Source organism: Sceloporus occidentalis, unplaced genomic scaffold (assembly GCF_023333645.1).
Source record: "Sceloporus occidentalis isolate IW3139 unplaced genomic scaffold, rSceOcc1.0.p SCAF_5, whole genome shotgun sequence".
Taxonomy (NCBI): Eukaryota; Metazoa; Chordata; class Lepidosauria; order Squamata; family Phrynosomatidae; genus Sceloporus; species Sceloporus occidentalis.
This window is the reverse complement of record NW_028316985.1, coordinates 82,033,077-82,177,255: the sequence shown is the minus strand read 5'-3', so window position 1 is coordinate 82,177,255 and position 144,179 is coordinate 82,033,077. Positions and strand designations below refer to the sequence as shown.

At 40.7% G+C, this 144,179-nt stretch overlaps 2 protein-coding genes across 6 annotated transcripts; one reads left to right on the top strand and one right to left on the bottom strand.

Moving 5' to 3' along the window:
* Nucleotides 1–68,557: 68,557 nt before the first annotated feature.
* On the bottom strand, nt 68,558–71,239 carry LOC149312393 (coiled-coil domain-containing protein 71L-like). The gene has a single exon (XM_089526866.1). The coding sequence runs from the start codon at nt 71,019–71,021 to the stop codon at nt 70,353–70,355; it is 669 nt and encodes a 222-aa protein (XP_089382992.1). The 5' UTR covers nt 71,022–71,239; the 3' UTR covers nt 68,558–70,352.
* Nucleotides 71,240–105,663: 34,424 nt separating this feature from the next.
* Nucleotides 105,664–141,321, top strand: LOC149312392 (phosphatidylinositol 4,5-bisphosphate 3-kinase catalytic subunit gamma isoform-like). Of its 5 annotated transcripts, none has more exons than XM_089524528.1 (12): nt 105,664–105,935; nt 114,085–114,230; nt 119,831–121,822; nt 125,610–125,675; nt 125,808–126,033; nt 127,563–127,666; nt 129,666–129,812; nt 131,773–131,863; nt 132,071–132,201; nt 133,085–133,196; nt 135,073–135,230; nt 136,764–141,321. In XM_089524528.1, the coding sequence occupies exons 3-12, from the start codon at nt 119,843–119,845 to the stop codon at nt 137,043–137,045; spliced, it is 3,297 nt and encodes a 1,098-aa protein (XP_089380654.1). In that variant the 5' UTR covers nt 105,664–105,935; nt 114,085–114,230; nt 119,831–119,842; the 3' UTR covers nt 137,046–141,321. The 5 variants fall into 5 exon arrangements, with proteins under 5 accessions (XP_089380654.1, XP_089380653.1, XP_089380657.1 ...); XM_089524527.1 differs by having other exon boundaries at nt 105,664–105,946; XM_089524531.1 differs by lacking the exon at nt 114,085–114,230.
* The last annotated feature ends 2,858 nt before the right edge of the window (nt 141,322–144,179 follow it).

The following is a 144,179-nucleotide window of genomic DNA, read 5'->3' as shown; positions in this document are numbered from 1 at the left end:
ATGATGCATGGGTCCTAAGAGTCCGGAGGTCGTGCCAAAGCCACACTCCATTCCTAAGCACCGGAGTGCAGCTTTGGTGCAGCTTCCGGATTCTTAGGATGCACGCATCATTTAAATAGCATATCTCCAAAGAGACCCGAAGCAGCTTTATTTTGGCAGTCTGTAACAGGCCTTTGATTCATATAGTAGTAGCCATTGTGATCAATATGGGTTTGTTTCCCTGTCTTTTAGGAAGTACCTGGCTGACCGACCACCCCACTCACGTGGGCGCTCTCTGGCAAAGCGGAATTCCAACAGGGATGCTACTTCTGCCTGTTGCACTAGAGATTGCGCACAGAACGGGGTGGGAACTAGTTTACGTTGCTGTGTGCCTTGCTCATTTTCTATAAATGCAGGGGCAACTGTGCTGAACGTGAGACAATTTCCAAAGTCCATATTATATAGGGATAGTTTTATTAGGCCAAAATGCAAAAGGCACGAATGCAAGCTTTCAAAAGCACACATGAGCAAAGATGGTATTAAAAGTATTAACAGGAAAGGGAGTGTGTTGGCAGCATCAGTGCACCGCCCTGATTTGAAGAAGGGCGGTATATAAATAAAACTTTTATTTATTTATTATTATTATAAACTGCATGGAGGAAGAGCCTCCAGACTATCCAATTACAGTAGTCTCATCAGCTCACACATCCAATGGTCCTGAGCTCACTGGTAGGAACAAAGGCCAAAAATCACATTTAAAATGTGATTAGAATCACATTAAAATGTGATTAAAATCACATTAGTTCCTTGTGTGAATATACCAAAATACTTTGAATATTGAATATTGTACTGATCCGCTATAAATAACCCCTTTATAAAAAAGAAAGCAAAAGCTCCTCGGGAACTTCTATTGGCAAGTAATGCAGGATGGAAAGAGAATCTAGGTACTTTCTTGTCATGTGAATCCTACTCCCATTGGTAATCTGAAGCAGCACATAGGTTTCTTTTCCTCTGCAGTGTTTGTGAAAATGAAACAAAGCATTTTTTTTTAAGGAGGGAGAAGTGACAGTGATAGGAGCACAGTATATTTATTTTCACATCATGGCTTGTGGTGAAACAAGTTTTGCAGAATTAGTTCTGTACATGCTAAGAAAACGTGCAAAATCTGTTTTTCTGAGTGGAATATTTCTCTTCATAAGCCAGGATGCTACACATAAGATGTTATTTTAGTGATCTCATAATATTTATAACCAGAATAATACTAGTTATAATTTTAATGCCTAACACATACCAAAGAATTCAGCGAAAGTGAGCATGGACTATATGCAAATTATACCATATTAAGAGTAGCTCCCTTAGTAAATCAGTATTTGCAGAATGAGGGATTAACTCAGGGCTTTAATTTATTTCTACACTAGGAAGAATCAATTTTTATATTTACCATTGGTTAATGGTAAACATATTCTGGGAGCACCGAGGGGCAGGGAGGCAAAGTAATCTGAGGCCACGTTTATATAGTAACAGCATCTTTCAGTTTTGAAAGTGATAAGGAAATAACCCAATAAAAACAAAGTATGTATATAAATAAGTGATATCAGATTATCACATGATTACCAGATGATGATTGACTGCATCTCCTAGCATTCCTCTATACTGGCTAGGGCTGCAGCAGGGAATAGCAGTATGCCCAGCCTCATGATAAAAGGATTAAATGACATGTATAATGCAATCTTGTGAGTGTTTACTCAGGAGTAAGACTGAATGGTTTTAATGGGGTTTATTCCTAGATAGTATGTAAGATCTGGAGCATTAGAAACATTCTCTTGGGCTCTAGATAAATAAAATAAATTATTTGATTATTTAGAGCAGCATCTGTTTTTTCCCCCACTGAATTTTAAATCAGAAATAAACTGCTAGGAAGTACCAAATGTCCTTCAACAGATGTGTGACCCGGCCAAGGTTAACTATTCAGTATGCCACTACTTCACTCTTCTGTAAAGGACTCCGTCCTAGCAGGGCCAAACTGGAAAAACAAGGTTACACGTTTTTTTTTCACACCCATATAAAAAGGTCCTATACAGTTCCTTCCAGTTCACTTGTGACCAAATGATTAGCTAAGATTCAGTGTCTTTTATATTAAATAGCTCGCAAGTCAACTATTTATTTCCCTGAACTCAGACTCTCATATTCAAAGTAAAAAAATGATTCTTATCATTTTCCACCTGAGAGAAATGGATTTGAATCAAACACATAAGATTTAATAAGAGTTAGAAACACATGAATACAGTAGAAATCGTGTTAGACTATATATATATATATATATATATATATATATATATATATATATATGGAACCACATATATACATGTATACTATTATAATCAATATATCTATTCTAATAGGATTGAGTAAAGGTCAGCTGAGGCCCTTTAACTGAAAGGGAATTTTATAAAAATATATAAGTTAGTAAAAGAAAGAGTTTTTAGATAAGCTTTTTATAACACATTTATTAAATATTAAATATATTGTTTTATAAGAATAAAGGGTGGTTATATCTTTGATAATAAATAAGATACACATAAAATATGCTGGACTAAGTTATTTTAAACAGTATTTTTTGTCTGTTAAGATTATCAAAATGGCTAAATGTTCTGTTTAAAAAATAAATAAATAAGACTGCACCTGGAAGTCAAGAACAAGAACAAAGCAGTTTTTGGAGCCAACTGATAAGAGAGCTGCATCCTCATTAAATGTCAAGAACACTATTTTTTGGGTTGGGTTACAAAAAGTCAAGAGAGATCCCCTTTTGAGCATGCGTAATGGGGGGTGATGAATATTAGAACACACCTATGAATCTATGGGCCCATACACACAGTCCAAAAAAAAGCTGTTTCAGGTCACTTTGGAGGTATGCTGTTTAAATGATGCATGCCTCCTAAGAGTTCGGAAGCCATGCCAAAGCCATGCTCCAGTGCTAAGGACTGGAACGTGGCGTTGGTGCGGCTTCCGGACTCTTAGGACACATGCATCATTTAAACAGCATACCTCCAAAGTGACCCAATGCAGCTTTATTTTGGACTGTCTGTATGGGGCCTATAATGACTAATTTAAATGGTCATGAGATGTATGATGAGATATGTTATGGGTGGAGTTTTTACATACTTAAAAAGGTGGTCTTAAAATTGATCACATGTCGAGATCTGGCCAATAAAAAAAACGAGATAGAAATATTGTAACAGAAAATGTCTTATAAATACTGTGTGAAACCTCAGACGGGGTGCCTCCTTACCTGAGACACCCCTTATTGCAAGATTGTAATGAATAAATTGGAAATTGCTGCTTCACTTGTTTTGTCCTGATTAATTTGATTTGGTACTTTGGTACTTAGGGGGAAAAAATCTGTATCTCATAACACTGAGCGTGCAACAGATTTCAGTGCCTTGGTCATCCAAGGCCCTATTGTATAGTAGTCTCTAGGGCTCTGTCACTGGGCAACAGCAGGAAAAATTGTAATGAAAGGAAACAACACTTGTAACTGATCTCTCAACTAATGGTGATAACTAATTAAAACAACAACACCACTGCACCATGCTGGCTCACTGATTCTGGCAGAAGCATTCAAATCTAGTGAAAGTGTGCCGTTAGTGGAAAATAGCTATACAGGTATTAATGAAGCAGGAGTGTTCCTGGGCATAGCTTCTTTGATACGACATGGAAAGAATAGGGATAGATTCCTAAACCACACACAAAAAAGAGCAGTTCAATAATTTTCAGCAGACATTTTATGCAAATGCGCCTATGGAATGAAATACCCACATCAAATAAGCTTTGCATAAGTAAATAACATTTTAGCTTTCTAGAGTCCACTTGAAAGCTTCTTCTAAAACGCATCCCCACCCAGGGACATTATTTTTCTTTCACCAGCCTCCATCTATGAGTTTGTTTGTTTTTAAGATACTGGGGGAGGCTGGTAAGGATGATTTGTTCTCTTCTTTTTGCATTCCATGCATGCTCAGTAAGGGATTTGGGAGGTAGCTGCTATTTACCTTACCTGTTGCTGGCAGGCACACACAGCTACAGAAAGATTGGCTAGAGCAGAATCCTGCCTTTTCCCACCTCAAGCTTTACTGCAATGTTTACTGCAGACATGACGCTGCAACCTGGCACTGAAAATCTTTCTCCAGCCCTCCTTCACTTTGAGTCCAGTGCTGATGCTGCTAAAAACCTTCCAGCTAAACAGAGGGACCAGGCAGGTGTAAAAAGACTGTAAAAAGGAGCTTTGTCAGAAGCTTTGTTAACTGAGGTGTGCCAATTTTAAAATCCTAAATGTTTAATTTGGTAAATTTCAATAGCACACAGTTATATTTATATATATAATTCATACTATCTTGGCCATTATAACATTCAGCTTTGGTTTTTCTTTTCAGTACTTTGGTCTGGTAAAGGACAGCTTATATTCTGAAGTTGTGCAGGTGTTAACCAATAGAAATCAGATTTTATTACTCCAAGGCCACTTCCAGTCATTTGGGTTTATAGAGCAAATATGACAAATTAATCTATTACATACAAATAATTTTCTGTATTATCTCTTTAAGCAGAGGTGCAAAAGATGGACAGAACAAACAACTGAGGATGTGAACGACTACTGCATGGTTACATATTGCAGAAACAGAATTCTTAAGAGTTCTAATGTAATGGGATTTGTGGGTATATCTAAAATGTAGACATGACAGTCACCAGGGTTTGAGTCCCAGCTCAACCGTAGAAACCCACAGAGTGACCGTGGACATGACACACTCTATGTCTCAGAGGATGGCAGTGGCAAACCCCCTCTGAAGAAACTTGCCAGGGAAACTCTGTGATGGGATCACCGTAAGTCAAAAATGACTTGAAGGCATACAGTAACAACAACAAAGCTCAGAATTATTTAGCGTGTTCAGCAAGGAGTCCTGAGGTAGTACCAAAGAAATTACCAACCATATTATTAACTTTTCTGCCATCCTTAACTGTTAAGTACTCTCAGACTGCCTCTCATAATTCAAACCATGATGCTGCCATCCCACATGTTGCAGTAATGACACACCCACAGCCCTAATGCTTTCTGATCAGTCCTTTGCCACTGTACAATTCAAGCATGAAGTCATGTTATTGTGAGTTCAGGTCTACTCCGACATGGAACTCTGCATGACACTCTGCTAGGAAGCATCCCAGTGAGAGGCTTTAATACAGCAAGAAAGACAGCATTAACCTCTAAAGAGCTACAGTGTCTCTAGTGGGAAAACTAACATCAGTGTCTGTGAAATAAAAAGGAATCTGGAGACTAGTGTTTGGCAACCTAAAGGCACATGCATTTTCTGCTGTTGAAAATGACATGATAAACACATGGGTGTTCTTGGAAGAAGGGAAAATTGCACTTAAACTTTTGCACCTGTAGTGTTGTTTTCACCATCATAAGTGAACTTAATTTTAGACTCTAGATTTCAAACAGATTTGAATGTGCCTGTTGGTCAAGTATAACCTATGTTTACATATCAGTGGGCTTGCCTTTCATTCAAAAAGCTCTCCTCAGGTTATCTGGGTGGTATTTATTTTCCACACCCCATGGGAGGTTTGCTGTTGTGCCATCCTTACCAGGTGAGTTGAAAGGAATTACAAATAAGCTGTCAAATTATAATGCAAGCTGTTATTCTTGTTCTACTTTTTCAACTGTTAAAAAAACAAGTCCCACGGGAGTCTGTATTCTGCAAAAATTTCAGTTTCTACAAGCTTTCATGACACTCTTTGGCAGTTGTACCGTGGAAAACCTTCTGTTCACAACACAAAAGGTGTGTCCCTGCCACAAACATTTAACCCCCAGGCTGTTGGTGGATGAAACATGTAGACGTTATAAAGAGCTCACCGGAGCTCATTTCCCTGTTAAATTAATTTCAGTTTTAGAATGACAAGTGAAGCAAAAATATTAATACCGAAATAGACATTTTAAAATATGTAAATGTACATATTTTTATTGCAAATATATATTTTTAAATTGCAGATATAAGAAATGAAGAGAATAAGGTGAGAACTTAGAACATAGTTATGGGATAAAGTATATCCCACAGAATTCTGAGTTGCATTTGGCAGCTGTGAGGGGTCTTTCACACGACACAGTTATAGCACTATGACCCCACTTTAACTTCCAAGACTGAATCCTATGGAATCCTGAGATTTGTAGCTAAGTGATGCACTAGACCTCCCTGGTTGAGAATTCTAAATGCTTCTCCCTATACTGAAAATATAACCATGGTGCTATATGGACTTTCCCCCTTCCCTACTGCCATTCTCTTCTTTTGTGTCTTGTCTTTTTTAGATTGTAAGCCTGAGGGCAGGGAAATGTCTAATTAACAAACTGTAAGCCGCTCTGATAGCCTTGGTTCAAGAGCGGGGTATAAATAACAATTATTATTATTATTATTTGCATAAATAAAACCATATTCTTTGACCACTGAACAATGGAGGACAAGTGTCTGCTTTCCCAATCTTGGAATGCTAGTCATAAGGCCATACAGAATTCAGGCATGCTGACCTTCAGTTGAGTTCTGAATTACAGGAATACAGTTGGAAGATACATAAACGTCTACAAGTGTCAAAGCTTTTTTTTCTAATACATGGTTATTACTCTTTGAGTACATAGATTTACTTCTTTATTTTATGTACTGAGAAGCTTTATAGACTGCCTTTCAATAACTATCAAAAACCCTTTAGAACTAGTGTTTGTCAGATTGCAAGAATTTATTTTGAATTACTTATAATCCTTAAAAGAATGGCAATAGCAAGTTGTCATTCCTGTAGTCTGTAATATTTTTATTGCAGTGCCATGTGAATATTCCTCTTCAACTATCAAGAGAAATCTTTGGTTGTATTCTGTGTCATTGAGTTATTTATCATATTATATATAATAGATCCTAGAGTTTTTCTAGGATATATCCAGAATATATCCAGAATTTCTAATCAGGATAGACTCAGGTATAGAGATTATGCAAACAAATTGCTATGCCATATGACTTGTTTTTGGTGATGCAAAGGCATGTTCTATATATTAGTTTTAAAATGTGACCACCTTTTCTGCTTGCGGCTTAAAAACCAATCCCCCCCAACTTAACTGCTTTTAAAAAATTCTCTCCTTCTACCAAGAGTGTTTAAAGAGAGGAGATGCTTCACATTTATGTGGCTATTTGCACAAAGGCATAGCGAGAGAAATCTTTCCATATATTTGTTTGATGTGGCTACAGAGAAATCAAAGCTAAAAAGATCAAAATGCTCCAAAGACTGCAGGGCTAAAAGGACAATCTGAAAATGTGCTTCATTTAATGGAAAAACTTCCATGTGAAGAATCCCTAGAGGTGTTCTTTTTTTAACACTTGCATTGCAACTTTATAAATAGCAGTTGGCTCTTCAGTGATCCACATATAACTTCTTGGGCGAGATCAGAAGATTCCCTTCAGCTGCCCAGCATGAGATGTGTGCGTACGACTCATTGTGTGCTTACAAACTTGCTTCTCTTTTGCACACCCTAAGAACAGCCTCCCCTGCTCCAGTGCAGTGGACATTTGAAAGGTCTTCTGAATTGCATAGTGCATTGTCAAGAGGCGTTTAGAACAGGAGGTGAGAAATCTATGGCCTTCCAGATGTTTTACACTGCTCCTTAGCACTAGCCATATCCTAGGAGCTGAAGTCCAAACATCTGTCAGGCTGAAGGTTCCCCACTCCGGATGTAGAACTACCATGGGCTGAGTCTCTTTTATATAAAATTCTGAAATCCAAAATATTCCAAAATCCTCCACATGGATGACTGTGATAGTGACATCTTTGCTTTCTGATGGTTCAGTGTACAGAATCTTTGTCTCATGCACAAAATTATTTAAAAATATTGTATATAAAATTACTTTCAGGCTATGTGTGTAAGGTATAAACAAAACAATTGAACTTCATGTTTAGACTTGGGTCTCATCTCCAAGGTATCTTATCATGGATATACAAATACACTTGTCCCTCCATATTCGCTAGGGTTAGGGGAACAAGACCCCCATGAATATGGAAAAACCACAAATAACAAAAACACCATGTTTTTCCCTGAGAGGACACCTCTCTAGGAATCTCTAGGTCCTCCAGTGCAACTTTGTGGTCAATGTCCAACATACACTGACCATAGAACGGCACTGGAGTAGCTACAAATGCCTAATAGAGTATTCTCTCTAGGAATCTCTAGGTCTTTCAGTGCAACTTTTAGTTAAAGTTGACCACTTTGCACTGGAGGACCTAGACAGTCCTGGAGAGAACATATTAATGAAATCCATGAATAATCAAATCTGCAAATATCAAAGCCGCAAATATGGAGGGATGACTGTATTCCGAAATCCCAAAAAATCTGAAATCCAAAACACTTCTGGTCCCAAGCATTTTGGATAAGGGATACTCAGCCTTTACTACAAAATAAGAGACAACATCTGAGATGCCGCACCACTAGACATAACCAGTGATGGAGCTCTGTCACTATAGTTACATATGATGATGCTACTCCCTAAAAACCTATCTTTTCAGCCTGGCAGTGAAAGGGCTCCTGAGGCACAGGACATCAAAATGCTGAGAAATGATTTCTGCAGCACCTTCCCAGTCATGGGTTGCATTGAAAATAGGCAGTTGGAGAAATCTCTTGGGGCTCTGCCATAATTACTTACCTCAATGCATCCTGTAGCTGGCAGAGCACTGCAGAAATTCTTTTCCACCACCCCAATGTGCAGTGCCTTAGAAACCCTTCAGTACTGGTACTGCCAGGCTGAATGGGTAAGTTTTGGGGGCCACATTTGGTCATTCATAAATGTAAACATGAATCTTCACTAAAAGATCATAAGTCCAGCTTATGATATTGTAACATCAGAACAAGATGCCATCCTCTAATTATAAAATAAGAGACAGTGGGCTAAAGCAAATGGCTGGTAAAGAGCAGCCAGAGGCCGCTCTGGCTGCCATCGGACTGAGACTGCAGCAACCACACGGACTGTTCCCGAAGCAGGCCACTGCTGGAGTCCCAACACGGTGCCACCAGGAGTTGGATTTAATCCACTCCTTTTTGATCCAGTCCAAACGACTGGATTGATTTGCCGGAGTGGCTTCTGGCCACTTTGGGGGAGAGTATCGTTTCAATGCCACACACCCAACGTCACTGGAAGCCGCCTTATTTGGCCCTATGCATTTCAGCCCTATGATTACAATAAGCACCACTAACTATAGTGGAACACTTTAGAATAAACATGTGTTGGCTTAAGCTTCCAAAAGCACCACTGCTTATGCCAAGGTGGGCAATTTCTGCCCCATATTCTTGGATTGCTATTCCCATTGGCCTTAGCTTGCATAAGCAATAATGAAGCCTGGTGAGAATTACAATCCTAGAATATCTGAGAGGCCACACATTGCCCACCACTGGCGTATGTAGCGCTTGCCATGCAACCATCAGGATTATAGCAAAGGACATCAAAGGGTCGTGCCACATCCTACTTAGTGAGTAGCCATGGTCCGCCATTGAGTGCGCACACAACAAAAAGCAGACAGCCCAATTCTTGAGATGTGTATCTGTATGATACAGTGCCGGTATATGATTTTTTTTCATTTCATTTCTTTGCCACCTTTCTCCCAGGAAGGGACCCAAGGTAAAATATACAGTATCTATAGTAAGAATCCAGGGAAGTGAGCTGCCATTATGGTGTTTTCCATGCTGCTTCAGCTAGAAGGAAGTGTTCTTCCCAATGGCCTTATGAGCAGGAGAAGAGGAAGAACAACAGGAGAGGAATGTATTTCAAAGGAAGCATTTAATAGAATTATACAGTTGGAAGGGCCATCTAGTCAAGCTCCCTGCCATGCAAGAATTCACAGCTAAAGCACTGCTGAGATGGCCATCCAATTACTGTTTAAAGACTTCCAAAGAAGAAAGCCCACTACCCTTTTAGGGAATTTATTCTATTGTCAAACAGCTCTTGCAGTCAATAAGTTCTTTATAATGTGGAATCTCTTCTTGTACTTTGAACCCATTGATTTATATTCTGATCTCTCAAAACAAGCTTGCTCTATCTGCATAGAAGATGCATAGAAGACTGGGTGCAGGGTTTCAAAGCTGGGCAGTGGCACGTGAGTTTGTACAAAACACGTTCAACAGAAGGGATCCACACAATATAATAATGTCATCCTCCCATACTGCCATTGATGTTTAAATCAACCATCTAAAAAAGATCAAGGTTGACATCACCAGCATACATGAAACTCAGAAGGCAAACAAATAAGTGGCACAATGTAAGACTAGAGAGCAGGTTTTATTGGGAAAGGGAGAGGATAACAGCTGCATAGCATTTGTTGTCAAGAAGTAGGTTGTGCCATTAGTGAAAAACTGACATAATTTTGTCCCAGATTAGACTCCTTACTTTGCAGTTGTCATAATATCACATGTATGAGATCATGAGAGTGATCTCGAGATGAAGAAGCTGATAAACTGAGAAATTCAAAAGGGCAATGAAAATACTAACTTAAATATTCAAGTAGTAGTAAAAGAGTGTTTAGTACAGTGGCTGGAAAGAGAACATTCACAGAGTAGTGACATGGTACATTTTGTAAAGACACCCCACCCCCAGAACTGCCATCTTTCCTTCAAGCAGTTGGTTATGTGTTATGAACGCAATGCTCCTATTTGAAGGAGTCCCGGTGGCACAATGTTGAACCAAACTGATTTTGTCATGACTGACATCAAGTGAATAATTTCTGACTCCTTGGTTATCAGCAACTGCATCATATGCACTGGCTCATATCACTGCCTCCTACATTCTGAGATTTCCATTAATATGACCCGAAGGAAAAGTTCATCAAGAGAAATTGGTTCATGACATTGAAATATACCTTCAGTAAAAACCTTTGTTCAGTGAAGATTACAGTAGCAGAGCTGCACAAATGTGAAGAGTTTGATCTGGATAAACAAAAGGCAATAACTGCATCATCATATAAGTACAGAACGAGCACCTTAGATAGAAGAGAATAAGAGAATAAATAAGATGTCTGGAAGAGCTCAACAGAGAATATGTGTGTGTGTTCAAGTCACTTGTCAACTGATGGTGACTCCATGAATTTCACAGGGTTTTCTTAGGCAAGATGGTTTTGCCAGTTCCTTCCTCTGAAATACAGCCTACAGCACCTGGTATTCATTGGCAGCTTGCCGTCCAAGGATTAACCAGTAGCCCTACTTAGCTTTCAAGATCATATGAGATCTGGTGTCTTCAGGGTATTTAGGTCTGGATGGATGAAATCTACTTCACATTATGCAAAAAAACAAACAAAAAAACAAAACAAAACCAAGAGTAAAAACAACAGAAATTTATGCAGAATGTAGAAAGAAGAGATTAACAGGAGCTGTAAAGAAGAGGAAGCATTTCAAAACAAACAAGAGAGTCATTTGAAGTTTTGCATCCTGGTTCCATTGACAGACCACAATGGAGAAACAGTGACAGAACACACAAATGAATATGATTTGTTTGGTATTCATCAACCACATATATTTCTTGTCCATTGCAATGGCACAAGTAACACTGTTGGCAGAATTTGACACCCCACGTCTGGTTCATTAGGAAGAAGTAGAAAATGAAGAAAATTAAGAGAGGCATAAAGGTGGCATACATGCAGAATATCTGGAAGCCAATGGAGAGAAGCTACAGAAAGCTTTGCAGGATAATTATACTGTATAATATTCAGTTAAGAAAATCTCTTTACCCAGAGAAATTACAGTGGGCTCGTGCCATCTGCTTACTTGCTATCAGGGAATGGCAAGCCCCATTGTTCCCAATGCTGTCACCGGTGCAGGAAGGGTGTGTTTGTGCCCATCCGTCCCCGCACTTTCTCCCCTAGGAAAGCGCATGCCCCTCCTGCTCCTCTGCCCGAAACACACATGGCAGAGCACCCAGCCCACCTCTGGCACCAGGCTCAGCAGCCCAACCGGGTGTCACTTGGTGTGGTTTGCATCCCCTCAGTGATGCCACTGGCTGCGTGTGTGTCATGCCACCACTGGGACAATTGGACTTGAGGTCCCGCATTTTTTCTTATCCATGGGGTGTGTGTCTGTCCGGAATGGATTCCCCACTTATATGAAGGGCTGACTGTACTTTTAACCATTCTGCAGACCAAGAAGGCCGATGCTGAAAGCATCTCTAATTTCACAGCTATCATACCCATATAATAGGACTACAAAGTCTTCACTTTTCTGATCTTGAACCTCATAGTGTGATGCCAAATTCCTGAACTAACGGTGTCACTTGGAGTTGCAGGGGTGTGGTCCACAGTGGGTGACACCCCAGAGTGGGAATGTCATCTGGTGGAGTGGCACAACTGGAGGGACTGGCACAGCTGCTAGGCGAGCGAGAAAGCATGTGCACCAGACCATAAATGGGCCTTTTGGAGGCCGATTCACTGTCCCCCCTCAGTAACAGTCTAGGCAGACAGGTAGCCACCCCCCCGCACTGGGTGACACTAACCTTAGTGACACCACAATCCTGAGCAACATGGAATCAGCAGATTCTGGAAGGATATCTAAACAGTGAAGCACAGTCATGTAGTAAAATGACTTATCCAGAATTGCAGAGAATACCAAGTATCGTGCTTATACACATTCAATAAGACAGTGAACTTAGTAAAATTCAGTATAGTATCAATGCTGTCTGTGAACATGGTGTATTTTCCACCATGAGCTTGATGGGAAAAAATCAGCACAGGGCGCACCACTGAGATCTATCTTTTTGAAGAGCTGTGGTGTATCACTGTAAATTGAAGTATGAACTAAGATGACAACATCTCCCCAAACTGGTCATAGGCTCTGCAGCCTTGGAATCACTGTTCTGCTGAATTCATAAGAAGTGGTTAGCATAAACTGAGAATGGTTTATTCATCTCCTCTTCACAGATGATTCCACTGACTTTGCCAGTAGTCCAGCAAAACTGCAGATGAAATCGATTTAGGTACAGTACTTCAAACATCATATGCCATCGGGCTGGACAAGAACATTACAAAGACAAAATAGATATGCAGCAAGTATTGCACAAGGGCACAGTCTTTTAAAATATAAGAGTTGATCTTAAAGAATGTAAGAGCAATGTGTACCGTGGACACCTGTTGTTTTCCTCCATCTGTTTTGCGCTTGTACAAATGGAAAGGTGGCCTCTATTCCTCCCAACACATTCAGACAACTTTGGGAGATGCAGAGCAGAGGTGAAAAATTGCTCTTCATCTATGATTCTGCCAGCCCTAATATATGATGCTGACTGCTGGAACTCTGTTCAAAAGGAGGAAAATATCCTCTGTGTTGCTCAGAGAACTATGGAAAGAAGGATGTGCAAAGTGAAACTCTGTGATTATGTTCAGAATGCTATACTTGGAGTGTAGGCAGGTCTAATAGATTTCATTCCTGACATTTAAAACTAAGAACAAAGATGAGCAGGACATTAGTAGTCAAGAGAAGAGCCCACCTATCATAACTGAATGGATCCCAAGGGAGCACAAATTGTCTCTTTGGCCTGTCAAAGCAACGATAGAAGACCAGGCAAAGCAGCTATCTTGTTTCTGTTCTTATCCTATTTTCTCACCAATGATTCAGATTCACATATCACTAGTGTCTTTTATTCTGGCCACCTCTGTCTGTAAAAAGACTAGAGCTGTGTGGATCTGCATCACTGATGAGAAGCAAGAGTGGGGACATATACAACAAGAAAGATACTTCAATCATAGATGGATTTTCAAACACCTATTTGTCAGTTACCGTTGACATCTTTATAAAAGAGCTTTCTGTAGCATGCAGTGTGAGAGAGAATTATCATATACTGAATAGACACAGTTTAGATATGTCCTTAAATATTTCACAGGCAAGAGCAAACTGTGTGCTTGGTACATATATATGTTCTGCTTTTTGATATTCCCAACAGTATTTTCATTTTTAGAAAATGTAGACATTTTTTGAAAAACATTTAAAAGAGCATCACTTAAAGACTAGCTAATTAAATGACTTGGCTTAAGGGAAGTGGATAATTTCCTTAGTTAACTGAAGTAATTAGTAAATTAACTGAATACACAGCAGAAATGATATTCAAAAATATGTAATGTTACTGGAAAAAAGGCATATTTTATAGAATGCTGGCATACACATTATGTTCGTATAAGCCATGATGGGAATTTAATTTTTTTTACAGTGAACAATTTTACAGGTTCTTGAGTAGCTGGAACTGTGTCACCAAGGTATAGGGAAAGAATAAAGAAAATTAGAACATACGGTGCATTGAAGCAACAGTTTTAGAGTTGTTCACAGGCACTAATTTCAGTCTGAAAAGATGTGTGTAGCAGAATTGCAAGTACTGGCTGGTGTTCTGATGTCATTGGAGTGGTGTATCTGCTCCTGGTTTTAGTCTTTAGAACTTTAAAGAAATTATCCAGTGCATTGAACCCCAAAATAGGTTCTGCATCTTGACTCGCTCCTTTAAAATCTGGGATAAAACAGAGAGTGGACTCACTGCTCTGCCCATATCAGAGGCACCAGCTAACCCTGAGAGCTATGCTCTTTACTCAAAAAGAATAAATTTAATTCATTTATTAAATTAATTTTTTTAGAACTTTGTATCAACTAAAAAGCCACCCTCAATTTGTCAGTTGGTTATTAAAAAATCAGTTACTTTGAATAAGTGTAATTACATTTAATAACTGCTTATAAAAACTGCAGATGTTGGATAATGTCTATGAAGAAGAAACAGTCCTCCCTCACTCCCACACAGTAGGGAATACCTCTTCTAAGAAGATACAAATATATGTCTTAGTAGACACCATCTAAAAGCAAAGATGATAAGCTTTTTTCTTTCAGATCTATGGTTTTTTTAAAATTGAAATAAATGCTGAACTCATCAACTGATTCAGTTAACCCACATAGAGTTAGTGTCTTTAACTTGACACGAGCCGCAGTGCATATCAGTGAGCGCGCCTTCCCAAATCTCCATGTGCCTGTCAGATGGCTGACTGTTAGCTTTTGCCACTATCAGCTGTCTTTTGGTATGTCACTTTGCTCCTTTCTCACAGCTGGACTTGTAGGCACATGTGTGAGTGACATCAAAATCAAGCCGTGGGAACTGTATGTGCCACACCGCTTTGTATTCATGATCCACGCACATGATCCATGCACAGAGCATTAATCCTCCTTGTCTAATTGTGTCAGCTGCCTGCATAGTTTCAGATATATTCCTGAAACCTCTAAGGAAAGAAAGATGCTTTGATACATTAAAATTCAGGACCTTCAGGTATTCCAGCTATGTAGTTCCATTCAAAATAAAAGCCTTCAACATTTTTGTTCACTTTCTTAGACTGATTAACAGGAAGTCATGAGAATAATAATTAACTTTTATTGTTTTCCGACAGCTTCTCCAGAGAGCCTCTACACACTTAGACTAATTAAAACAGATCTCCACAAACTCACACAAGCAGTCAAGTGTGCATTTTCTAAGCTCCCTGAGATATTGGCAGTCAATGGAGAAACATTTCTGTGTGTGAACGTTGAATAACTCCTATTCAGCACAAGTAAGCAAACAATAATTTGTTTGGCTCAAAGTTCATAGTCAGGTAAAAACCCTCCATTTGGATGCATGGATGTAATGACAGAGAATAAATTGGACTCTGCAAAACTGTTGATGCTATTTTAGTTATTACCACTGACATAACTTCTGACGCAGATATGCAAACCAAAACACAAGCATACAATCCAAGGCCGCTTCACATTTGGCAAGAGCATTGGTATGTGTGAAGGAGTGAGAGGGAAACAAAAAAGATCAGACTGGACTTTCACTTCATCTCTAATACAGTGAACGTGATCCACTTCCCCATTTATTTCAAGTCCAATCGGTGGGAAAGTTGGATGCAGGCTTCAAATTTTCATGCTGCAAAATGCATCGCTTTGGGCTGGTCCAGACTGAAGATTTGTGCCAGTTTATATCACATGGTTTAATGTTGCTTCTGGATGCTTTTTGCTATCCCAATATTGAAAAAACAAAACAAAACAAAACAAAAACCCTGTTAATAGAAGGGCTGCACTTTATGGTTTATTTGCAAGTGTTTCAGAGCCAGTTTTTTTTTTTGGGGGGGGGGGGATAGAAATTACTGGAACCAGAGGAACCTGATTAGGTTGCAGATGTTTATGTCTTTCTTGTTGATTGTTTTTGATATCCATTGTAAAGCTGGTGAATTTCAAAGAAAATGATTATCATATACAGTCGGCCCTCCTTATCCATGGATTTTTTATCCATGGATTCAAGCATCCATGGCTTGAAAATATTCCCCAAAAATATATATAAATCCCTAATAGCAAACCTTGATTTTTCCATTTTATATAAGGGATGTCTTTTTGCTATGCCATTCTATTTAATGGGACTTGAGCATCCACGGATTTTGTTATCCACAGATGATCCTGGAACCAAACCCCAGCAGATAACAAGGACCTACTGTACAACACTTAAAATCCCATAAAAAGGATTTTAGCTGGTCTACCAGGGGATCAAAACTGGATAAGCCAGGGAAGGATACTGGACTCCTTGCAAGTCTCTGCCAAGCATAGCAGCCTGACCATGAGTCTGGAGGAGGAAAGTCCTCCAGATAGCCAAGCTCCAGGCTGCTATGGGCCCAGAGTGCCTCCTCCATCTCCTCCCCCCCCCCATCTGCCACCAATATCCACCCACCCTTTCCAATCTTGCAGCTTCAATCCAGATTGATATATGAAAGGGTCTGACCTTTCATAGCACAAGAGTCCATTGCTTTTATCACTAAGGCTCGAGAGGTTTTCAAAAAAAAATCAAAATATTAAAAGGAGGATGAGATAGTATTTTGATTGTCACAATTCACGTGATGACAAATTCATGATTTTTTTTTAAAAAAAATACCTTTTGGGTATGAGCAAGATACTTTGGAGTACTGTAGAAATAGAAAGGAAATAGCCTGAAACCTCTCGTGATTGGCAAAACAGCGCTTAGATCTTTTCAACGAAAAAGAGGGTCATACAGCAACAAATACCGCCACTGCACCTGCTAACTCAGGGGCCATTCAGACTACACTTTAACCCGGATCAGAAATTGATTCTTTCACGTGAAGTTCATATTGGCCCCGAATCTCCCACAAGCGAATCAGAGGCTTGCACAAGCGTTTCGTGGCAAATGCCCCTTAGCGCGGGTCATTTGCAATCAGGGCAAAAGCCATTTCTTTTGAAAAAAACCCGGGTTCTGCTGAATATGAACTTGCCCCCAATCATGATCAGGGCAAGCTCAGGGGAAGGATTTAGGTCAGAGGGAGGGCAGTGGGCAGGGCATTCCCTCCCCTCATCGGGGCGAAGGAGGAGGAGGAAGGAGCCAGAGAGGATGCAAAAAAGGGGAATCTGACAGGAGGCAAATGACAGGAGGCAAAAAGGGGGAATCGGGGTGACTGACGGGGTCAATTCAGGGCAGGTCAGAGGGCCACAGCAAGCCAAGCCTCTGCTCTCCAGCAGGGACCTTTCCCTTTTTATTTTATTTTTTAAAATTATTTTTGACAAAAAATGTGCATGTTTTTTGCTTCAGGTAGATATATATTTAGATAGAATGTGGCTAGCTGCTTGTTCCCTTTCCCTTTCATTTCCTCACTTCCAGCAAAGGGGAAATGCTGCAAAGGGCAATTTGCTAGGGGCTTTTTTCCTTTGCGAATGAATGCTACACTGTGAATGTTACAACGTTTCTCTTTCCAATTTGGCAAATTGGCAAATTGATACACAGAATGCTTTTGCTACTATCCCTAAGGAATTCAGGGGTAGCCTAGGAAAAGCAAAGAATGCATGGCATCACATCCTTTTCTGGCATTCCGAGGTGAGGATTTATTATTATTATTATTATTATTATTATTATTATTATTATTGCATGTGTATGAGGCATTCTGGGGTGGCAAGGAGGGGGGACACAGGATGAAGAGATGGCATTAGCTTGCATTTTGGGGTTGAAAATGGGGCCAAGGGCAGATCATAACTGGCACTGACCCAAACCCCCACAGCGCACACACACACACACACACACACACACACACACACACACAGGAGGTTTTTAAATTTGACAAAATGTGTGCATTCTGGCACCTGGTTCTTTAAAAAAAAAGGAGGGGGGAAGCACACTTCCGAGGCCCCAATGAGTGCTGGAAACGTCACCTATGACGATTGCGGAACTGAAATTTGATTGACAGCAGGCGCCTTCATTTTAAACCCGATTTCTCCAAGAGGGCATTCGGGTTAAAATGCCCCTGATTGGTAGTCAGCACTTGCTTCCGGAGGGATTCGGGGAGGGAGAAACCGAAGCTTCCCAGTTCCTTCCCAGTGCCAGTGAGAATGGGGCCTCAGTTGCTGTGTCTGTAGGAGCCCTTTGACTGAACTGTGCCCAGGACTTTTCAAACCAGTCAGTGCATACATTCAGCTTTGAAACAACAAGTTATGTACATGTGTATATGAGGACAAGCACTGAAAATAAATCAGTACGTTGAACTGAACAAAGTTTTCTAGGAATCCAAATTTTGAAAACAGATTGGATTCATTCCTTGAAAGTTTTTGTTTTGTATTTTACTGTGCTATTTAAATATGTTTCATAAATATAGTTATTATCTTAAACTGGGTTTCCCTGCAGTTTAACAATGCATACTAAAAACACAATATGCTTAAGGTGACTGAACTGCTGTTGCTGCCAAATCCATAATTACGCTGGGTTATTTAAAAATGTAAAAATGTTAGGTTATTAAACAATGAAAATCGACAAGAATAAAAAATTCCAATGAGAACACAAACAATAGAAATACCTAATGGCAAACTAAATTAAAACGAAGCTAATGGGGCAAGTGAGTAGGGCCACCTTTTTCTGTCAGGTCTCCTATGTCTTTAACAGCTACAAAGAAAGTAAAATTTCAGATACAACATAGAGATATATGTCCAAAACACACTGCAGAAATTATCTAGTTTGAGACTGCTTTAACTGCTCTGGCTTAGTGCTAGGGAATCGTGGGGATTGTAGTTTATTGTGGCACCAGAACACTCTTGACAGGAAGGCCAAATGTCTCACTAAACCACAGTTCCCAGAATTCCCTAGCACTGAGCCAGGGCAGTTAAAGCAGTCTCAAACTGGATTATTTCTGCAGTGTGTTTTGGATCACAGTGATGGATGGAAAGTCTGCCTTGTGAATTTCTCCCAACTGAGCTGCCATTAAAGGTCCCAGAGCACTAACAGCAATGTCTGTACCATAACAATGATAGGTTTGATTTACAGACATCTTTTTTGGGGGAAACAAGGCATTGTTTTGTGTTTTTTGCATAGGCGCTGGTGTATGAGATTACTTTGACGAAGGGATAATATAATTTCGATATAGATTTTTGAAAGTGCTTTACATAAATTATAACTGTAATCCTTGCAAGAATCCTATCATAGTCGTTGTTATCATCATCACCATCATCAGTATTAATATTAATTAATATTATTAATTAGTGTTAATATTAATATCAATATTAATATCAAGTGCAATATTAATATTAAATGCATTTTAAAATCCCCTAATATCAATAAATTGTACAAACATACAACAAAATCAGTTGTCCAAAAGAAAGTAACATTTATTTCAACCTCTAAGAAATAAATCCAGTGTTTCTATAAATCTGTGAGCATATGGTCTTCTTTACCCTATTTATTACATGTGAGTTTAGTCAAATATCCTCTGCCCAGTACCTACTGATATTAACCTAGGACAGAAGGAAATGCCAAGATTTCCACCCATAAGCAATAACTTGTTTTGCAGCCATTAATAATGGTGCATCAAATTCGAGCTCATGGTCAACATTAGCATCCCTTTATTACAGATGTGCAGCTGGGGTTGAGAATAATATACATGCTGTGGCCCTCCACAAGGACTGAAATTTGACTCCAGACAATCTGGTTTGATAGCGCACTCATTTCTATGTTACTAGAGGAAGAGGGATTTGCTAGTGTCTTACCCGCATTCCTTCAGTCCATCACATTGACCTAAGAGGACACTGCAGTAGCAGTGTCTTCCCTTTCTCACCCCTTTTTCTTCTTGCATCAGCTTGAGCAATTACAGTGTTGTTTCATTGTATGGAGCCCTTGCACAGTGTTGGAGTCACTTTAGAACATATTCTCTGTGTTTTTCTTCTGGGGGGAGTTAAGAAAGTTACTTTTTTGAAGTAGAATCCTCCCAGGCACCATGGCCAATGGATATGCTAGTTTTGAAGGATTAGGGGAACTGTAGGCCAAAAATGTTGCAACTCCAAGCTGTGTTTCTAGGGCATCTGTTTCTAGGACTCACAACCACATTGGCTTCAGGACACCCTTTAAGCTTTGCGGCTGTGGGCCAAGCGCTTAGAGTTGAGTAGTAGGGTGTTTCTCTTTTGTTGGCAAACCCAACCTCTGGCTTACCAGTCACAATGAAAAGAGGGTGGTTCTCCTCAAACAAATTTTGCTGAATCATATTGCAAGTCTCTTGTACACATCTGCTTTGTTGGATTTGTAAGGATGGAAAAGTTCAGCTAGAAGTGAAAGAGGAAGCCATTATTCAGTTTGAACATTTCCTCAGAGGTGTTTCTGAGTTTGACTGAAGCTTTCTTGGGTAAATATTCTTTTTTGAAGCACCCAGTTTTTGCAGTTCCATGCTGTGTCACCAAATTGTGGCACCATCTCTTCTATATGTAAATTTGCTGTAAATCCTGTTAAAGTAAAAGTGAGTGTTGTTGTGTAGCCCTCCATATTTTGCAGACCTAGCCATTATAGCCAATGGTGAGGAATGCTGAAAGTTGCAATACAATAGTACAACATTTGTAGAGTCATATAATTCCTCTCCTTGCATTAAACACAAAAAAAATGTGTAGAAGATTGTCTTGCAGGAACATTATACTGCTTTTTCAAAACCTTCTATGTCCTGCCATCATCCGGAGTTCTACAACTGATTTTTTTTTCATGGTCTATAGCCTTTTCTCTAGAGTATTCAGCATCCACCAAATTCAACCCTGACCTGACATAGCCTTTCCCCTTTAATTCTGTATTGCCTTAAACTCAAGACTCACTGGACACATAGAAGAATAGTGCGCAGTGAAACAGCGTGTATCTGTAGACTAGAACTAAGGATTTGCATGAATGACCTCTTGTTTCTCAGCACAGGAATGTGATTAATCCATGCAGTTTTGGATTGTCTGATGTATTTATTTTGCAAGTTGTTAAACAATTGAGAGTGTGTTCAAACTCCTTCCAGGACCAATCGAAGCAATCTGCCCTGTGAAGAAGAGCATGATGAACTGACCCATGTTGAAGATGGTGCCACCACCATCCCATGAAACTGGGAGGTAAGGCAGACAAAAAACATGCTCATAATAAAATAAGTTTATTTTAGAATGGAAATGAAGAAATTTATACATTAACTGTATTTATACCCTGCTCTTCAGACAGAATGGCTCTCAATCTTGAATGTGTTAAATAACTGAATAATGCCAAAGTTGCTTTAAGAATTAAAACATTATAAATACATCTTTGTGTGTGCATTTGTTTGTGTACGTTTAAATTATGTTGTGCGGGTCACTTTATACTACTTATGTCACTTGCCTTTTTATGGAAATGTGTCTCAAGCCGCTGCCACACTGAAGAAATAATCCAGTTTGACACCACTTTAACTGCCATGCTGCATTGCCATGGAATTTTGGGATATGTAGTTTTGTGAGCTATTTACCATAGAATCATAGAGTTGGAAGAGACCGCAAGGGCCATCTAGTCCAATGCCCTGCCATGCAGGAACTCTCAATCAAAGCATCCCCAACAGATGTCCATCCAGCCTCTGTTTAAAGACCTCCAAGGAAGGAGACTCTATCACCTTCCGAGGAAGTGCATTCCACTGTCCAACAGCCCTTACTGTCAGGAAGTTCCTCCTAATGTTGAGGTGGAATCTCTTTTCCTGGAGCTTGCATCCATTGCTCCAGGTCCTGTTCTCTGGGCAGCAGAAAACAAGCTTGCTCCCTCCTCAATATGACATCCCTTCAAATATTTAAACAGGGCTATCATATCACCTCTTAACCTTCTTTTCTCCAGGCTAAACATCCCCAGCTCCCTAAGTAGTTCCTCATAGACCCTTCACCATTTTAGTTGCCCTCCTTTGGACACGCTCCAGTTTCTCAATGTCCTTTTTGAATTGTGGTGTCCAGAACTGGATACAGTATTCCAGGTGGGGCTTGACCAGAGCAGAATAGAGTGGCACTATTACTTCCCTTGATCTAGACACTATACTTTTATGGATGCAGCCTAAAATTGCATTGGCCCTTTTAGCTGTCGCATCACACTGACTCATGTTCAACTTGTGGTCTACTTGGACTCCTAGATCCCTTTCACATGTAGTCTTGTTCAGCCAGGTGTCACCCATCCTATACCTACGCATTTCATTTTTCCACCCTAAGTGCAGTACCTTACATTTCTCCCTGTTGAATTTCATTTTGTTAGCTTTGGCCCAGCTTTCTAGTCTGTTCAGGTCATTTTGAATTTTGATCCTGTCCTTTGGGGTATTAACTACTCCCCCTAGTTTGGTGTCATCTGCAAATCTGATAAATATGCCCCCAATTCTGTCATCCAAGTTATTGATAAAAATGCTGAATAGCAGTGGGCCCAGGACAGAACCCTGTGACACTTCTGCATCAGATTGCTCTGATTGCCCACAAATGTACAGATCCCAGAATTTGACAGCATTGAGCCATGGAAGGTAAAGTGGTATCAAACTGCTTTATCTCTGCCATGCGGATGCAACCGAAGCAGCCATAAATGTATGCATACTACAAAAGCTGTGCTAGAAAGAAAAATAATGTAATTGGAAAACATCAAAACCCTTCTCTGAACTAGCACTCCATTCCCTCATTAAGGTAAAATTACAGTTTGAATTTGTGTTTGTTTGTTTGTTTGTTTTAATGCTAAATACCTTGGCTGTAATATGAAACAGAGCTGTTGAACTTGAAATACGACAGTAAGACATTCTTTATTCCCAGTGAATGATTCAGCAGCATTTTAATCCGTTTGTACCCAAGTGGATGTAAACAAGTCGCTTTCATAATACAATTTAGGTTGGCCTCAATTACGTTCTTGTAAGTAAAGCAAACATGTTGAGGCTTTTCTGAATAAAGTTGGCAAAGCAGCCTGGTCTAGTGTGTTACACTCCAGTAGAGAAATGTTCAAGTAGATTCCACTTCACTGACCACCATCTACTCAGCAGAGGCCAAAGAATGCTGTCACCATCAGTCTTTTCTTGCATTTCCCCCAGAGTTGGGTTCAAATTTTCTTAAACAGGCAGAAATAGAATAACCATCAGTACAACCAATGGTTCTACGTTAATAGAAACATATTTCTGTTAGCATGGCATAGTGGTTTGAGTGTTGGAGCACGACTCTGGAGACTAGGGTTCAATTCCTTGCTTGCCCATGAAACCCACTGGCTGATCTTGGGCGAGTCACTCAGCCACAGAGGGAGACAATGGCAAACCTCCTCTGAATAAACCTTGCCAAGAAAACCCCATGATAGGGCCTCCATAAGTAGGGAGTGACTTGAAGGCACACAACAACAGCAACAACAAGATAAATAGAACGACTTTTTACAGCTCTTTATTTCCATGTTTGCTGGGATGTCATCCTATCCTATGTTCAGCTTGCCTATCAACTTATGGCAACCCCATTAATTTCATAGAGTTGTTCCTTCCTTTGAAATATAACATACAGTGCCTTGGCAGTCTCCCATCCAAGGATTGACCAGGGATGATTCTGCTTAGCTTCCAAGATCAAGCAAGACATGGTGCCTTTAGGGTAGTTAGGTTCTTTTTATCCACTATCAAATAAATTGGTTTACAAATTTAGCCCTAGTGAGTGTATTATTTGCAGCATCACTCTGGTTCCCCAACATTTCATAGATGAAAAGTGGGACACCCATAGCCAAGCAATATCAGAGTGTGGGCAAGACAGCAAAAGTTATTAATAAGAAAGAACTTACAAACTAGGAGAGGCTGCAACAGTTTGCTTTTGCCTGGGCCTACTGGGAAGTGCAAGATTCTGCCCTCTCTTTTCAACTACCCCACACTGAGTTAATGAGTGCAAACTGCTTTTGTGCTTTGAACTAAGCAACTTTGCAGCAATTGAAGCAAAGTGAGGACAAAGGTGGGGGAAAGTGGGAGGAGGGGAGAGGAACTGGGATATTTTAAAAGCAGCTGAAAAAATGGGACGATGGAGAATTAATCAGAACAGGTGGAGAATTAATCAGAACAGTAAAGTGCTGCCCTGAGGCAGGTAGTGGTCCCCCAAGACTATCTTTGTGCCCCCAGTTTCTGAACTCTAACCTTTTTCTCGCAAAGAAAGATGAGGCGCTTATTCTGCAATGCTCTGAAACTTTTAAATCATTCTCAGGACTCCTTTGCACTATTTAAATTTTGCTTTGTTTGCTTTCAAACCAAAAAGGTAGACTTCCAATCATTTCCAGTTTGGTTTTGATGTCCAGACCAGCTGTAATTGCTCCCCCCAGTTTAGAACATATAACAACATGGTTTATTTTTAATCACTTATGCTAACAGAGATCCACACTTCATTAAGCCAACAAGATTTGGTCCTATTCAGATGACACTGGATAGTATGCATGTTGCTTCCTTCATATGATGCTCACCAAATGGGCTTATCCCAAAAGAGCACTGCTTTGCAGACAGGAAAAGATTGATAAATCAAGAACAACATGGACTTTGTACCTACCTTTGAAATGAATGCATTTTATTTTACGTAGGTGTTAACTATGAGCTTCTGTTAATAATCTGATCTCAACAAATTTTGTATGGTCTACATTTCTGAAATAAAAACCTATAAAGGAAGCAGCAGTGGTAGTGAGTGATAAATACCAATATGGCTCAGTTACAAGAAAATAATTTTGCAAATTATATATAATCTTTAAGTACATCCACTTTTATGGTTACTTTTTGAATGTGAATCCTGTATTCACTTTTCAGTAAGCATGTTAGGGAACACTTGGAGTTGTCTGAATGCTTCTCAGTAGTTCCTAAGTGACAGCATTGATAATACTGGGCACCTTTCCTTGAGAAGTAGTTTGCAGACCATTACTGATCTTCTGCAGTTGCCAACAATTTTGACATACAGGATCCCACACCATTTCTCTGATCCTTCAGAAACAGCTTGTCTTCCCATTATAATTCCCAAATGAAAAGTGAAACAACACTACTCAAGAAAATGAAGAGAAGAACCAAACCAATTGCCAGATTACCAATCTTTGCCAAAACCCAGCAGTGGCTCACTGCTTCAGGTCTTAGAAGACTGCAGTCAGGATACAGGTGTGACATATAATTTGATTTCAACAAACACAGCAGTGGCATTGTTGTTGCTTATCTGCATAAAGGTGGGCCATTCTTCACTTATACAAAGAGAAGGAACAATGGATAATAGATAAAATGCTTCAAACAGTAAAAGAAAGAAGAGAGGCAAAACAGGGAAGATAGGAACGAAACCAGAACCATAAATGCTACTATACAATGACTAGTGCGCAAGGATAAAAAAAACAATGCATAGAAATAGAAGATCCACAAGATCCAGGATCTCAAGGGGAACTTCAAACCAAGGACCAGGATGCTATATGACAAGAAAAAGAACACACTACAAGATCAAAAAGAAATAAAAAGACATTGGATACACTACACAAAAGAATTATATAAAGAAGATGAAAAAATTAACAGTAAGTGTTGCAAAGAGACACATGAAGATGAACCCCGTGTTCTAAGAAGTGAGGTAGAATTGGCAATAAGAAAATTTGGAAGAATAAATCGCCAGGAACAGATGATAGTCCAGTTGAATTGCTACAATCCACACAATCAACTCAACAAATATGGAAAACAAAATGGTGGCCAACAGACTGGAAATGATCGATATGCATCTCTATCCACAAAAAAGGAGATACAAAAGATTGCAGCAAATATAGGACCATAGCAAAATTATGCTCAGAATTCTGCAGCACAGACTCCAACCATGTATGGAAAAAGAAATCCCAGAGGTCCAAGTAGGGTTCAGCAAAGGAAGAGGCACTAGAGATCATATTGTAAACATACGATGGTTAATGGAGCACACCAGAAGAAAATCAGCATGTGCTTTATAGACTATAGCAAAACATTTGAGTGCATAGCTCATTAAAACTATGGATAACACTTAAAGACATGGGGTACCAACACATTTGATAGTCCTGATGAGAAATCTGTACTTAGGACAAAAGGTTACCATCAGGCCAGAATAGGGAAAAACAGAATGGTTCCCAATTAACAAAGTGTTCATGCAAGACTGCATTCTATCTCCCTGTTTATTCAACTTGTATGTAGAGACTATCAAAAGATGAGCAGGTTTAGACTCAGAAGGAGGAGGAATGAAGACTGGAGGAAGGAACATCAACAATTTAAGATATGTGTATGACACCATAGTACTAGCAGAAAACACCTTAGATTTGGAACAGTTACTAAAGAAGGTAAAAGAAGAACGTTCAAAGGCAGCTTTAATTCTGAATATAACCCCTCCGCCCCCAAAAAATAATGACCACAGAAGAACTACATAAATTCAACCTAGACAATGAGGAAATCAAAATAATAAAAGAATTCCCATACCTTGGATCAAAAATTGACCAGAATAGAGACTGCAGTCTAGAAATCAGAAAACTGGGAATAGGAAGGGCAGCTATGAAAGAACTGGACAAGACCCTAAAATGCAAAGATATTCAACTAAACACTATAGTTAGAATCATCCAATCCATTGTATCCCCATCTCCATGGATGGATGTGAGAGCTGGATACTGAAGAAAGTGCTGAGGATACCATGGACAGTGGTGGGTTCTTGAGCAGATAAAGCCAGAAATTTCCCTGGAAGCCAAGGTGACCAAGGTGGCTCTTGTACTTTGGCCACATCATGAGAAAGCATGATTAATTAGATTAATTAATTAGAAAAGACAATAAATCTAGGGAAGATGGAGGAAAGTGGATTAAGAGAGAGAGACTACATGCCAGATGGATAGCCTCAGTCAGGGAGGTCATGGGCCTGAATCTACAGCCCGATGTAGACGGGTCTTTGTGGCGCCCCCATCACGTGCCAGGGTTGGCCGAGGACGCACCGTCCATATTGGCCTCACCCCTAGCATGTGATGGGGATGTCAAAATGGCAGCGCCCTGTACACACGGGCGCTGCCATTTTGACGCGACGGACACATAGTGTCCGTACGTCACAAGTGCAACTCAAAAAGAACTCGCTTTTTGCAGGTTCTTTTTCTGCCACCAGCGTAAATGGAGGCTGCGGCAGACAGCCCTTTTTGGGCGGTCTGTATCCGCCTACAAGACTTAAGCAGAGCAGTGGAGGATAGGGGGGCTTGGAGATGTCACATCCACAGGGTCACCATGAATCAGGGATAATTTGAGGGCAGTTAGCAACAACAACAACAACAACAACAAGAGAGCAGAGGATCACAGCCTTATTGGAAATCCCAACGGGAAATAGGTTCAAAGAAACATGGAGAAGATCAGGCTGTAACTTTTGCTGAATGGGGCTGATAGGTTTGCAACCTAGTTATTCCATTCCATCGGCCTTCTTTTTTTTTCTTTCCTTTTTCCTTTTAATCCTGTTAATCTTGAGGAAAGATCATGAGGGGAACTTTAAATGTCATGGCCTAAATTAAATGAGGAGGCTTTTAATTCTCCTGACAGACAGGCACACATTTATACACACACACAGGATGAGAGGTTGTGGGGTTACAGAAGGAAAAAAGAAGAAAAGTGGGTCGAGAGAGCTTGGTGAGGAGAATGTATACAAGCCATCCAGAGGGAGCGCAAGTGGACTGACAGGAAAACAGAAAGGCCATTGGTTTATATGGATATGCAAATATACTTATATCTGCATGCAAAGGAAAAAACTCGCAGCCACTGCAGTCCTGCAACTTAAAATAATCCGATACAGTGAATACATGGACATGGTCAAAACACCTTCTTGTACCAGAATGATGTCAGTGTAGGGAAACTGTGTGGCTTTCAAAACCAGTTTGAGTTCAGATTTGAAAGGATGGGTGTGTCATTAATGGGGTCAAACAAGGATAGGATGCTGGCCACTGGAGCTGGGATATAGCTGTTCTAAGGATTCAACCTAAAACATTATTTCCCAAACCCGGTGTGGTAACTCATGGTGTCACCCCCCCACCCCCACCATTGACCTCCTCCTGTTTCACACCATACAGAATCATTGGCAATGCTTTTTTGTACTAACATTACTCATAAATGGTAATTCCCATATACCACTGAGTGTAATGGTAATAGTTGTGATATAAACAACTAGCAATATTAAAATTGTACCTTCAAATTACAATATCATATGCACAACCTAAATGTATAGTGAAGATTTGTTTAAAATGTGATATTTTTAAATTTTAAAAGAATATATATTTTTTAGAAATTTCAACAATTTTTTAAAAAAACTAAAATTTGAAATTTTGAAATTTGAATTTTAAAAAATTCTGGGGCCTCCCCTTTCTCCTCCCACAGAGCCTGACCTCACTCTCACCATCTTTTAAAGCATTTTAAAGGGAAGCAGATGAATGCCACAGCTCATTTCTGCCAAAAAGTAGGTGTTGGAGGAGCAGTGGTGTCACACACAACCTTAGGGTGTCACCTGGTGTGGCCCATACACCCCTCACCCCCATAGTGATGCCACTGGGGAGCACATTACTAAATTCTGCAGTTCACCTATTTTCATTATTTGTTTGTTTGGTACCTCTTCAAGCATGTCCATCTTATCTAGAGATGGATGTTCCAAAGGCATCTTCAGACCACTCTCTGGGTCTACATTTCTCACAGATCATAAGACAGTATTATCTCCCCTGCCCCCCAAAAAATCCTATTTTGTACATTCTGTAAGAAGGTAAGAAGAGATACGGATGACACAACTGAAGTAGTTGCAAAAGGAATATGGATAGGTGAGATTATGGAAACAAGCAGACAACAGAGATGAAATCTGGTAAGATTAAAAGATCACATGGCACTGAGTAGTATTCCTCTGTGACTATTAAACAGGAGTGAGGCAGGTTTATCAGTAATTATGTCTTAGAATGAAAGTCTGATTTACATCCCAATCCTAAAACATCGATGCAGAAAGAAGACACACCCTTTGACTGCAGCAAATGTGCTTGAGGCTGTTTTAATTTTTTCTTACCAGTATGGAAAGGCAAGGCTACAGAACAACTTAACCGAATGTTAGTGTTCTCCTTCATCCATACCGGGGGGGGGGGGGGGGGAGGCAAATCTCTTACTATATTTGTGGGTCATACAATGACAGCACGGTGTGGAATTATAATTTTAGAAAAATATTCATATAAAATGGATGAGGCATAGTTCCAAGTGAAAGAGCAGTGTAACTTTTGGAGAGAACAAAAGAGGGGAAAGAACTAGAACTATGAATACGGCGAATAAAATATATAATTTTAAAAGCCTACTGAACACATGAGGTCAAAAAGATAATACGAATGTGTGAAAATGTAAGCCATCAGAAGCCATGAACATGGGAATGCTGTCAAATGCACCTTCTTAAAACCCAAAGCTCCATATTTATTCAGTATTTCAGTACAGCTCATTAAAGAAAAATACATTTCTGTTAGAGAAATATTTGAAAAGGTTCAGTTTCTTGAAAGCAGAGTGCAGAACACAGTTGGCAGGTTAAAAAAGTATGTTTCATGTAGAGTTCAAAGCAAATACTATTCAAATACCTAAATCAAAGGATGCCTGGGAGGGGGCTAGATCATTTCAGTCAAATTTCAGTACTAATTAGTTTGCAAAACCCAAACAAACAGAATAATATCTACGAAATAAAATCTAAGAAGCTGATGGCAACAGCAAGTTTCTGTTAATGTTCCTTTTACTCTTATATATATCTTACATAAATTGATGGTGTTGCTGTGGTTGGTGTCACCCAGTGTGGTCGGCACCCCTTGCACTTCCCTAGTGACACCTCTGACATAGATACAGTCCATTAAAAGATTGTTTAGTATTTGTTGGAAAAATCAGCATCACTTCCAAAATCAGTCCTCTAAGCAGAAGGAGATGATTTGGGTGAAACAAAGCTATACAGAAAACAGTTGAAATGGCCTCAGTGGTTTATTTCCCATCATCAGCCTTAAGGTGCTAACATTGGTGCTAACATTGTGCAGAAATTAAAGTTGCTGCGTTCTTGTTTTTCCTTCCCCATTACTTCAATATTTTCAAGAGAGGCAGAAAAAGAAGTGTGAATGCAACGCATAAAATATATCGTTGACACCCTATTAATGACAAATAAGTCAAACCTATCCCTGAGTATGTCAGTTTGTGTGTTTGTGTGTTTGTTCACTGGATTGGTTGGTGGTTATTGGGGATGCTGGATTTTTTTCTCCACACAACAACCCACACTCTTTGAAATCCTACCTTTCTCATGGTGCCTGCCCCTTTCCAACATGATCATTTAGTAACCGGTGGAGAGCAGAGGACAGATGAAAAGCATCTGATTTTGTAACAGGATGGGTGAGAAACACCTGGCTACTCTTATTTGTGAGCTGCCTTGTGTCCCTTTATGGGAGAAAGGGGGCATAGAAATGAAACGAAGTGAAATAAATAAGTGATTATAACCAAGCTACAATGAAGGCATCCTCCAAGATCTTCTGGTACAGTGGACCCTTGTTATACGCTGGGGTTTGGTTCCAAGATCTCCTGTGTATAACAAAATCCGTGTATGCTCAAGTCCCATTACATATAATGACATAGCAAAATGGTGTCCCTTATAAAAAATGGAAAATCAAGGTAAATTTATACTTTTTTGTAACATTTTCAAACCGTGTATGCTTAAATCCGTGTATAAAAAATCCATGTATAAGAAGGGCCGACTGTATTCTTCTGGAAGTCCTGGAAAATGATATCATCACCTTGCATCTGGCTGTAGTCACCTAGCCAGATAGTTCTCAGCTGCCCACTGTGCTCCACTGGACACTAAAAGGTGATGGAGTGCATGGATTCCAGCAGGAGAAATGTGTGTTCTGCAGCAGGGGAGATTTGTAGCTTTGCCAGGGCAGATCTTTACAATATATCTCCCGATGCAGGCTCTGGGCCATAAGAGTGGGTCTTTCCCATCCATGGGGTTTGGTTCCACCCCAACCCACCCCACTTGGATGGGAAAAAACATGGAAGCTCAAGCTCATGTCAGTCAATAGACAGCAACATGTGCACACCCTTGTCAACATGTGCACCGCCATTGGCTAATATGGGGCTGGGTGATCCATGCGAGCTCTAGTACACACATGGCTAGCCTGCTGATATGGTGGGCACAGTGTCTAATTTTGATGGCTTCCTGAATGCAGGGGGTGCAAAAGATAATACAAATATATTCGTTTTAACCAATTATGTAAAACTTGCATTTTTAAAATGTAAAATATGATGGGTTTTAAAAAAAATGTTTAGAAGTCCCCCCCCCCTCATAATCTGAGTTCCTAAACTGAAGTTTACTTGGCTGGTGCAACAATTTTACTCTGACTACAACTCCCCTCATCTCAAATACCGGCCATGCTGACTTGTGATGATAGGAGCTGTAGTCTAAAACATGGATGAGACCAGGATGGACTAAGAGAGATGAGCCCTGACCAATGTACCCTTTCACATCTCACAAGAATAACAGCATGATTTCACTTTAACTGCAATGGCAACATCCGATGAAATCCTGGGTTTTGCGGTTTAGATAGTATTATTTAGAATTTTCAGCTAGATTGCTCCTCTAGTGCCTTGCCAGACTACAAATCCCAGCTGTGGCAGTAAAACTGAAACTGTAGCACTATAATTTTATATTGTGAAGGGGACCATTGTGGAAATGACATACACTGCTCTGAGTTTCTTAGAGGAAGAGTGGAATACATAATTGAAATAAATAAATAAATAAATAAATAAATAAACGAATGGGCATTTGGGTTTTTGCTACCAGGCTAATGAAGATTTTGTCAATCAGGTATTGTTTAGACAGGGGAATTCATACAAGATGACTAGGACAAACATATGCTCAGTGTCCCCTTTATGCAATTGAGCTGAAGGGTCAATTGCTTTATTTCTCCAAAGTCAGAGCAAGCGTTTTACAGGCTCCGCTCTCACTGGAGTGCTGGAAGGCCAAGGTTGTTATGTCACTCTTATCTCTGAAAGAAACGACTAAAGCCAAAGTTATTACATTCATTTCAACACCACTCTGTACTTTGTCAGGGCATGCTGGGACAAAGATACCATTCTTCTGATACGGTAGTGTTTATTTTGCTCTCAATTTCACCGATACATAGGAGCAACTTTGGGCCTCCCTTTGCATTACAACCCATGAATGTTTTATACTCACACCAAGTGACTCAAAGTCCAGGCAGCTTCTGCATTAATTTTGCTTCCTAATTTGCTGCCATTATGGGCTGAAATTGCTGAGCTATGTATGAGTCAGGAAAAAATCCATCTCCACACACCATTGCCTCCCAATCCCAGTATGCATTGTTGAATTGAATCAAATACCTGAACACCTATCACTGACTCATTCGATCTGTAACCTTTGTCTTGAGAAAGAGAGTTCAAGTGTAGAGACCATGGTTACAATGTTTGACTATATATGTGGGCTTAGTGTTTTCTTCCCCAGCCCCAATTTTTTGTACCTCCCAACCCAGAAGTGGGCAAGTTGTAGCCTTCTAGATGTTTTTAGGTTACATCTACTACCAGGCCTGTCCAGTATAGCCAATAGTGTGGGATGATAGGAATTGTAGTTCAACAGCAGCTTGATAGCCACAAGTTGCCCAGACATTGGGAATATCTTTTGATGGAACTATGGCGCGTTACAGACCGCCCGTTTGGGACGGCCTGTAAGCAGCCCTTTCCCCGCTGTATTGGGGCCTCAGATGCCACAACGGCAGCCTCCGAGGCCCCAATCTGCCGCTTTCCAGGCCGCGGGGAAGCAGCAAAAGGCCGCTTCCCCGCGGCCTGGAAAGGGGTGTCCTTGGGGCTTGAAGCCCCAAGGACACCCGGTGATGGTGGGGAGGAAGAGAAAGGGGACACTCGGCCCCTTTTTCCTTTACGTCGCTGGCGCAGCCGTCTAAAGGCTGCGCCAGAGACGCAAACCTCAGAAGGAGCTCCATTTCGGAGCTCCTTCTCACACTGCGGAAAGGGCGCTCTAGGCGCCCTTGCACGGTGCGACGACGTCACATCCGCGCCACCTCATTTGGAGCCGGCGCATTCGTGACGTCGTAATGGCAGCCCCCATGTGGAACGGGCGCCACCATTTTGTACGGACTGGGTCCATACTAGGGTTAGGGGCGTCAGGAAGTGACACCCTTTTCTAACCCTAGTACGTCCCCAGGACGTACTTTTATGCCCATTTGTAATGGGCCCATGAGTAACGTTAAAGTGCTATAAAACAAAAAGGAGCTCATTTATCTGTGGGTTTCCTGCAGATCTCTATCACCTCAGAAAGATTTGTTGATCACAAAGAAGGTGAGATGAATATTCCAGAATGAACATCTGCTTTCATAGCATATTCCAACTACTCTAGACAGATGCTGCCTTATAATAATTCTGGTAAAAAGGTCTTTGTATGAAACAAACATAAATTGACCCTTGGAGAGATAGAGGGGAAAGATTTCTACTTCTAGAATACAGAAGGACAAGAGAGAAGAGCTTGAGAACATTAATTTTGGGGAGTTATAAGTACTGGAATCACTCAACTAGCATGACCACAGGCCATGTTGGCTGAAAGCTTCTAAGAGATGTAGTCCTCCAAAGTAACATTTATAAACTCTGTTGAAAGAGGAAAGGGAGGACATCTGTTTTTTATCTTTCATTTTAATGTAACATGGGAATACAAACAACAGAGGATAGACAAGTGCAATGCATGAATAGATAAAGCACTATAAAGTCACAAAGAAACACCAAACAAATTGCAGAAAATAATGTGCAGGTAGAAATGTGTCTCACAGGATATCTATGGCCTAAGGGAACCAAAATAGTTCATCAGATGTGCAGCTAGTAGGTTGTAAGTAGAAAGACTTTGCGAGACAAAATAATAAAGGGATACCAAACCTCTGTGAATTCGTCTCCATTTCACACTCTGATTTGTAATTCAATTTTTTCAGTATGGCTGTTGACCAGCCAGCCAACCTCAATTGGTTTCCACCAGTGTTTGGTGATTTCCAGTGTCGCTGCCACCAATAGTAGGAAAATAATGTCTTCATATTGAAGATTGCTATTGAACTTTCTGAATATCGACAACAGAGGAGCACCACAAAAGTTAACTTTCTGCCGGAGCATTTTTTTAAAATAAAAGCCAATAACTTCAAGCCAAAAGTTCAGAAGTTTTGGACAAAATAACCATATATGATTCAACAAACCACTCTCTGCACCTGCACCAATACAAAGGGTACCAGGAGTTGCTAATACCAAAGAGCTTGAGAGTAGTAAGATATTTGTTCATTATTTTGTATACACTTTTCTTAGGATTTGCAGAAATCAATTTAAATGGAGGCGTGACCCAGATTGTATTCCAGTGATTCAGAAATAGCAATATTAAAGTCAACGTCCCATGCCAGGATCATAACACTGATTAGATTATATGTATATTCAATGAGTCATCATCATTAAATGTTTGATGATTTGTAATGATTACAAGGCAAAATGCAAAGCACACACACACTTGATTTCAAAAGCTGGAACTTTGCGACTTTGCTAGAGCCTTCTTCCTAAAGAATGTGTGCTTGAGATAAATTATAGGATTTGAACAGCTTTGCATTTTGCCTTGTAATCATTACAAATCAAGTATAATTTAAGATTCTCTATTAAGGTTCTCTGGGGTGGTAGAAGAGCCTCTGTGAAACAGGTATCCTATGCTATATGATGCTTATAGCACCACCTCCAGGGGTTCAAGAAAAAGGAAACATCATATGGTTAAGGTGAGAGTCACTTAGATAAAAGCCTCCAAGTTTGAAGAGTAATTGTTCAAAAAGTGTCTTTAATTTTATATAATTTTTGCACATTGGTTGAAATGAAGACAAACTTCCGGCCTCTTAGGATGCATGCATCATTTAAACAGCATACCTCCAATGCTCTAGCCAGAGGATTTTAAATTCCTGTTGCCATGTGCATAGAATATTCACTTACATATATATGAAGGAAATTAGAATTCTCGCCAGATTTGGGTTTAGATTCTGATTCAGCATGTTTTTAGGACAAATTGAATGGGACTCAGCAGCCACCCATTTATGTTCTTGACAATGTGCTTAAATTTCCGTTTGGAGTGATTATCTTGCTTTACCTCTAATCTTTTTCTCTTCAATGCCACCTCAGTAGCAGTAACTGAATACCAATATGGTCACACAATTCCAAGTCTCTATAGTCCTGAAAATTACAGTTGGCCCTCCATATCTGCAGATTTGACTTTTGCAGATTTGATTAATAATAATAATAATAATAATAATAATAATAATAATAATAATAATTCATTTATATTCTGCTTTTTCGCAGAGGAATCAGAGGATTATTCACATATTTGATTATTATGTTCTCTCTAGCAATCTCTAGGTACTGCAGCATGATTTCATGCTCAAGATCCACAAGAAGTCACATGGAAGGACATAGAAATTCCTAGAGAGAACACTTCTCTAGGCATCTGTAGGTCTTCCAGCGCAATTCTGTGGTCAACCTCTAATGGATGTTGACCATAGAGTTGCCATGGAAGACCTAGAGATTCTTAGAAAGGTGTTCTCTCAGCTTTAAAAAAATAGTGTATTTTTTATTTGTGGTTTCCCCCCTTTCATGGGGGTTCTGCGCCTCTAACCCCAGTGAATGTGGAGGGTCCACTATAGAGCCTCTCCTCCAGGAACTGAGACAGGAACTCATGGGAACTATTCCAGGAACAGAAAGTTCTCTTTCTTTCTTTCTTTCTTTCTTTCTTGCAGCCTGTTTTCAGTCTCTATTAAAAAAATAGTGTAGGCCAGCAGCCCCTGCACCCCTAACCCTTGCAAATGCGGAGGGTTGAGTGTGTTTATTTAATAAATCTTAATAAATTAATACATTTTAATAAATGAATAAATATTTAATAAAATGTAAGACACACACTGCAGCAAACAGAGAATCTCTGACATACACTGAACTTTGGAAAAAAATAGCAACAACTCACTTGTCAGGTGGAAGATGCCATCCACCAACCTGACCCATCATCCCCCAACTACCCCACCTCCTGATGTCACACTGATCTGGCAGGACAAAGATTGCAAATGAACAACAATAGGATAAACTGGTTTTTCCTGGAAACTGCAGAGTAGAAAGAGATTTGTTTTTGTTTTTTAAACCTTTTATTGAATTTTACAACATACGTTTTGAAAAAAGCAAAAGTCAATTATCTCCAACTCATTCACATTAATTCACTTGTTAACTTCCAATCTAATATTTTGAATAGTCTGCCTATTATAATTGTCTTATCTCTCTATGTTACTTTTATCAGTAATTCTATCATACATTATACAGATCACATCTAAGTGCGCAAAAACTTGGTAAAATGTATTTTCAATCTAAGATCCCTTCTACTGCAATTTCACTCCATATATTATTTACATAGCATTGTCCCACTCATATTTAAAGTTGCCCAATCTCCCTTCTTTCAGAAGGTGAGTCAGGTTTTATGAAAACGATTAGAAATGTGTAACACCCCTATGGAAAAAGAAATGGGGGGGGGGGGATCTAGCAACATTAAGTGGTTAAATAATAGATGTGGTGACTGACCATAATGTGGTTAGGTATCCTCCCAGATGAACTGAGAAACAAGGATACAGCTGATGATTAATTTAGGAAATGGAACAAAACTGAGAGAGCAAGAACATAAATTCCAGGGATAGTACAAAAACAACTTTTGTAGGGAAAACAGAAGGACCAAGAACAACTTATTACTTTGCTAGGAGAAGAAAGTTATTTGAATGTTGCATTTCATGTATGCATATTTGTAAAGTTTTTTTCTTTTCTTTCTTTTTTGAATTGTTATGTGATTTCATCCTGTTTGTTGTTGTTGTTGTTGTTGTTTTTGTTATAAAATAGGGGAAAAAACCCATAGGGTTTTAAAAGATTATTTTAAACCCCTTAAGTGTCAAAAACTAGTGCTTTCACTTCAAACCCAGAGGAACATCATGTGTTCCTACAGGATCACCATCAAGGTAAATATAAATTAGATGGTGATTTGTGGCTTCTGTGCCAGTGGGGCAGTCACTCCATTCTGGGCTTAACTTGGACTTAAAAGGCACTGTCCAAGGTGTCTGCCTAACCCTAAGATAGATTCATCACTCTAGAAAGCACCTGAAAATTCAGAGCCAAAGCCTTTCCACTGATATGGAAAGCAAATGTAGTACAGTCAAGATATTTTTAGGTTTTTGTGGCAAGGTGTCATTTAATATCAAGGCTAGAGAGGACCCTCTTTTCTTGCTCTGATCACCTCAGTTTGTTTCCTGGGGTTTCCACACAAGGAAACTTGAGTGAGCTGTCTAATAGGATAAGGATTTTTGTCTCTTCTGAACACCCCCCACCCCAGCCCTCCCTCTGCCTCCTGTGCTTGAACATCATCCTCTGATCACTGTATAGAATGTGCAGCGTGCATGACCCATCCCAGGCAACGTCTGGGCTTTTTAATGCAAATCACTTTAATGTGGGTTACACTTGAAAGAGAGACACAGAGCTCTTTTTGATAGCATCGCGTCAGGAAACTGGAGGCAAGATGTTGCCAGCAGGGTTTCAGAGGCAGACTGCACATTCATGTCATCCTCGCACATTTTGCTTGATGGGCTGAAGTGAAGCAGGATAAAAGGTAGATGCCCTCATTTGACATGCATTGCAACTGTGCGGGGTTTGTCTTATTTCCTGGCTTGCTGTGACTTGTAGCAGCTGAACGTCATGCTTTCTGTTTGGGCAGCCAGTTGAGCAATGGCTTGAGTATAAATAACTTGTTTACTCTGGCATTCTTCATTTGTTTTATGGAAGTGTGGGCTGTATAGGAGCAAAGGTGTCTGATTCAAATTTTGTTCTCATGCATTCAGCAATTTGGGTGGGGTTCCCAGTCCTAGCTCCCAGCCCTTCTATTTGTTTTCTACCCCTTCAGTGTTATCACCACCAATCTTTCCTCTTCTAGCATAGGCCTAGCATGGGTCCGATAAGATAATTTCTATGTACAGACACTTATTTGTAAATATTAGGGTGCAAGATAGAAAAATCCAGGTTTAAATCCTCCATCCCTATGATGGTCACCTTTTGCCAATTCCTCAGTTTTCAGCCTATTCTACCTGATAGGATTGTTGTTTTTATGAAGTCAAAATGAGTCAGCATGCACAAGTCTATTTTATTACAGTCCGCAAACTAGGCAGGTGTATTCAACAGTGCCTTTGGCCCCTGAGAGACAAGGAAGAAGGTAAATATAATAATGGAATGTAATAAATCTGTAATAATAAAAGAAAATGCCTGCCTGTCTCTTTTACGACTTCATTCCTTATTGCAACACATCAATTAACATATTCCTATCATTTCCTTAAATCTTTGCCAAATTCATTTATTCATCATATTTTGAATTCTATGTCCATTTAAGTGACCATACATATAGCAAGCATCTTTACTAGTTTCTTCTTCTTGCACTTGCTTTTGTATTCCAACACAGCATGACATTATTGAGCTCTGTGTTCTACAGAGAGGTGATTACACAAACTAAAAATTGGTGGTTTCCTGGTTATACAGTTGCATTTGAACAATTTCCCCAACCGGCCATTCTCCAGATGTATTTGATTACCACCTCTTCATCCTGAAACCGGTTTGTGGGCCAAAGTTGATGGGAGTTGCAGCCCAACACATTTAGAAGATGCCAAGTTGGGGAGAGACATTTGAATCCCAATTGCAATTGCCATGGTCTCAGAAAAGAAGAGGCTGGCACGGCTCTACCATGCCTTGTGCCAGAAGCAGAAGAAAGGCCCTCCCTCCATTCCAACTGCCATCACCATGGCCTCAGAAGGAGAGAATAACAGACAGCATCTGCTGGACCTAATCCCCTTCCCACTGCCATCTCCTTTCCTTGTGTGTCCTGTCTTCAGATTGTAAGCCTCAGGGCAGGGAACTCTCTAATTACCAATTTGTAAGATGCTCTCAGAACATTTCTGAAGAGTGGGGTATACCATATATACTCGACTATAAGCTGGCCTTATGTATAAGTTGAGGACAGGTTTGGGGGCCAAAATTATGGATTTTGATATGACTTGTGGATAAGTTGAGGCTAAAACCCATGGGCATGTAATAAAGGATGTAAAGGATCAAGCAAAGGAACATGATACCAAAGAACGTAAAAAATCCAGCAGGCATAACTGTTTATACTGACACTAAACGCTGGATGGATGAGAGAGTAGAGGAAGGTCAGTGCTTCCAGAACAGATTACACTCTTGCCTTTCACCAGGGGATGGTTCCCTTTTTAAAATAAGAGTCAAAATACAGTACTTACACTGACCCATAGATAAGTTGACTCAGGTTTTTTGGTGAGGGGGGTCAATTTTTGACTAAAATTTCTAGACTTATACATGAGTATATACAGTAAATACAATAAATAAATACAGAAATCCTTTCCTTCAAGCCACTGAGAGATGTTTGGAAATGTATCACACGCTCATTCATGGATGCTGTTATGATTCAGCATGAAAATTTCCCCATGACTCTCTTTCCTTACTGCAGTGCTTGTCTATAGGGGCTTTCTACCGAAATGATTCAGGCTTTACTTTCAAGACTGTCTTCTTGTTCCCCGCTCATTCCCATGTCACTGCTCTGTCCCTTGCCATTCTTTCCTTCACTTATCATCCCAATAGCAGAACTCGTGGGATCCTGTCATTTGCCTCCTTTTCTCACTCATGCTTTTACTCTTGTCTGCATTGCTTACCTGTTCTTGAAATGCCATATGGATACTAGGTGGGCAGTAGCATATGGAGGCAGTCTGTGTTTTAAATGTCTGGAACAGCGAGGTTTAGGTGTGTGAAAGAGGTATATCCCCAGGCCTACCATTATAAGACAAAGTGAGGCAGATGCTGGCAAGCAGCCAGTCCTGTCATTAGAGGGAGGCAGAATGGCAGTCTCCCATGTGTTTCCCTGGCCTTTCCTTTCTATGGGCTACACAGCCTGCTCTTCATCCCCTAAACCAGCCAGTCTGTGAGGACTATCCGCCTGACCCCCATTTATCTCAGAAGAGGATCAAAGAATCATAGAGTTGGAAAAGACCCCAAGGACCATCCAGTCCAAGACCCTGCCATTCAGGAAGACACAATCAAAGCACTTCTGACAGGTGGCCATCCAGCCTCAGTTTAAAAACCTCCAAAGAAGGAGACTCAGTTCTCCAAGACGGCACATTCCACTGTTGAACAGTTCTGATCATCAGGACGTTCCTCCTGATATTTAAATGGAATCTCTTTTCCTATAGTTTGAATCCCTTGCTCCATGTCCTAGTCTCTGGAGTAGCAGAAAACAAGCTTGCTTCTTCTGACAACATTTCAAATATTTAAACATAGCTATAATGTCTCCCTTCTCTTCCCCGGACGGAACGTGCCCAGCTCCCTAAGTTGCGTCTCAGGGCATGGTTACTAGACCTTTCACCATTTCTGGTTGCCCTCCTCTGCCCTCCACCTCCTTTTGCTGACTCTGGCTGAGGCAACCAACTCAGGCAGCTGATTTGGGGTTTCATAGAATAGCAACAGCAACAGCAAGTACATTTCTATACTGCACTTATCACTGCACTTAAGCACACCCTAACGTAAGCTAATTGCCCCCAACAAGCTGGGTACATAGTTTACCAACCTACAAAAGGATGGAGGGCCGAGTGGACCCTGGAGCCCTGCCTGGAATCAAACTCACAACCTTGTGGTTGTGAATGGCTGCTATACAGGTATTTAACCACTGCCCCACCAGGGCTTCTTATTACTTACAGAAGGGCAAAAAATTATTACTTACTGAATGTTTTATTGCTATTGTATTCTAAAGAAGGGGAGAGGTGCTTGTAGGATGTTCTGCCTGAAGTACAAAATAACTTGTTCAACCTTATATCTTACCTTAGTTCTGAAAGATGGGGATTAATCCAAGATTACTACAGACTTTAATATTTCTGTGTGGATGTGGTCTCCTCAATCCCAGTCCATTACTCTAATTCAAATTACACCATCCTGCCTGGTTGGAGGCCAGGGCCAGAGTAGATGTTGACAGGCCCAGGACAAAATCTGCAGATTAAGGCAGAACCCATATGCTGCATCAAGCAGCACAGCGTAATGCTTCTCTTCTGGAGTCCTATGTCTTCTCCCTGCATACCTCTCTTTTTTGAGAGGTACAAGGAGTGATTCTCAGACTGTCTGATGTGAGCAATCCACCCCCCCCCCCCTCACATTGTGCCAAGAATTGGCACCATGGTTGCATATCCTCCGTTGTTGTTGTGTGCCTTCAAGTCATTTCTGATTTATGGCAACCTATCATGGGGTTTTCTTGGCAAGATTTGTTCGGAGGGCATTTGCCTTTGCCTTCCCCTGACTGTGCCTCGCCCAAGGTCACACACTGGGTTTCCATGGTCAAGTGAGGACTTGAACCCTGGTCTCCAGAGTGATAGTCCAGTGCTCAAACCACTGCACTATGCTGACTTTCCAATGTTACACATCTGAAAACCAGGACATCTATGGCTGGGCAACATCAGAATGTGGTCAAGACAGCAAAGGTTATTATTAGCACTGAGCTAGAAGACTGCAGCACTTTCTCTTTTGCCTAACTCAACAAGGAAGGGCAAGAATGTCTTTTGCACTTTGACCTCAGTTTCCAGCAATTGAGGCAAGATGAGGAGGAGGTGAGAAAGTGAGAAGAGGAAAGCGAAACTGAGACATTTTAAAAACAGCTGGAAAAGTCAGACGGAAGAAGATTCATTGGGACTACCCTGCCAAATTGGGACAGTTGGATGGTATATGTTTGTGTTCATTGGCTACAATTATTTCTACCCTCTCCACCCAAGAAATTGATATCCAATGGCTCAGGGACTGAGGCTGATTCAGAGACCACCGTTACAAATAGCACTTCTCTGTGCCTTGTCTGAAACCTCTTTTCCCACCCTCCGCAGCTGTGAAACCCCAAGATGGGTCACCTCTGCTTCTGCTTACCAGTCATGAGGGGAGGGAGCAATGAACCAACTCAAGCAATGAAGAACCATCTGGGTTCAGATCAGAGAGGGAAGAAAATGGGCGCATGCTCAAAGATGGGAGTTCACCCTCCTATCCCTCTTCCTTGGAGCTACAGTGAGCTCTTGGTATCTGCTGAGCTTTGGTTTCAGGACCCCCTTGGATACCAAAATCTGTGGATGCTCAAGCCCCATTAAATACAGTGGCATAGTAAAATTGTGTCCTTTATATAAAATGGCAAAATCAAGGCTTGCTTTTGGGAATTTAAAAAAAAAAGTATTTTCAAGCCATGGATGATTGAATCTATGGATAAAGAATCAGTGGATATTGATTCCTTCTTCCACTCCCCACTGGTAAGCAACAAAGGTGTGTGCTCACCAGAAAAGCTTGATAGCACATATAAGCCACATTTAATGTATGTGCATGTCACTCGCAAGATTCCAGTCTCTATATAAAAGCCAAGGTAATTGTGCCGGTATAGGGCAACCTTCCTTAACCTATCAAATTCTACTCTGGCCCTGGCCTCCAACCAGGCAGGAGGGTGTAATTTGAGTTGGAGTGATGGACTAGGACTGTGGAGACTTCAGTTCACATCCACACTGAAGTATTAAAGTCTGTAGTGATCCTGGACTAATCCTCATCTTTCTGCATAATAAAATAATGAGGGTAAGTTAGAAGGATAGTTAGGAGATGTGTGCCTTCCTAAGCCTTTTGAAGGAAGGATGAGTTTAAATTAATGGCCAGAATCCTCTATGGCAGTTATGAAAGTGTATCCTAGAGTTACACACTTGTGATTGTCATGTCTTCACAGTCCCTATGTAGCCCCTGGTATATAGGCATTGTGAAAGTCTCCCAGTGGATGGGAATTCCAAGTCAGCTGCTTCCCGTAAAACAGGGGAACAGCTCCTCCAGATATTTTGAACAACAGCTCCCATTGTCCCAGGTCTTTGATCATACTGGACCATGCTAGTCCAAAACACCCAGAGCATCTCAAATCCTCAAACATTTCACAGATGAACACCAGGACACATGTGACCAAGCAACATTAGAATGTGCTTGAAATGGCAAAACAAAGAAGAACATACAAGCTTGGAGAGGCTATGGCAGTTTGCTTTTGCCTGAGCTGACTGAAGGGCAAGGTTCTGCCCCCTCCTCTCCTTTCCTCTCCTCTCTGCTGAGTTAACTGAGCACACTTTGAACTCCATACCACTTGCTTTATTTCCACTCCACCCCAGTGGTCGCTTAATCTTGTTTGTGCTTGAAAATAGCAAATGATCCAAACTAAGGATAATGTAGTGAGCTGTGGGCAGAGCCTAGCATGATATGTTTTTTTCTTCTCTTGTCAGGGTGCAGTATTGGTTATCTGAAAGAATGTGGTTTCGCTTTTTGAACCTATAAAATAATTGCTAGTAAACCATGTGGCAATTCTGCCATCACATGGCAGCTTTGCTTCCAAAAATGAGACCATCCATGTACTCACTCTGGCATTGCCCTCTGCTGGATTTTCGTTGCACAGCAATTTTCTCTAGTTAAAGAGTTGTTGGCAATCCTGTCTCACACATTCAAATTTACATTTTTACGTTGTCTTAATATGATGGTCTAATTAACCGTGTTTTAATATTGCAAACTACTGTGTTTTCAATTGTACCTGGTTTTTCACTTTGTGTGCTTTGAGTCCTTGTAGTGAGAGAAAGGCAGTTCATAGAAGAATGAAGTGATAGATGAATCAAGAAAAGAAAGACAAGCTAATTTATTTACTTTTATTAGCAACAGCAAATAGCCAAACGCTTCCTGACTCTATGATTCTGTAAAATACAAATCCACCAATTTGCTTACATTTTCAAAAAAATACACAGAATGTATTCACTAGCATTTGGGAACAAGATGATGATGAAGAAATTAATATTATTTTCTCTGAATATTCTGTTCACTGGTATAAACCCTGCATTTTTACAAATTCAAACTCTGTGATGGAGAGTCTGTAGAGTACAGTGGCTATGACTACAACCCTACACCAATTTTACAATAATAATTAGAAAATGTTTTTATGCATAAAATCATATACTGTACCAAGATGGGGAGGAGGAGGATTATTTTACCTGTGAGTAAGCACCACTGAGTTTAATGGTTCTTACTTCTGAGTAAACAAAAATCCATCAGTGATACCTTTACTGGCCAACCGAAATATACTTTTTGCAAGTAGACATCCTTCCAGCAAGACGCTTAAGGCAGATGTTGCGCATAACAGAAACATGGATCTGAAGACTGACCAAGTTGCCTTCTCATCCACAGGTGAGATAAGACAAGCCACCCAGCCTCAAGGCTACAATTCGAAGCTCCACATAAAACAGTACACAGTCATTTCAGAAGACATACAAAAGTTTTAAAAGAATCAATAAAACATTCCAGTACAGGTTGAGCCTTCCTTATCTGAAATCCCAAATCCAATATATTCCAAAACCCAAGAAATAAATAAAATAATTTTTATAAGGGGCTGAGATAGTGACAACTTTGCTTTCTGATAGTTCACTGTACACAAACTTTGTTTCATGGACAAAGTTATTTTTAAAATGTTGATGTGTTTCTAATTTGCTTTCCTTTCTGTGCTCAAGAGAAATGGCAGATGCCAAGACCAACCATGACAGCTGGGTGAGGTTCTTAAACTTCTCCTTGGCTTTTAGGTGCCCTCCAACTTATGCAGAAGGCATGACCTGAGGCATCCAGTGGTAGCCATGCTGGCCATACAGCAAAGTACAATAACATCAAAAATCTACATAACAGTGAGATCTTTATTGGGACAACCACAATGCGCAAAATACATGATGCAAGTTTTGGAGGCTCCACTGGTTTCCTCATCAGACAAAGCTATTAAAATCATACAGAAGAAAGAAAAATCTGATGGTGTTGGAATCACAGGACTATGTTTTGTCAAGATGTTATAGTTGTTCTCAGCTAAGGTGGTATGGAGAGATCTCCATGTAGGCAGGGCCATTCCTCCCTTTTGGCCATAGGGGTTCTTCTGGGAGACAAAGAATTGTAAAGTCCAGGAAATGTGAACTCCATTAGCAACACAAAAAGAAACTTCCTTTGGAATCCAGGTTGTCTCTGTCCTGTGGGAGGCTACCCACCCTTTCCTCTGGCAGAGACAACTGAATTTCTCAAGAAGTCTCTGTGTTGTTGCCTTTAGAAAACTTTTAGATGCTGTTTAACAGGCCAAATGCAATCCCAGTTATTTAAAAAAAGTTTAACCTTTTTTGTAGGTAAGGCAGAGTGACCCTCTGCTAAGTCTGAGCTTTTGCCCCTCCAGCCAGTCCTCCCTGACTCTGAAAAGTTTATCACACAAAGGAGATTGAGAGTTTATCCTGTGAATATCCCGGGAAAATTGCATAATTACGCATAAAGATTTCACACGGCATCGCACAAAACCCACCATTAAAGTGGTCACAAAGAAGCATTAATGTGCATCTTTTTACTTTTGAGGTTTCAGTTACAATGCATTTCCGATATCACTTTACTGTATTTGCGCAATTGTGTGTGATAATCATAATGGAGCAGCAAACCAGTTCTGGGTTTTAGTCCCAAATTTTGGAAGCAGCTGTCCAAGGTTTTGGGATCTATCCCACAAAAATAGATCCAGAAACTCAGGTAATTTAAAGTTCAGGCTGAAGCCTAGAGCAATGTCACAGCCTCATTGATGCATGCAAGAAGCCATGGCCTGAGGCAAAAGCCTCCTTCTCCTTCCTCAATATTGGGGGCAAAAACTGGTTCCTTTTCAGACAAACATAAGGGACTAATATGTGGGGATAGCATGGCAGAACCTGGAGCTGTTTGAGGAGGATGGGAATGAGGCCAGGCTGTCGGAAGGGGATGATGGGTGCTGCTGTGGCTGCCCCTCTCTCCTTGGCAAGCAACCTGGCACTTCATGTTCCCACTGGATTCCTTTGAACTGGCTTGAATTTCTGTCAGACAGTTGTGTTTTGATGGTGTCTTTTTGCCTTTTATTTATGACTTGCTTAAGTGTGCAGACTGTGTTTTAATTTTTTTTATGCTGCCTTGACTTCCAGCATTGGAGTGAAAGGCAGGAGATGATGATTATTATTGTAACTGTAATATACAGCCCTCTTTTTCCATGGCTCCAAAGGAGCCTTTCCTGGGCTCTAAAACACCCAAATGGTCTCCCAAAAGACAAGCAGCCCTAAAGTGGCTGTTAAACCCTAGAGCCACTGTGGGTTGGCTATCTTGTGCCCTCCTGAGGACAAAAAGGGCCCAAACTGGGAAGGAAGGTTGCCAGTGGGAAAACTGGAGAGGGCTTCTGTCCTTTGCAAGATTTCTGTAGAAGAGAGAAATTTCCTCAGGCATGGTGGCTTATCAGGTAGCAAGGACACAAGCACACCTGCTCAAGTGGTTCCTTCTTCTGCACAGCCCTTGCTAGGAGAGGCAATCTTCAGACCCTCAAGCAGGAGATGGGCTCATGGAGGGCAGGGGGACCCTTCATAGGGCTCTGGCCTCACGATGACACTCTGCGCCTCATCTTCTGTCTCACAATGGCTTCTTGGGCCTCTAGCTTTCCTGGCCAGTGCATGGCAGATCTGAGTGGATTTTGTTGGTCTTTGGCTATTGCTGCTTCTTGCGTCCCTTGTTACCTTCCTTGCTTTCTTTCACCTCTTCTCCCCCACCTTGGACCTTCCCTACCCTCCTCGACCCCCCTCATTTTGTGCTTAAAGTATCGATATGAAGAAGGGCCTTTCTGTCTTGGAGACCCCAAAGGCGCTGGGAAAGACCTCAGGTGCTTCTAATCCAGGGACGCCGGTACTGCCACCAATTTCAGACTTGGGAAAGAAAACCAAGGGAAAAGAATACTCAAGGCGGCCCGTCTGGGAAGTGAGTGCAAAGCGGGCAGAGGAGGCCCAGCGAATGCGAGACACCATCCAGAGACGGAATATGGAGGAGGCGAAGTGCCGCACTGAGCAGCAAATTAAAGAGGCCGCTGCTCGTGAGGCACGCCGGGCCTCTCTCCTGCTAGATTATTGGAAAGACCAAAACCTGCCTGAGCACCAGCAGCGAAGGGGAAAAGAAGTGTGGAAGGAGGAAAAAAAGAAGCAGAAGCAGAAGAAAGATTCAGAGGGATCAGTGGAGAAAAAAGCTCAAGGAGGAGGAGAAAGAACAAGCATCTTTGTGGTTCCCTCCACTGCCATCTTCTCTGCCCCAGACATCAACAGAATCTTTGTTCGACCTCAGAGGACTTCTCCTCTAATTACCACCTGGCAGGAAAGGAAGTGGATTCAATATCTCACATCACCATCAACCACAGAGGAATGGGAACCACTACTGAGTATCTCAAAAGCCAGCCTGTTTCCACGGAGGCAGACGTGGCCAGGAGTGGCAGCCGACCCAGATCCATCACCACCATGGGCAAGTGCCACTCTTGAGCCAACCCGGCGGCCCCTTGTCTTAAAACCAAAGGCTTTCTCCTCCTCAGCTGATCTTCTCAATGAGACCACACCTGGCCTTGCCATGCCCAGAAAATCAAGCATCTTCCGGGACCCACCTCAGAGGCCTCTTTGGGACATCCCAAGGAAGAGATCATGACCCAAACTCACAACTTTGCTCTCTCCAGCCAAGGGGTGCTTGCTGTCTTCTTGTGGATAACTCTTCTTGGAATCTTTATGTGGCAAAAGAAGCATCTTGTTCCTTATCCCATTAAAGGTTGGATGGACATTTTCTAAGATGCACAACCTTTATTCCAAAAGAGAAAAGGGAATGAAGATGGAGACCTTGACTAAGGAAACAGTTGTACCCAAAATAGGGGAAGATCTATCAGCTGATCTCTACAAGAGAAAATATAAAAAGGAAATTAAGCAGACTTTCCTTGGATAGTTGTTGAGGATCTCAATTACAAGCTGAGCTAGAAGAGAAGATGAAGCCATGGCAAGCTTTTCAGAAAAAAGCACCCCAAAATAAGCATATTATGGGGGGTGTAGGGGAAATGCCATTTTGTTGAGTAGCCTAAAAACCTATAGGAAGGTGGCCTGGGCAGAAATCGTGCTTTGAATTAAAACTGGCTCACAAATAGGTATCGCAAAGAGAGAGTATAGAAGTCTTTTGGTAAGAGTCAAAGCACAATGTAGGATCTGCTCACATAGATCCTAGACTTCATGTGGCAGGAATATTATTTATAAGAGAATGTGCACCTGCAAAGGCTAAAGATATTTCTGTCAGAAGTTTTAAAGAAGGAACCACTAAAGACATGCACATTAGAGGTTGGAAAGAGGCATGATCCTTTCTTTGATCACAGTGGCATATGGATATATTGGCATCACTTTGGGGGTGCGGGGGCTGAGGACTGCACCAGGTGACGCCTTAAGAGATGGGCTGTGGCATTCATCTGCTTCCCTTTGAAATGCTTTAAAAGATGGTGGGAGAAGGGTGAAGCTCAGTGGGAGAAGAAAGGAGAGACCCCAGAATTTTTTAAAATTAAAATTTCAAATTTCAAACTTTTAAATTTATTTTTTTGAAATTTTAAAATTTTAAAATTCTGCTTAAATTTTGTTTAAAAACATCACATTCTAACCAAATCTTCACTAAGCATAAGGTTGTGCATATGAAATAATCTGAAGGTGTAATTTTAATTTTGCTAGTTTAATTTTGTCACAACTATTAGAATTACACTCAGTGCTATATGGGAATTACGATTTACGACTAACATTAGTGCAAAAAGGCATTACTAAGGATTCTGCATGGTGTGAAATGGGAGGAGGTCAATGGGGGGATGACACCATATGTTCCCGCATCGGGTGACAACAACTCTAAGGATGCCACTGATATATATATATATATATATATATGAATTACGATGCTATAAATCTTATGAGAGTCAGCGTGATGTAATGGTTTGAATGTTGGACTACAACTCTGGAGAGCAGGATTTGATTCCCAGCCCCCAGCTTGGTCATGAAACACACTGGCCGACTTTGGGTAAGTCACACTCTCTCAGCCTCAGGGCTAGGCAATGGCAAACCTCCTCTGAACAAATCTTGCCAAGAAAACCCCATGATATGTGGGTTTATATCTCCCCACATATATCTTCCCACATATATCTTTCCCTTTATCTCATATATCTTCTTATGGCCTTAGGGTCACCATAAGTCGGAAATTACTTGAAGGCACACAACAACAACAACAACAACAACAACAACAACAACATAAATCTTATACATATTAAACTTATCTTCATCCCAATACAAGCTCACCACTGCTCTATTGTTTTAACTGCCACTTACTATCAGCATGCTGTTCAGATGTACTAATCACTAAAATATTTGTTGTTGCGTAATTAATTTTTTTGTTATTGGGTCAAAGGAATCCGTGCTGACTAATACAATCAAAAACAGTCACCAAGGCTTTTTATTTTTTAGCTTCTGAGACAGCTATCCCCAAGCTGCATACTTTCAGTAGGAAATGCATTTGATGGCTACACCCAAATTAATCATCCTAAGAGTCTCTAATGTAGTAACTGAGATAAAAATGTATAAGCGATCCGTTTTCAGGCTGTAAAAACTGGTGGCAGGGTAGGTCGACAGGCAACTTGAAGGTCCACATACACACCAAAATAGTAGGAGGGAATGGGCTGTTGAAATGATCTGTCCCTCATGGAGGACAGAGTGTCAGATTCTGAGCGCACGGTTTCAGATTACTCAGCTTCATGGCATCTGGCAAATTTCAGGGAGATTTGTTTTCAACTGTGCTCAGATCTGCTATAGTAACATCTGAGATTCAATCCCGACTTCTGTTTTGTCCCATCAATTCCTGGTTTCTGTTCTCACCCCAATTACTGCCAGTCTGACAAATGTTGCGTCTGCTGAAATAACCCAGTTTGACACCACTTTAAATGCCATGGCTCAATGCTAGGGAATTCTGGGAATCGTAGTTTGTTGTGGCACCAGAGCTCTCTGTTAGAAGTTTATCACACTTGGGCTAATTTCAGCATTAAAGAGAGATTAAAACACATTTAAAGCATCCGGGTGATATCAGAAATGCATTGTCACTGAAATCCCGAAAGTAAAAAAGATGCACGTGAATGCTTCTTTGTGACCACTTTAGTGGCGGATTTTGTGCGGCGTCGTGTGAAATTGTTCTGCGAAATTACGCTATTTTTCTGGGATGTTCACAAGATAAACTCCCAGTCTCCTTCGTGTGATAAACTACATAGAGAAGGCTAAATGTCTCAACAAACTAACATTCCCAGAATTCACTCCCACTGAGCCATGGCAGTTAAAGTGGTGTCAAAGTGGATAGTGCGGATGCAACCAAAAACAAAGGAAGGAGAAGTCTGGTGGGGAAAAACCTCCGCAAGACAAGGGACAAGAGACAGGGCAGAAATAATGCAATTTGACACCATTCTAGCTGCCATGACTCAATGCTATGGAATTCTGGGAATGGTACTTCTGTGAGACATTAGCCTTCTCCGTCAAAGAGCTCTGGTGTCACAACAAACTACAAATTCTAGAATTCCATGGCATTGAGCCACGGCAGTTAAAATGGTATCAAACAGGATTACTTCAGCACATTCTCTCAAACTCAGGAGCAGTGGTATCAAACTGGATTATTTTGGCAGTGTGGAGGCAGCCAAAGGCTTCCCTGAGCGAAGAATAGACTCTTTTGCCAAGCAGGACCAGAATATGCAAAACAAAAACCACAACTACCGATGCTGGCCCAAGACATTTTGTCACAATGATATTTTTCTCACAAAGACAAGATGGTGACTATTTTGTATTCCATGAATACAACTGGACTGGTGACCAGTGGAATGGAAATTGTTGTTGTTGTTGTTGTTGTTGTTGTTATTTCTTACTCGCCTCTCCTCATGGCTCGTGGCGGGTTACAACATAGTTAAAACACAATCATTACATAAAATACACATATTAAGACGCATTAAATACACATATTTATATTACTATACATAGAACGATCATTAATATAAAATTCATGTTTAAAATTCATAATTAAAAACTGACCATAATGGAGGTAGCAGACTAGCTTAGGTGGTTCAGGACATTGTATGTTGCATACATTTCTCTGCACTCTTTCTCACTACACAGTGATATAGCACTATGATTCCACTTTAACTGTCATGGCAATGCCCTATGAAATCCTGGGGTTTGTAGTTTGGTGAAGCACTAGATCTCTCTGGGTGAGAATTCTGCATACTCACTCCCTAAACTACAACTGCAAGCTGTTCACTGTTGTGGTCGACACATCTTAAATTGGTATGTAGAGAGATCTTGTAACGCCTTTGAGACTAACTGAAAGAAAGAAGTTGGCAGCATGAACTTTTGTAGACTTCAGTCTACTTCCTCAGATGCATTTGGTGGTTAAATTGGTTCATTATCCTTCAGATGGCAGAACACAGATGCAAGAGGATCCTGTGTTCTCTCAAAACTAGATTAGCCAATAGCAAGTAGAAATAAAATGAGAGAAAAGTGTTGCACTACAAGCAAGGCATTTTATTAGCTAATTGAGCCATGGAAACTAGGAATCCAGTTTTATTTGTTGTTGTTGTTGTTGTATGCCTTCAAGTCATTTCTGATGGCAACCCTAAGGTGAACCGATCATGGGGGTTTTGTGGCACGATTTGTTCAGAGTGCCCTTGCCTTTGCCTTCCTCTGAGACTGAGAGAGTGCGACTTGCTCAAGGTCACATCGTGGTTTTCAGCGGCTGTGCAGGGATTCGAACTCTGGACTCCAAAACTCCAAGACCAGTATTTGAACCAATACACCACACTAGTTCTGTAACTTCAGTCTATGTCCTCACTTATATCAATGGCTCTTTGAGACTGTATGCACTTTGGGCACAATTCAGGGAAAGGAACTGATAGAGTCAGAGTACTGTCATGCTTTCAGTCACACCTACTCAATGCCAACCCATGAGTCACTTTTTGAATTGCTTGTGAATTTAAAGGACTGCCTTCGTGTGAAAGAGGAAGCAGGAGCTGCTCTTCTGAAACTAAAAAGGGAAGGCAAGCTTCTGTGCACCTGTGATGGTTTGTTCTCAAACTGGGTTAAAAACTGGAGGGAGAAACGAATTGGATATTAAAAGAGTGAGCACTCATTACCATTACTGTAATGGCTGAAACATTTCCATTTCCCATCTTTTTCCATTTGCATTGCATTGCATATTATTCTGACCCATGCATTTAAAGCAAGACAGAATAAAATAAAAATAGAAGTACTGTCGTCTTGGGTTCATTCTGGAAAAAAGGCGGTATACAAATGAAATACAACTAACTAAATAAATAATCTGTTTCAGACCCACCCACCCACTGTGAAAACAGAAATCCGCTGATATTCAAGCCCTATCAAGCCCCTCCGTTTGCTCCTTGTGAGTGAGGGACGCAGAATCAAAGTTCGCACAAAGGGAGGGACGACTGTACATCAAAATATATTTACTGTATTTTTGGAGTATGCAAAACTAGGGATTGAGCCTGCCTGATTTAATATATTTGGGGAAGGCTTTCTCTTCGTCTTGCCACCCTCACGGATGTTTCTAAGGACATGAGAAAGAGACTTCTCAGTAGTTGCTCCTAAGCTGCAGAATCCCCTTTCACATATCCTTCATTTTCACCAGTGCTCAGAGACTTTTTTATTTAGGCAGACCTTTGGCTCTTATTTTACTGTGATGGAAGGATCTTTTAAGGAGTGTGTTATCCTTTAACTTTTTTTTACTATGTTTTAATGTATTTTTCAACATCTTAATACAGTTGACCCTCCATATCCGCAGATTTTTTATCCATGGATTCAAGCTTCCACGGCTTGCAAATATTTTAAAAATGTATAAATTCCAAAAAGCAAACCTTGATTTTGCCATTTTATATGAGGGGCATGATTTTACTATGCCATTGTATTGAATGGGACTTGAGGATCCACGGATTTTGTTATCCATGGGGGGCCCTGACACCAAACCATGGGTCCGCTGTATAGTGTTTTTGATAAAATTGTTTACACATTAAAAAAAAAACTTTTGTATCAAACCGGTTTTACCAGTCCTCGTTTTAATTTGTTATCAGCTGCTTTGGATCTCATACTTGGAGAACAGTAGAATATTTAATCAATCAATCAATCAATCAAACTATTATTATTATTAAGCTTTATTTATAAAGCACTGTAAATTTACACAGCACTGTACATACAATCAATTAGAATAGATAAATTAACCCTGCCTATGGCATACATTCTACAAAAATAATTAAACATATTAATATTAATACATCTTAACATCTGATTGGGGCTTGAACCCCAATAAGATAAACTGGTGGGTTTTTCTTTTCTCCCAGATTTTGCTGTTGGGAGAATAAAGATGGCAGAGAAAAGGGCCACTCAGAAAGAAAGTGCATTGATAAGGTATTAAACTAGATGATACTTGGGGTCCCTCCCATGTCTACAATTCTATGAATTCTGGGCTTGCCTTATTTGTCGGAAGAAGCCCAGTCAAAAGCTGTTGTTCAGGCAGATCTGGAAAGAAAAGCTTCTTCTGAGACGTGGTAACTCTGTTGCATCTTGACATTGATAATGAGGGACTGATCCAGTAGTACATTCAGTGTAGAGTGTCCCATTGGAAACCAAGGAGCCTTTAATGAAATGATTCATTTAATCATGCCATCATTTCTCAGGACACACAGTTTGAGAATTAAAAGACTCAGCATTACAATTGGGGATACTGGCCAGCATTCCACACCAGCTGTATAGTTTAGTTAACTACCGTATATACAGTGTTCTCATGTCATATACAGTGCTGCTTCTTCCGGCACCGTGCACTGGAAGAAACAATAGCGTGCATGCCCATGGCGCACATGCGCGGTTGCTACCACATACCACCATGAGCACGAGCCCCATTACTTGTAACGGGGCTCAAGCATACACGCTTTTTGTTTTATGCAGGGGGGGGGGGGGGTCCAGACAAGGGCACACTGTACTCAACTATAAGTCGAGTTAATGCCCTAAAAATTTATGCCCCAAAATTGACCCTACAATTCTGGGTAGACTTATTTATGGGTCAATACACCAGTAGTGCTTAGAAAGGTCCTAAAGCAAGCAAGCCTGATGCCCCAGTCTCTATTTAGCACCAATTCCTTCCCCCTCCAGTCCATTTTGCAAGACCTTGCTTCCTATGGGAAAAAAACCCCTCCATTTAAAATCATCTCTTCAGTCGGTTTTTTGCAAGACCTTGCTTCCTATGGAAACAACTCTCCATTTAAAACCACTTGCTTCTCTCTCTGGTCCGTTTTGCAAGACCTAGCTTCCTATGGAAACAACTCTCCATTTAAATCCACTTGCTTCCTTTCTCAATCCAGTGTTAAAACCTCTCCTCCAGCACCTGGTAATTGGTTGGGAGAGGTCCAAAGAAGGAGAAGGAACAAAACAGTTCCCCCGTGTAAGCCAAGGGCGGACTGTATTCATGATCACTACTTAATCATAATTGTGACACTACTGCTATGATTGTAACTCCCTATCCTCACAACCTACTTTACTAGACATGGGCTCCGTGGAGAGAAGAAGGTTCATTCTTCTGGTGTTTGGAGTATGGGTGAATTATGTTTCTAGTGGCATATAAGTGTTGGACTGCGACTCTGGAGAGCAGAGTTTGATTCCTGGCTTGGCCATGAAACCCACTGGGTGACCAAGTGCAAGTCACATTCTCTCAGACTCAGAGGAAGGCAATAGCAAACCCCCTCTGAACAAATCTTGCCAAGATAACTCCATGATAGGTTCATGGCCTTAAGATCGCCATAAGTTGGAAATGACTTGAAGGCACATAACAACAACAACAAGGTTTGTGTAGGGGTGAGTGGTTCAGGCCCAGAGAAGTTACTTAGTGAAGTATGTAGCTGATATGTAGAAAACCGGCCATAGTGAATTTAGTTGAAATGATGCAACAGTGTAATGTGTGCACAAACCCATGTCTTGTACTTGTTATGTTAAAACCTCTCAGTTTGTAACAGTGAAACAGAAATAGCATTCTATACAAAATACACTGCTACATGAAATGATTTCTAGGGTACAAAACACACTGCGGAAATAATCCAGTTTCAGACTGCTTTAATTGCCCTGGCTCAGTGCTAGGGAATCCTGGGAACTATAGTTTATTGTGGCACTAGAGCTCTCTTACAGAGAAGGCTAAATGTCTTACAAAACTACAATTCCCAAAATTCCCTAGCATTGAGCCAGGGCAGTTAAAGATGTCTCAAACTGGATTATTTCTGCAGTGTGTTTTGGACCTATGCTAAACCCAGTAAAATGGTTACGTTCCCAAAACACTTGGTGGAAGATAATATTCACATCCTTAATTTTGAATTTAATTCTTTCATCTCTGCTTTGGGACCAAGAATAAAATTATGAATAGCTCTCTCTCCCAGGTATTGATGTATGGAGGACAGCTAAGCATGGCTCTCCATGAAATTGTTTTCTTTCAATAATACTTACAGTGATCAAAATAATTTTGCTGGCTTTCATCTACAGTCAGTTGAAAATCACATTCTCTAAGAACTGTTGATTAATCAGCATTGAAACAGACAGTTTTAGAATTTTGTAATTCAGACTTCTTAGAAAATGCAAGCTCTCAATGGTGACCGAGAACCACAAAGAACAAGAATGTTTGACAGCCATTGGCAAGATATAATTAAAAAGATGAGAAAGTGGAGGGGAAAGGATAGAAAAGGGCCATGAAGAGTGGCAGAAATCTGAAGTGTACAAATATTTGATTGTTTAAAAAACATCCAAGTTGAAGAGCACTTGAAAAGGGAGGGCAATGACAATGAGAGGAGATAAAAGATTCATGTAGGCTCCATCTTGCAATGCATATTCTCTTGATAGGATGCAGCTTCTTTTCCAAAGATTAAGAAACATATCCATCTGACTGAACAGAGCAGCATCTGGTCAGAATGACAGAAGAGGCTTTTATGTTTCTGGACTCATCAAACAGTCTGGAAAAATTAAATTTTAGACTATGGCTTCTGGAACCAATCACTGGCTGAACTGTGATGAATTCTGGAAAGAAACAGCTTTGGTGATACGTCTCACACACTGCCGTCTCTGACCCATAGCTGATGCATTCCTCAACCATGAGTAGGGTGTCCCTTTTCATTGACGAGGGAAACCTGTCAATGATCTGTCAAAATTGAAAGTATCCAGGTGCAAAATGTCACTCCCAGGGCAGTCGTCTTATCAGCAATCCCATGGTGTCAGTGTCCCCACCTCTCTCCCTGTCCCACCCTCACTATTCCCAAACAGCCCAATTACCTTTTTCTCCTATTTCTTCTCTTAAAAAACAACAACAACAACAACAGAGCTCCAGAACTGTGCTATATAATGAAAATAAAAAAAAAAATAAAAAGACACAACCCCTCCCCACCCCACCCTGAAGGCATGCTGGGTAGGGCATAAGGCCAAGAGATGGAGTTAAGAGGGAATCAGGTAACAAATATGATAGTGGCAGTCGCACAATTGAGATGATGTGCGATGATGCACTACTACACGGGTATAATTCAGTTTACACTGACAAGTGTGACTATGTTGAGAACTGGGCGTATATGATAAATCCTGCAGTCCAAAAAGTAGCTGTCACAAGGTTTACCATGACACTAGTGCCATCTCACAGGGAGAAGTGTGCTTCTTGTCACATCATTAGATACATTTCTTCCAACAATGGCCTCTGTGGCACTCCTGCAAACAACATTAGTGTGCCTGCTGTGGGCTGAGGCAAATTGTTTTGCTGCCTGAAGCAGAGGGCAAATGGTGCCCCTCAGCCTCCACATCAAGGTTATTTTGGCACATGAAGCAGAAAATCTTGCCACCTTTCCCATCCATGAACTATAAATATATAGTAACAACATCGTAAAACCTCTCTTTCTCTGTCTTTTCCTCCTTTTCTCTCTCTCTCTCAATAACAAGACACACTGTTTGCTGCCTGTTTGTGAGACTTTGTCATGTAGAGGATTACTTCAATTCAGAAATCAAAGCGTCAGTTAGTAAAACTGGAAGGTTTTATTCAGAAACTAAAGATGCTCCCAGCAGATAGATGTTGTCAGGACTGAGGTCCTGCCTGCACTGGAGTAGTACGGCCTGGAGTATCCTGCTTCCGGATCTTCCCCAACCCTCTTCTGTTGCAAAGCCCTCCATTCTGAAGCCAGGTGTTTGACCACATACTACCTTGTGTGTTTGTTCATTTTATTTGTCTGTATGCTGGAAATTTAATTAAAACTAATAACAAGAAAAAAGAAAAAAAGATGGAGGGCTCTAGATCTTCCAAGAAGACCCAAAGCAAATGGGGACTTTTAAAAATCTGCTGTAAGAGGGCGTAAAACCCATTTCTGATGCTCAATGGGCCATTTGTTGTCTGGTTGGCTCACACCAGAACCAAGCTTTGGGGCAGGCATAGCCCAGTCTCCCTGTTGACAGAATGCAAGGAGGCCATTGTATGTGGCCCATGCGGACAGGACATGAGACACAAGTGGTTACACAACATAATTCAAGCACATAGGGTCACACCCTATTCCTCCATAGATCTAAACACTTGCACATTCCTTCTTTCCTAGGTTTTCCCCTCCTTCCAACCTCATACCATTCTCATGAGAGTGGCCTTCCTACTACTTCCTACTCTACTCCCAAGGAATGCTGACAGCCAACACAATCAATAATTTGTGACAACACATCCCATCATCCAGTACTTGATTAAATTCAGTATTAAAATACTACAAGCAGGAAAAGCATATATTGATATACTTTGGCAGGAAATCTGAGGGACTCTGATCCTGACAGACTTTCAGTCTACTGCTGGTGGTAAAGCTCACCTTGTTGCTGCTCTGAAAATGTCCCTGCATGATCCATCTTCATGACATTAGTGTTGGAAACCTCACAAACGTCATAACCCAGACAACAAAAACTGGAGCAGTAATGAAGGGTGCGTGTTTTTCCCTGAGGGATTTTTTTTAAAGATACACAAGTCCAAGACTATGAACATATTTACTGGCACAAATATAAAGTCTGTCAAGTACATGTTATCTCCTCTACATGATTTCACATCTAAAAATAAATACTGAGCACTGCCTTTATGGCTTGAGTCCAGACTATGTAAAAGACTGTACCTCCCTTTGTGAGTCTACCTGAGTCTTACACTCTTCCTGGGAATGCTTTCTCTCTGTTCCACAACACTCACAGAACTATCCAAGGAAAGCAGAGGAAAGTAATTGGTGTGTGACAATTTCAAATTCAAAATCCTATGGGTATGGAAATGAGGTGGCAAGTTCAGTTTTAACAATGGTCTGGTAGTTGGTGGACAATTGCTGCCTGCAGGTAAGGAGAGATGAGTCTGGGACACAGAAAGGGATGTGATTCATCCACCAACGACCACCATTAAAATGATTTCCATACCCACAGGATTTTGAATCTGAATTGACATTCTCACATACAAGTGACTTAAATCTGTTCCTGGGCTTTCCACTCCACCAAATAATAATAATAATTAATAATTATTATTTATTTCTAAACCCACTTTTCCAATAGATCAAAGCGGGTGACAAGCAGATGAGGAAGTAAGCCCAAATCTACAAAAGCTCACGCTACCAACGTCTTTCTTCCAAATACTCTCAAAGGTGCGACAAGACCTCTTTCCATACTGATTTTATAGACTAAGGACTTTATCATATGTGGGGGAAAGTGGGGGTTTAAAGGGGCATTATCCAGCGATATTCACATGATTGTGAACATTTTCACACACATTGTGATTAAAGATGGATTATCCCAGGAATAACCAGAGAATAACCAGCAAGTTAATTAATCCCGTGATTGCTGGTTTTTGTTGTTGTTAACTGCCCTTGAGTTGATCTTGACTCATGGAGACCCTATGGATGAGATATCTCAGTCCTCCACTGCTCTGCTTAATTCATGCAACACCGTAAAACCAGTGACTGCCTTAATAGAGTCTATCCGTCTGGCATGTGGCCTTCCTCTCTTCTTCCTTCCTTCCACCTTTCCCAGCATTATTGTCTTTTCCAACAAGTCCTTCCTTCTAATGATGTGTTATTCCCTGCTTATTCCCAGGATAAGTCATCTTTAATCACAATGGTGTGTGAAAATCTTTACTCTGATTGTGTGACTATCGCTGGATAATGCCTGTTTAAACCTCCGAGATTCCCTGATTTCCCCCATGTGATAAAATCTTAACATGACTACATCTTTGAATTCTACTCCTGGTTATAGAATTCTCTCCTCTCAGAGGCTTGGTTGGTCCCTTTCTCTGCTCTCTTTTCACTAACAGGCAAAAACCTTTTTATTCAAACAGGCCTTCAACTTTTAATAGGAGATGGTAGTATTTTTTTAATGGGGGTGTGCTATATTTTTTCTTTTCTTCATGCTTTGAATGTGTTTTGAACGGCTTCAAATGTTTTAATTGGATTGTTTGTGTAATTTTTTAAAAGGTTTACATTACACCTTGTTTTAGCTATGTATTGTTTAACTTATAAGCTGCCTTGGGCCCCATACTGGGAGAAAGAGAGAGTATAAACCATCAAACAAATAAAATGGCAACATAGCGATTTTTTGCATTGCAAAGTGTAGCAGTAACATGGATGAAATTTTAAATCAAACTGAGAAGCAATCCCTCTCTCAACAATATCAGGATAATTTCCCAAGGGACCAAGTATCAGGTACACCTCTTTTGAGAAATTAAGGAGACCAACCAGAATTTCACCTACACTATTTCCCCTTCTTTGAACCTGTATTCATGATAGACTGGGAGTATATGTTGGGGATCTGTGCACCTTTTCTTATGCCCTATTAGGTAGGGTTAAGCAGCCATGATCCTCCAAAGGTTTTGAGCATACAATTCCCATTAGCCCTGCCAGCACAGGCAGTGGGAAAGTATCATGGGGCTCAACTGTTCCAGGTGAGCAGGGACAGTCCCACTTAATCCTTTGTATTTCCACTCTCTTAGCTGCTTTAAATAAAATTTCCCAGTTTCATTCTCCTGTTCTCACTCCCCCCCCCCCTTTTTTTTTTGTCCTCAACTTAAATTGCTGCAGAGTTCAGGCTAGTATGAAAGAAATGGGAATGGGACAGCTGGCAAACAACATTTAGATAGCCCCAACTGTTCCAGTTTGCACAGACAGTCCCGATTTTTTCAGCTGCTTTTAAGATGTCCCAGTTTCTCTCTCCTCCTTCCACTTCTCCCCTCTTGCTTTCAGCTTACTTCATTTGCTGCAAACTGAGTTCAAAGTACGTTCAGTTAATTCAGCAGGTGAGAGAAGAAAGGAGGGGTGAAATGTTGTCCTTCCCAGGAGGCTGACAAAAGCAAGCTGCTGCATCCTTTTTTAAGCTTGTATGTTCATCATTAATAATTTTTACCTTCTTGACCACCCTCTGATGTTGCTTGTCCCAGTTTTCCTCTGTGAAATGTTAAAGAGTATGCATTTACTGGTTTTATTATGAAATATCTCATAATGTTTCAGGTAAACTCCAGCTTCTCCAGAAAGAGTTAACAAATCATATTTTTGTGTGTTCAGCAAGTCAGATGAGTCATGTATACATGTCACAGGTCACCCACTAAGATGTCAGAAGTGGGGATAAGAAGCCTACCAGCATCAGAAGGAGCCAGGTTACGGCAGAGACTGTACATGGGGAGGCTTTCATTGTAGCCCACTGCTATTCAGTGCCCCAGACAAAGGTGCTTCTGTTCTGTGCCATTCAAAGAAATGCAATCCTTCCTCTTCAGACTATCAGATCAGCCCTAATTTATTGGATCCAGGTATAGGTGAGTGTCTCCAGAGTGATGTAATGGTATCAGCACCACTGGGTGATCTTGGATGAGTCACACACTCTCAGCCCGAGAAAACCCATGACAGGTTCAGCTTAGGGTCATTATAAATTGAAAACAATTTGAAGGCACACGACAACAAAAATATTATGCACGTATAGAACCAGTGTGGTGTTGTGGTTTTAGCATTGGACTATGACACTGGAGACCAGTGTTCAAATCTCAGCTTAGCCATGGAAAACCATTGGGTGACCTGTGGCAAGTCACACTCTCTCAGCCTCTAAGGAAGGAAAGGGCAAACCCGGTCTGAACAAATTCTGCCAATAAAAACCCCATAATAGCTTTGGCATAATAACAAAATCAGAAAATGATTTATTATTTATTTACGATATTTATACCCCGCCCTGCAGCCCTAAATGCTATCAGAGTGGCTTACAATTATTATGACTTGAAGGCACATAACAACAATAGAGTTGTGCAGCTGCAGTTGGTGAAACCTGACTTTCCCACTGCTTCCTCCCCACAGAAGTCCCCTCCAGCATCCTGAAAATGCTACATAGGGCTCCATCTATGGAAAGTGTGTATGTTAGCTTTTTGGAAACTTCTCAATTCTCCCTGGACCAACCAGCAGTGTCCTCCAACCCTCTGCGTAGCATTGGGGGGCGGAAAGGACTACTATCAGGAGAAGGGGGCATGGGGTAAGGTTCTTCATCCTGGTTCTTTCCACTTCAGCTTTCCTCATCCAGTTGTCTCAATTAGGACCCATCTATTACATGGAAATCAATGATTTCCCCGCTCCCTACCAATATATAAGTTTGCAGCAAATGTGCCAAAAATTAAATAAGGAAAATAAGTACAGTAATGCCTGTGGACAAGCTGGTGCAACACTTGAAGACATATTTTATCTTTCAGCTACCATTGTCCCTCTGTTCTGGACCCTCCCCCAGTGAAAACAGAAAATCGCCGATATTCAAGCCCCATTGGCTTGAATGGCAGCATGCACCTGCATGCACCCGTAGGTGAGTACCCTCCATTTGCCACCAGTGAATAGGCAAGGGAAATGGATTCCAAGTCCGCAAAAACAGAGGGGCGACTGTATTTCATGATGCTTTGCCTTCCCCTCAAATCAAGATTTAATACTGTAAATTCTAAACAGCTGTCATCAAAATGCCACAGGATGACTTTGAACCAGCCACTGTGTCTTCACTTAACATTCTGCACCTTTCTGGTTCTGAGGATAAAGCGGGTGACTATCATGTTAAAAGAACAGCAAGAAAACAAACTAAACATTTTTTTTAAAATCCACTATAATATAATCATCACTGGACTGGGGGCAAAACAACTAATAGCTCATATAGGCAGATGGATCTTAGCCTCTCTATCAAATCCACATATAACTTAATAAATAAATAAGAATAAATTCTTATCAATAAAGCATAGAATCCATGTAAGAACAGTGTCGTTTTCTGGGTGGCAGCAGGTATGTACCATAGGGGAAAATGGCTATTTATATATGTGCATGAACCTTAATGCATGATTTAGACATATTGTTATGGGTTTGGCACTGGTCTGATTGACCTTTGTGAAACATTTTACAGCCCAGTTTCTCCAAGCACAAGAATATTCAAAATATTTAGTGGCAACTTGATACCCACCAAGCATGGGGTCCAACATGCCTAGGAAAAGTCACATTGATACAACACATGGTATCTCATCTTAAAACCCCTTCAATTCAGTTTGTCATTCATCTGTGCCTCTTTTTTCTTTCATTCCACCAACACGGACCCTTCACTCCCTCTTCAAATCCCATTTTTCTTATAAGTTCATAAGAAATGCTTTATTTCAGTTAGAGGGCACTGACTCACTACAAGTTCAGCAATAAGTAGATTCAGTAGCTACAAAGTTTGTTCAGTGAATCAGTAGTGCAGAATTCTTAACCTCTAATTTTGGGGAGTCTGAACATATACAGAATTTATTTTTTTTCCCTGCACAACTGACTATCATACAATTGGTTTTCCTTATTTAACTTCCAAAAGTGTAGAAATGATTGCATCATACAAAAAAGTGTAGTTTTCAGCGGGTATCGTTCCATGTTCTTGTAAACACTTCTCAGTGATTCCAGTATGAGTATGCAATTAAGTGAGCAATTGCCTTTTTAAAGCTCGTCCTTAAGCAATATGCCTACATTTAAACATATATCATGTCAATCACCAATCAGAATGGAGACTGAAATCTAGAAATCAGAAGAACACTAGGACTGGGAAGGGCAGCTATGAAAGAACTAGACAAGATCATAAAAAGCAAGGATCTAACACTGAACACTAAAGTAAAGATTGTCCAAACCATTGCATTTCCCATCACCATGTATGGATATAAGAGCTGGAAAGTGAAAGAGCTGGAAACAGAAAGAAAATCAGCTTCTTGAGATGTGGTGCTGGAGAAGAGTAAGGAGCATACCATGGACATGTATTGCCAGGAAGACAAACAAATGGGTCCTGGAACAGATCAAGGCTAAACTCTCCCTAGAAGCCAGGATGACCAAACTAAGGCTGTCATACTTTGGCCACTTCACGAGAAGGCATGACTCACTGGAAAAGACAATACAATAATGCTTGGAAAGGCAGAGGGTAGACCACAGATGGAGAGATTCAGGCTGCATCCCGATTGCAGAAATAATCCAGTTTGACACCACTTTAACTGCCAAAGCTCAATGCTATGGGATTCTGGGAATTGTAGTTTTGTGAGACATTTAGCCTTCTCCGTAGTTCAAACAGATTTGTAGTTTGGCGAGACACTAGATCTGAGATTTCCAAATTTTGGCCCTCCAAGTGTTTTGGACTTCAGCTCCCAAAAGCCCAAGCCAGCTTGGTCAGCAGTCAGCATTTCTGGGAGCTAAAGCCCAAAACATCTGGAGGACCAAAATTTGGAAATCACTGCTAGAGGAAATCACTCTGGCCCAGAATTCTCCTCCCTAAACTGCAGATCCCAGGATTCCATAGGATGTTGTCATGGTGGTTAAAGTGGAATCATGTTGCTATAATTCTCCAGTGTGAAAGGACTGCTGTAGTTTACCATCAACACAAATCAGCATTTAATCCTAAACAAGCACCACACCACTCAGCAGTCTCTCCCCCAAGATAAAATCTTGATTTCTTCCTCACCTTTGGTTCCCTCCCCCTTGCACTTCACAAGACCTTCACTTTGCCTTTTTTCTACCTAATTCGTGCCAGATGATAGGATCCTTGAGAGAAAGAGGAAGTTACCAATCAACCAAGGAGGAGAGTAAACATGGGCAAACCCTATAATGTAAAAAGTATTGCTGTCAAGATCATCTCCAATTTTATTACTTTAACATCTTAGTTCAATACAAGTCCAGAGTTTTTCGGATCAAAACATCCAACATATTTGGTGTGAAAGGAAGACTGCATGACATGGGTTTCTTATCACTACCATACACAACTTCATGCAGCTTAAATATTTTAGCACCACTCTGAATTTCCATCCTGCAAAACAGCCCCCCTTTTCAACATTTATTTCACATTTTGTAAAACTCATTTCTTCTACTTTCTGTTCCATTTCCTGCTCTTAAGTCTATGACCTCTGTAGGGGTGAGGATGGATCTCAGATCCACCGTTTTAAATCTCCACTGGTACAGCAATGGCATACACAACTCACTGGATCGGATTCATAACTTGCTTCATGAATCCGATCCAGTGAGTTGTGTATGCCATTGCTGTACCAGTGGAGATTTAAAACGGTGGGGATCCAGAAACAGTGACCAGCAAATCAAAGGTTTAATGTTGGGTGTAACCATGCTATTGCCCTGTGGGAGTAGATGTTAGGGTATTAACAATCATAATGCCAAATTGGGGGAAGAGAGGGAAGGACAGCTGGTAAAGAAGGCATCCTCTGGCATAATACATAGTCTGTGGTGTTATGGGTTGCAGATGTGAGCCACCACATCAGTTTCATTGTCTTGCTGGAGTAGATCAAAACTGATGGCTTAACTCCAAGGAGTTGGACTGGATGGCCCTTGTAGTCTTTTCCAACTCTATGATTCTATGAGATCATTTGTATAAGGTCACTAGAAATCAGAATGTCAAAGGTGAGAGGGAGGGAAGGAAGAGGAACAGCTCATAAAGGAGAGAGACACCAGTCATACAACATCAGTCAATAATATGGATACCTTGGAACTGCAAAGGCCACCCAAAACTGCTTTGCATCACCCGACTTCAAATTAAATTGTCAGGTTTATTGCAACAAGAAAAAAACTACCCTACAACTGATGTTGGGCAAATACAAGGATTGTGTCATTTTAAGTTCTAGAAAGGAAATGTGATGTCTCATGTAGAAACAACAATCCTCTAAAGCACAAGAACTGTGGTGCAGTGGTTAAAATACCTATACTGCAGTCACTAACTCACAAACCACAAGGTTGTGAGTTCAAGACCTGCCAGGGGCTCCGGGTCGACTCAGTCTGGCATCCTTTCATAGATTGCTAAAATTAGTACCCATCTTGTTGGGGGCAACTAGCTTACACATTGTAAACTGCTTAGTAAGCAGTATAGAAATGACATATTGGCGGTTCCTAGGATGCCTTCCCAAATTCTGAATGGCCAAATTTGAGGGATTTGGGGGGGAGAGAGCCTGGGGAAGGGCTGAGGAGTCTCAGAAAAGCCCTTGGTGGTGTTGGGGGGGGGGCATGCAAGACCACACAATTCCCATCAAAGTTAGTAAGTGGTATGGAAATGTACTTGCTACTTGCTAAGAATCTCCTGCAGTTGGGGTTGATCTATTGGAAATGGAATCTGCATAGTGTTTCCCAAACTGTGAGCCTCCAGGTATTTTGGATTTAAGACACAACTAGCTTGATTAACTGTCAGCAGTTCTGGTAGCTGAAGTTCAGAACACCTGGAGAACTAACCTTTGGGAACCACTGACAGGGGATGAGATGATTTGGGGGCTATTCTTTTCCTCTTTGCCTCCCCCTTCCCCACCAACATGTCAGATTGATTCCAGGAAATCTACTTATGAAACAAACTCTGTCCCTTCTTACTACATAGCCTAAAGATGAACTCACCTTCCAGTCCATCTGACATGGTCCAGGCCTCGGAGGGAGAGAAGAACCACTGGATTTATTCCCTTTCCCTACTGCCATTCCCTTCTCCTTTTGTGTCATGTCTTTTTAGATTGTAAGCCCAAGGACAGGGAAATGTTTAATTAACTATCTGTAAGCCGCTCAGAGAGCCTTTGTGGCTGAGGGTATAAATACAAACAATTGATCGATTGATCAAATATACTCTATGGTATTGGGGGTTGCAGATAGGAGCCTTCGTGTTTCCCCCAACTTTTACAATTATAAGCAACCAGTGCAGCAACAGAGCAGCGGGTGAGAGTTGGGCGGAAGCTTCAACTATGATGGGAATTGTGTGGTCTCCATGTCCTCACCACCATCACATCCACCAAGGGCTTTTGTGAGACTTCTCACAGCCCTTCCCCAGACTCCCCCCAAGCCCCTCAAATTTCGACATTCAGAATTTGGGAGGGCATCCTAGGAACCTCCACGATATCATTTTCTGCTTAACCCCTAATCCAACCAGCTATGGAACAAGGAAGTCACCACAAGTGTTGTCTGGAAAGATTTTTTGGCTAGAAATGATAGGGAAATCATGTGATGCAGACAGTTGTAGAAGCAGGCTGTGGAGTTGCCAGAGTGAGAGCTGGAAATGACTCCTTTAATATTTGGATAAAAGACAGAATTAGAAGTGTTGCTTGTTGAAAACCTACTGGAATGCCCTTTTTTAATCCAACCCTTGAATGTAAAGAAGTCATTGTCAGCTTACAGACTGGAAAACCAAGTACACCAAGGTCCAAAATATACTACAGAAACAATCCTGTTTGAGACTGCTTTAACTACCCTGGCTCAGTGCTAGGGAATCCTGCGTCTTGTAGTTTTACTGTGGCCCCAGAACTCTCTGATAAGATAGCAACAGGACCAAGACCGCCCAGTTGGCCAGGTAGCTATGTTGGGATCTGAATCTTTGTCCTGGGATGGACAAAGTACAATCCATGGACTACTTGGATGCCTTTAAGGGCTTCCATAGCTCCCCAAATTTTGTGGAGGATTTGTGTGTTCCCAAATAGTAGATAACATTCCCACCCCACAAGCTGGTGGCCATTTTAACACATTTTCAAGCAAGAGGTCTTCCTCTGGCCTACACAGGCCTTTAAAATAAAAACAGGAAATGACTGGACCAAGAAGTCCAATCCCTTCCTGGCTTGAAAAAAAGGGCATGCAAAGTCTTAAAATGAGGGGACAAAATGTGGTGATTAGCATCACCCATCCCAAGATTGAGGAGGACAGTTCTTGTTGGTATTGTGTGCCTTTGAGTCCTTTCTGACTTATGGCGAGCCGAGCCTATCATGGCGTTTTCTTGGCAAATTTCTTAAGAGGGGGATTGCTGTGCCCATCCTCTGAGGCTGAGAAGAGTATGATTTGCTCAATGCCATCCAGTGGGTTTACATGGCTGAGCTGGGATTCAAACTGGTCTCTAGTCAGTCCAACACTCAAACTACTACACCATGCTGGCTCTTGTATTATCAGAAATTTGAGGGCAAAATATGTTTTTCACACCCAACATACAGGAGGGTAGTGTGAGGTGCAAGGACAAAATGGAAGGGTGGGTATCCAATGGGGGAAATGTAGGCTCCCAATTTTTGGAAGTGGTCCATCTCCCTGCTCTAACCATTGCACCACGCTAGGCACTCAACAAGCCCATTTAGCCTTGTCCACCCCTCCTGCTTGTTTATTCTAAGCAGAAATCCTAAAATAAACCCCAGGTACATTAATAAGTAGCACACTGACATTATGAGAACAAGCAGAGACATCATTCTAAAGCAGGGATGGGTAAGGTATGGCCACCAAAGCTGATCTGATAGGTCTGCACTACTTTCAGGATCCTACCCCAAAAAGGTTGAATTATCCTCTTTTAAATAGGCTCCAGGACCTCCTTGTAGTGCTTTAACATCAGAATACATATATAGATATATTTTAAAGAAGTAAACATGGAATAGTGGTTTGAGTGTTTAGACTCTGGAGACCAGCTGGGCCATGAAACCAAATGGGTGACCCTGGGCAGGTCACAATCTCTCAGCCTCAGAGGAATGCAATGGCAGGCACCCTCTCAACAAGTCTTGACAAAAAAGCCCACCTTAGGGTCGCCATAAGTCAGAAGTGACTTGAAGATACACAACAACATCTGCTCACTCCCATTTTGTTTCATTTGACCTTCTCCAAACATCCCAGGGCAAAACCTGGCCCCCACATCTGCCCACCCCTTCTAAACAGAAACTATAGTCTCACCACACAATACTTGTTGCCTTGCATCAAGCCCTATGCAAAGCCCTTCCAAACAAAACTAGAGCACAGGCACTGTTGCTTGCTATTAATTTTTTATTTAAATTGGTAAAAGTTTCTCTAAAGTAAAGGTTATATAAAATGGGCGTATCCAACACAACTCTCATTTGTAGAAGCTGTAATAGAAACACTACTTCCCTTCGGCTATAAAACTTTTTATCACATACAAAACGGTTGACCACGAAGATTGAAAAGTCTCTGTAGTTCACCCCCCTCCAAAGAAAGAACAAAAAAGGGAGGACGAACTGGTTTGCACCATCAAAAACAGCTGCAAAGGCTTCTTCATTCCTTCAGCATCCTTGGTCAAAGCTTAAGTCCTCCAAACTGGAAAACACTTGGCATAATTAGTTCAAGTTAACCCTGAGCGTGTAGTGCAACAGCACAAGTCCTATGGAAGAGTCTACTGGCTACATCTTAAATTAAAACCAACCCCCTCAAAATTGGCATTTTTCTTTCATTATTGTGCTAGCAGGAGAGAAAACGTTCCTTTGGAAGAGGGGAAAGCCACTGATCCATTTCCCAGACTAGTGAGGTAGTCCAGTGGGAAGGGGAAAAAAGAAAACCAAACAAACAATTGTGAGGCTGAAAAAGAAGATTTCATCCCAGTTCTATGCCAAGCAGCTTCCTCAGCTGAAGATGATAAAGGTAAGTAAGCAGGAGAGTCCCTTCTTCCAAAATCGCAGCCTTCCATCTCACAGAGGCCGGTTGAGGCTTTGAGTCCAGATGGGAAGAAGGGAGGGAAATAGGAAAGGAAATGGGGCGACACCCCTGGGCTGGGTCCACACTGAAGAACAATCCGGTTTGGCACCACTTTGGCCCAAAACATGCTGCAGAAACAATCCAGTGTGAGACTGCTTTAACCTCCCTGGCTCAGTGCTATGGAACCTGGGAGTTGTAGTTGATTGTGGCCCCAGAGCTCTCTGACAGAGAAGGCTCAATGCCTCCCAAAACTAATTCTCAGCAATCCCTAAGCACTGAGCCAGGGCAGTCAAAGCGGCCCCAAACTGGACTATTCCCACAGTGGGCTTTGGGGACCTTCGGCTTGCTGTGGAATCCTGGGAAGGTGCCATCTCAAACACTCATCATGACCAGAATCCCTTGGCAATGGAGCCAGCCAAAAAGCAGCACCAATCTAAAGCCCTATGCAGAAATAGACCAGTTAGAGACTGCTTTAACAACTAGGGAACCCTGGGAACTGTAGTAGTTTATTGTGGCACCAGAGCTCTCTCTGATAGAGAGGGAAGTCTAGATGTCTCCCAAAACTAGTTCCCAGTATCCCCCATCATTGAGCCAAGGCAGTCAAAGTGGTCCCGATCCTGGTGTGCTTTGGGGACCTTTTGGCTACCACCATGGCGCCACGGTACGTAATTGTAGGAAGGCGGCCACGCACAAGCCTGCCATCCCCACTCTTTTGTCTGGCTCAAGGCTATGGGATTCTGGGAGTTGGCAGTTTTTCTGTGCGAGCGGAGCAGGGCTAGCATCTCCAGAATCCCCTTTACCACGGCTGTACGAAAGCGGCATTAAAGTGAGACGTGATTGCAGTGCAGACGGACGCCAAGTCCCAGCCTTCGCCCTAAAGTGCAGTACATCAGAGAGAAAGGAAAAAAGACGAAGAAGAAGAAGCCACGTTGTAAACAAAACAGGGTCCACACTGGAGGGATAACCCGGTTTGGAACCACTTTAAGCGTCTTGGGGGCTCAAGGGCTATGGAATTCTGGGAGTTGGAGTTTGTTGTGGGCCCAGAGCGGAGCCAAACCGGGTTATTCCCCCATGTGACTGCATCCCATGTCTCCCCATCGCAATCCTTGTCCTCTCAGCATCCTATGACCGGGAAGCGCCGGAGTCGAACTCGGGGCTGCAGGTCGACTCCGAGGGTGTGCTGGGCCTTGCGCCGGATGGCTTGGAGGCTCCTGGGGTTCCAGACGTTGCCCCGGACCTTGACGGTGGGGAAGGCGGTGAGGGCCGGGGTGGCCGCCTTCCAGATCTCCTCCAGGGAGCGCCCCTCGAAGGCGGGAGTCCGGGGCGGCGGCGGCGGCAGAGGGAGGGCCACGCAGTCCTTCTCCTCTTTAGGGGCCTCCTCCTCTCTCTGCCTCTTGGCCGCCCTCTTGGTGGCTCCTCCGCCGCCTCTGAGGCGCCTCCCTCTGGCGGTGGCGGCTCTCCTCCAGGGCCTCCTCTCCCTCCTCCCTCCTCCTCCTCCTCCGCCGGGGGCTTCGGGGACCACCGCCCGGCACGAGGCGTAGCCGTAGACGTCCTTGCTGCGGAGGATGACCGGGGAGAACTGGCGCTTGAGGCTGCGCAGGAAGTCCCACAGCTCGGCGTCGGAGCTCATGAACTCCGTCGACTGGGGCACCAGGAGCTTGAAGGCGTCGCCCAGAGCCTTGGTGCTGGCGCCCAGGGGCAGCGCCTGCTGCGAGCGGGAGTGGACCACTTTCTCCTCCTCGGGGGCCTCCGGAGCCGCCTTGCCCGCCTCCTCAGGCTTCATCCTCTCGCTCTCTCTCTCTGTCTCCAGCAGCAGCAAAAGCAGCAGCAGCAGCGCCGCCGCCCGCCTTCCAACAGCAACTGCGGCCCACAGAGTCCTCTTCCTCTTCCTCTTCCTCTTCCTCTTCCTCTTCCTCTTCCTCTCCTTCTCCCCCGCTTTAACTTCTTTCCCCTCAAGGAGCGCCAACACCGCCGATCCTTCCTCCCCGACAGCCCGGCACAAAATGGAGCTCCTTTTAAAGCCCACACTCCCTTTTCCACGCCCCCTCAGAACCCTCGGCCTCCCCTGGTTGGCCCGTTTGAAATTTACGTCACTCTCTGAAGCCCCGCCCCCAGCCTCGCCCCGCCCCCTCCCGCCGTTGGCCCTCTTCTCAATGATCTCAACTACCTCAGGGCTTTTTTAAGGCCCTTCATGGAAGCCTCTGGAAGGAGTTGGTAAAGTCCTCCATGGTAGAGGCAGGCCTCTCAGTTGTTGCTTGGCTGAGGGAGCTGCTTCCAGCTTGAAGGGTTTGAGACAAGAGGCATCATACAAAGTCCACACAGCAAGGGGCACCCCAGAGGGCCAGTGTGTCCTCCTTTTCCCAGGGGGTGCCCTACATTTTGAACCTTCTGTTAGGTGGAGTTGCAAAATGGCCTCCATTTTGAACATGACCAAAAAGCCAGGTGTCCAGGAGGAATTCCAAAGTGTCCTCCATTTTGAACATGGCCAATACGCATTTCAACCTTCTGTCCAGGAGGAATTCCAAAGTGTCCTCCATTCTGAGCATGACTAAGAAGGATTTCAACCTTCTGTCCAGGAGGAATTCCAAAGTGTCCTCCATTCTGAGCATGACTAAGAAGGATTTCAACCTTCTGTCCAGGAGGAATTCCAAAGTGTCCTCCATTCTGAGCATGACTAAGAAGGATTTCAACCTTCTGTCCAGGAGGAATTCCACAATGTCCTCCATTCTGAGCATGACTAAGAAGGATTTCAACCTTCTGTCCAGGAGGAATTCCAAAGTGTCCTCCATTCTGAGCATGACTAAGAAGGATTTCAACCTTCTGTCCAGGAGGAATTCCAAAGTGTCCTCCATTCTGAGCATGACTAAGAAGGATTTCAACCTTCTGTCCAGGAGGAATTCCACAATGTCCTCCATTTTGAGCATGGCTAAGAGGCACGAATTTATGTTTATAGGAGTGTTTTATAGGTTTTAGTTGGCCATGCCATACATTTTTCTTGAATGTCCTACATTTTGCTGTGCCTCATCCTCCTTTGCGGTGAGGACGTCATCTTGTCATCCTGGTGATATCTTCATTGGGACAACCAAAATGTACATGGACATGTTGCAAGCTTTCAAAGCTCCACTGGCTTCTTCGTCAGGCAACACTGTTAAAAAGGATACAGGAGAAAGAAAGGGTGGAATTGATGATGTTAGTAGTGGCCCTCCATTTGATCAGTTCAGATGGTATGGAAAGGTGTTCTTAGAGGTGGGCCCTTCTTCCTTCTGGCCATGTGGATACTGGGAGATTCAGTCCAGGAAATAAAATTTAAATCCCATTAGCAACTTGAACACATCCAAAGGTTATATCCCCTGAATCCCATTGGAGTCATAGTTTCAGTCTTGCATGGTGAAAGTGCAATGCCTTCATTAATACCATCCACTTTTCCATTTCTGTACATGTAATCTTGGATCACACACCTTCCAGCAAAGAATAACATCCAAAATCCGCACACGCACACAAAAATCCAAATGCAGTAGAAGAAGTAAGGTCAAGTCTTCAAAAACTCATGCGACCAATTTCTGTCTTTCAGTTAGTCGCAAAATGCTGCAAAATCCCTTTGCAGACTGATTTTCCAGACTAACAGTCTTTGAATCCTATCACAAAACAATGATACCGTTATGGGGCCAACCAAAAGGCACAAAATACATGATGCAAGCTTTTGAAGCTCCGCTGGCTTCTTCATCAGGCAAAGGTGTTTAAAATCCAGCAGACTGTTGAAATCAGAACAGTTTTGCTTCAAGCCACCATGCATAGCTTGTATCTTAGCCACACCTGTATAAATACAGAAAAGCTGCTTTCAGCTCAGTTGAACTTACTTCTGAGTAAATATATAAGAAAGTGGCAGCCAGAGTTTGGAAAAGTTAAGTACCCATACTTCCTCCTTGAGAGCCGATGTGGTATAAGAGATTTTAGGAGATCAGGGTTTGAATTCCCAATCACCAATGGAAACCCATGGGATCATCTTGGGCAAGTCACAATCTCTCATCCTCAGAAGAAGGCCATGGCGGACACTCACTGAACAAATCTTGCCAAGAAAACCCAGTATAGCCTTTCTTATGGCTGTGTGCCATCACGTCATTTCCAACTTATGGCAACTCTAAGGCAACCCTATCATGGGCTTTTCTTGGCACGTTTCTTCATAGGGGGGTGCTATTGCCATCCTTTGAGGCTGAGAGTGTGTGACTTGCTCACAGTCATCCAGTGGGTTTCATAACGGAGCAGGGATTCATACCCTGTTGTCCAGAGCCAGTCCAATGCTCAAACCAGAACACCATGCTGGAAACTTAGGGTGGACATAAGTCGCAAATAACTTGAAGGCACACAACAACAACAACAAACTTCCTCTTTAACAATGCTCTTGTGATCATATAACAAATTACATCTATACTTTTCACTAAAATAATTAACATTAATAAGTTAACTTTAGGTTTAACATTACCATAAATGTTAGCACTGATGTTAATACAGTATATGCAGTGTCTTAGCCTGTTGGACTAATACAATTCTTGGGTTGTGCAGCCATCCTAGGAGTGTCATTGAGCTCAGTTGCTCTCAGAGTAAAAACAGAGAAGTTTGTCCTATACATGTATGTAGGGTTGCAAATTAAGTCTTACAAATTAATCATTAGGAGGCAATCCAATGCTCCCCATAAGTTTTCAACTGACTATTGCTTATGCTGGCTGAAGCTGATGGGAGTTGTGAGTCTGATAGGACTTGTGATCAAACAGCACTGCCTAGCTTTCTCTGGAGTAGGAGCTAGACATGACTAACTTCCTTTGGATCAGTGCTACTGAACTGTATATTTTTGTTTTTTAGGGTGCCATATGGGATAGTCAGTGGCATACAAATATTTGTTGTTGTGTTCCTTCAAGTCGTTTCCAACTTATGCTGACCCTGAGGCATACTTATGTGGTTTTCTTGGCAAGATTTGCTCCGAAGAGCTTTGTCATTATAGTACATGTAAATTAATATTGCTGTATGTGTCACAGTACACAAAAGGGACAGGTAGTCTGGTGTTGCTCCGATATTTTTTACTATGGTTCCCATAAATCTTAAGCACCACGGTCAATGTTACTTAAGGGAGCTGCATTCCAAAACACCTAAAGGGTACCAGGTTGCCTGGCACACAGGCATTTTTGTCTGTATACGAAGGCAGCAGTTTCTTGGATCAACAATCAGCCTTGTTCTTGGAGTGTCTGTTAACTGCAGCCTATAATTTTTAAAAGGTTACTGTGAAATTTTAGATGAGTGTGTACTAGCCACAGGTCGTAATGAGAGGAATGAGGTGCCTTTATGATGCCCCACAGACAGCAGCAGAACCATGGGGTTCGTGATGTTCAGCTCTTTTTTGTAATGGTATTTCACCATATGCAGCAGTGATGCCAACTGCTGGCTTAACAGTTATGCCTCACTGGCACTAGTGTATAGGGTACAGGGGTGCAATTTCACCTTTCTTCACAGGAAGACTCCAAGAGACTTGCTCTTGGAGATATTACAAAAATTGCAGAAACTATGTGCAGTCCTGCAAGTTGCAAATAAGCAATGCTCATGAAGAATACTCAGATGTAGCCACTCTCCCACCTTGCCTCAGCAACGTCCTGCCAGCTTGCATCAGTAGTGCAACAGCACAGAACAAAACGTACAGACGTTGTGTTAAAACTGCCAGCTCAGCAGTTCATAGAACTGAGGTCTTAAAGGATCAACATCTTACCTACACACAAAAGCTTAAATAGTTCAAGCCTTTTCATTCAGAAAGGAGGTGACATGAGAAAGGTTTATGAAATTATAAATGGCATTGTCAGAGGACTTATTTTCTTAGTACACTGGAACAGGCTGCTTTCCGCAACCTTCATTTCGCCCGTTGCAAATAGTTGGAATTGTTCCCCAAAACATTTAAAGAGCACCAGGTTTATTTTCAGAGACTGGAAAAGTAATTGTAGGACTACAGCTCCCAGAATTCCCATCCAGTATGGCCACTGGGGCTCTGAAAGCCATAGTGGCTAACAATAAAATCAAAACAAGGATAATTAAAACAGGAACAGATTAATTGAAGCACCACACAAAAGCTAATTAAAACAGGTGAAAGCATGTTGAGGAAGGTTGCACTAGACTAGAATATGGGAGTCATCTAATAAAATCAAGTGGGAGTTTCAGGACAAAGGAACAACTACGTCATTCATTCATTCATTCATTCATTCATTCATTCATTCACATGTCTTCTTCTGACTATTAGTTTGCCCTGTGCCCAAAGGCACTTGATGTAACCATGATTAATCTCTAAATGTCATGCCACAAGGTGTAGTGTTGGCCACTGCTTTATATACAAAACTAAACAAAATGAATTTCAACATGGAGAAGTATAACGTACTGCACTTAGGCAGAAAAAATGAAATGCATAGATATAGGATGGGGGACACCTGGCTTAACAAGATAACATGTGAAAGAGATTTAAGAGTCCTAGTAGGCCACAAGCTGAACCTAAGCCAATAGTGTGAAATGGCAGCTAAAAAGGCCATTGCAATTCTAGGCTGCATCAATAGAGATAAAGTGTTTAGATCAAGGGAAGTAATATTGCCACTCTTCTGTTCTGGTCAGGCCTGTTCGACAGTGGAACACACTCCCTTGGAGGGTAGTGGAGTCTCTTTCTTTGGGGGTTTTAAACAGAGGCTGGATGGTCATCTGTCGGGGATGCTTTGAGTGAGAGTTCCTGCATGGCAGGGGATTGGACTGGATAGCCCTTGAGGTCTCTTCCAACTCTACGATTCTATGACTTTAAAAAAAAGAATTAGACAATTTCATGGGGGATAAAGCTATCATCTGCTTTGTTGTTGTTACTTTGCACTTGCAAGTCATTTGTGAGTTATGGTAGTCCTAAGGTGACCTTATCATAGGGTTTTCTTGACAAGATTTGTTTAGGGAGGATGCCATTGCCTTCCTCTAAGACCGGAGACAGTGTGATTTGCCCAAAGTCACCCAATGGGTTTCCATGAGTAAGAGGGGATTTGAATCCTGATCTCCTACATAGTTTTAGTCCAAGACTCAAAAGGCTACACCATGCTGGCTCTGGTATATCATGTGCTATGGTAATTTAAATTAGATCCCCATGTGACCTTTTTGTTGTTGTTTTGTTTTTATTTCCCAATATTTCAAAAAATAGGCCTGCTGAGGCAAATCCAGTCTATCACATCTCAGGAGCGCCTTATATCAGTTTTGGATGGTTCTTTACCTGCAGCAACATATAGAGAAGTTTAAAGTTCAAATTAAGACCCAGAATTTTTAGTGTCCATTGAGTTAGGAACTACCAGTCCAGAATCTACTGTAAATTATTGGATTTCTTTTCCTCAATATACAGTCGTCCTCCCAATTCGCGGTCTTGCCATTCCATTCCCTTTGTCTTTCATGGATGGCAAGCTGGGAGAGACATAATGGTACATATGCCCAAGGCATGCGCACAGCACCACACACAGAAACATGCCCCCATTATAATAAATGGGGCTCTAATAGTGGCGGTTTTCCCAATTCACCAGTGGGGGGGGGGGTCTGGAATGGATCCCCCACAAATCGGAAGTGATGACTGTAAATTATTTCTGTGAACCAATATAACTCCCTGGGTCAGACTGGTTGTGTCCCTGTGACCCCCACCCACTTCTCCCCTGTGCATTATTGCAGTGTTTTACCATCACCTCTTGATTCTTTAGTAATAGTGGTGAAGTACAGTAAGCCCTCCACATCTGCAGCTTTGACTTTAGCAGATTTGATTATTCATGGATTTGATTAATATGCTCTCTCTAGGAATCTCTAGGTCATCCAATGCAATTTTATTGTCAACCTCTGGCAGAGTTCTGCTGTGAAGGACCTACAGATTCATGAAAAGAACACTTTTCTAGGCATTTGTAGGTCCTCCAACATGATTCTATGGTCAACTTCTGCCAAAAGTTGCATTTGAGGACCTAGAAATTCCTAGAGAGAACATTTCTCTAGGCATTTCTAGTCCTCCAGCGCAATTCTATGGTCAATGTCCAACAGATGTTGACCATAGATTTGCACTGGAGGACTTAGATTCCTAAAGAGGTGTTCTCTCCGGTTAAAAAAATAGTGGTTTTGTTATTTGTGGTTTTTCACTTTCACGGGGGTCCTGTGCCCCTAACCCCAGTGAATATGGAGGACCCACTGTAGTTCTGTGTCAATGTTGACTCACTATAATGTTATATTGAAAAAGCTAGTATAACATTTTGTCTACAAGTCTATGCAAACTTTGTTGTTCTTGTTGCCTTCAAGTTGTTTCTGACTTATAGAGACACTAAAGGGAACCTATCACAGGATTTTCTTACCAAGATTTATTCAGAGAGGGGTTTGCCTTTGCGTCCCTCTGAGAGTGTTACTTGCCTAAAGTCACCCAGTGGGTTCCCATGGCTGAGCAGGGATTTGAACCCTAGCCTCCAGAGTCATAGTCCAACATTCAAACCACTACACCATATTGTCTCTCTTACGCAAGCTTGAGTGAGTGAATGTGCCTTCAAGTTGCCTATCAATTTACAGTGACTCCATGAATTTCACAGGGTTTTTTAAGGCAAAGAATACTCAAAGGTGGTTTTGCCGGTTCCTTCCTCTGAAATAGAGCCTACAGCCCCCAGTATTCACTGGCATTCTTCCATCCAAATATTAACGATTGCTAACATAAACTTACTTGGGAGTAAATCCATTTCTGAAAGACATTAGTAGAATTACATTGTTTCTCTTCCTTTGGAATCATTATCTTTTTCTGGGGAATTTTTTTTTAACTACTTAATTATTGACTATTAAATAGTGACTGTTTAATTATTGCATTGCTTCACTTTGTATTAGTCAAAAGAAATTAATCATGTGCACTCATACATTGCTCAAAACTGTAACTTCAGAGATATGACAGTAGTTTCTCACTAGACATAAACTAATCTGAACCATACCAACCTGTCATTATTTTAAAATACCCCATGATAACTGCAGTTTCAAAACAGATCAACAGAGACTTGGAATAGAAATATGACAGCATAGTCATATGCATGTTTGCTCTGAAGTAAATCTCACAGTGTTTAATGAGTAACTATGTGTTCAGACTGTAAACTGCAATCTGAAAACCATGGAGAAAAAGGAGAGCGAGGAATAAATTTCATAGAAGACAACTCTGTCCATTATGCATAATTTTCTGAATTCTCTTAATATTTTGTGCCAATTTGAAATAGTTAAAAAGTGTTTCAGGCACTGTCAAATATGGTGGCTGTAAGCAGCTTTGCTGGTTCACAAAATGGCTTCCATAGTTGGTATGGCGGCCAGTCATAAAACATCAATTTCACAGAACACTTGTGAGACCAGAGCTTGGGAAATTACATTTTTCTTGTTCCCGTTTCAAAAAGAACTTCTTGCCAATATTCCTTACATTATTTTCCTTTTCAGCAAAGCTGCTTTGTTACATTTCTCTTTTCATTTTTTAACAAAAATAGTTTTATTGTACATTATATTACGGTGGGTTCTTGTTATCCACTGGGATTTGGTTCCAGGATCACCCACGGATAACAAAATCCATGGATGCTCAAGTCCCATTAAATATAATAGCATAAGAAAACAGTGTCCCTTATATAAAATGGCAAATCAAGGTTTGCTATTTGAAATTTATAAAATATTTTTAAGCTGTTGATGTTTGAATTCATGGATATAAAATCCGTGAATGAGAAGGGCTGAATGTATACACATACTAACATATACCTATTAATATAAAGCACATAACAGAAACAAAACAAACCATATAAACCACCATGGGCTTTCTTCCCTTCATATTAATTCCTATCCCTGTTTTCTTGCCACTAATTCTTGCATCTAATTTTCTAACTTCCCCCTTCTTTCTCAAATCCCTTCTTCTTCCCCCCATTTCCTCATCCTTATTTCTCCCTTACCTTACCTTTAACTATCCCCATCTTTCTCCTCTTCTTCTAACTCCTCCATCTGTCCTTCTGTTAACTTACTTTACCTTTTCTTCTCCCAAGTACTAATGTTTCTAACTTTCTACTCCTTCATTCTTCTTCTTTTCCCTTCTAATATTAATCACTTATCTCTTCATCTGTCTTTCCCTCCTACCATTTATCCACTTCCTCATACCTTCTTCCTACATTCTTCAGCTGCTCAACTTCACTGCTCTACCTATTTTCTTTCTTACGTCATTCCTTGCGTGATTTTATTTCCCCAAAAAAAGTCCTTCGTTACATTTCTCTTTTCATTACTCATTACTATTGCTACGTCTTAGTTGCCGAGTGGGGATCCAGAAGTGTACAAAAGTGGCTCAAAACTTACGAAGGGAAAAAAACCCTCAAACTGTCCCACAAAATAATTTCTTTTTCTCCCAGAAAAGACTAGTAAAAGTAACCTGAATATTTTATTCATTTTATTCATTATGGCAGAGGGGAAATGTAATGATGTTAGCAAGAGTAATGTTGTATTGAAAAGACCCATCATTTTAAAAAAATAATTACAATAGCTTGTAATTATTTGAAAATAATAATTACAATAATTATTTGAAAATAATTGAAATAATTATTTGAAAATAATTACAATAATTATTTGAAAATAATTACAATAATTATTTGAAAATAATTGAAATAATTATTTGAAAATAATTACAATAGCTTATGGAGAAATATCAGAAAAAGACCTTCAAAGATGGAATGCTCTGGAGAATTGCAACAATCAAAATGAATGTCTTCCCCAAATTAATATTTTTGTTCCTTAATTTACCAATACTGTACTATATAATTCAAAGATCTTTGAAAAATGGAACAAAGAAATCAAAAAAATTTATATGGAAAGGGGAAAAAGCTAGAATAAAATGGGACACCTTGAGAGATGCAAAGGAAAGAGGAGGGATGGCACTCCCAGACTTCCAGTTATACCACTTGGCAGCAAGTTTGCTTTGGATGCAGGACTGGATTAAGCTACAGAGTTCAAAGTTGTTAAACGTAGAACAATATAATGCCAGATATGGTTGGCATGCTTATATCTGGTATGAAAAACACCAGGTAAATAAAGAATTTAACAACCACATAATAAGAAGAGTTTTGTTTAAAAATTGGCTGCAAATTAAAAGAAAATTCTATTAAAAAATACCACTTTGGGCGTCCCCACCTGAAGGCCTTTTTTGGACGATGGGAAACAAACCAAAAATGGATGACTTATAAAGAATTAATACATAAAAAGGAAGAGGGTGGAATAGATATGAGATCAAGGGAGGAGCTAGAAAATCAAGAGAGGGTAGTTCATTGGATGAACTACTGGCAGATCAAAGGTTTAAGGAAGATCTTAAAACAACAGTTTTTGAAGAAGATGAAAACAAACTTGACAAAATAATATGGGTACCAGAAAAGAAAAAGATTAGCAAAATTTATAAGATATTATTGAAAGGGGAATTAGACAGAGATGAAATAAAAGACGCATGATAAAGTGGGTGATGGAACTGGGACATAATATAGAACTAGAAAAATAGGAATCAGGAAGAAGAAAAACCAACAAATGTACAGCATCACAAAGCTTAAAAGAAAACTATTACAAAATAGTCTACCAATGGTGTTATACACCACTTATTTTAGACAAAATCTACAAATTAAACAATGATAGATGCTGTAGGTGTAAAAAAGAAAGAGGTTCACTGATACATATGTGGTGAAGTTGTAAAATAATAAGAAAATTCTGTTTAAAAATACACATAAATATAAAAGAAATGATGAAAATAGAATTTGATTTAAATCTGGAATTGTATTCACTGAATATAACTTCAGCGTTGGGGAAGGAGGAAGAAAACAAACATTGGAAAATCATTTTATATTTAATACTGCAGTAACTATCTTAATCGCAAAAAACTTAGAAAAAAGAACAAACTCCAAAGGCAGAAAATTGGGGAAAAAATAATCTATGACATGAAAGAAATGGATAGATTGACAGTGATATTAAAGCCCCCCAAAATATGGACAAAAGAATGGGAACCAATGATAGAAATAATAGAAATAGAGTAGAGAAACTAAATGGGGAAAATAATGATTTACAATAAAGAGATAAGGGTTGGGGGGGAAAAGAGAAGTGAAAGGTCAGATATTAGATAATAAAATAAAAAGGGGGAGTCTTGGTTATAGACTATGCACATTATTTTCATGTTATTACCATGAAAGTATTTATAAAAAGTAACTACAGGATTAATAATAGAATTCTTTGGAAATATAAATGTGTTGTTGTTTTTACTTGTAAAACGATACTCAAAAGAAGAGATGAAGAGAAGAAAAGGAAGGAAGAAAACCTTTGGAGAGTGGGGGAAAGGAGGTTACCAAAGAATTCAAGCAGAAGAAAATAAGAGGACAAACCAATAAGAAAACAAAGGGAAGACACACTTATATATATTTACAACAATATCAAGAATGTAAGATTGTAATTCTGAAAAAAATAAAGAAAAGACCCATTATTATCCCTTTAGTTACCCCTCACATGTAATGTGTCACAAGTTACATAACTACTTGTGTTACCCCCATGCTCTGAGATGAAAAGATGAGCAGCTACTCCCCTAAGGAAATGAATACAAGGTAGAGGTTGGGACTGAACCCTAAAACGCGGAGCCACTCTTTTGAAATCACAGTTTTCATTTTACTAAAAGACAGACTACATACACTAAATAAAAAGTAGCTTGAACATCTCTCTCACAGAGAAAACAAACAAAACCAAGGGAGGTCCACTTCATTGATGGCCTCCTTCTGCAAAGGGTCACAATGGCTGAGAATCACAACTGAAAATCACTTGCTGGTTGCAACTTTTGGCAGTTGGTAAGACCATTGCTATTGTGTGCTAAGCGGTTGCAAATATGGATGTGGTTTGCCAATGTTAATGGGGTTTAAATAACATTGTTAGGATTCAAAGATATAGCTGTGTTAGTCTGTAGAAAGAGAGAAGCTGGCAACATGAGCTCCTAACATTGTTAAGAGATTGCCATATTGCTACAACACTCCTGCTAAGATGCACATGTGTATTTGTAAAACATCCTCTTTGGCTGTCTGGTATGGAACAATCTGGGTTACCTCTGGTCAACCCCTAAAGCTAGCACCCATATGGCCGTTCATTCTTCACCATCACCCAATTTGCTAAGAAAATTGATTAAATCATTGGGACACAGCAGAATACCCCCAGGTTTTCTTTCGCAATGTGTTCTCCTGTAGTTGACGAATAAGGCATTATAGGCAGGAAATGCCACTGATAGGAAATGTCACCTTTGGGACAATGGGGATCAGCTTAAAGCTTCTGTGATGTCTTTCTTAAGTGGGTGCTTGTCTGAGGCCAGGTAATACATCTCAGGGCGTCAGGAGAGACATCTTTTGTTGGTAAGACATCCCTCTGTTTTAGAGAACTTTGGCCTGTTACAGATTGCCAAAATAAAGCTGCTTCAGGTCTCTTTGGAGGTATGCTGTTTAAATGATGCATGCATCCTAAGAATCTGGAAGCTGCACCAAAAGCTGCACTCCGGTGCTTAGGAATGGAGTGTGGCTTTGGAGCGACCTCCGGACTATTAGGACCCATGCATCATTTAAATAGCATACTTCCAAAGAGACCCGAAGCAGCTTTATTTTGGCAGTCTGTAACAGGCCTTTGTGTTGTAATGCTTAGTTTCCTGCCTAAGGCTTTAAAGTGATTCCAAATTCAAAGATAGATGGTTTAGGGTGGCTGGGTTGGGTCTACTTGAAGCATCAACCCAGAATCATGACCTATCTTCTGTTTCAAGGCATCGTGCTGAAATCGTTGCTTAGCCTAGACTTTCCTCCCTTTAAACCAAAATTACTATTTCATACTCCTCAAATCCATGATTGTGGAGAATCTTGCTAGTTCATTTTCTTTCTTAAAGCTCTGGCTTAGAAGACTTTGTTTAGCTTGTCCTCTTTTCCTTTGCACTGTTCCAGCCAGGAGGGTGAATGGTCCATAGCTTCCCACAGTAAAGGTCCTGTGGAACCAAAGGAAAGGTAACTTTTATCATTTCTATAACTTTTTATTATCTTTACTTTTGAACATCTTTGTCCCATCTCCCTGGTCCTCTTAGTAACCCCTAAAGCTCCACATTGCTTAATTGCAAACTCTCAAAGCATTTCAGGTTTGCTCATTTCAGTTATTAATTCCCCAACTATTCTCTCTTCTTGTTGTTGTGTGCCTTCGAGTCGTTTCCAACGTATGGTGACCCTAAAGCGACCCTAATATGGGGTTTTCCTGGCACGATTTGTTCAGAGGAGGTTTGCCAGTGCCTTCACCTGAGGTTGAGAGAGTGTGACTTTCCCAAGGTCATCCAGTGGTTTTCTACGGTTGAGTGGGAATTGAACCTTGGCCTCCAGGGTTGCAGTCCAACGCTCAAACCACTATGCCAGTGGGTGGTTAGGAGAAAAGGGGGCAGCAGCGAGGCTTTCAAAGTGTGCAAGAAAGCCAAAGGAAACCAGCGTCCTTTAAGACCATGGTGGGGGTGGGGGTTGCATTAAACCTCTTTTTAGAATCCCTTAAAAGCACCACACAGCTTCACTGATGTCTTCATGCAGCAGTGTCTCCCACTCTTCACCTCCCCACATGAGCTCACCCCCTTACACATGACTTTCACTAGTAGTGGTGGTTGGAAAATTAGTAGTGGTGGTGTGGAGAAGCGGTGGCAAAAAGCAGGTTTCAGATTTGGGACCCTGCTTAAATTTTGTGAGCTTTGCCAGGACATGTCTGGCAAGCTGGAGTTGAGCTGCTGTCCTGTTTTTCTTCTTCTTTCATTGGATAGGCCAAGAGAAGATGAAACAATGTTTGTTGGGAGGGATAAAAACTTGAAGCTGTGTGGGGTAGGCACATCTCTGGGGAAGGAGGGGGAGAAGTGTCCAGGGTCAATTCTTGAAAAGAGTCTTTTGCCTTGGTATGGCTCCTGTAGTTAAAATCTCTCTGTTTCCTTGCCGATGCCAGTGTGCAGTCCAGAGCAGTGGCCTCTGTAAATCCCCTGCACACACATTGGCTGTAGCTTTTGCCACCTAGGGTTCCCATATCCCGGTTTTGGCCAGGACATTCCTGATTTTTCAGCCTTTGGGAATGTCCTGACCTGGTTTTAGAAGGATCTCCTGCTGCTGCTTTTGAGAGTCCTTCTTTACTGGGGAGAAGTTTCTTCCTTTGCACTTGGTCACCTTGGAAGCAGAAATTGAGCAGCCTCTTGCCCATACTGACCTTTGCCACAAGGCAGTGGTGTTACTAGGATTGGTGTCATCTAGTGCAATAACTAATGATGTCACCCTGCACTGATCTTCTTCACTATGGGACCATACTGAGTCTTTAGTAATGTTTTTGTAGTAATGTTACACCTTAATAATTCCATATATCACTGAATGTAATGGCAATAGTTGTGACATAAACAGCTCCTAAACAACTTCTTCATCCTCATAACTCCTGACGCTGGAGGCTGCTGTCTCCCCATTCATACAATAGCAATAGCAATAGCAAGTACATTTCTATACCGTTTATCAGTGCACTTAAGCACTTCCTAAGTGGTTTACAATGTGTAAGCTAATTGCCCCCAACAAGCTGTGTGTTTATTTTAGCGATCTATGAAAGAATGCCAGGCCTAGTCAACCCTGAGCCTCTGGCTGACATTGAACTCATAACCTTGTCACTTGTGAGTGAGTGGCTGCAGTACAAACATTTAACCACTGCTCCACCAGGGTAGTAAAAGAGACTCTAGCTTCATGAGTGGAGTACAGAAGGAATCCAGGGGTTCCTCTCCTGTTTTACTCCCAAAGCAGAAGGTTGTTGTGTCAATGGGTGACAGCAGCCTCCAGCCTCCAGCTGCTCCTAACTCTTGAAGCAGAAGGCTATTAGAGTTAGCAGCTAACTCCTGAAGCATAATCTGTGTATTACTCCTGTACTGGAATCAGGAAGCTGGAGGCTGCCATCTCCTATTCTAACAAGAGTCTCATGCTTCAAGAGTTAAGAAGTAGAAGAATTGCTGGATTCCTCCTGCATCCCACTCCTGAAGCTGGAGACTACTGTCTCCCATTGACATTCTCCTGCTTTGGGAGTTTGGAAGATGAAGAATCCCTGGATTCCTCCTGTACTCCACTGCTGAAGTTGGAGATACTTGCAACCAACCAACTTCTTCTCTACACAAATTACTAGGCAATACTGATGGGGTCGCATTTATCTTTTTGCAGATGATGTGGATACTTTAAAGCAAAACCAAAAAGCAACAGGATTGACCCCACCTGCTTGTCAATCTCTTTTCCTTAAAATGTTCCTCTTGTACTATATGAGCCCTAGGGACATTCTGAGATTTTTATTTTTATATGTTATATTTTTTTTATATATATTATATGTTTACATTATAATAAAAAGACTTGGAGTAATTACAGAAGAGGGTCATGGAGGAAAGTGCCAAGTCAGGTTTAATGTTAAACATTAAGAAACAAAAATAATGGCCACAGAAGATCTACAAGAATTCATCCTAGATAATGATAAAGTAAAAATAGTCAAAGTGTTCCCATATCTTGAATCAAACATGGATCAGAATGGAGACTGCGGTCAATAAGTTAGAAGAAGACTACGATTAGGAAGGACAGCTATGAGAACTGGACAAGATCCTAAAATGTAAAGTTACTGTATAACTGTCCAAGCCATTGTATTCCCCATCACTAAGTATGGATGTGAGGACAATGAAGAAAGCTGATAGAAAGAAAATCAATTCATTTGCGATATGGTGCTGAGGACACTGTAGATAGCCAAGACAAACAAATGGGTTCTAGAACAGATCAAGCCAGAAATCTCCCTAGAAGCCAGGATGATTAAACCGAGGCTCTCGTACTTTGGCCACATCATGAGAAGGCATGAATAATTAGAAAAGATAATAAAGATAGGAAAGGTAGGGGCAGTAGACCACATGGCAGATAGTTGGACTCAATCAGAAATGAGCTGTGGTGTTCACCTGTGTACTCTAAAATGCTGAAGAGATGATGTGTGTGGGAAAGAGACCTGGTGGCGCAGTGGTTAAATGCCTGTACTGCAGCCACTCATTCACAAACTGCAAGGTTGAGAGTTCAATACCAGCAAAAGGGCTCAAGCTCAACTCAGGCTTGCATCCATCCGAGGTTGCTAAAATGAGTACCTAGATGTTGGGGGCAACTAGTTTACACTTTGTATACCACTTAGAGAGTGCTTAAGTGCACTGATAAGCAGTATAGAAATGTACTTGCTATTGCTTTCTATAGGCTCAGTGAGAGGAGAAAGAAGAGTATTAAAATCTATTTTTCTAAAAAATTAAAAATTGATTTTAAAAATTATTATTTTAAAAAATTATTTAAAAATTTAAAAATAGCACCTGTTAGAGTCTGCCCTCATATCCACAGGAGATCTATTCCCACTCCCCCACGCCTAAAAAAGTTGTTTATGTCATAAGCATTACCATTACATTTAGTTATATAGATGCATTATGATTTAAGAATAACATTAGTACAAGAAATATTACTAAGGCTTCTGTATGGCGTGGTATTGGTCATGGGGGTGGGGTGATATCATGAGTTTCCATACTGGGTGATGCCTCTCAATAAGCCAAGACTTGTATCCAGGACTAATCTATTACAGAACAAATGGAGGGCAGAAAATGAAAGAATCCTTCCAGCTGCCAACTGGGACCACTCATCAATGAACTGCAACCTATTCTGGACAATAATGCTGCCCTCACAAGGTTGAAGGTATTTATTTGCCTATAGTTTCCAAACCTCAAGCAGTTAGTTTCCTACAGGAAGACACACAACAGATGTTGACATGGGTACAAAGCATTGCCACAAATTCAGATGCCAACTCTGCCTACACATCTATTCAGGAAATGTCATCAGAGGACCTAATGACATCACCCACAATCAGAGGATCTAATGACATCCTCCAATGTGATTTATATCATACTATGGGGCCATACTGACTGCCGTGGCCTCTGTAGAGCACAAGACGGACCCAGAAAAACTGGCTCCTTTTTGTGCATTCAAAGGGGTGCCATAGCCACCGCTGTGTGGTCATGACACCCTTTGGTGCTGTACTGTTTGGATACAGAACCAGAGGTGCGTCATCATGCCATGCGCCATGTGGACTAGTGCATGCCAAAATGGCGCCCTGGTGATGGGGTCACGGCATCCAGCATGTAGATGCTATGCTGTGGCTCTCTGCTCACAGGCCAGCACTTTTTGCCAGTCTGTACAGGGCCTATGTCAGCAATGCCCCTCTACAATCCACAGTGGGCAAACAGGCCAGAAGATAAATGGATATAAACCAGACACTAGGAATGGGAATACACAAAACTTGGTTGCAGAACACTTCAGTCTTCCTGGGCTGTCCATCTGGGACCTCAGAACATCAGTCTTTGAACAAAACAAAACAAAAACTACAAAGGAAGATTAAAAAGAGAAACACCAGAAGTGGACTATATCCACAAACTGCAGTCTATCAATAGTGGGTTGAACAGAGAAAATGGTTTCCTGGCACACTACACACATTATAACACATTATAAGCCTCATGGGGGTTTGCTTGGCCAGTTCACCCCATCCTCTTTTTGGTTCCCACACTACATCCCAGTATCATTCATATGGATATATACTAACCTTGGCTTTCGGCGACATCCTTCCTCCTGCTTTGTCCACCAACCACCAAAGTTCAAATTGAACTTGTCACCTCCTCTCCACACCCCAAAAGTTGTGCATTTCTATGGACATTCTCACACAGAGACTGCTTATAGAGGTGTGTCCCTGGACTCTTTACACCACCTCATTCATCTTAGGAAGTAGGCTCAAGTCTATGAAAGTTCAGGCTACCATCTTCTCTCTTTCAGTTAGTTTTAAAAGTGATGGAAGATCTCTTTGCATACTGGCCTATGATGTTAGGATTCTAAGGGGAGCCAGCCAGTCAGAACAGACCTCATTTGCATTTGTCTCAGAGCCTCATGGGAAAAGAGTTGTGAGCCACACCAAAAAAAATAGCATGTTCTTTCCAACTTATTGAGGTTCTGCCCCCAGGGTCTTTCTTTTTAGCATTAAAAAAGACTATCATTTAACTAGGACTAGCATTTAGACAACCTGGAACATGAGTCAGTTCACTATAACCTCGTGAGTCTGGCTGGGAGAGGGTTATATATAGCAAGCATGCTTCTGACTTTTCCTGGCAAAGTGTTGGTGAACCTCTGTGGTGCTTCCTTTTCTTTGCATGCCTTGGCTGTAAAGGCCTCCTCTGCAGGGAGGAACAAACAGCCTTCCAAGCCCCATCAATAATCCAATACCCAGGGCAACACTCCTCTCACCTTCCTTTGCCACTCAAAGAAAGAAAGGCCACATGGAAAGCCTACCATGACTGAAAATTGAGCCCCAGACAAAATCGAAAAAGAGGAAACTGGAGAAAGGCACTGATGTAGGGATAGGAAGTAGGCCAAGCGCTTCAGAAGCCAGAGAGAGAGAGGAGGACACACAGAAAAAGGAGCAAGAACACATGCCAGGGATTACTTGATACAACTCTGGCAGGGCCAGGAAACTTTCTAGCTATTCCAAGGGCTTCTAAGGATTGCAAGGGATACAGAACAACCATCTAACAAACAAAACAAGGAATCTTGACAAGCAGCCAGGAATGTATCCACATTCTTCTTCATTACACAGACTGGGTCAATCACATTCATCTACTGGACATCCTGATAGTTCCTGAGTCCAAAACCAGAGCAAAATAGAAGCCACCAATATGCAAGGTATCTCCAGCTCGTCCATGAGCTTGACTTGGAGAATCTACATTCTGTGCACTCATTCAGAAGACAGCCTGGGATACCAAACACATGAAATAAATCAGAAAATGGAAACGAATATCAACACTGAATCATATAGAAATCAGTACACTAAAAAAATCATTCCCCATCTTTTTTTTCAATTTTCATAGAATCATAGAATTGGAAGAGACCACAAGTGCTATCCAGTCTAGCCCTCTCCTGCTATGCAAGAATACGTAATCAAAGCATCTCCAACAGATGGCCATCCAGCCTCTGTTTAAAAACCTCTGAAGAAGAAGACCTCACCACTCCCCAAGGGAGTGTGTTCCACTGTCAAATTTGTCAGGATGTTCTTCCTAAGATTTGTGGTTTGAATCCATTGCTCTGTATTCTATTCTCTAGAGCAGCAGAAAACAAGCTTGCTCTATCCTCACTATGACATTCCTTCAAATATTTAAACAGGGCTGTCATATCGCCTCTTAACCTTTTCTTCTCCAGGCTAAATATCCCCAGCTCCCTAAGCCACTCCTCATAGGGCTTGATTTTCAGACCTTTCACCATTTTGGACACCCTCCTGTGGCCACACTGCATATTGTGAACATCCTTCCTGAACTGGGGTGGCTGAAACTGGATACAGTATTCCCAGTGAGGTCTGACCAAAGCAGAAGAGAGTTGCACTATTACTCTATTTCATCTAGACATTATAGTTCTATTGATTTAGCCTAAAATAGTGTTGGCTTTCTCATTGGCTGAGAAGATCAGCAGGAAAAAAATAGGCTGATACCGGTTTTTACTAGTGAGCAGAAGCCCTGCTGTCCACAGGACCAACTACAAAAGCAGACCAAACACCCATGGGCTGTCTGCAGCACGGGGCATCAAGCCACACTGCTTGGGTTTTTTCCCCCCTTGCTTCCATGCATGTGCACCTCTCTCCTCCCACCCAGCTGCCATTGGACATTGTGTGACCAATCACACAGTTGCATGTGCAATACGCCACCTGTTCAGTGTATTAGTGCGCCCAGTGACACACTGGCAAAGCATACTCATGGAGGCCCTCCCCTCCCCACCTTCTCCCATTCCCCCCGTTGGACTGTTTGCTTTGTGTATGTTGTAATTACATCCATTGCATTATTAGCGACCTGCCGTGTTTGTCGTACTTTTGCATTTTTGCTTTCTCGCATTCCTGCATTCGTGCCTTGCTGTTTGTATGTGTATGTGATGATATGCATTTTCTGCATTGAGAGGGAGTATCAGAACTTCTTCTTGCTCCGGTTTTTAGCCCCTGAGTGCAGCTTCGTGTCAGGTTCCACCTGATTTTCTGTCGTTGTCGTCTAAACAGCTTGGCATCAAGCTGGTTTGAAGTTGCTTTATTGTGCCAGTGCAGACAACCCCTCAGCTGCTGCATAACACTGCCGACTCATGTTCACCCTGTAGTCCACTAAGGTTTTGCAGGCTATTGTGAGAGGATAGCTGGAGTTTCTCTCCTTGGTAAGAGCAATTCAATAGAGGAATGAAAGAACATTAAGGAGGCTCACCTTGGGGTTGCTCTAAGTTGAAAATGACTTGAAGACACACAACAACAGCAGGATTACCCGACTTCTTCCCAGAGCTTGGAAAAGTGATGTTTTTGGATTATATGATTCCCTCTGGACATGTCTGCTGGACTTTTTTGGCAGAATTTTGTGTGTGTGTGTGTGTGTGTGTGTGTTTGCCTGCCTTTGAAGCAAAGAGAGTGTTTACTTGCCCATGATTACCCAAATGGGTTTCAGTGTCCGAGCAGGGATTCAAACCCTGCTCTACAGAGTTGTAGTTCAAAGCCCAAACCATTACACTGGGCTGGCTCACCCTGCTATTGAGTATCTGTTGCCATTATATTACATTTTATTTATGTATTTGGCTGTGACATTAGCTAACTCAATAAACCTGAGACATCTTGTTGCCCAAGTTGAGGAGAAGGGACAGTTGGAAATCTTGAAGTTCTGGGTTGATGTGAAGGACGGTGGTCTCCCCTCTGAGCCTACTTGGACTTTGGGGTGAGGAAGCCCCTGTTCTGGCCTTGCCCCCTTCTGAAGGGGATGCTTTGATTGTGATTTCCTGCATAGCAGGGGGTTGGACTGGATGGCCCTTGAGGTCTCTTCCAACCCTATGATTCTATGATTCTATGAAGAGGCAGGCCAGATGAAAAGAGGCTTCCCAAGGGGGGCTAGGCTGTTTCCTTCCTTGTTAGCTCCCCCCACCTTTTTTTTTTATTCAGGGAGGTCCTTGCCAGTTCCCCTCAGAACTGGGTCTTAAATGGGTGTTTGCAGCATTATCAGCAGGTGGGTTTCACTTCTATCAAAACATTTATTGATGGCTTTTGAAAGGCCTGGGGTGTCAAGCTGCTTTATTTGTTCAGTGTGGCTACATCCTTGCAAGCCTACTCTGCTCCTTCAGCTAGAGTGGCCAGTTACTGGAGGGGCTGGGCAACTTTGGCCTGACTTGTCTTCCCCCAAATAAATTTTCCCCAAGCACACGCCTATGGATGGGTGACAATCAAGATTTTGTCCTTGAGCAAAAGAAGTGGGTGGGCAGGAGGAGAGGGGCCACAGGATCTTCTTGGAGATGGCCAGCAAGGGTTGCACCTTCAGAGTCCTGCCTTGGAAAAAACGGGGGTGTCTGGCCAAAGCTTTCAAGACTAAAAGTCCAGTCTCACAAACTAATAGGGTGAAAACATGAGAAGCTTGTGTTGGGGTGTGATCAACACTGTGGGTGGTTGAGGCCACCAATGTGGACAACTCTGTGTGAAATGTAGGTGGCTAGAATCATGTGCTATGAACCAGATGATGGGAAGACAGTCTGGAGAGAGGATTAGCTGCTTTTGCATGCCCAGACATGTTCTGTGGAGACAATAGCAGAGGCCTCAAGCACTCTTCAGAGGCTTTCTATTGGCTTGCCAGTTCAGACCTCATGATTTTGTGGGGACCAAAATTGGTTCATATTGGTCAAGCGTGGTGAGACATGTTCCGGGGAGGGGGGTCACATGACCCAGTGGGTCCAACTGGAGCACTCATAGGAGATGTACCACAATTGGACCACATGATTCTGAGGGGTCCAAAATCAGTTCCTATTGGTTGGGGTGGTGATGCATGTTCCTAGAGGGGTCAGATGACAAGTGGTTTTGGAAACCTACCATCATTGGTCCACATGGTTTTGAAATCCTTTTCTATTGAGGCAAGGTCTGGAGGGGAGACTCTTCTGATTGATCAGCACATATGCTCCCTCCTCCACATCCAAGTGTGCAATAAAATTTAATTAAAAAAATAAATATTCAAACAAAGGTAGCACACATCCCCCAGCTGGAAATGAAAGCAAACAAAATTAAAATTAGCAAGATCACAATTACAGGACCTAGATAATCATCTGCCTACTCATCCCACCCTTAGTCACCTCCCCAATTCCACTCTGATCCTGATTTGGGTGCAAGACAGACATATAAAAAAGCCAGTTTTTCTTAAAAATGCAGAGTAAAAAGTGAGTTTTTTCTAAATTGCATTAAAGCCTAAAGGAAGTGCTTTCACTGTGAAAATAGTTGTGCATTGTGTGTTCCAACAGCACCGGAATCGTTGTGAGTACAGATTTTTATTTTTATTTTGGTACTGTGGGTCCAGCCACAACAAACAACTTTCTTTCACAAACAATTTATTAATTCTTTCGCCACATACATGGAAATTCCACAGATTTCCTGAATTGCCTAATACTAACCAGTGTTTCAAAGAATTTGAGATGTTGCTTCACTGTAATAGGTTATACACCAGATATTGTTGTCTAACTAAACCAGACTCCTTCATTACGAGAAAATAGTATCTTTTTATTCTTTTTGTAAATGGATGCAGACCTCCTCCTGTTCATCTATAATACTGGAGAAGTATCTGTTTCATATAATAGTTTCTCAGAGTATAAAATATGATGGTTCTGCTCTAAATGTGAATCTCTCTTGTGTTCAGTATATGTTTGCATTCCCCTATTATTCTGCATGTATTAGATTTTCCCCCTTCACTTTGAAAATAGCTTGTAACTCTACTCATTTTGGTTGCCCTCCATTCTTCCACATTTCTACTTGTCATATTTAATGCTAGATGTGCTAATCCCCATTAAATGTAAGCAATCCTAAAATTACATAGGCCATGAGGCAATGATATGCTTTGGCAATTGGTATTTTCTTCTCCTCCCCCTCTTGCTTCAAGTCTCCAGAGTACATAAAACCTGCTGCAGAAGTCCTCCAGAAAATTATTGCTGTTGTTGTTTTTAAAATACCAGGATGTAGTTTTTGGAAGAATGAATGAAAGCCAGAGGAAATCCACAGGTATACAGCAGGTATATAGCATGTTTGTAGTTGTGTTATGACTTTAGTTTTAAGATGCAGGCTACACACAAACTGTATTCTAATACATTCTTAGTGTTCATGTATCATTCCCTCTGTTGACATTGTTCAGGTTGTGGGCATCTTTGTTTATGCGGCCAGATTAACAACAACCCACATAAAAGAGCAAGGCATTTACAAAAAATGTACAAGAGGAATATTTAGAGGATGAGGGATCCCAAAATGGCCCATGTGGACTAAATGTGCTCATTGTCCCTAAAATGTTGTCTGATTGCCATATGTGTGTGTGTAAAAATGGGTGAGGAGGGGAAAACTGAATGGTAGGGCTGCACAGGAACACTTCATCATTTTTATTATAGATGTCAATTTTTAAAAATATATAATTATTTAAAACATTGCAAGTTTTTCTTTAAACTTTGTGATAAAATTTCAGTGATATTAATTATTAAGATACCCCCCCCAAAAAAAACTTGCTTTCAAATATTTGACCTCTGTAGCGACCACAAAGAGTCTAAAATTAATAAAATAAATTAATTTAAAGGTAATTATAGAGTTTATCAGACGCTCCTTAAAGATGTGCTGAGCCCACACACCTTTTACAGTATGTCGGGTTTCAGACCATAAACTCTTATTTAAGAAGGTTTGAGAAAACTATTAGTCTATTTTCTACCTGTCCAGCAGATGTCACTATCTGATGTTGTTGGGTTTTTTCCCCAAGTAGAGAAGAATCCGTTTACTCATAGCAATAAAACTAGAAGAGAAGTTCATTTAAATATCTCTTAAAATACATTCCTTTTAGCTGTGCGGGCCAGTAGTATGATCTTTACCATTACGTTAGGTTTGCTGAGCACAGTTACTTGCAAACATGTGCCTAGGATTGTAACAGTCAGTAGCTTTCTATCCATTACTGAGTCTGGTTACTCCCAAATCTGTGCTCAGGATTGTAACAGTCAGCGTGGCAAGTAGGACAGAGCTATCAACTGCATGTATTGCTAAACGGCATGTATTGCATGTAACACTCAATCAGTCAAAATTCTCCATTGCTCCAGGGACCTGAAAAGCAACCCGATGCTATGTATTTATATAGCAAAGTATGGGATATCAGTCAAAGTTAGAAAGAGATGTCTTTTCTCTACAGTTTGATAAGAAAAGAGGGAGGGTACTTTTTCATCCAACAGAAGTTAGTTTGACAACCAAACCGATTCATGCCTGCACAGCTTTTACCAAGGTACAGTCTCTTGAGCAGAACATTAGATGGAATTGGAAGCCAACCATTAAAATAGTGGAGTTGTCAATACAAAAAACAAAAATGATAAAACATTGAAATAAAGCTGAAATGCATACCAAATAAACTGTGACCCTTCACAGTAACCATCTTTCCATAAAGCTGATTTACCACACCCCTCAATAGCTAATTTGCAGCATTTCCCCTCTGATTAAAAGATCTAGGAAAAGGTCTATGAATCATTAGCCCTGAAAATTCTGCTGTTACCTATTTATATATTAAGTGAGAGGAGCAGATATTCTTATTTAAAATAGGGATGTAATGTTTTAACTGATTATTTTAAAAAGCTCATATGACTAAAAAGGTGCTGCAGGTGATCAGACAAAGGAGGGACTTTGGAGCAGAGGTGCAGGGCTGTGAATATCCTCCAATATCCTCAACAGAATGACCAGAAACATCTCCAAAGGTAGTGTTGCTAGCACTGGATTTTGGCATGAAATCAAAGGTGGGCTGAGGAAGCAGAACAATACATTCCAGCTCTAAAATTACCTACCTGTAGTACACTATGACCTCCCCATATCCACAGAATAGGCACCCACAGTTTTGCTTACCAACATCTGAAAAAAATCTCTCTAGCCATTTTCTTTCTTTTTTTAAATTTTATTATAGATTCATACATTGAATTTTGATTATTGTACAATACTTAATTCTATATATATATTTCTTACATTCTACTACAATTTGTCTAAATATCTTTAATATACCACTTCAGTGTTCCCCTTCCCCAGAGCCATTTTCACCCTTATATTCCCTTCAAAATCTTAATTCCTCCAGGGGAGGTAATCTTCCATCTTCTTTTCTCAGTACTTTCTCAACAAATTCATTCCAAATTCCATCAAAATCACTTCCTTTCCATACTCCTTTTTACTTTCACTTTACATGTCAATTTATCATTAATCGCTAATTTCCATACCTCTTTATACCAGTCCTCCAATTCTAGTTATTTTCATTTTCCAACATCTTGCTATAATTAGTCTCGCTGCTGTAATCAAATTTGTTACCAAATTTTTTCTTCTTTTTCCATTTCTCTGAGTTATATAATGATAATAATACTATATTTGGACTTCTATCTATTTTTATATCCATAATACTTTCTATTTCTATTATTACTTTCCCCCAAATTTTGTACATATTTACATTGCCACCACATATGCATATATGACCCTACTTCTTGAAATCCTCTCCAGAAATTTTTTGAATTATTCTTATCAATATTATGTAATCTCACTGGCATCAAATACCATTTCCAGACCAATTTATAATAATTTTCCTTAATCCGTAGCAATAAATTCTTCAAGTGTCTTTGTTCCCAAATGTTATCTCATTCCTTATCACTTATTTTGCATCCTAATTCTTCTTCCCATATTCCTCTCAAAATATTTCCCTTTATTTCCCCCCTTCATTTTCCATCATTTTATAAATTTTATTAATCATTCCTTTCAAGTTCTCATTTTTCTCCATTTCTCTTCCTTTCTGAATTAACTGTTCAAATTGTGTATACTTTTTCCTTTCTATATTCCTTTTCCTCCAATTTTAATCCCTTGTTCTACAGCATACAATGAAACCATGAGATTTTTATCCCCGTTTTTCCTTTATACTCTCTTTCTCTAGCCTTACATCCATCCAATTTTCTATTCTATCTATTTTCCTTTCTTTTAACTCCTTATCTAACTCCTTATCTCAAATTATTTGGAAATTTCTTTTCTATTATTATTGGTTTTATTACTGAATCTTCAGTCATTAACTCTTTTTTATATTTACTCCATATTTCTAATATGTTTTTCATAAGTGGATTTCCAATTATCTGAATTTCTTTCTTAGTAAACTCCCTGAAAAAAAAATTCCTTATTCTCATATCTACTTCTTCTGTATCTAATCATAACCATTCTAGATCTGTCACCCCTAACATACCTTCTATCACATATCTCAGTTGATTAGCCTCATAATATTCTCTTATGTTGGGAAGGCCCAACCCTCCCTCTTTTTGTGATTTATACCAAAGTTGTTTGTTTAGTCTAGTTCTTTTCCCACCATGACAATATATATTCAATAATTGTTGCTGTTTGTTCACTTCAGTTTCCATCACTTTTAATGGTAGCATTCTAAATAAGAAATTTAATTTTGGTAATATTTTCAACTTAGGCATTTTCTAAGTTGTCCAGTGCAATTATATGGTATGCTTCTGGTGAAAGTTGACCATAGAGTCGTGCTGAAAGACCTAGAAAATGCCTAGAGAGGTGTTCTCTCTGGGAATCCCTATGTCCTCCAGCACAACTCTATGGTCAACATCCACCAGAAGTCATTCATTTCACTAGGGTTCACTATTATCCGCAGTTTTGCATTTCCACAATATGTCCGGAAATGTATTCCCCATGGATATGAGAGTCATACTATACTAAACAGATTATAGTGGTCCCTCCATATTCACTGGGGTTAGGGGTGAAGGACCCCTATGAATGTAGGGAAATCACAGACAACAAAACACTATTCTTTTTACCTGAAAGAACGCCTCTTTAAAAACCTTCAGGTTCGCCAGTGCAATTCTGTGGTCAACATCTGGCAGACGTTAAATAATAAGGATAAGAATAGCTTTATTTTTACATGCTCTCAGCCTTAGGGGAAGGTAATGGCAAAACTCCTCTGAACAAATCTTGCCAAGAAAATCCCATGATAGGTTCACCTTAGGGTTGCCATAAGTCAGAAGGCATACAATGCAACATATACAACATACACACACTACACTAAGCAAAACTACAGATTTTAAAAAGTACTTATAAAAAATGATCTACAGGAGGGATGTTTTTGTCCCTGCTCTGTGGCATTTGTATCATCTAAAAATCCCAAACCTGCCTGTCACCTCAGAACTGTTGTTTTTACTCAAAGGCAGATATAAGTAGCCAGCCAGCTGCAACTCCATACCATCCAACATTTTACAGATGCAAACTGGAATGTATGTGGCCAAACAACATCAGAGTGTGGTCCAGATGGTAGAAGTTATTATTAATAATAATAATAGGTTTTATTTATATACCGCCCAATCACTGGGAATCCGAGCGGTTTACAATAGAGGGGATAACAGACAGTTCCCTGCCCACAGGCTTACAATCTAAAAGACACGACACAAAAGGAGAAGGGAATGGTGAGGGGGGAGGGAATCAGGTCCAGCATTCTTCTCTCCCTCTGAGGCCTGGACCAAGGCAGATGGACCGGAGGGAGGGCTCTTCTTCTTCAGGCTAGCCCTGATGGAGGTGGGCCAGCCTACTCTCTCCCTCAGAGGCCGAAAGATGACAGTTAGGGAGGGAGGAGCCTCCTTCTTCAGGCCAGCCCCTGATGGAACTGGGCCAGCCTTCTCTCTCCCTCAGAGGCCGAAAGATGACAGTTAGGGAGGGAGGAGCCTCTGTCTTCAGGCTAGCCCCTGATGGAACTGGGCCAGCCTTCTCTCTCCCTCAGAGGCCGAAAGATGACAGTTAGGGAGGGAGGAGCCTCCTTCTTCAGGCTAGCCCCGATGGAACTGGGCCAGCCTTCTCTCTCCCTCAGAGGCCGAAAGATGACAGTTAGGGAGGGAGGAGCCTCCTTCTTCAGGCTAGCCCCTGATGGTACTGGGCCAGCCTTCTCTCTCCCTCAGAGGCCGAAAGATGACAGTTAGGGAGGGAGGAGCCTCCGTCTTCAGGCTAGCCCCTGATGGTACTGGGCCAGCCTTCTCTCTCCCTCAGAGGCCGAAAGATGACAGTTAGGGAGGGAGGAGCCTCCGTCTTCAGGCTAGCCCCTGATGGTACTGGGCCAGCCTTCTCTCTCCCTCAGAGGCCGAAAGATGACAGTTAGGGAGGGAGGAGCCTCTGTCTTCAGGCTAGCCCCTGATGGTACTGGGCCAGCCTACTCTCTCCTTCAGAGGCCGAAAGATGACAGTTAGGGAGGGAGGAGCCTCCTTCTTCAGGCTAGCCCCTGATGGTACTGGGCCAGCCTTCTCTCTCCCTCAGAGGCCGAAAGATGACAGTTAGGGAGGGAGGAGCCTCCTTCTTCAGGCTAGCCCCTGATGGTACTGGGCCAGCCTTCTCTCTCCCTCAGAGGCCGAAAGATGACAGTTAGGGAGGGAGGAGCCTCTGTCTTCAGGCTAGCCCCTGATGGTACTGGGCCAGCCTTCTCTCTCCCTCAGAGGCCGAAAGATGACAGTTAGGGAGGGAGGAGCCTCTGTCTTCAGGCTAGCCCCTGATGGTACTGGGCCAGCCTTCTCTCTCCCTCAGAGGCCGAAAGATGACAGTTAGGGAGGGAGGAGCCTCTGTCTTCAGGCTAGCCCCTGATGGTACTGGGCCAGCCTACTCTCTCCTTCAGAGGCCGAAAGATGACAGTTAGGGAGGGAGGAGCCTCTGTCTTCAGGCTAGCCCCTGATGGAACTGGGCCAGCCTTCTCTCTCCCTCAGAGGCCGAAAGATGACAGTTAGGGAGGGAGGAGCCTCTTTCTTCAGGCTAGCCCCTGATGGTACTGGGCCAGCCTTCTCTCTCCCTCAGAGGCCGAAAGATGACAGTTAGGGAGGGAGGAGCCTCCTTCTTCAGGCTAGCCCCTGATGGTACTGGGCCAGCCTTCTCTCTCCCTCAGAGGCCGAAAGATGACAGTTAGGGAGGGAGGAGCCTCTGTCTTCAGGCTAGCCCCTGATGGTACTGGGCCAGCCTTCTCTCTCCCTCAGAGGCCGAAAGATGACAGTTAGGGAGGGAGGAGCCTCTGTCTTCAGGCTAGCCCCTGATGGTACTGGGCCAGCCTTCTCTCTCCCTCAGAGGCCGAAAGATGACAGTTAGGGAGGGAGGAGCCTCTGTCTTCAGGCTAGCCCCTGATGGTACTGGGCCAGCCTTCTCTCTCCCTCAGAGGCCGAAAGATGACAGTTAGGGAGGGAGGAGCCTCCTTCTTCAGGCTAGCCCCTGATGGTACTGGGCCAGCCTTCTCTCTCCCTCAGAGGCCGAAAGATGACAGTTAGGGAGGGAGGAGCCTCTGTCTTCAGGCTAGCCCCTGATGGTACTGGGCCAGCCTTCTCTCTCCCTCAGAGGCCGAAAGATGACAGTTAGGGAGGGAGGAGCCTCTTTCTTCAGGCTAGCCCCTGATGGTACTGGGCCAGCCTTCTCTCTCCCTCAGAGGCCGAAAGATGACAGTTAGGGAGGGAGGAGCCTCCTTCTTCAGGCTAGCCCCTGATGGTACTGGGCCAGCCTTCTCTCTCCCTCAGAGGCCGAAAGATGACAGTTAGGGAGGGAGGAGCCTCCTTCTTCAGGCTAGCCCCTGATGGTACTGGGCCAGCCTTCTCTCTCCCTCAGAGGCCGAAAGATGACAGTTAGGGAGGGAGGAGCCTCTGTCTTCAGGCTAGCCCCTGATGGTACTGGGCCAGCCTTCTCTCTCCCTCAGAGGCCGAAAGATGACAGTTAGGGAGGGAGGAGCCTCTGTCTTCAGGCTAGCCCCTGATGGTACTGGGCCAGCCTTCTCTCTCCCTCAGAGGCCGAAAGATGACAGTTAGGGAGGGAGGAGCCTCTGTCTTCAGGCTAGCCCCTGATGGTACTGGGCCAGCCTTCTCTCTCCCTCAGAGGCCGAAAGATGACAGTTAGGGAGGGAGGAGCCTCTGTCTTCAGGCTAGCCCCTGATGGTACTGGGCCAGCCTTCTCTCTCCCTCAGAGGAAGATGATGAGGAAGACTAGACAAGCAAGGAGAGGCTGTAGCAGTTTGTGTTTGCCTGAGCTTCCCAGGCAAGATTCCACCCTCTCCTCTCCCCCACCGCAGTTAATTGAAATCAAACTACTTCTGCATGTTGGACTCCGTTTCCAGAAACTGAAATAAACAGAGGTTGAAGGGAGAAGGTGGAAAGAGAAAAGAGAGACTGGGATATTTTAAAAGCAGCTGAAAAAGGGGGATGATTGAGAATTAACCAAGACTACTCCTGCCAAATTGGGACAGTTGGAGAATATGGCCCAAAACACACTGCAGAAATAATCCAGTTTGAGACTGCTCTATCTGCACTGGCTCAATTCTCGGGAATTCTGGGAACTGTAGTTTTGCAAGACATCTAGCCTTCTCTATTAGAGAACTCTGGTGCCACAATAAACTACAGTTCCCAGGATTCTCTAGCATTAAGCCAGGGCAGTTAAAGCAGTCTCAAGCGGGATTATTTCTGCAGTGTGTTTTGGATCTATGCAACTCATATGACTCAAGGTCTAAGATTTCTCTTTTTTCAGGTGACAATCCCAGTTCAAATATCTCTTCTATATATAAGGAAGACTTGGCAACAGTTTACAGTAATGTTAATTCTGCTTATCTGCTTGATATTCTTATTCTAAGGAGCACACATAAACCAAACAAGCGAACAATAGAAATCAAACATTTACTGTTGTTACTATATGACACTGCAACCCTTTTCCTTCTTTGGACTATACTTTTTGGCAATGAGAAAACTGTATTTTGAAATTTCTGCTTGTCAATAGCTTTTGTAGAAAATGGAAAAAAATACAGTCCTCATGCCTTGTAGCAAATGTAATCAAATGTGAGGTTGCTAAGAGATTAAAAACAGTTTTTAGAGTCACAGTTAAGATAAACATGATGTAGAAAAATATTTGCCAGTATATAAATCACAACAATCACATTCTTTTTATTTCAGTGTTCTCATGTAAGTTCATGACCACAAGCCTCATGTAATTATTTTGAAAGGTGAAATATGGAGCAAATGAATGCATTGACTCCGGTTCCTCTAGTTTATATTAGTAAAACTGTTTGCCTGTTTGCTTGACTAATTTTGATTAAAATTGCTTCATCTAAATACCAAAATGAGGGTGTTCTTTCTCATTAAGTTGTGCAGCTCTTGGTAGTTAGATAGCATCCTTGGATTTTTGTGTCTTTATCTAAAACGTTAAGAAAAAAGTGTCTAGTCTAGTGGAAATTTTTAATGCTGGGTAAATAAAAATTTTCAACCCCAGAGAAACAAAGCAACTCATTACATCATTGTAAGAATGTTACCTTCCAACTGACCAGGAAAAAAAAGTCAGCTTGCTCCAGTATTTGGACAGAAGCTTGATCTGTTAAAATCAATGTTATGAAGCTTTTCACAGTACAGCAGTAGGCTTGATAACCAGCTGCTATTTGCAGATCAAAATGATGTTCGGTGGGCAGTTTTAAAAAAAAGCTGGTAACCTAAATAAGAATGGATAAAGTAATTACTGCAGCTAATTCAGAGGATAAAGCAACTTGCATATACAGCAGCTTTATTTTCCTTTCCAATAGTATCCTTACACAAGAAGTTGCCGTTCCATAAAACAAGGCAGGAATGTATACTGAACATAATTGTGGCTTTATATGGTAAAGGAGATGCCATACTGTATCCTTAGGCTGCAATTTTATGCACACTTACCAAAGTGGAAATCCCATCAAAAACAATGTAATTTATTTCTGAGTAAATCTACCTTGGTGTGTGCTATTAAAAGCTGTTGTCACGTGGTCTGAGAGCAGGAGCTTCAGGCATTTCCATCATTGAAATAATGCAGGACAGGATCCAGTCATTACTTGGAAGGGGACACTAACTGGGAATCTCATGATGCAGACCATGTTGAAGCTCCTTGAAAGATGGATGAGATAAAAATGTAACAAAATAATTATTTATTGGGAAAACTCAATACTTAATGTGAAGTCGAAGGCTTTCATGGATGGCATCCATAATGTTTTGTGGGTTTTTTGGGCTATGTGGCCATGTTCTAGAACATGGCCACATAGCCTGAAAAACCCACCAAAATCTATCGATACTTAATATTTGCAAATATTTATAAAGTCTCTTAATTTAGAAGTGACTGATATTAAAACAGAAGACAAGCAAAACTGTGTTGTAAAATTCACAGCTAAACTCCCTGGCCATGATATACTGTCTAGTGTGATGAGGATCAGACTGAATGATCCTCAGGCTGATATCCTCCCTTCTGTTCCTCTTTTATAGCTATGCTAGAGGAGATGAGGAGACTTGCTTCTGATAAGCCACAGTTTAGTATGCCATCTGAAATATAAAATATGGTTAACAACAAAGTTTGGAAAAGTTAATTTCTGAACGATAAGGCTTTGGGAGTTTCTCTAAACAAGAGGCTCTGTGAATTTTCTCAAACAGGGTCCCTCCCCCTAAGCTCTGCCAAAATAAAGATATAAAATTACCAGAAATTTTGAAGACATAGGGAGAAAATTATAGTGGAAAATGAAATGTTTTGGAGGAAAAAAATGTAATGTAATGTAAAAATTGCAACAGTAGCACCATTTACCCTATCTGTTCAACCCTACCTGTTCAACCTGTATGCAGGAAATATCTTGTGAAGAGCAGCCTTGGACACAGAAGAAGGGATGAAGATAGGAGGAAGGAATATCAACAACCTAAGATATGCGGATGACACCATACTACTAGCAGAAAACATCATTGACTTGAAACAGTTACTAAAGAAGTTTGAAGAAGGAAGTGCAAAGGCAGGCTCAATGCTGAACATAAAGAAAATGAAAATAATTACTACAGAGGGCCTACATACATTCAAAACAGAGAAGGGGGAAATTGAAATAGTAAAAGAATTCCTGTCCCTCAAACATCAATCAGGAAGAAGACTGCAGTCAAGAAGTCAGAAAATTAAGAATGAGAAGGGCAGCTATCAAAGAACTAGAGAAGATCCTAAAGAGTAAAGACCTCTCTGTACAGCTGAGCATTCAAGTCAGAATCCTACAAGCCACTGCATTCCCTATGTATGGTTGTGAGAACTGGACAGTGAAGAAAGCAGATAGGAAGAAAATCAATTCATGTGAGATGTGGTGCCAGAGTAGAGTGCTGAGGATCCCATGGACAGCCAAAAACACAAAGAAACGGGTCCTTGAACAGATAAAGCTTGAAAGCCAAAATGATAAAGATGAGGTTGTCGTACTTTGGACACACCAAGAGAAGGCATGACCTATTACAAAAGCCAATAATGCTTGGAAAGGTGGAGGGAAGTAAAAAAAGAGGAAGACTGTATGCCAGATGGATGGACTCCATTAGGGAGGTCACCTATACATCTGCAGGACCTAAGCAGAGCAGTGGAGGACAGGAAGTGTTGGAGACGTCCCATCTGTAGACTCGCCATGTGTCAGGGTCGACTCAAAGGCTATTAAAAACAACAACAACATCAACAACAACCCTGCAACAAGGTGACCAGATGTCCTCCTTTTCCAGGACATGTCCAACAATCCAGCCTTGTCCAGGAGGGATTCCAAAATGTCGTCCATTTCGAGCATGACTAGGCTTTTATTTGGTCACACCCTCCGTTTTTCTTAAACATCATAATTTTTTTTTTAATGGTGTCTTGTCCTCTTTGGGAGTTAGGACACCCTGCAGAAGTAATCCACTTTGAGACCACTTTAACTTCCCTTAGGGCTCAATGCTAGGGGATTCTGGGAACTGTAGCTTTGTGAACCACTGAGCCTAGGAGTTTATCACATGAAGGAGATCGGGAGTTTATCCCGTGAATATCCCAGGAAAATCACATAATAATTAGGCACAACGATTTCACACAACATTGCACAAAACCTGGCATTAAAGCGGTCACAAAGAAGCATCAACAAATATCTTTTAACTTCCAGGTTTTCAGCAATTATGCATTTCCAATGTTCCAATGCAAATAAAGCATTTGCGCACCCGCGCATGATAATCATTCGCCATAATTACTTGCCATTTTTGCTTTATTTGTGGGATGCTTTAAATGGGCTTTAATCTCTCTTTAATACTGAATTTTTTTGATAAAACTCCATAGAGAGAAATAGCGCTCTGGAGCCAGAATAAACTGCAATCCCTAGGGTTCCCTAGCACTCAGCCAGGGCAGTTTAAGCAGTCTCAAACTGGATTATTAACCTGTTCACACAGGCTTTTAAGGAACTGTTATAAGGACAGGCTGGGATGTTGTACCATTTTAAAATTTATATATATATATATATATATATATATATGTTATCTTTTTAAAATATGTTTTCTTCTTTTAATAACTATCTGTTTTAATACCGTGCTAATTTAATTCCTTTTTAATGTCCTTTCCCCCCCTATGTTTTTAATTGTACTGCTTTTTAATGTTGTGAAGCCGCTCTGAGTCCCAGCTCTGGGAAAAGAGCATAATATAAATAATAAATTATATATATATATATATATACACACACACACACACACACTCTCATAGTATTATCTTTTTAAAATGTGTTTTCTACTTTTAATAACTATCTGTTTTAATACTGTGCTAATTTAATTCCTTTTTAATGTACTTCCCCCCCCCATGTTTTTAATTGTACTACTTTTTAACGTTGTTAAGCCACTGTTCTGGGAAAAGAGCAGGATATAAATAATAATAACAACAACTATATTATATATATATATATATATATTATACATATATATTGTATATTAAATATACAATATATATATATTTAATTAATATTGTATATTAATATATTAAATATATTATATACGTATTATGTATTATTATATATGTATTATTATTATTATTATTATTATTTATATCCTGCTCTAGAGTCCATACACCTGGCAGACATTAAAAAGGAATTAAATGATCACAGTAATCATAATAATAACTATTATTATTATTACTATTTCTGCAGTGTGTTTTGGACACTTTGCAACACCCCCCCCCCCCCCCCCCAAAAAAGAAAATATGCCATTTTACACAGCAAAGGCTCTGGTGCCACACAACCAACGACCATTCCTAGAATTCCAGAGCCTGGAGCCAGAAAGGGCACTTAAAGCGGTATAAAACCGGATTATTTCCCCAGTGAAGACGCAGCTTCACAAGAACCCTAGTCTCCAGGGGCTTCTGTGTGGAGCTCTTTTATGGAAGGCCTAGTCAAGGGGGTGGCTCCCCTGAGAAGGAACTCCTCCGTGGCCTATTATATAGACACTCCTTTCCCTTCCTAGGCCCAACCTGGGCGCCTGAGACTAAACGGAGGGAGGCTGAGGAGGAGGAGGAGGAGGAGGGCCTCTTGGGCGGAGCGGGTCACTCAGCCGGCCATGGTCGGGGCTGAGGGCGGAGGCCTGGGGACTGGAGGGTGGGGACCGAGGCCTTCTTCTTCCCCTTTGAGGCGGCCTCCTCCTCCTCCTTTACTCTTCTTCCCTTCTGTTTACTTCCAGGGAGAAAAAACTGAGGAGGAGCCCTGCTGCCCTGAGCCAAGAAGAGCCTCTTTGGGGGCGCCCTCAAGGAGTAAGGAGTAAGGCGCTAGTAAGCAACACTTGTAGTAGTAATAGTCCCCCCCCCCTTTCATTTTTTCTTTCGTAATTTTGGAGTAAGGGTTTTTTTTATTTCTTAGCAAGGTTTCTTGGACTGCATCCATACTGGAGAAATAACCCAGTTTGGAACCGCTTTAACTCTCTTCTTTGGCTCAAGGGCTATGGAATTCTGGGAGTTGGAGTTTGTTGTGGGTCTGGACCCCACAACAAACTCCAACTCCCAGAATTCCATAGCCCTTGAGCCCCAAGAAGGCACTTGTCCCCAGCCATGTCCTCCCCCTGCAATAACCCTCCACGTTGCAGTCAGGCTTATGGCAAGGTTTATCCAGTTATGTTATTGTTATTGATGCCCATGGTTGAAGGTGGAGGTGTGCAGTAGTACTCCATTTATATTATTGCTATTCAATTAAAGAAACCAGCGTATCCAGGCTTAATCAATGGTCTCAGCAATGCAAGGTCCAATGTAGCAAGCAGCTTAAACATATAGGTAGTTTCCAGAAAAGGTTGGGTAGTCTCCTCTTGATCCAAACACATAATTTTTATCCTGGCTTCAAAAGCGGGTTGATTTCACTTTAAATCTAGTTTCCGCACAGGATTCGTCGCGTGCGATTAACTCCATATTTCCCTACTCTTTCTTCTGCCTTTTAAAATGTCTTCTTCTTATGGAGCTATCGTATTAAAGAAGAGAGAGAAGAAATGCACAGTGTCTTGAAATGTACTGCTAGGAGCCCTTCATTTAGAAGCACCCTTAGGTATTGCCAAAGTGTGGTCCTGGGGCTAAATGGGGTCCCCCAAGCTTTTTTTGTTGGGCCATAATGCTCCCATACTAACCTTTCCATCCTGAGACTGAGAAAATGTGACTTTCCCAAGGTCACCCAGTGGTTTTACATAACCGAACTGGGATTCGAACCCTAGTTTCCAGAGTCCTAGTCTAATGCTCAAACCACTACATCACGGTAGGTCTTAGGGTTTCCATAAGTCAGAAACGATTTGAAGTCATACAACAACCACAACTGACTGGATTTACAAGGTGGTTTCCGTCACTGGACTCAGGAAATATGTGTGAAACAACCTGAATGTTTAAAGCTGCCATATAAATGTTAAGTACTATATGATTTCATATTGATATCCCGAGGAAGGAAAAGTGTTTCCCCCCATTCTCTTGCAAGACTAGAACCTGGGGTCATCTCCTGAAGCTGAACAGTGGAAGATTCAGGACAGAAAAAAGAAAGTACTTTACTAGTGCATATAGTCAAGCTGTGGGATTTCATTTTACAATTTCTGGTAATGGTCACTTGAAAGGGTTTTATGGAAGATAAGGCTATCAGTGGCTGTGTAACAACTTCAGATTCATAGACGATAAGCCTCTGAATACCAGTTGCTTGGGAACATGAGCAGGAGGGTATAAACTGCACTCATGTTCTGCTTCTAGATTTTCCTATAGATATCTGGTTGGGCACTATTGGTAGAGAAGGCTGGGCGAGATAGGCCTCTGTTCTGATCCAGCATCTTTAAATGATTTATTATTGTTGTCAATTGCTGTCAAGTTATAACATCAACTTACATCAACATTATGAATGGAAGGCCTCCAAGTCACCCTGTTATCAACAGTCCTGCCCTGGAGTTTCAGGGAGGTGGCTTCCTTGATTGAATCTATCCATCTGTAATGTGATCTTTCTCTTTTCCTACTGCCTTCTACTTTACCAAGCATTATTGTCTTTTCTAGTGTGTCATGTCTACTCATGACGTCCCCCAAAATATCTCACTTTAGTCATCTTGGCTTCTAGAGAGAATTCAGGCCTGATTTGATCTAGGACTCAATCATTTTTAGCAGTCACAGTATCCATAGAACTCTTCTTCAGCAACTGCGTTTCAACTGAGTTGATTTTCTTCCTATCAGGTTTCTTCACTGTTCAGCTTTCACAACCATATATAGAAATGGAAAATACAATGGCATGGACAATCCTTACTTTGCTATTCAAGGACACAGGTATATCTTTACACTTTGGGATCTTGCCTAGTTCCTTTATAGCTGCCCTAGCATCTGCACTGCAGAAATAATTCAGTTTTACACCGCTTTAACTGCTACGGCTCATTGCTATGGAATTCTGGGAACTGTAGTTTTGTGAGACATTTAGCCTCCTCTGTTAGAGAGCGCAGGTACCATGACAACCTACAGATCCCAGAATTCCATAGCATTGAGCCATGGCAGTTAAAACAGTGTCAGATTGGATTATTTCTGCGGTGTGAGTGCAGTCTAGTTTTCTTCTGATTTCTTGACTGCAGTCTCCATTCTGATTTTTGACGGTCAAGGTATGGAAAATCTTGAATTATTTCAGCCTCCTCATGATCTACTTTAAAGCTATGTAAATCGTCTGTGGTCAGTAAAAAACGTAGTATAAGATCAGTGCAATTCCTGGTCTCGTTTTCTTTTTCTAAGTTTGTTTGAGGCTATGGGTGTGTTATATCTGCATGACACTACAGAAATCCAGTAAAGATAAAATTGTTTCCTTTTTTATTAATGATGATAGTTCCTTTTGCTTTTATTATTTTTGGCCTGCTCCTAATAAATTGGCAAAGAGATTACTTACAGTTCAAATGTTCCTTATAATGCAGGACTGCAGAGCTTGTTAAAATGTGTGTGTGTGTGAGGGGGGGGGAGTAAGTTCAACTGTCTGAATAAATTCTATTTTTAATACATCAAACACGGTAATTTTATGCTAAACTAAATTACACATAGACACTTTATGTTCCAAAGTGACTTTTAACCTGTAAATGATGCTTAACATGGCATTTAAAAAGAAAAATTTCTTTTTTTTCCTGCAAAGAAATGGGAAAAACTGTTATTTCCATGCTTCAAAGTTTTCGTCATTTTGTGTGGTTACTAGTTGGGAATTTTCAGTCTCTTTTTTTGAGCTGTTGAATATGATGTTGATGGAGCACAATTGCCTTGAGCCTTAGGGCCCAAATGCATGGTGTTAGGAAGTTTCTAATTAGGGGAATTTCTTAATTTAGCACAAATTGCTGAGAGTGGGGTCCTAACAACACCCATCACAAGACCATGTCCCTTCGTGTATAGCAGAGGGCCAAATGATCCCTTAAGAGACGATGCAGCGACAGACTGCTCCAGTTAAGTCTAAGTATTTATTAAAAGGGAAACAAACACACAGCAAAGGACACATGCACACACACAATTCTCAAGGAGGGAAAGGAGGGAGAGAGTTGAGAGAGGCAAATCTATGGGAAATACTTACTTCCGAAGGCTTCTCCGGGAACCGGATGTAGATGATGGGAAGACACGGCTGCCGAAACGTGGGGGGAAATGGCCGAGGGAGTGAAAATCAGAGTCCAGTCTAACGTGGAACCAGGCTGTATTCTGACTATAGCACACCTGGGTGAACAGGTCTAAGGGTTATATAGGAGCCCTGGTGGTGCAGTGGTTAAATACCTGTACTGCAGCCACTCACTCAAAACCATAAGGTTGTGAGTTCAAGACCAGCAAAAGGGCTCAAGCTCGACTCAGGCTTGCATCCTTCCAAGGTTGTTAAAATGAGTACCCAGATTGTTGGGGGCAAATTAGTTTACAGTTGTAAACCGCTTAGACACTGCTTAGGCGGTATGAAGCGGTATATAGATGAAGCTTATTATATAGGCAAATTCTAGCCTCTGGCAATGAGATTAATGGCTTGGCTGCAGCCGAGACAAAGGGTGTAAAGACCTGGGCTTTTGTTAAACCAAGGTGAAGAATAGCCAAGCCAATGCACTTGGGTCTTGACACAGGCCTGTTTTAGAGTTTATGACTCTAATTTTTTTTGCAAGCTGGAACCAGAAAAACCTTCAGCTTCATAAGAAAGAATGGTTGTAAAAGAGAGAGCCGAATCACACCAGCTCAAAGGGTTGGCTTGATGCCGCCTCTTTGAACGCCAGGTTGGGCGGCCCCAACCCAGCTGTTTGCCAGCATGAAAAGAAGAGGGAGAAAGTCACTCCTTTTTGCACTGCCAAAATGCTGGCTTTTCCACCGCCGTGGTGGCTTTGCAGTGTTCCTGCAGCATGCAGAGTCTAAACACTGTGCTACTGGAGCGCCGCAAAGCTGCCCCCATGTAGTTGGGTGGGTCAAATCCCGGGAGCTTCCTGACAGCTTGAGGGTGTTGTCTAAATGACACCCCCCAAGCTGCTGGGAAGCCACTACAAAGAGGCCATCTGTTTTGCCCCAGAGTTTGGAAAAGTAACTTTTGAGGACTGCAACTTAACAAAAGGGGGGCTTTGGAAGCTGTAACTCCTGAAAAGCAAAATTCCAAAAATTTACAGGTTTTTACAAGAAATAGATAATTAGCTGAAATTTTGGAGAATTAGTTTGTTAATAGTTTGTTTCTAAAGACTGTGGAATCCACCCAGAAAACATGAAGTGTATGCACATTCCATTTATATCTGAGAAGCTAGTGCTTGCCTATAGATTTTAGTGGAATTTAATAAACAGATGTGATTATCTTTTCATTGTTTAAAGCTAAATCCTGTTCCTAATGGCAACTTACTAGAGTAGATCCACTGAATCATTGAAACTTAGTATTGACTCAACCATGTTCCAGTTGATTCAGTGGGACTAATAGTTGGACCTAGCCTGTGCTATTGAAAAATCACTTCTCTACCCAGCAGGACCTTCAAAGCAACATATAAATTTGAATAAAACAATACATAATATCACAACAGAATAAATGCTAAGACAAAGTATTATTTAGAATCAAGCTGGAACAGTAGTAACTTACATCAAAGACCTAGGGAAGCTTCAGTTTTTATTGCCGATTGAAACCCTGGCAGGGATGAAGCCAGACTGGCTTCTTTGAGGAGTTTCATAGCTGGGTGTTCCTGCATATCTAGCTTGGACACTATTCTGTGGTTAATCTTCTCTGAACTGTATGCTGTCAGGAGTCAGACTGAGTTCTTTCTTCCTTTCTTTCTAAAGAGGAGCCATATTTTGAACTAATAAAGGAGAAAAAGGCAGACTAAGCTCCCAGAATTGCTGATGGAACATAACTGTTAGTTCAAGCTTTATCTTTTTACTTTTGCCAGAGCTTTTCAAGTTTTCTTTATTTTGTGTGGTTATTCGTCCAGTCGTTTGAGTTGTGTGTTTCAAATAGGGTCAGGGACATCACTAGGGCTGCATCCACACTGCAGAAATAATGTGATTTTACAGCACTTTAACTGCCGTGACTCAGTGCTATAAAATTCTGGGGACTTCTGTTTGTTTGGTACCCAGAATTCCATAGCATTGAACCACCGCAGTTAAAGTGGTGTCAAACTGAATTATTTATGCAGTGTAGAGCTCACTTATTCAAAAACTTGCAGGTATGCATGCATTGCACACACAGCTGGTTTTATTTTGATGTGTTATTGCAATGTGTGTGTGTGTGTGTGTGTATACTGTATAGATAGATAGAGAAAGAGAGAGAGAGAGAGAGAGAGGATGACATTCTATTAATGGTTTTAAAAGCAATGTATTCAACTGTTTCTTATACTTCAGAAAATATACAGTTTGAAGTTTTGCTTATGTGCTGATTTATTTAAATATAATTGATTAATCATCTGACTTTTTTTTAACTGAGCAGCCTAAAAAATCTGTTTTATGGCCCAAGCCTCAAGGAAAATATTAGTGTACTAGTCAAGTTCAAAATAGGAACTATTATTTACATTGCACAATTATTTAAATTGCACCAGAGTAACAAAACAAAGATTTTCAGTCTTATCCATGTGTCCCCAAGGCTTTTTTAATTGTGTAGAACTTTGCACTATTATTCTGTATTAATATACGCACCAGTTCCTGGAAATGTCTTTAGACTTGCATAACCTCACCACAAAGGGTTGTTAAGAGATATAAGCATTTGCATTATTACATATTGTATGCATTAGGGCATGGACAGTGTGTTCTTGAAACACAACATTCTTCTTATTTGAATCCCAACAGAATTCAGGTACCTCTTGGCATGTAAATTTCTGAAACTTCTTCTTTAATAATAATTTAAAAATAGGATTCATGAACACTCCCCTTAAATGTGAAATCAGGTATGCAATAAAATATTTAAAGTTTATTTGTGTATTCAAAATAATCTCTACAAATGAAAACCTGTGCTCCCTTCTCATAGGTTTGACCACTTCTGCAGTAATTTTTGTGTGTGAATAGGATATGTATTTTCGGCATCACTTCAAAAAAAGATATTGTAAATATAAAACACTTCTATCAGTGCTTTGTGTTTAAATAGTACAGAGATCATTCTGTAGCAACAGTAAGTGTCATATTTTAATTCTTGATTTTAAAAAAAAAAAACTAATAGAAAAATGCAAGTTGTTATGTTTTCTGACCTGAGTTCTTTTCTGAGATTGATCATCCTGATAAATAGGCAACTGTAACTTACTACATTTTTACATAACAAAATAAAGCAAGCATAACTGTCATAGCTTCCTTGAGTGAATTCTAGAAAGGCCAAATCAAGTCTTATGTAGGAGCTGTGGGTGAAACTGGCCAGCCAGCCAGCCCTTATCTGAGTCTTTCAAATGAAAAAATGACAGAGGAGTGATGCTGCCAGTCTGAATGTAGGGGGTGACTGCTTAATTCTTTCCCTTCATGCCACTCCCTTGCTCAAAATCAGCCCTGCAAAACTACTCTTCCTGCTGTGGACTGTGGGCCTTTGCATCCATTACTGCCATTGGTTGGAAAGTTGCTTATTTTGAGTAGGGAAATGGCAGGAAGGGGAGGATTAAGTAGCCCCTTCCTCCTACCATTTTTCTACTTCTGATTGTCACCCTAGCCAAGTTTCATTTCAAAAAAGAACCCCAGTCAGGAAGTTCTTCCTATATATCTCATGTGAAACATCTACTTTGTGGTCACTTTTGAAAGAACCTGGTGGTGGGAGCTCTAGTCTGTTATAGTCTCATGCCCATTTTTCATGTGATAATTTCCTTCCCTCCCTGCTCTCTCTTTAGGTCTGAACTCTCTCCTTTATTCTTTTTCTGGTATATTTGCTTGAGGAATATGAACTTCACATCTATTATAGCCCTCAGATGTAATCAGGAGGAGGGTTGTTATTTCTATTAAACATTCAGTTATCTTCACTATTTAAATATACAAATGCCATTGCACACACCAGTTGAAAACCAACACAACTTTGCAACACAGTTGTTGGATCCTTCATGATGATGTTGAGTGAGCCTGAGTTCACTGGCCTGAAGTACTTGGCAGTAACAGAATCTCAGCCCTGCATTGAACACATTTCCTGCTGTGACAGAGTTCTTGCCTATTTCATTGCAGTATAGGGATAGGAATTGTGTAGTCCTCTAGTCTTTGTTGGATTGCAGCTTCCAAGAGCCCTAGGCAGGATAAGAAGCAATAAGGGATGCTGGGAGTTGCCGCTCAGCATTATCTTGTGGGAGGATAGATACAGTTCTTAAGAATTCGAAAGTGGTGGTGCATGTAATAACTCCTGTGATATGACAACCATTGGGAATTTGGGCTCTGTTATTATACAGAGGCAGCATGGAGTAGTGGTTTGAGCATTGAATTCCAATTCTGGAGATCAGGGTTTGATTCTCCACTCAGCCATGGAAACCCACTAGGTGAATCACACATTGTCAGCCCCAGAAAACCCAATGATAGGGTTGCTTTAGGATCACCATAATTTGGAAACAACTTGCAGCCACATAACAATGACAACAATTGTCCACGTTGGGTGTACCTCAGAGGTATGTTGGAGCTGGATTGTTTGGCCTTGATTTTGGGGCATAGGGTTTGATTGTAGTCTTGACATTTACAATATATGACATTGCAAAAGCTGTGCAGAACAAGGACCAGCTCTGACGTCTTCAACCATTTTAGTCACAGCCTTTAAGCACATAATACCTACTAATTTTATTTAATGCAAAATGCTTGTGTTCTCTGAGGCACAGAAACAGGTCATGGTGGCTGAGAAGTGGAAAGTGTGGTGTGAGTCTGATTTACAGATATGGTTGCTAGCTCAGTCTATAATAAGGTGGAAAAACATGGCTGAAAAACCTCACTTTTACCAGGAGCCTATTCAATGGGCTGGATCAAATGAGTTTGCTGCTGTGTTTTTATTCTTACTTTGTTTTGTTCTCTTACAGAGTTGCTCTTGTGGACTTTTACTTCAAGAATGTAATTCTGTGAAGATGGGGAATGATTTTTGTCACAGATATTGCTCCATTTCCCCCTCTGGAGTCTGTTAGCGTCAGAGTTCAACTGTGAAATTTTTGACCACTGACAGAACAAGGTATATAAGCCATAATCAGGGAAAGTTCTTTTAGTTTAAGGTCATCTCACTTAAATGGTAATCTGTTTGTGTGTGAGTGTGCGCGAGTGCGCATGCATATTGGCTGTGCATGGGAACTATCTTTTTCCCCACTCTTTCTCCTCCCTCCCTTACTTCTTCTCTTTGTCCCCAACTGCATGTCCCCAGGCCTTCCTCCTTCTCTAGCAAGCTGTTGGGGAAGAGAAGAATTACTGTAACTCATGTCTGAATTGATCAGAGTTTGAAAACTGCTTTTTTGGAAGAAACCTGGAATCCACCAGCCACCATGACTATCAAAAACTGCTAATACATGTGTAGCCCTCAGGTAAAGGCTGAGCACCCTGCAGTCCGTGTCAAGAAAGCAGTGCTTCAATAGCCATGCTGGCTGGCAGAATTCTGTCAGTTGTAATCCAAAAAAGTAATATTTCCAAGCTCTCATTCCAGCCCCCTTGATTTCTTCCCTTTTGTCCCTATGGGCTCTCTCACCTTGGAAAAAATGAGGCTGAGAGTCACATCCCTGGCTACTTGTTGCTTGAGGAATGCAAATTGTTTCTGCCTTTAAACTGACCTGAGTGCAAAGTGTGACTTGGGCAGGTTATAGACCGCCGCTTTGAGGCGGTCTGCTGCCGCCGGCGTTTGCTCTGTAAGGGAGCCGTCGCAGCCAAACCGCGTGGCTCCGTTACGGAGCAAAAAAGAAGCTCCAAAATGGAGCTTCTTCTTGCGGCTCCCTAATGACGTCGCAAGGCGCCAGGGGCGCATTCGTGACATCATTAGCGCCGTGATACGTTCGGACGCACAGCGTCTGATACGTAAAGATGGCGGCGCCCGTATGAACAGGGCGCTGCCATCTTGTACGTATTCTATACGTACTAGGGTTAGGGGGTGCGGAAGCACCGCCCCTTCCTAACCCTAGTACTATAGAATACGTACTAAATGGCGGTCTGTAACCCGCCTAAGTTCTTAACAGCAAAGATTTTTGTTAGAGAAGGTGATGTTTATTGGTTTATTAAAATTTTAACAGTTTCACACACAGTGGCACTGTTGAGCAATATTGGTAAATTACAGAGATCAAAGTGACAATGTATGGATAGAAGTGTTTAAATTAACAACCTTTTGGACAGTTTTTAACTACATATCTCTTAGTCCTTGATCACTTCCTTTCCTGTATTTTATAAGCTGTTGTTTTTCAGAAAGGCTATAAGCATGTTCCAGGTGTATATTTTGTGAGGAACAAAATGCTTATTATTTTGGAGATATTTATTTGCCTCACTGGCTCCATAGAGCCTTCCAGGATACCATCTGGACTGGGAGGGGATGAGTGCCCTGAACACATGGATTGTGGCTGAATAGCTGTCTAATCCAGATGCCTGTAACTGAAAAATTCTCTGCCTGGAAGCCACATGAGTTGTATTCAAAGGCTGCAAAATATAACACCAAAAGATGTATGGTTTGAACTTGAATTGTTATAGGACTTCCATCCTTTTTCTTTGCCCGGAAGAGCATTCCTCAGATATTTGGTCCATTTTCAATATTCTTAATGCTTTATTTTCCCACCTGTTTTATTAGTTACAAGATTCCGTTGAAGTCAGGCCCCTCAGTTTACTTAAAAGAAGAATGAATTTATTTCTTAAACTGAATATCCTGTAATTTTCTCACCCAGTTATTAGTTCTTAACAAATTCTTCAGGCATCTTGAGATCAGTCTTCTGCCCTTCTAGACTTTATCTTCTGGCATCAATTAAAAAAAATTGACTTAACACAAGAGTATGCAGAAATTTTTCCACACAATTGTGTGCAGGTTGTTGCATGAGTTCACTGTTGTAAGTGCTATAGAAGAGGAATAAGTCTCTTGGCACTTTCCCAAAACCACACTGTTAGTGCAACAGAGTAGCCATCTTCATGAATTGTTGTGATGATAGGGCAAAGTGCATTCAGTCTCATAAATGTAATATGGATCAATGAAGATTCTTTGAAAATGGCATTCACTCCAAGTGGATCTGGGCAGGTAGTGGGAGGAAAGCTGTATCTACTCTGGATTGTGTTCCTCCCTGGATTGATGCACTCTTTGCTCCTGGCCTCCCATTAAATTAGTAACAGTGCAAAATATGATGCAGTTTGTACAATTTTTCTCCATACTTAAGAATTCATTTCTTGCTTTTTGGGACAGCTTTTATCATGTGCCCCACCCATGTTTCAAAAAAGTGTTCCTCTTTTTCTGGTTACCATTACCGTAAGTATTTGACTGCTCTAACAGGAAAACCATTGACTGCTTTTTTCAAAAGAACAAAACACAATCATGTTTATAACCAAGTGGTTTAAAATTTCCTTCCTGGTTCTAGAGCACTTCCTTTGCATCTGTTTATCAGAGCAAACAAGAAAAGCAGAACATCTTACACGAGTAACTTTTCTTGTTGTGAGTGGTTGTTGTTTTAGGTAGGCTTAAAAAGCTATACAAATGAATCTTCTCCGGCTGCTCAGTTTCTACTTTGCAACCAGGTAATCTTTTGTTAAATATTGCATCTTTTTGTTTTATTTTATTTGGCACTTAGGAAAACTAAAAAAAAGTTCGAAGATTTATGCAATGATGATGTTTGCTTTTTGTATTCATTCCTTATTCTAACGTTTTCTGGCAACAGAAGATATGGAAGGGGTTGTCATATGGATTTGTATATGTAATTTTTTTTAATGTAAATGTTGCTGTTAAATAACAAACTTCTTATGAGTTAAGGGAACACTAAATTAGAACTTGTCTTTGTCCGTTAATTTTCATTTCATTTGATGTTGTAGAATTTAAACTGTGAGAAATAATTTTTGTATAAACGAGATAAGATGAAGATAGTGTCTGCTGGGGGCAAATTATGAGTTTCTACTAGCTTTCTTTGCTTATGAGTTTCTACTAGCCTGGACTAAATGGGTTTTGGGTTTGATCTATCAAAGCCGATTTGAACTATGTTAATTTTTAGAAATTGCTTGGTATGCAGTACACATTTTTCTACAATGTCTTTTCAGCTCTCTGCTTCTGGTTGTGATACTGTTTTAAAAATTCATAATTAGTATTATTTGAAGTATAGAAATATATAGCTAATCATTAATTTTTGGTATGTTAGCATGCGGTAGTGGTTTGAGCATTGGACTACGACCAGGGTTCGAATCCCCCCAATGCCAAGAAACCCACTAGGTGACCCTGAGCAAGGCACACTCTTTCAGCTTCAGAGGGGAATGGCAAACCCCCTTTGAAGAAACTTGCTAAGAAAACGCCATGATAGGGTCACCTTAGGGTCACCATCAATCGGAAATGACTTAAAGGCACACAACAACAACAAGGCAAACTTATCTGAGGATTGAGAGTGTGTAACAATAAAATTATTAATTAATTAAGTACATAGCTTCTAACTTGCATTTTATTCATTTATTTATTTTTCTCCAAAACTGAGACTCAGCATGGCTTACAAATTATAACAAATACAATATAATTAAAATATGCAAAATAACAACATTTAAGATGGAATGAAACTATTACCAGTTTAAATGTACAATAAGAATGTTGAAAAGCAGTTTGAGAGTAGTAAACTTCAAAAAGTACAGTGAGAGTTATTAGTATGACATATATTAAATCATTGCAATTGTTTAATTTTATGGTGTAACATTATGCTGATAATTCAAATTATGCTTCTGTCTTTATGCTTCTGATTTTCTGAACAAATCTTTCAGAAGGGATGACCACTTAATACTTGGGTAGAATCGACTGAATTCCTTTTCAGCTCCTCCTAACCCTACTGCAACCATGTAGGATAAGTAGAATGATATTCCAGAAATCAGAAATCACTTCTGAGTGATTTGGGAGCAATTTTCTGCTATTTTGGGCTGGCTTCTGTCCCCCCAAAAAATTACTAGGACATAAAATTGTGCTCCCAGAATTTTTTTTCCCCCTGGCTCAAGAAATTTTCTATTTTCCATCTGAAAACAAATTGTACTGTTTTCTGTTGGGGAAAGGGTTCAGTAGGCAGAGTTTGTATGGGACTCCCACTCATGGCTGCATGAGCTCTGGTGACATGAAATAATTTCTTATTCAGGAGCTGTAAACGTACTTTAAATTCCTAATTATCTCCATTGGTACTTCAGAAGTCAGAATCAAAGTTATGGATGCCTGGGTGATGCATCCAGGATGAGCTCCTAGAATTTTTCTTAGTTCAGTGTCTATGTAAATGGCATACTAGTAGATGATATACAAGTAAATGGATTGTTATAGTAAGTCACTTACTGTTTTTAATATAATTTAAAACTTTTATCTTTAAGCGTTTGTATAGTAACTTGGATGATGTTGATGAAGATGATTATATTTTTATGTTGTGCCTTTCCCCCAATTTGAGACTCAAGGCACTGTACAACTGATGTGAAAAAATAGTTTAAAATCATAAAATACAAAAGTTAAAAAGTAATTAAATTATCAAAAAATTAGAACCAGTTAAAAACAGAAACCATAAGAAACACAATAGCACAACAAAACTAACAAATAGAAAATCCAACTGTCCCACCTAAACAGTCTGTCCTCAAAGACTTGTAAAAACAGAACAGTCTTCACCCATGTGTAGAAAGAGTGTAAGGAGGCTGTCAGTCTAACCTCTCTGGGAAAGGAGTTCCAGAGCCCAGAGCTAGCCACTGAGAAGGCCTTTTCTTGCGTTCCCACCAGACATACATGTGGAGGTGTTGGGACGGGGGGGCGGGGGGGGGAGAAAAACCAGAAGGAAAAAAGCAGTAGTGATGGTGGAAATTGATCCTGCTAAACAGTAAATACAATTATGAGGTGCCTAATGAAGTGTATATTTAAAATTAAACACAGATCACCTTAATGATGGGTACCCTATGCATGCTATTCTGAACACTTGAAAAGATAGCAATAATTCCAAATTTTACCTGGCATCCTGCATTGCATGTACGTATTTGTAACCTAGATCTGTAACTGCGCTATATTCAGCCATGCGCCATATTCACTACAGCCATGATCACAATTTCCTTTCAACCTATTTTAACAGCTAGCAGCCACATTGAGTGAAGGAGATGTGTTCTGCTTGCTATCAGGGTGCAGCAGGATGACATTTCCAACCCACTCCCATCAGGGATCTCTAGTATGACACTAAAAATTGCTGGTAGGAGTGGGTTGGAAGCATCCTGCTGTGTTCTGATCACCAGCAGAACAAACTTCTGACTATATATTAATATTTTCAGACACTACGGCTGGATTTGCTCACTATTCCCCAAAGTTAAAAGTCTAAATGATATTGTATTGTTAGTCCCAACACTAAATTGGTGAAAGTTATTTAAGTGTTGAATTACCAAGTTCCCCTTGATGCAATGATTTATTCAAGTTGAGACTAACAATTGGATTTAGGCTAAGCTGTTTTAAATCCAATTAGCATTAAAGGGGGAAAATCAAAGGGAATTAAAAGGCTTTAACTTTTGCTTGTTCATGTTGCCTACCAATATGTGAAAATTATTTTGATGATTGCATTTAATGAAAATCCAGCAGAAATACACTGTGCACAGAAAACAAAAATGATCTAATCCTTTCCTGTATTTTCCTAGATACCCTCTGGCATGGAGCTGGAGAGGAATGAACAACCTGTTGTTATGAGAGACGACAATAAACGGAGGAGAAGGAGGATGAAACCACACTGTACAGCAAGCAGTTTGTCTGCAACAGAATTGATAACCATTGAATTTGTTCTTCCCACAAGCAACATGTTAATAGATATAGCCAGCAACTGTACAGTAGAACAGATGAAAGCACAAGTTTGGATGCGAGCAATAGAGCGGAATCAGAACTCAGAATACTACCATAAATTCACTCCAGATCAGTTCCTTCTTCACTACCAAAAGAAGGGTCAGTGGTATGAAATTTATGACAAACATCAAATAATACAGACACTAGACTGCATATTGTATTGGAAAGTGTTACAAAAGAAGGTTGGGAAAATTCATGTGGTCCAAAAGCAAAAACCTACAAAGGAAGTTCAGGAGTTTCAAAAGCAACTCAATTACTTGATTGGCTATGACGTCACTGATATAAGTAATGTGCATGATGATGAACTGGAATTTGCTCGTCGTAGACTAGTCACTCCACGAACAATTGAAGTATCTTGCAGAGATCCAAAATTATATTCATTGCACCCTTGGACTACATCCAAACCACTCCCAGAGTATTTGCTTAGTAGAATTGTTAATAATAATATTTTTATAAATATCCATAGAGGAACAACTAGTCAGAAGATTAAAGTGGCCAGTGATGACACTCCAGATATGATCCTTCAGAGCTTTTTCACAAAAATGGCAAAGAAGAAATCTTTGATGAATATTCCTGAAGATCAGAGTGAACTAGACTTTGTCCTTAGGGTAAGTGGCAGAGATGAATATATTGTAGGAGAGACACCTATTAGAAATTTCCACTGGATAAGACAGAGCCTTAAAAATGGGGAAGAAATTCATCTTGTTTTGGATGATCCACCTGACCCAAACCAGGATGAAGTGCAAAAAGAGGAATGGCCCTTGGTAGACGACTGCACTGGAGTTTCAGGATTTCATGAACAATTGACAATAGATGGCAAAGATCATGAGAGAGTATTCACTATATCATTGTGGGACTGCAATAGGAAATTCCGGGTCAAGATAATTGGCATTGATATCCCAGTGCTACCCAGAAACACAGACCTTACTGTGTTTGTTGAGGCTAATATTCAACATGGACAGCAGCTCCTTTCACAGAAAAGAACTAGTGCTAAGCCATTTAATGAAGAAGTCCTGTGGAATGTTTGGCTTGAGTTTGATATCAAGATTAAAGATTTACCTAAAGGTGCATTACTGACTCTGCAGGTATTTTGTGGCAAAGCACCAGCATCATCCACTAAGGCTAACCTCCAGCCACATGATTCCCCCAGTCCAGATTCTAAATGCAAAACCCAGCTTCTCTATTATGTAAATATTTTGCTGATCGACCACCGCTCCCTGCTTCGGACTGGTGATTACGTGCTCCACATGTGGAAAATTTCAGGCAAAGGGGAAGAGCATGGGAGCATAAATGCTGATAAGCTTACCTCAGCCACCAATCCAGATAAAGAGAATTCAATGGCTATCTCAATTGTTCTGGACAAATACTGCCACCCAATTGCCTTACCTAAACACAAGATAGCAGTTGATCCACAAGGAGACAGGACCAGAGCTGAAATGCCAAACCAACTGCGCAAACAGCTTGAAGAGATCATAGCCACCGACTTGCTTAATCCACTTACTCCTGAAGACAAAGAATTACTGTGGCATTTCAGATATGAAAGCATAAAGCATCCAAAGGCATATCCTAAGCTTCTTAGCTCAGTGAAATGGGGACAACAAGAAATAGTAGCAGAAACATACCAATTATTAGCTAAAAGAGATGCTTGGGACCACAGCATTTTGGATGTTGGATTACCAATGCAACTCTTAGACTGTAACTTTTCAGATGAAAATGTGAGAGCCATGTCAGTGCAAAAACTAGAGAGTTTAGATGATGATGATGTTCTTCATTATCTCTTGCAACTAGTTCAGGTAAGATGTACATTCTTCAACATCTGGTGTTTGGTATATCTGTTTGATTACAGGAGCATTCTGACGTTAGAAACATAGTTTGTTTTCAGATTCCACTAACTGTACTATAATAATGTCATAGTAAACATATCAGCAAAAACCATTAATAATCAATGAGCTGTCTTAAGAATATTCAACAACATTTGATGTCTAGCAGCTGGATGTATCAGCTGACTTTATTATCTTTGAGGTGGCAACAGGAGATAGGGACATTCTTATCTGATGGGTCATCCATAAATGCAAATTGCTACTTCAAGTTGCAGTTGACACTCAATGAGCATACATGTATGAAGCAACCCTAAAATTGTAGTTTATGGTTACCACCAGATTGTCACCATGCCCAGAGTGGCCGAACAGTTTGAGCCAGTACTCTTTGAGGTGAAACAGATAGCCCATTTGTGCTGCCTTCCAGACTGCTTCAGAGTGTGGTGCTTTGATGCCACATGCTCTGAAGCTGCCTGGAAGCTGGCTTCACGCCACCCAGTTGACAACATGTGGGCTGGCTTCCAGGTGCTCTGGCAGAATGGCATTTATATGCCACATGCCGCAGGAGTACCATAAAGCCACGATGGGGTGGGAAAGGCTGCCTTTTTGCCAGCGCAAAAAGGAGTGGCGATTTGCCGCTTCTTTTTGTGCTGGCAAAAAGGTGGATTGAGGCTGCGATGTGTGGTTGCCACAGTCCCAATTCACCTTTCTTGGGGGGGGGGGGGGGCTACAATGAAAATGCCCCAAACTGACAAAAAGAAATTGTGAAAAAAATGCAGCAACTTGCCTTTAAAAAAACCCTCAACTTCCCCATCCTTCACTTACTGCCAAAAATTGGCTCAAAACAAGTCAGAGAACTCAGGAAACAGAAAAGGGAAGTAATGTCTGATCTCTTTGGGGTTGTATTTTGGTCTGGTTTTCAGAAATTATATTTAAGGCTTCTCTAATTTAGCAAGAGTATTCCTTTTGGTATAATTTTTCCAAATATTTCTTCCATCCCACCCAAAGATGGGAGGAGGAGAGAAGAGGAGTTTCTGTTAGGTCAGTGCCTCAGGGAATGCCCCTGGGATGGAAAACGTGAACAAATTAAAATGTGAAAAACATAATCAATGTAACAAATCAACAATCAAATTAGCAGTATAAGAAAGTGGAATACTAAGATTAGAGAGCTTATCAGTTGTTTGAAAAAGCAGAGTACAGCAGACTGCTTTAGTACTCAGCAAAATAGAGAGAAGGGTGGAATGGATCAGACTGAGTTCATAATGTGGGGAATTCCAGAGGTTGGGTGCTTCTGTAGATCCATACTCTACTAGTCTAGCTAAAGGTGGGGTGTGGAACAGAGGTCTCTCCACTTCTCATAATAAGTGGACAGACCCATATGTGGGCAGACATTTCACTCTATACAATTATAGTACACTGCCATGGTAACATCCTATGGAATCTTAGAGTGTGTAGTTTGGTGAGGCACTAAAGCTCTCTGGCAGATAATTCTAAATACCCTTCCCTAAACTGCAAATCCCATAATTCCTTAGAATGGAACCATGGCAGTTAAAGTTGAATTATAGCACTATGGTTGTGTACTGTGACAGGGCATATATAGAAGTAGGCAGTCCTTCAGATACCTGGACATGGCTTTTAGGGCTGTAAATGTTGTTGCTGGCACTTTAAAGTGGGCTCAGAAATAGTTTTGGAGCCAATATGTGTGAGAATAATTCACTTCATATATCTTACCCACTCATCTGATCCACTACCCTTATTGGCATCACTGCTTCTGCTTGATCATCTACAGGCAGTTCCTATTCACCCCTAGACAGGTGGCTAATGACAGTACAAGCTAGATTTCATAATTGTACTAGTACTCTCCTTTTACTTGAAATGAAACCAAATACTTTGCAGAAGTACATATATGGAGCTTTTAGGAAATAATGTTTATGTACAGGTTATTTTATCAAAGAATCTAAATGTGGGAAATTAGCAAATAATCTATATTATTCAGTAGTAGTAAGATCTATAATTTTCTTACTTGGTGAACATCTGAAAGCAAAGTTCTTACTTGGCACTTGAAAGATAAGAAAAGATATGACCTTCAGTATGTAAATGAAAGCTGTGAGACTCCATTATCTGAAACCACACATTTCTCTATTGAAAATGTATGAAGCACTGCAGGATTAATGATACTTGATGTGCAGGGTCACAGGTGATAACTTACAAGTGAGTAGAGAAAAGTTTATACATTGAAATACTAAATAAACTACCAGCTCATCCAATTGGAATGTAGCCGTAAGTAAGATCTAGGACAAGGATATAAACACTGCTCTCCAATATGTTTTAGAAAGTGTGGAAACACAGATATAGCCCAGGATTAGACTGCTAGGAATGTTTCTCTTGTTAGAGAGAGCAGATGATCACCTAAATTGTGGATGGAATGGAAGGGGTTCTAGCTCCATTGTCATTTTTCTGTTCTGCTAGTAAAAGAATGAGGAAGAGGAGGATTGTACTGACAGTTTGCTTGACAAAAACCACATATTGACACGTAACGCTTCATATTTAAGCAAGTTCCTGGTTTAAACTTAGACATCTTTTTGTATTTTTATAGTTTTTTGTGGGTTTTTCGGGCTATGTGGCCGTATTCTAGAAGAGTTTGTTTCTGACGTTTCGCTGGTATCTGTGTCTGGCATCTTCAGATAAATTTTTGTATTTCTTTTTGTTTGAACTTGTCAGAGCATGGGGGGAAAATACTTTTGGGGTTATACCTCTATTTGGCAGGCTCAAGAAGTCATTTCCAGATTTGGAATTGGTACATCACAAGTATTACAGTATATGTTGGTTGTGCAATATGTATTTGTTATATGATTTAGTAAAGAGATCATTTCTCCAGCTTTATTATATGCAACATAACATATTCAGTGATGTCATGAGTAAAACTGGAGTAATTTGTTGTTGTGTGTGCCTTCAAGTCATTTCCAACTTTTGGCAACCCTAAGGCAAACCTTATCATGGGGCCAGCAAAATTTGTTCAGAGGAGGTTTGCCATTGCTTTCCCCTGAGGCTTCCCCTGCCTTATGCCTCTATGACTTAAGTATATTTAATGGGGCAGATGTTTACGAGACAAAGGGGATTACTGCACTACACTCTTATAGTGCTGCTATTCCACATTTACTTCTCTGGCTGCCTCCTGTTGCATTCTGGGGTTTGTAGTTCAGTGGGGCCTAAGAGCTCTCTGGCTGAGAACTCTAAATGCCCCTCCCTTAACTGCAAATCCCAGAATGCAACAGGTGACAGCCAGAGCAGTTAAAGTGGAAAAGCAGCACTATAAGAGTGTAATGTGGTAATCTAGAAAGACATTTAGAGTCAGGAAATTACATATAGTTCCTTTCTCCCCCTGCATAATCACAACATCTAAAACCACTTAGAGAAAGAGAGAGCGCAAACATTGTGTGTCAACAATTCATATCAGATTATGTACCATTTAGAGTTCAGTATCCTCCATCCCTTTCAAGCATATCTCCTTCTGCCACAGAGATAGAATGAGTTAGAATGAGAAAGTAACAGAAAAACTATAGAATATTAGTAGAGGAATAGATTGAGTAAGTTTTGTGAAGGATTCTCTCTGAATTGTATCATATTAGGAAACATCTTCCCAAATGACAGAATGATATATCTCATTGGGTACTGTTTGCCTTTAAAGTTGTTTTTTGTACGGATTTATTTCAGATAATAGGAAAGCTCAAACTTGTTTCCACTTTTCTTATCTATTTTTTAGGCTGTGAAATTTGAGCCTTATCACGACAGTGCATTAGCCCGGTTTCTTCTAAAACGAGGCTTAAGAGTAAGTTCTTGTAATATTTTAAATGAGATGAAATTTATGAATTTTACCAAAATCAGATGGATTTGGGAGATACATTTAATTTTGACATGTGTTTTCCTGTTTGATGTCTTTTGTCTCTTCATCCATTAATAGAACAAAAGAATTGGACACTTTTTGTTCTGGTTTTTGAGAAGCGAGATTGCACAGTCCATGCATTATCAACAGAGATTTGCTGTGATCCTAGAAGCTTATTTGAGAGGTTGTGGGAAAGCCATGCTGCAAGACTTCTTGAAACAGGTTCAAGTAATTGAACTGTTACAAAAAGTGACCATGGAGATAAAGTCACTTTCTGCTGAAAAATATGATGTCACTCCTCAAGGTATGTACAGTTCCTAAAACTAGATTCTAATCTACAATATGTTTAGTTTTTACTATGACTTTAAGCCTACCAGTGGCACTTTCCTCCTTGACATTCTTCAGTAATTGCTCCCGGTCTTTATTTGTTTCTGCCAGTAGCATTGTGTCATCTGCATATCTTAGGTTGTTAATGCTCCTTCTTCAGACCTTTAGTCCTCTGCAAACAATATTTTTTGCATATGGGCTGAATAAGTTGATAGTATGCACAGGGTGACCAGATGTCCCCCTTTTTCAGGACATGCCCTACATTTAGGGTTGCCATGTCCCGATTCTGGCCGGGACATTCACGGGTTTGGGCCTCCTGTCTGGTCCCCATGCCGCCTCATCCTCCAGCCCACATCCTCCTTCTTTGGGCCTCCTCTTCCAGCCTGTTGCCTCTGTCTCAATCAGCAGGAAGCGCAGCTGGACGTCCTGCCCCTTCCTGGCCTCCCAACCAATCAGCTTCCTCTTGCAACTGCAAGCCCTAGTGGCCTTGGCAGCCAGAGGTCCTGCACTTTCCTTCGGCCGGAAGCCTCCCTGATTGGTAGGTAGGCCAAGAAGGGGCAGTACTTCCTGTAACTACAAGCCTTAGCAGCCTTTGCAGCTGGAAGCCTTCCTGATTGGTTGGGAGGCCAGGAAGGGGCAGGACATCCAACCACTCCATCCAGGTTTTGTGGAAGACAGTTATGACAACCCTACCCTACATTTCAATCTTCTCTCTAGGAAGAATTCCAAAATGTCCTCCATTTTGAGCAGTAGAAGGAAAGGAAGACCATATGCCAGATGATTGTACTTGATTAGAGAGGCAACAGGCCTGAGCTTATAGGACCTCAGCAAAGCAGTGGAGACAGGGGGCCTTGGAGATGTCTTAGCCACAGAGTCACCAGGAGTTGAGGTCGACTCGAAGGCAGTTAGCAACAATAACAAACTGCAGTGATAATATGTTTAAAACTTTGACTGATAATTGTTGATTATATTTTGCTCTCATTATAATTTAATTTGATTATTATTTTAAACATAAGTATAATGATAGTAATTTTAATGAAAACGCCCTAATTTTGAAATACAGTTAAGATACTTGTTAGTTTGTCAAGTCAGACAAGATGCTAATATTCTGAACAGTTACTGAATAGATTGTCAACTAGATTTTGGTACAAAAATAGATTTGATTGATTTAACCATGGATACAGATGTAGCCTACCATGGATGTGTGTGTGTGTGTATTTCCTTTTGTTCCCCTTCTAGTCAGATAATGTGCAGACCTTATTTACCAGAGGAAAAATTGTGCTGGATGCATATTATGAAAGCAATAAGTCCTTTCTATTATTTATTTTTTTATTTGCTTCATTTATATGCCACCTTTCTTCCAAAATGGGACCCAAGGCGGCTTCCAAAAATAGAAAATGCTTACAATACCAATTTTAAAAACAATTAAAAATCCACTTACTGTCGACAGACTGTTAGGCTGATAGTTTTTGAGTTTTGAATCTTTCTTTAATTGTCTGTTTTCAGTAATCACACAGCTCAAACAAAAGCTTGAGAAACTACAAGACAACAAGTTTCCTGAATGCTTTAGAGTTCCATATGACCCTGGATTGAAAGCAGGAGCACTTGTGGTAAATGTTATTCCTTTTGTAATGGGTGGCTATGTACTGTAGTATCTGAACAACAACATAAAAAGGCAGAGGTGACAAACATGTTTTAAAAAGAGAATGCACAGTGTTTTTTTTTAGGAGTCATGGAAGTGAAAAATCTTGGTTGAGAGACTTGATGAATTTACTTGTATGAGCTGCTTCTATAACATGGAAGAGTGGGTGAACAACTGAACAGGAAATATGGTGCTGCAGGTTTTTTTTATTCCTCCAGTCCTGAAATTGCAAGTCATGGATTTGTGATAACATGTACATGACTTTAAGCATTTCTCTTTGATCAACTCCTTAATGGAACTTTTCATGTTCCATGAAACTTTCTTGAGTTTAAAAAAACAATTGGAGCTGTGATAGATAAACATTTTAAAAGGAAGCTAAGAATAATCTTGTGTGTAGCTACAGAACTTTTTCTTTACATTCCCAAATGTCCCTTTAAACCAGTGGCCCCCAAATTGTGCTCTTTAAGGGATTTTGGACTTCAGCTCCCAGAATCCCAGACTATTGGTCAACATGGCTGAGGCTTCTGGGAGCTCAAGTCCAAAATCTCTTAAAGGGCACAGTTTGGGGACCACTGTTTTAAACTATAGCATTAGGAATGTTGAGGAGATGGAAACCTTTCGAAATGAAAAGATTTTTGCTCACAAAAGCATCAGTTCTTTAGCCTCTGCTTCTGATCCTTTTAATTTCTCAGGTGAAGATGAGATTGACCACAGAGGAATATGTGCTAGGAAGTTCCAAATCATAACATCTACAGACAGACCTTTGATAAATTAATTGGACTGTAATTCCCCCAAATCCCCATAGCCAGCAAGTAGTCAATTGGATGTTTTTGTAGTCCAAAAAAATAATGTTTCCAAACTAGGCTTACTGAATCCAAGTTACAGTGAGGTCACTAGCTCCTGATTACTTCAGTAATCAGTAAGGAATATAGTTATCTGTTTTGGGTGCAGTATGATTTAGTTGCTGCAATTCAAGCTTCTAGTCATTTCTTCATCTCATCTCAAATCTTGTTTCTCTTAAAACTTGGTCTTCAGCATGTTTACTGAAGTAAATTCCACTGTGTTCATTATGGGGCTGTTCCCAGATGAGAGAATGGAAAAAACAAACCATAGCGTTAAAAATGAAGACCTGTGAAGCTGAGTAGATTCTTGGAGCTACTAGGTGCCTGGAAGTGATTAGGGATCAAAGAAGAAGCGATACTAAGGTGTATTGTGGGCATGCAACCAGATAAATGATCATAAAACATAGTGTTCTGTTGCTGAAAGGAACAACATTGATTGCAATCATAGCATTAAATTTAAAGTTAGCCCTGCTTATAGGAGACCATTGAAATTAGAAAAAACTGATAAATCACAACTAACTGAAGTACCCTTGATTTTAGTGGATCTACCTTACATAGGAATAATGTTGGATTTAGCCCAGGCGTGGACATGCATGGTGGGTTAGGGGGCCATTTTTGGCTCTTTCTGACCCCACTAAAGTCACACTGGAAACCAGAAGTGATGTGCTCATTCATTTCTGTTCAGTTTTGGAAGTGATTTTCACTTTTTCGGCTAGGATGGGGTGAGGGCCCAGAATGGTAAATCACACCACTTTGTCATTTTGGTCATGTTTTGTAGAAAGGATTGGTTGGTGGTTGATGAGATCTCTGGTGAGTCCAAAAGCCAAATGGGATCTCCAAAGGCTACATATAGCTTTCAGGCTGCATGATTGCCACTTCTAATCTTCTTACAGAAAAACGTGTCCCTTTGACAGAGAAAGGGAATATTATTTCCAACTGTAGGGCTTAATCTCTTAATACATTTCACTATGGGTTAGACTACAGCCACATTAATTTTAAGGGAAGTTTTTAACATTTCATGATATCTAGTCTGAGCGTGGACACAGAACTTTAACAACTTACATATTATAATTTTTAAACATCAGTTATGACTCTAAAGAAATATGTGAATGTATTGTCTTGCAGATAGAAAAGTGTAAAATAATGGCATCCAAGAAAAAACCTCTTTGGCTAGAATTCAAATGTGCAGACCCTACATCACTATCCAATGAAACGATTGGCATCATCTTCAAACATGGGGATGATCTGCGGCAGGACATGCTAATTTTACAGGTATTTTCTGCATGATAATTTCTTGAAAACTAAGTTTAAAACGTTGTTTCTTTAAACTAGAAAATATCTAAAAGCAACATATAGGGAGCTAGTATAATCTAGTGGTATGAGTGTTGAACTAGGACTCTAGGAGACCAGGGTTTAAATCTGCGCTCAGCCATAGAATCTAACTGGGTATCCTTGGGCAAATTATACTCTCTCAGCCTCAGAGGAAGACACTTCCTCTCTAAAAAATGTTGCTAAGAAAATCCTACAAAAGAGTGTTATATGTCATTGTTGACATGATATTACATGACAGTAACAAAGCAACAATGTATGCAAGCAAGGACAGCTGGGTGACTTTTCTTTTATCAGTCCTAAATGTAGTCTGCTAGATGATGTTCTAACAAGTGGTATTGCTTTATGTGTTTGTTTTTTAAATAAGCATTTGTGTAAAAAACAAACAAACCCTAAATTAACCCTGGCTTTTCTTTTGTTTTTTTGTTTTTTGTCTACTCAACTAAAGTTTTTCCAGCTTTTGTTATTGGGCAGTTAAAGTTTCTCTACTTTTAAATTAGTGGCAAGTTTAAGTCTTACACTCAGTGATAGTTGTATTTTTTTTTCTAATCAGATCCCAGAATAATGGGCATGAGTCCTTTTAGTTGTAGTCATTGCAAGATTGCCTGAGTTATCTTGTCTCCAAACATTCCATCTTCTCCTATGCTCTCTCAGGATAGGTATATCCTTTCAGTATGGATGTTTATGTGAAAACTTTCTGCATCTTCCTATTCTTATTTACAGTGTGCCCATGCCATACGCAGCTTTCAGTTTACACTGAAGTTGCATGGCGGGAAAAACAATATTTTCAATGGGGCTTGAGCATACGCATTTTTCCATAACTTGAGGGAGGGGGTCAGGAACGGATCCCCACATAAGGGAAGGGCCCACTGTATTTATTTATTGCACTTATATCCCACCTTTCTTCCAAAATGAGATCCAAGTTGGCTCTTTTGGGGGATAATGTTGCTCCCAGCATCACTCAGATTAATTTAATTCCCCACATCACTTCATTGGGCTCTCTTAGGGGTGGGACAGACAGGCAGGAAGGAGCGGCCAGAGCCCGCTCACACCTGGAGCGCCCCGGGAGCCTGGCAACCACATGCTGTGCTCCCAATATCAGTCCCTGTCTGTGGTCCCAAATGGGCAGCGTCAAGGAGCAGAAAAGATCCGCTCCTGCTTGGACTGGGTTTGGGCTGCCTTAGGTGCCCTGGGAGCAACCCCAGTGCAGCTTCCGTGCAGGTTGGGGGTGTGCATCATCTAAACACCATGCCTCCTAGCCACACAGAAGCTGGTTTTAAAAGCCCATTTGTTTCGGGCTTTTGTCACTGGCATAGATTGGTGTGAATGCATTGAGTTTGTTGCCTTAATTTTACAGGACAAACTCCAGCCCTTCTCATGAGGCATAGTATTGGAATCATTGTCTTATGCACAGAGAGGAATATGATATGGGGATATGTACTGTATTTGGAGAACCAGTGTGGTGTATTGGTTTGAGTGTTGGACTAGGACTCTGGAGACCAGGGTTTGAATCCTGACTTCACCATGTAAACTCACTGGGTGACTTTGGGCAAGTCACACTCTCTCAGTCTCAGAGATGGCCCCTCTGAAGAAACCTACCAAGAAAACCCCATGATAAGGTCACCATAAGTCAGAAACAACTTGAAGGCACAGAACAGCGGCAACAACACTAATATGTGTATGGAAGCCAGATTTTTTATATATATTTTACCTTTAGCTTTGTATTCTGAATTCTGCTTGAACAGATTTTAGTAAGCTTTGTTGTATGTTTATCTCTTCATGATTATTCTACAAAATGGAAATAATTTCTTCAGTTTCAAAACAGATTTGTAACTTCTTTAAAAATGGCACAGTTATGATGAAGTACTTATTTATCCATGTGTTGTTGGGTTTTTTTTACTAGATACTTCGGATAATGGAGTCCATCTGGGAAGAAGAATCCTTAGATTTATGTTTGTTGCCATATGGCTGCATTTCGACAGGGAATAAAATAGGTACTGGATTTTACAAGATCAGAGTTTTAAAACATTGTTTTACTAGTAAAGATTTAAATGCACTGTTTCCATGTCTGCATCTGTACTTACTCAAATTTTCTTGATGTTTGAAATGGCTGTCTGCTTCACCCCTTACTGATCTTTGAAGTAAAAACTAATCATCAGGTACGATGATGATAATGATAATGATAGTCTTTTTCTCTTTAGGAATGATTGAAATTGTAAAAGATGCTACAACAATTGCCAAAATCCAGCAAAGCACAGTTGGAAACACTGGAGCATTTAAAGATGAAATACTAAACCAGTGGCTCAAGGAGAAATGTGTAATTGAAGAAAAGGTGAATATTCTCTTTCTCTCCCGCCACCATATAATGTTGTTTTCAAGGTGGGATGGAGTTGTATGTTACTATGAGATGTGCAAAACTAGTGCTTCTTCTTTTTTCTTTAATATTCTGAGTATTACAAGTTAGTGTTCTTCCAGGTGTTCGACTCCAAAAGCATTAATATGTAATAGGAAGCCTCTACCTATTTTCCTGTCAAATATGTCATACACCAGAAACCTTTCTAAAGTTGTGGGCTGTGTTCCCTTGGATGAAAGTAGCTGGGTCGTGCATGTTGGGGATGCTGAAATCAGCAATGAACAAGACAAGAACTAAAAGTGGACAGGAACTACATTCTTCCTCTCCTTCCATACCAAACTCCTTTCTGTCTACCTTGTTGTCAAACTAAAAAAAATAGGAGAGGACCAGGGAGGAAAGGCTACAGCCTGGATCAAGATTTTTCAGAGGCTGAATCTGGACTAGATTTTTTTTTCTGGCCTTGCTACAGATAGTGGTAGTGTATGGAAACATTTACATAGCATATTTGATACAAACATGTTTTTGTTTTAGTACTCTACATACATCAGATCAGTACCTTTAAACAGCTTTTAATCTAACCTGAAAACTGAGAAAGCCTTGCTGTTTCCTTTGCTTGATTTATTCATGTCTGTCCTGTGTGATCATTTTTACAATGATCACAATTTTTTTTTAATTTCAAGAATATCAAGTTCACTATAAACTGCCCTGATGGTTTTATGTAACTCGTTGAAAACATTTTGCAGAATTTTGCATTCATCATCACTCATCAGAAGAGAAGATTATATTCTTATATAGGTAAAAATTGTTATTAAAGGGATCAGTTTTAACAACTTTCAATATCCTTATGTCTGCCTTCTATTAGTTTCAGTCAGCAGTGGAAAGATTTGTGTACTCTTGTGCTGGTTACTGTGTGGCGACCTTTGTCCTTGGAATAGGAGACAGGCATAATGACAACATTATGATTACAGAAGCAGGTAAGTGTTGATTTTACAGCTGATTTTACAAAGTGACAGTTGTTTCCATGAAGCCTGTGTTCAGCTGTTCCTTTAACATGGATTGTCGGTTGTTCATTATATTCGCTGAGTTCTTTTTAAAATGCTGCTTTTAACATTTTAAAGAAGGGAATCAGGTATGATTTTATCCAACAGAAAGCAACTGTCTGTAAATGAGAAGTAGAAAGTGGAAGATGGCTCAGGAGAAAACAGTTACTAAAAGATATCTGTATGAAGGCAGAAATACTCACAGCATGCTTTTCTGCACTGGTGTGAATTCAGCTGTGCAACAGATAGTCTTAACAATAATTCAGTCACCCATTTCAGCCTTTAATATTTCCCTGTTCTTTTCACACATCAGGAAGGCTGTGTGCTTTTGCTATTTTTTTTTTTAAACCATTAGCTCTCTTTAAAAGATAATAATGAACAAACATTTCAAAGCAGTTGCATAACTGCTCTGGGAATTGGGAGAATAAGGTCGGCTGAGGATCTTATAGGCACTAGAGGTGTTTCTCCAGCTGTTCTTTTTCCCCCCCGCTTGAAGCTGAATCACTCAAATCATACAAACCCATGTTTTTCTCACACAGAGAGAAGGAAAAAATACTTTTGTTTACAAATCCAGTCACCAATATTTTTAGAATGGTATGACTGGAATCCTGTTGGTGACATATGTGGGGGTAATCTCAAATTACAACTGTGTGCATTCCTTTGGGTTGTTATGGGTTGAGATATCTAGCACCTCCACTGACAACAGCTCCTTTTTCACACCATCTACCTCTTTCCTTGCCCCCAGTGGCTATTTAGAGGGTGGGTATACAACATTCAGCTGTGTTTCTACACCTAGACACATGAAAGTATCCTGCTCTTGAGGTTCTCTGATGGTTCAGCAGTATAATGTCACCTTTGTTTTTCAGCTGTAGAAATACTGTCATTCAATGTATGGTAATTCTGTCCCACTCTTTTGACTACCAAATGGCTGATAGGTGCCAGTGGGGAGAGAGCTAGATGGCTCATGCAGAGAGAGGCTAATGAAGCACAGTTGCCTGGCAGAGCTTTATGTTTCACCAGGTCAGATTAGGAACTTTGCCTGTATCTGTTTCCAAATTTTTGATTTATTTGCAATGGGAAGAGAATGGAATATCATAGTCATTAGGTTATAGAAAAGCAGACTTGGGACTGAAGCAGACTGGTGGCTTGGAGCAGCCTCTGGCTCCAGTCCCAGTCAGCCCCCAATCATTCGTGGCCCACAGTCACCAGATGCCACAGTCCAGAAGCTGGCTACTGCCACAGCCCTAAACAGGTTACTGGCAAGGAGTGGCTTTTTCTCTTTATGCTGATCCAGGAGTATGTGTCGTCTGCACGCCACACCCCTGAAGCAGCTGGAAGTTGCTCTTTTTTGCCTGTGTGTTTCAGGGCTTGGTCAAACTAGAAAACTAGTTCCACTAAAGGGAGGGGAAGGGGAGAGAAGCTCAAGTAGACTTGACAGTTTTTGATAGCAGTCATAGGATCCATTTGCACCACATAATTATAGCACTGCTATTCCAGTTTAACTGCGCTGGTTCAATCCCATGGAATCATGGGATTTGCACTTTAGGAAGGGGCATGTCAAATTCTCAGCCATACTGCTCTTAGTGCCTCACAAACTACAAACCTCAAGATTCCATGTGATGCAGCCATGGCAGTTAAAATACAACAATAGCAGTATAATTGTGTAGTGTGAATGGATCCCATAGTTGCAAATTTATTCTTAGGTGGAGCCTTAAAAAAAGAACGGTATGTGCAGGATCACTTTTTTTACCTGTAAATATGTATTTCTTAAAATCATCACCCAGCTTCATATTGGTTTGTTCTTCCCAAGGTAATCTCTTTCACATTGACTTCGGCCATATTCTTGGAAATTACAAAAGCTTCCTTGGAATTAATAAGGAACGAGTTCCTTTTGTGTTGACACCAGATTTTCTTTTTGTCATGGGAACCTCTGGAAAGAAAACAAGTCCACGCTTTCAAAATTTTCAGGTACAGAAGTGAACTCTTTAGACCAAGCTGAGGCATATTAGATAGATATGCTATCATAATATTTTTCCCTCTAACCTTTTTTAAAAAATAATAACTAAGATCCCTGCCTTTTCAAGAGGGGGAAGAGAAAGCAGAGGGATGAGGTTAAGAAAAAAACAAATGGTTGAAGGCTGCGTATTGTTCCTTCTGCAATAGACCATGTTCTGTTCTGTGTTTTAAATGGGCAATCTTGCTACACCAAGTCTGCCTGCCTGTTATTACATGTACTTTGTGGAAACAGGTTTTTATCACAAAACTGACAGAGGGTACATTATCTCCAGCATTGTTCTAATAATGCTTTATAGTTCTGCAAGGTGATATAAAAATATAAGCATATACAAGTAACGTAGAATGTACTGTGCATGTATTAGGGTATTAGAACCTAAAAAGCTGCATTACATTGAGATACGAGGCCAGTTGAGTTGTCAATAAAGTGTCAGCTAAGAGGGTCCCCCCCCCCCCCCAAACTGGAAGTGCCAGAATTTAAACATTGGATCTTTTGATGACAAAGCATATGCTATAGCCCTTCCCATTTGGGATTGGCTTCTGCTCTTTCTGTTTGTATGTAAAAATAGCATGTGAAAAGTATTTCTTCAAATATAAGAAAAAATTAGGTAGTGTATTGAAAAAGGAAAGTAGCCTGCTCTGTTTCTGCTTTCTTTGTGAATATGAAATGCTAACTAACCTTGGCAGTATTTTTCCACCCCCTACTTCCTCAAGTGCATTAATTTTCCTTTAAACAATTAGTTTGTATGTACGTGTACAATTATTTTGTCAGCTGTGTTGATGATTTTCAAATTCTGTTTTCTTGGGAATCTGGAACTCCATGGAAACAGTAATTTCAGAATGAAAATATTAGAAAGTGTAGAAAAGCTCCTTAAGAGAGGCTACTTGCATCTTTTTACTTTTCTCTTCCCACTCCCCTGCAATATGCAGCTATTGGATACTTGTGGATGCATTTTGTGTCAGACATACACCTAGTGCATAACAGTACTGAGGTTCGACAAACTAAAGAGGCATCCTAAACGAACTGACTACTTTCTTGAACAAGTCTCTGAATTCACTATGTTTGAGGGTTCATTGCCAGAAAAATCCAGAGAATAACAAGTTCCATAATGAATATACAGTGCATTCAAGGAAATTAGTTCTGTACTTTTCAAAGTAGCCATTGCAAAACATTTGCACAAAATAGCCATCTCTAAATCCCTTTGCAACAAAATTTAGTACAATACGACTGCTCACTTCCTCCTAGGATTACATTTTTCATGGCTTTCAAACACTTCTTCACAGTACTATCATACTTTAGTGGAGCCTCTAAAATAGAATACTATAAGGGCAGACATGGTAAAGCAGTTTCATGTTCACTTCACAAACTGGGACGAGAGACCGGAAAAGATCACATAAAATCAGTCCTAACTTAAGTGAATTTCTAGTTCTTTTGCTTCATAATGTTTGCTTATTTTCATTAGTCTGCTTTTGTGTCTTTTCTATTAGGATATCTGCGTGAGGGCTTATCTTGCCCTACGGAAGCACACAAACCTCCTCATCATCCTGTTTTCTATGATGCTAATGACTGGAATGCCTCAGCTGACCAGCAAAGAAGACATTGAATATATTCGTGATGCACTAACTGTTGGTAAAAATGAAGAAGATGCTAAAAAGTATTTCCTAGATCAGATTGAAGTGTGTAGGGATAAAGGCTGGACTGTGCAATTCAATTGGTTCCTACATCTTGTGCTAGGAATTAAACAAGGAGTAGAAAAACATTCTGCCTGATGAAGATGTGTACAAATAGCTGGGAGGTAATCCTCTGCTTCTTCTATTGGTTCTCACCAGGGATGGCCTAAAATGCTTCTAAGGACTTTACCCCTGCTGAACCCCCCCCCCCCAAAAAAAAAAATCTTATTCTGGGGCATGACAGTACTGTACAATGATGTTTTAACATAGATACTTTGCTGAGGTGGCTTTTTCTCTCTCTCAGTGCCACAGATATTTAATAAATTATTGGTAGAATTTGGATGACAGAACTGAAAAAGAAGCACCATGCTATTTCCCACTTGGTTCATGAAGCAATATAGATACTTGAAAGAAGAAGGTTCTTCTGAAAGCTATGGGGCATTCAAAATATTTTAAAGCAATATTTTTGTATTTCACTTAAGTCATTTGATTATTTTAAGGTCTTCAGTAGTACATTATTCCCTTTATTGTAGTTTTAACATGTTTTCTCTGTTCATAAATACTGGCAAAGTAGTCTTTGTATTACAGTGAATTAAGGCTAAAAAGTTGGTAGAGTTCATGATATGGTCTTTGTAAGTGACTAAATTGTATATAATGTATCATGTGCAATTTGGAACTACCGTATATACTGGACTATAAGTCGACCTCATGTATAAATCAAGGGCAAGTTTTGGGGCCAAAATTATGGATTTTGCCATGTACCGTTGATAAGTCAAGAGTAAAACTTGGCAGCTCCTTCAGTGTGTGTATGTATGCATGTGGCAAGAGAGACTCTTAAAGAAGCAGCGATCAATCACCCACTAGTCTGTCTGCTTCAGCGTTTCAGCCTTCACTCCTGAGACAGCAGTACGCGGGTTGGAGAGGGACACTTAAGGAAATGGCAATCAGTCACTGAGGACTCTTTCTGCTTGGCTCAAGAGAGAAAAAAACTGCTCTCCCAACCTCATGGGGAAATCTGAAAGAGCTGCTATCACATTACCATACTGACCCATAAATAAGTCAACCTGGGATTTGGGGGTCAATTTTTGGGCATACATTTTTCGACTTATAGACGAGTATACAAGGTAGCTAATCAATATCTCTGAAGCCAAAGTGATCCACTCATTGAGTAGTTCAGATAATCCCTTCATCCATTGAAGATGAAGGAGCATATTGTTAGAGCCAGTTTGCATCTTGGGGGGAAAATCATTCAGATTAATAAGAAGACATTAGTTGACCTATTTTTTTGTGACTTGTACTAAGGCATGGGCAATAATCACTGTATTTATAATATCACTTTGTGCCTGCTTCTGTTCCATACAGAGAAACAGTAATGGGAAGCTCTCTATCATCATTTACCCCCTCCAATGGAAGAGAAATACTTTTAGTAAATATATTTCTCCACCTAAGTTTTATGGTTAGCAGTGTATCTGATTTCAAAAGTTTCAACATTTTTTTCTGAATTTATTTTTTTAAAAGGGTGGTATTTTTTATTTTGCCATGGGAGGTTATATATTCATAATAAAATTACATAGTGAGCTCAGATTTTAAAAGTTTTATGGTGGTGGTACTATTCCTTTAAAAAGTGCTGTCTAAGAACTCCTCATTTTTTAACCAAATATTTGAAAGTCATAGCAGTTACATTTATTTCCTCAGTTGCATGGTCTAAAAAGCTATCTTGAACATGCACAAAACTTGCAGATACATTCGTGTAGCCTTTGGCTAAACAGCACACAGACACACACACACAACTATTTGAAAGTCCTCTCCACATTTGCTGTTTGGTTTGCTGTTTGGAAAGTAGTGTTTGGGGAATAAAAGCGCAGAGGTGTATCAAACATATGGATATGATCATATCATTTTCTGAAACATGGCTAAAATCAAGAAAATCTTTACATTTCCATGATGGTTGAGTTCTTTGGCTAATTTTATTTGTCTTATCTGAAAAATAGTATAGTTTTTTTTTTAATGGGACAATACATATATTTAATATTTCACCGTGATGGGAACTAAAAAAAGAAAATATTCAAGATGCTGTATATATTAACTATACTATGTGTATGAATGATATTCATATTTGCTCAAAAATGCTGGGAATTTATAATTTATTCTGTAACTATGAAATTACAAAACTGCTGAAATACCAGTTTTGTCTATGACAACCCTAAATTCAGTTGCAAGTCCCAACTAGAGTCTACTCTAATTGGAATTAGCAGTTGCATTTAGGCCTTGAATTATAATGCTTACACTGTGTGCATATGTGTATTTGTATCTCTAAAGCAAACATAATTTGCTGAAATATTGGCTGGTTTCTTGCTAAAGGCATACACAGGCACAACTAAAAGTTAAACCTGTGTACTGACCCTTTTTGGTTGCTGTGGAGGGAGGAATTAACTGCCTTTCTCACACAACTACCAGAAGCCTTGCAATTCTCACTTTCCTAATGTGAAGGATGCCCTTTCATGACTGTTTAATGTCTGGTGGAGAATGGGAGTCTTTAAAGAAACACAAAGAAGAAGGAAATAGTGGGTTCAGTAAAATTATAAAATTGGATGTTAAAAATTGGAAGTACACAGCGTTGAAGACCAAATCGATCATTTTACACAAGTTTATATTAATATTAGGAACATGCATTTTCAGATGAGCACAAAATGTAATGTCTACATTCTGTGGAATGTTCTGTCTACCTGTACTAGTTAGAATGCACCCTTGATTTTAAAATGGGTTCCTTTCCCTCTGTTAATGGTACATGCATCTGGACGTGTAAACACGTAGGATTAAACTTGAAAGGGACTTTCACTGCTGTAGGGAAGAATGCCCTAGCTCAGGCATCAGTAACTTGTGGTCCTCAAAATGATGCTGGACCACAATTCCTACCATCACTGCTAATTTAATGGTTGGGACTAATGGGAGTTCCACAATGTGGAGGTTTTGGGGGTGGAATTGGTACATGAGTCTCCTTAATATCATTTCTCTGCTTTACTGTCATATGGTGGAGAACTATTAATACATTGACATTGCCGTCGCCTATGAAGAATGGTGAAAGAGGTGTGGTTCCTCACCCCAGTCTCTTAGACTGAGGGATCAGGGATCCTTGCCACTTCTCAGCTAATTCAAGACTCCTTTGGTAATTGTTTATGCTATTGATTATAAATGTTCATTGACGTACACATACATACACATTCCCTCCAGGGAGAATCACAGACATAGCATTGTCTGGGAACTTCAGCGTAGGTATATTCCATAACATTATATGTAAGGCATTATTCCATTATGTTGACTATAAGGCATCATATAGTCATATAGCCATCACATCATATTCATCTGGACAATAATAGGGACTTTATCTTTCTATGCAATTCTTTAACAGCTTTGGCAATAAGTAATACATGTAAGAACATCAGCCTTCTAAACCAGTTATCATGTAACATTCTCCTTGTACCATCATAATTAGATTTTCCCTAATCATGGTTTTTGATAGTGTCATTATAGAGGCAATTTCAAAAGGTTTTTAAATATTCACAATCTTGTCTCTTATTGTATTCTTATCCATTTTATACTTAACCAATTATCCATGCCAATCTCTTCTGTTTCAGGAATTTTACAACTCTTAACAGGCTTTTGTTAGAGTTGTATAACCCAGGCATTCAAGGGTTAAACTTTAAGCACTTCTTAAGCAAGTCTTGACTGCATTAATCACATGCAAGCATCCTGGACTTAGCCTGATGAAAATCAGCTTTTTTTATTTTTCAGGAAGGCTATGGTAATTGCCTTCTCTTCCCATGTTGGAGGCCTACCAAAATGGCAGCCAAAATATGTGGCTCCAGTTTAGCTTTTTAATTCTCCTCTGATGCCCACTCTGTGTATCAGTTTTCCAATGAGAGGTTTACATCTTATCTAAGTACTCAGCTATATATTCCAGATTGTAAAGTAATTGAGAAGAAACTAGTTACTTATGAGAAATTGGAAATCAGAGCACTACCTTTACATTGTAGCCATTAGTGGCAATCAGCTAATGGGAAGTTAACTATAACCAAATACTTCTAAAATCTTTTGTCAACTCTGAAAAGGGCACACAGTTTTGTTTTCTCTCAGTCCTTTCATATGAGTGGTTATTACATTATAAATTTGCCTCACAATTTTGCAGTTTTTTCACAGGTTCCAAAGACATCTGGAGGGCCAGAGTTTCCTAAATAATCTTAAATGCTTGCTCTAGCAGGATTTTGTGTATGAAACATGTATATAACCTGCACTTTCAATTTTTTATTTTCCTCTGAATGATCTACCATCAATATAAATTGTGCTGGGCTATAATTAAACAAATTTATCTGACTTCTGTCATGTTGCACAATGTATTTTCCTCTTTTAAATAATTTATTCTGCCTTAGCTACTCATGGATAGTGAACAGAATGACAACACTCACTCTTCTCAGTTTAAGTATTATTCAGCACCTCCTTGGGGTTCTTAAGCAGACATTGCTCATCTATTCCAACCATCTGGCTAGAAATATACGCTACAGTGCAAAAAATGGCCTTTGACTAGCATTGATGTGAAACCAGCAAACAGTCCCAAGAAATAATTGAAATGGTTGAAATCAAATTTATATGGCATATCTCAGAGCCAGCCAAAATTATTAGCAATTTTGCTGCAGAAATACAGAAACATAAATAGTGGTCCAAAACACACGGTGAAATGTGAAGTCAAAGGCTTTCACTGTTGGCATCCATAGTTTTTTTGGCTTTTTCAGGCTGTCAGGCCATGTTCTAGAAGAGTTTTTTCCTGGCGTTTTGCCAGCAGCTGTGGCTGGCATCTTCAGAGAATGATGGCATGGAAGAGAATGGGATATATATATACTGTTGGTTGAGAGGAAGTGATTTACATGTTAATCTGTGTGTTGTTCTGTTGTTGAATGGCAAGGCCTCAGGGTGCCTGTGCTGGGAAGATGCCAGCCACAGCTGCTAGCGAAATGTCAGGAATAAACTCTTCTAGAATACAGCCTCTAGAATAGCCCGGAAAATCCACAAAAAACTACACTGAGAATTCAGTTTGAGACTGCTTTAACTGCCCTGGCTCAATGCTAGGAATTCTGGGAACTGTAGTTTTGTGAGACATTTAGCCGCTTTTGTCAGAGAGCTCTGGAGCCACATTAAAGTACCATTCCCAGGATTCCCTAGCACTGAGCCAGGGCAGTTAAAACGGTCTCAGACTAGATTATATCTGCAGTATGTTTTGGACCCGTGAGACGAATAACACTGTTAAAGTAAAAATAAATTGTGGAAATTAGGACGAGAACCACCAAAAATTATATTCTAGAGTTATTATCACAACAAAAACAAAAAGGATTCTTGCTGTAAGAGCAGGTATTCTTGAAGAAGAATTTAGGTTTATAGCTTGACCTTAGGGGGAAACTGTGTTATTTAATAGTATTTCTAAGGTGTTGTTTGAACTATCTGTGTGATGGGGAGTTGATCCTATGTATCTGGGAAATCCATGACTACAGAGAGAAACGTGTCTTTTAGGGAACAAAAACACTCAGAATGAAAAAAATAATTTGGAATTGACATGAGCTGAGACACGAGTTAAGTTTTTGATGAGATAAAGCTTAGCTGTTCTAGCGTTGAACTGGCACTCAAATGATTTACCCTGAACCTCCAACTGTTTCTCTTTGCTGTTGTTTTATGCATGCATGTACACAAAGACACATGGGGTGAGGGAAAGCCTTATTCTCCATTCAGGTAATTTTATGCCTCTGGGATTGTCAACTATCCTATACTGATCTGATCAGTAAAATGACATTACAGCTGGTAAGTTATTATCATGGAACCCAAATAACCAGGTAAACATCAAAGTTGTCCTTAATATTTGCTATTAATGCTGCTCAAATGCCATCTCTTAATGAACAGGTTCTGCTCCTTGCCCCCATCTGTGACTTGATCCCCAGCTAGGCTGAAGGACCTGTGTGCTTTTTCTACCAAGAAAGGGTAACATGTCAGAGACAATTTAGTTTCATGAAAAAACAATTTAGCAGTGAAGGATACTGAAGGTAGACAGCTGTTGGTCCTCCAGATATTTTGGACTTCCACTTCCACAATCATTTATCATTAGGATATGATGAATGGGGCCGATGTGAATCACAACCAAAATAGCTGAAAGACCAAAGATTTCCCATTCATAAGTATGCAGTTATTATGTGGAAAAAGAAAAAATGGTACTCCACCACCACCATGACACTAAAATCGTGTGGGTGCCTTGAAAGGGGCACAGTATGGCTTAAAAACAAGTTTCAAGTTGAACATCATCCATATGTGATCTCTGATTTTCTCTCACTTTCCCAATCTTTTTTCTCCTTAACCACAAAACACATTTGTTGGTAGGGAAGAGACTAAATAACTACTGTATTGGACCAGCTGTCCATCTGGATGTACCGAGGGTTATTCAGACAAATTGAGTGGCATTAGGCAAAATGACATAATTTATATAATTCATACTTAGTTTATGGAATTGGGTACTATGTCGACATCCACAGGCTTTAGGGGTGTGAAGAGGGAATTAAAACCGATTATTGAGAACAGGTCTATTAATGTTATTTGGCATTATTTATTTAGACACATTTTTGTATTAGAGCAGACCTCAGACGTAGTGGATTACAAATAACTAGTTAATTATAATTCATTACTGTATCCAATAACTATGGCATAACTACGCTTGAATTATTATTGTAATTTCACTCCTTTTGTGGCATGAGTGATGTAGCTGTCTAACAACAAATAGCATTGTCTAAATAATAGTCAATAATCAACCAATCTCCTCCATAGCAGCTTCAGTTTTGTAGAATTCCTCTTTGCCTCTCCATGCAATGTGTGATCACATACATTTCCTGATGATACAGTAAATTTAAATCCAGTAATAAATATTCATTTTAAAAACCCACCACATTACCTATGCATTGCCTTTCTTTATGTTGCCAAGTAGAGTGTAAGGCCTTAGCCACTTGAATTTAACCTCAAAGTGGGTGATGAACCATTGTGCTCCACAGGGGGAGCAGAAACTAGCTTAGAGGGTGGCACAGGTATCTAATTCTCTGAAGATGCCAGCCACAGATGCTGGTGAAACGTCAGGAAGAAACTCTTTTAGTACATGGCCACATAGCCCGAAAACCCCCCCAAAAACTATGGATGCCGGCCATGAAAGCC

Excerpts from the sequence above, each read along its gene's own strand:
- LOC149312392 (XM_089524531.1), top strand. The coding sequence starts at position 119,843 with ATGGAGCTGGAGAGGAATGAACAACCTGTTGTTATGAGAGACGACAAT. Across the intron at positions 125,676-125,807 it reads TTCTAAAACGAGGCTTAAGA|AACAAAAGAATTGGACACTT; the intron begins GTAAGTTCTTGT and ends ATCCATTAATAG. Across the intron at positions 126,034-127,562 it reads ATATGATGTCACTCCTCAAG|TAATCACACAGCTCAAACAA; the intron begins GTATGTACAGTT and ends GTCTGTTTTCAG.
- LOC149312393 (XM_089526866.1), bottom strand. The coding sequence starts at position 71,021 with ATGAAGCCTGAGGAGGCGGGCAAGGCGGCTCCGGAGGCCCCCGAGGAG.